This window comes from Scyliorhinus canicula, chromosome 10 (genome assembly GCF_902713615.1).
Source record: "Scyliorhinus canicula chromosome 10, sScyCan1.1, whole genome shotgun sequence".
Taxonomy (NCBI): Eukaryota; Metazoa; Chordata; class Chondrichthyes; order Carcharhiniformes; family Scyliorhinidae; genus Scyliorhinus; species Scyliorhinus canicula.
Window position 1 is genome coordinate 107,717,164 of NC_052155.1, and position 113,092 is coordinate 107,830,255.

The 113,092-nt window shown below is 47.1% G+C and overlaps 2 long non-coding RNA genes across 22 annotated transcripts; one reads left to right on the top strand and one right to left on the bottom strand.

The window, feature by feature from the left end:
- Positions 1 to 40,598: 40,598 nt before the first annotated feature.
- On the bottom strand, positions 40,599 to 98,494 carry LOC119972591. Of its 21 annotated transcripts, XR_005462088.1 has the most exons (25): positions 98,348 to 98,493; positions 88,659 to 88,780; positions 85,898 to 85,950; positions 84,950 to 85,031; positions 82,290 to 82,371; positions 81,193 to 81,274; positions 79,215 to 79,296; positions 76,527 to 76,608; positions 75,411 to 75,492; positions 74,418 to 74,499; positions 73,425 to 73,506; positions 72,325 to 72,406; positions 71,328 to 71,409; positions 67,714 to 67,795; positions 66,611 to 66,692; positions 65,806 to 65,887; positions 64,706 to 64,787; positions 63,592 to 63,673; positions 62,787 to 62,868; positions 61,687 to 61,768; positions 60,690 to 60,771; positions 57,074 to 57,155; positions 55,971 to 56,052; positions 55,166 to 55,247; positions 40,599 to 40,803 (listed from the first exon to the last, which is right to left on the bottom strand). It is a non-coding gene; the product is annotated as an uncharacterized LOC119972591 (long non-coding RNA). The 21 variants fall into 21 exon arrangements; XR_005462108.1 differs by lacking the exon at positions 79,215 to 79,296 and having other exon boundaries at positions 98,348 to 98,494; XR_005462107.1 differs by lacking the exon at positions 76,527 to 76,608 and having other exon boundaries at positions 98,348 to 98,494.
- A 63-nt stretch (positions 98,495 to 98,557) lies between these two features.
- Positions 98,558 to 110,859, top strand: LOC119972592. Its single transcript, XR_005462109.1, has 2 exons — positions 98,558 to 98,710; positions 110,380 to 110,859. It is a non-coding gene; the product is annotated as an uncharacterized LOC119972592 (long non-coding RNA).
- The last annotated feature ends 2,233 nt before the right edge of the window (positions 110,860 to 113,092 follow it).

A 113,092-nucleotide genomic window follows, 5' to 3' on the forward strand; every position in this document is an offset into this window, starting at 1 on the left:
AATATGACACAAAGTAAGGTAGCCACAAAAAAGAATGAGGATGCAGAAAGTACTCCCCAAGCCCAAAGAGAAAGCAGACGGAGCCAGAATGACACATGGAGACTCATGTATTCTCATTGCAATAAAATAATACACACGAGACCCGAATGCTGGAAGTTCAAGCGAAAGCCTGTGTATCTAATAGGACTCCACAAGATTAGTTCTGAGGAGGATTTGGATGAAGGGTAACAGAGGGCAACACGGTAGCATAATGTTGCTTCACAGCATCAGGGTCCCAGGTTCGATTCCCAGCTTGGGTTACTGTCTGTGCAAAATGTGCACGTTGGAAGTAGCATGGCAGATCAGGCTGTGACCATAGTTGCCGAAATTGGCCTCTCTATTAGAACCGCCCAATGCTTGGTGGAGCTTAACAAGATTTCCTAGAACTACCAGAGTTTTGCCCATCAAGGAACAGCATATCTGTACTTCTCTAAAGAACTGAGCAAGTCCATTGTACTGCTCAGAGATACTAGGGTCACTCAATCCTTGATGATGGCGAAAACCTGACCCTTCACCCAAAACTTTAATTGAATGCCAAGGTGTTAATAAATGGAGTTTGAGGAGGATTCTATTCCCCTCCATTGTGCCCACTTAGAGAAAGATATAGGCCGGGATTCTCCCCTATCCGGTGGGGCAGGGGGTCCCGGCGGGATGGAGTGGCGTGAACCACTCCAGAGTCGGGCTGCCTCAAAGGTGCGGATTTCTCCACACCTTTAGGGGCCAAGCCCTAACCTTGAGGAACTAGGCCTCAGTGGTTGGCACCCCGCCGGCCGGCGGGAAAGGCCTTTGGCGCCACGCCAGCCATGGCCAAAGGGACTTCACCATCCGGCAGAAGTCCGCGCATGTGCCGGAGCGTCAGCGGCTGCTAACGTCACCCCCCATGCATGCGCAGGGGAGGGGGTCACGTCCGCGTCCGCCATCGTGAAGGCAAAGGCCAACACGGAAGGAAAAGAGTGCCCCCCACGTCACAGGCCTGCCCGCCGATCGGTGGGCCCCAATCGCGGGCCAGGCCACCGTGGGGGCACCCCCCTGGGGCCAGGTTGCCCCGCGCCCCCCCCCCCCAGGACCCCAGACCCCGTCCGCGCCGGCAGTCCCGCCGGTAAGGGAGGTGTTTTGATTCCCACCAGTAAGGGAGGTGTTTTGATTCCCGCCGGCGGGACCGGCATGACAGCAGCGGGACTTTGGCCCATCGCGGGTCGGAGAATCACCGGGGGGGAGGGGGGTGGGGGCGCGCTGACAGGCGTGGCACGATTCCCGCCCCTGCTGAATCTCTGGTGCCGGAGACTTCGGGAGACGGTGGGGGCGGGATTCACGCCACCCCCCGGCGATTCTCAGACCCGGCGGGAGGTCGGAGAATCCAGCCCATAGTCTTGGACCTATTCACTCTAGGAGTTTCCCATGATCTGCCAGTAGCTGGGGTAGATTTCTTGCTTGGGAATGATTTGGCTGCCAGGTCTTAAACAAATCAACTGAGAAAAGGGAAACCGAGCAGCTATGGGAGGAAATACCAGGGACGTTTCCTGAGTGTGGTGTGACCTGGTCCCAAACCAGACAGGCAAATTTAAACAGAAAGTACCCAGCGCTCCACCTGGATGAGCTGGAGGTCTGGTTAGCTGAAACCCTCTTTGCAAACTTTCACAAACATCCTGGTTACAGACTACAAGGGACCACACAAATTCTGTCTGCAACGGTACTTAACACATCTGGCATTTATTTCTTCAAATGTATGAGTCACTGCCTTCTCGTAGATGTAAATTTTGACATTAATTGTCATGTACATTAATGCATCACTGTGTGACAATTCACAGTAAGCTGACACATTAAAACCTCTGACTATCTCTTTTTAAAAATAAATTTAGAGCACCCAATTTATTTTTTCCAAATAAGGGGCAATTTAGTGTGGCCAATCTACCTAGCCTGCACATCTTTGGGTTGTGGGGTCAAATGGGTGTTGTGAAGGGAGGGGATGTCAGTGTATGGTTACCCAGGAGTTAGACTTTTTTTTTCAGTAAACATTATGTGCAAAATCATCTCCACCCCAGCCTTAAACTTGTTCAGCTCTCATTTGGAGAGGTTCAACAAGTCATTGCCCATCCATTGAGCTAGCAACTTGTTCCAGAGGTCCTACGGTTTTTGACATCTAACCTAGTTCCGGTTTTGTATAACTTAAAATTGTGCCCGCTGATCCACATTAGCCTATTACTTTGTGACAATCACATTATGCCAGTGAATTTAATTGGTGTAGTCCTTAATGCTACCATTAACAACCCCTTTGTCTTATTTCCAATACATCTTTGTCAATCTCTCCTGAGTTCCGACCTATCCCTAACCTTCTATTGTGTCCCATCTCTTCCACACCTTCTCCAACTATATATATAATCCATCACATTTCTACCCCTCTTCAGTTCTGAAGAAGAGCCATACGGACTCGAAATGTTAACTCTGTTTCTCTCTCCACAGATACTGTCAGACCTGCTGAGCGTATCCAGCAGTGTCTGTTTTTATTTCAGATTTCCAGCATCCATATTAGTTTGCTTTTATTTATGGAATATTGAACACTGTACTCTCTCAAAATGATCCCAGGTAACTATTCTGGGAAGTGAGTCAGAATCCTTGGAAACAATTTCAGATTTGGAGTTTTTTTTGGAGGGATCCGGATGCGGGGGAATTGCCATTGGAAGTTGAAAATTCCTGGGAGATTTTGCATGGAGCCCTTGCATTGGGACTTCCAAGGAGGTACCCGGCACATCTTCTGGGGCATGAAAATCTGGAGACGGGAAGTTTTGGGTCACTTTCTCTGTTGGTTTATTTTTATTTTTAAAAGCACAGTGTCTGCACCATCTTTACGGGTATGACACAAAGTAAAGTTAGGGAGGACCAGCAGGCACATTTTAAAATTATACAAGACCAGGACAACTAGGTTATATGTCAGCAGGTGATTTTCCTCCTATAAATAATGGATCTCTGAAACAGGCTGCGAGATCAAGTGGTAAGCACTGACTTGTTGAACCCCTCTAAATGAGAGCTGGACAAGTTTCTGGCGAGAGTGATTTTGCACATCTGCATGTGATTATTTATGACCTATTGGTTTTAATTGTCCCAGATTTCAACCCCTGTCTGGCTTTTCACCTCTTCCAGATGATATAGCTTTTGGATAACATATATACAGATACAGAAACAATACAACTATCTAGGTCAGGCTGAACGGAGGGTCTTTTCCTGCTCGTCATTGTTCACATGACTCATATCTGTGATCTCCACCACCAACATACTGTGGCCACAGCACATACTAATTATAGAATACACAATTTAGCAATGTTATTTCCACAGCGCCTTCCTCCTTCTAAGAATTAAGAAAAATACAGCAACATTGTGGGAATAGCATAATATCCAATTTCCACTCCATGTCACATATTATCCTAACTTTGATATATATAATGATTTTTCTTTTCTCTTTGCTGGGCCAATTAGTATTCCCTACCAAACAGAATTAGTGTTTATCATAAGGAGAAGTGCAGCATAGAATCATAGAAATCCGACAGTGCAGAAGGAGGCCATTTGGCCCATCGATTCTGTACCTACTCTCTGAAAGAGCACCTTATCTAGGTCGATTCCACCACCCTAACCCCGTAAACCCACATAACCTGCACATCCCTGGACACTAACGGGAAATTTAGCATGGTCAATCCACCCAACCTGCACATCTTTAGACTGTGGGAGGAAACCCACACAGACACAGGGAGAAAGTGCAAACTCCACACCCAAGGGCCAGAATTGAACCCGGATCCTTGGTGCTGTGAGGCACAGCGCTAATTCCTGTGCCACAGTGCGCCCTTGTTCAAGACGATCCCCCACCATCTTCTCAGGGAAACTAGGATGGGTAATACATGTGGCCTGCATTGCCCATCTTCTAAGAACTAAACAAAACATCTCAATAAGCAGCTGCAGCTAGTCCTGAGTAATATAAACCTTCATATAACAGCTGAATATGTTCCATAAACATTGGTGAAGGATGTTCCTATAATTTATCTTTGTCCCCAAGTACAATTTACTTGGGGACAAAGATAAATAATACTGTCATTATGTGCTCCAAAAACCATTGGCCCCTCTTAAAACTTTTTGCCTCAATTTTTTTGCAATTGTTTTGCTCCAGTGATCTGTCTGGCTCTGACAGCTCAGAACCTATTTCATTGGGGCATCTCGACAAACTCCAAAAAAAGATTTTATTTCACTGTGAAATACTGACAAGTGTGCTAAAAGTCTGTCATCTTAAAAGGTTGATGGCTGTCATGCATAAATACCTGACCTATAACATTTTGAAACCATGGAAACTAGTGAAAGGTAACACTGATTTGGTTCAGATATTAAGTCACAACAACAATTACAATAATAACTAGCAAACTAACTTGGCAGGAGGATGCGAACCTGACGTGGATTCAGAGGGGAGACGAGCAAAGGTGGTACTGGAATACAGGAAACTGGTAAGTGGAAATAAACGGCAGCAGAAACAAAGGGCAGAATATAGACAACAAAGGAGTTGTGCAGTGATTAGTGATATATACTTCAATGCAAGACATCTATAGAATAAAGCAGATGAGCTGAAGACATAGATAGACACTTGGAAGTTTAATATTATACTGCCGGAAGTACATTATGTATCCCCAAACAGTAAGAGGGAGAAGAAGAGCAAATCTGTTGGCAAATTGTTGAGAAGTGCAGAAACAATAGGGCTGTAATAGTAAAGATAATTCTAACTACACTAATATTGACTGAGATAAATTTTGTATAAAAGGCATAGAGGGCACATAATTCTTAAACCACATTCGCAGATATTTTTTGCCAATAAAAGCAGGCCCAATAAGAGGCATTCTGGATTTAGTTTTAGGAAAGGGATATCAGTGGGAAAGCATTTTGATAGTAATAATCATAATTGAGTAAGATTTAGTGTATTTATGGAAAAGATCAAAAAAAAAGGCCGAGAGTAAAAGACTTAAATTGGGGAACGGCCAATATTTCACAGCTCTGATGTGATTTTGCAAATGTGGACTGAAAACAGCTGATTCAATGCAGGAATCAAAGGGTAATAAGCTGTTTATGTGGCTGGAAGGCTGTTTCCTGTAGGGTTCCATAGAACGATACAGCGCAGTACAGGCCCTTCGGCCCTCGATGTTGCACCGACATGGAAAAAATCTAAAGGCCATCTAACCTACACTATGCCCTTATCATCCATATGCTTATCCAATAAATTTTTAAATGCCCTCAATGTTGGCGTGTTCACTACTGTTGCAGGTAGGGCATTCCACGGCCTCACCACTCTTTGCGTAAAAAACCCACCTCTGACGTCTGTCCTATATCTATTACCCCTCAATTTAAGGCTATGTCCCCTCGTGCTAGCCACCTCCATCCGCGGGAGAAGGCTCTCGCTGTTCACCCTATCTAACCCTCTGATCATTTTGTATGCCTCTATTAAGTCACCTCTTAACCTTCTTCTCTCTAACGAAAACAACCTCAAGTCCATCAGCCTTTCCTCATAAGATTTTCCCTCCATACCAGGCAACATCCTGGTAAATCTCCTCTGCACCCGTTCCAAAGCTTCCACGTCCTTCCTATAATGAGGCGACCAGAACTGTACGCAATACTCCAAATGCGGCCGTACTAGAGTTTTGTACAACTGCAACATGACCTCATGGCTCCGGAACTCAATCCCTCTACCAATAAAGGCCAACACACCATAGGCCTTCTTCACAACCCTATCAACCTGGGTGGCAACTTTCAGGGATCTATGTACATGGACACCGAGATCCCTCTGCTCATCCACACTACCAAGAATTTTACCATTAGCCAAATATTCCGCATTTCTGTTATTCTTTCCAAAGTGAATCACCTCACACTTCTCCACATTAAACTCCATTTGCCACCTCTCAGCCCAGCTCTGCAGCTTATCTATGTCCCTCTGTAACCTGCAACATCCTTCCGCACTGTCTACAACTCCACTGACTTTAGTGTCGTCTGCAAATTTACTCACCCATCCTTCTGCGCCCTCCTCTAGGTCATTTATAAAAATGACAAACAGCAACGGCCCCAGAACAGATCCTTGTGGTACGCCACTCGTAACTGAACTCGATTCTGAACATTTCCCATCAACTACCACTCTCTGTCTTCTTTCAACTAGCCAATTTCTGATCCACATCTCTAAATCACCCTCAATCCCCAGCCTCCGTATTTTCTGCAATAGACGACCGTGGGGAACCTTATCAAACGCTTTACTGAAATCCATATACACCACATCAACTGCTCTACCCTCATCTACCTGTTCAGTCACCTTCTCAAAGAACTCGATAAGGTTTGTGAGGCATGACCTACCCTTCACAAAACCATGCTGACTATCCCTAATCATATTATTCCTATCTAGATGATTATAAATCGTATCTTTTATAATCCTCTCCAAGACCTTACCCACCACAGACGTTAGGCTCACCGGCCTATAGTTACCGGGGTTATCTCTACTCCCCTTCTTGAACAAAGGGACCACATTTGCTATCCTCCAGTCCTCTGGCACTATTCCTGTAGCCAATGATGACCTAAAAATCAAAGCCAAAGGCTCAGCAATCTCTTCCCTGGCTTCCCAGAGAATCCTAGGATAAATCCCATCCGGCCCCGGGGACTTATCTATTTTCACCTTGTCCAGAATTGCCAACACTTCTTCCCTATGCACCTCAATGCCATCTATTCTAATAGCCTGGGTCTCAGCATTCTCCTCCACAATATTATCTTTTTCTTGAGTGAATACTGACGAAAAGTATTCATTTAGTATCTCGCATATCTCCTCAGCCTCCACACACAGCTTCCCACCACTGTCCTTGACTAGCCCTACTCTTACCCTAGTCATTCTTTTATTCCTGACATACCTATAGAAAGCTTTTGGGTTTTCCTTGATCCTACCTGCCAAAGACTTCTCATGTCCCCTCCTTGCTCGTCTCAGCTCTCTCTTTAGATCCTTCCTCGCTTCCTTGTAACTATCAAGCGCCCCAACTGAAACTTCACGTCTCATCTTCACATAGGCCTCCTTCTTCCTCCTAACAAGAGATTCCACTTCTTTGGTAAACCACGGTTCCCTCGCTCGACCACTTCCTCCCTGCCTGACTGGTACGTACTTATCAAGAACATGCAATAGCTGTTCCTTGAACAAGCTCCACATATCCAGTGTGCCCAACCCTTGCAGCCTACTTCTCCAACCAACACATCCTAAGTCATGTCTAATGGCATCATAATTGCCCTTCCCCCAGCTATAACTCTTGCCCTGCGTGGTATACTTATCCCTTTCCATCACTAACGTAAAGGTCACCGAATTGTGGTCACTGTTTCCAAAGTGCTCACCTACCTCCAGATCTAACACCTGGCCTGGTTCATTACCCAAAACCAAATCCAATGTGGCCTCGCCTCTTGTTGGCCTGTCAACATATTGTGTCAGGAAACCCTCCTGCACACATTGTACAAAGAATGACCCATCTAATGTACTCGAACTATATCTTTTCCAGTCAATATTTGGAAAGTTAAAGTCTCCCATAACAACTACCCTGTTACTTTCGCTCTTTTCCAGAATCACCTTCGCCATCCTTTCCTCTACATCCCTAGAACTATTAGGTGGCCTATAGAAAACTCCCAACAGGGTGACCTCTCCTTTCCTGTTTCTAACCTCAGCCCATACTACCTCAGAAGAAGAGTCCCCTTCTAGCATCCTTTCCGCCACCGTAATACTGTCCTTGACTAGCAGCGCCACACCTCCCCCTCTTTTGCCCCCTTCTCTGAGCTTACTAAAACACAATTTATTACTAGGGCCCTTGCTTTTTGTGGCTTATATCAAGGATTTACATCAAGGATAGATGGCATGGTGGCACAGTGGTATGGGCTGAACAGTGATTACCACTGTTGCCTCATGTCAGAGACCCGGGTTCGATTCCGACCTTGGGTCACTATGTGGAGTTTGCACATTTCCCCCTAACCTATGTGGATTTCCTCCCGGTGCACCAATTCCTTCCATAGTCAAGATGTACAGGTTAGGTGGATTGGCCATGATCAATGAGCAGGGTTTCAGGGATAGGGTTGGGGTGTGAACATAGTTAGAGCAGGCATTGTCAAACTCTAGGGCGCGACCCGCGGGAGGGTCACGGGCGGACGTCGGGAGGGCAGCAGAGCCATCCGTCGTGGCGCTCCCAATCGCGCAAATCCATGAGCAACAGCTGGCTTTTAATAATGCCGACTGCAAGCGGCCTTCAAAATGGCCAGGAATAGATTTTTTTTAATTTGGCCGCATGCACAGTGCAGCATCATTTGTTTTTATATGGTTGCAGTCTTTTTTTTCAAGTTCCGGGGAGCCAAAGGGGCAAAGGGATCATTGGGGCCAAAGGGACCCAAAACCATTTCCTCCATTTTTGTCAGCAACAAACAAGGTAAGAGAAAATGGTGGGTCGCGCATGTCAGCCAGCGTGGGTTGCGAAGGTCAGCCGGTGTGGTTCGCAAAGGTCAGCTGGCATGGGTCGCGAAGGCCGGCCAGGTTGGGTCCCGAAGGTTGGCTGGTTGGTAAAAATAGGTCCCCGGAAAAAAAGTTTGAAAAACACTGAGTTAAGTGCTTTTTTGGAGGGTCGGATCAGATTCGATGGGCCGAATGACCTCCTTCTGTACCATAGGGATTCCATGATTAGAATTACATGCAGGGAGCATGATTCATAAGTTTGAAGATTATACAAAATTGGTTTTAGTGAAGAAGAAAGCTGTAGACTGCAGGAAGATATCAGACAAGTGTGAGCTAATGCATTTGGAAAGAGAAAACAAGGCAAGGGAATACATAATGAATGTAGGTTACTTAAAAATGTAGAGGGAATGATAAAACTTGGAGTCCATGTCCACAGATTCCTGATGGCAGTAGATAGGTGGATAAGTGGTTAAGATGGCATACGGGATACCTTTCTTCATTAGCCAAGGCATAGAAAATAAAGGCAGGGGGTTATGCTGGAACTGTATAAAAGACAAATTAACTCACAGCTGGAGTACTGAATACAATTCTTGTCATAATTTTACAGGAAAGATGTGATCTCTTTAGAAAAGATACAGAGAAAATTTAGAGGGATCTATTTTTTTTTAATTTAGAGTGCCCAATTCATTTTTTCCAATTAAGGGACAATTTAGTGAGGTCAATCCATCCACCTTGCACATCTTTTGGGTTGTGAGGCGAAACCCACGCAGACACGGGGAGAATGTGCAAACTCCACAAGGACAGTCACCCAGAGCCGGAATCAAACTGGGCAGTGGCGTGCAGAGGTCTGGTGATGCCCGGGGCAAATCTTGATTGTATGCCCCAAAGCCCCACGTAAATATTTCATTAAATATCACCAAAAAACCTATAAAAAACGTAGTTGCACCCATTCTAGAGCTATTCACTGACCTCTTTATCTTTGTCATCTCTAAGGTATAGGACGGCTGCCTGAGGTTAAATTGCGCTGTAAGAGTTAGTCAATTTCCCCTTAGCGCTGGGATTCTAGGGATATTGTTTTCTTCTTCAGTCATTTTGCTTTGCAGCAATGGGTGAGATGTTATGTCTCAAAAGTTGTGCTTCCCTCCTCTGCAACCCCCATGGAGAAGAATAAGAGCAGCAACGTCATGGAAATACTGTTATGACCCTTGTGGAAACAAACTATAAACAACCCAACTAAGACCAATATACAAGACTTCACTTTTATATTAGCAATCACACCAAAATCAACGTAAATTAAACATGAATTAACAGGAAAATTGCAATAATATGACTGATAAATTACACATAGCAGATACAAACATATCTCACACATTTCTCAGTCAGCCCATTCAGCACGTATCACATTCATTTCAGCCACAATATCCTTCAAAACGTTGAACTTCTTCAAATCAAATTCCATCTTCATTTCTCTAAAGCTTTAGCACCAAGTCTCATCAAACACCGGCATTACTTCACCCAATTTCCACAAATATAATTTTCACAGTCGACACATTTCAAGATCACTTCTTCTTCACAAAACCCTGGTCATGTGGGGCCTGTTTTTGCACTATGCCAGTGCATAAAGGGTCCCCAAATCCAGATATAAAAGCTCTGTTCAAGATCCGAGCTCCAGCAGCTTGCAGTCAAGTAGAACATAGAACATAGAACAGTACAGCACAGAACAGGCCCTTCAGCCCTCGATGTTGTGCCGAGCCATGATCACCCTACTCAAACCCACGTATCCACCCTATACCCGTAACCCAACAACCCCCCCCCCCTAACCTTACTTTTTTAGGACACTACGGGCAATTTAGCATGGCCAATCCACCTAACCCGCACATCTTTGGACTGTGGGAGGAAACCGGAGCACCCGGAGGAAACCCACGCACACACGGGGAGGACGTGCAGACTCCGCACAGACAGTGACCCAGCCGGGAACCGAACCTGGGATCCTGGAGCTGTGAAGCATTTATGCTAACCACCATGCTACCGTGCTGCCCCTGTCTCTGAGAATCTCCCATTTATAGGACCCAGGGCTTTAAGTATAAAGGGTAAGAGGGCAAAAGTTAAGAGGCCATGATGAATCTTTATAAAATACTGGTTCTGTCCCAAATGGGTGCCCCTGGCCCAAATGTCAAATTCTGGGCACGACAGTTTAATAAGTTGACAACTGTAGAGAGGGTGCAGAGAACAGTTTAAAAATGGATCAAAAGATAAAGATAAAGAATAAATAAAACTCACCCATGGTGGCATTGATTGCCGTCGATTCGGGAGAATTCGCGCTCTTTTTGTTCACGCTCCAGCCGCCGAGTGCAAAGCCGCTTCTTCACCAGCAGCGACTGCGGTGCGCAGGCGCACTCCGGCCAACCGCGGTGCGCAGGCGCGCTCCGGCCGACCGCGGTGCGCAGGCGCGCTCCGGCCGACCGCGGTGCGCGCTCCGTTCTCTTCACGCTGCTGCCCCCATCCAATGGATGCCCGGGGCCAGCGCACCGTCGGCCCCCCCCCTCTGCACGCCACTGAAACTGGGACCTTGGTGCCGTCAGGCAGCAGTGCTAACCACTGCGCCACCGTGTTGCCCTATTTACAGAGATCTTGCCAGGATTGGAGAATTTTAACTATGAGCAAAGATTGGGCGCACAGGATTACATAGGATATGTGGCACAGAGACTGGCTTTTCGGCATAACCAGTCCGTTTAGGTTATGCCCCCCCTTCCCATCTTTCCTCGACCCTCTCCCCGCGCATCGCTCATGGCCAATCCACCTAGCTTGCACATTTTTGGATTGAGAGGAAACCAGAGCACCCGAAGGAAACCTGTGCAGACATGGGGAGAGCATGCAAACTCCACATTCACCCAAGATCAGAATTGAACTCTGTCCCTGGCGCTGTGAGGCAATAGTGCTAACCACCGGGCCACCCATCTAAATCCTTGCTCCTATTTCTCTATTCTCTTTGCCCCCAAATGATTTTCTAGCTTCTTCCTAAATGCATTTTACTATCAGCTTCAAGCACTCCCTATGGTCACAGGTTCCACATTCTCACCATTTTCTGGATAAATAAATATATTTTTAATTCCCTATTGGATTTCTTAGTGACTATCTTATTCTGATGCCTTCCAGTTATGCTCTCGTATATGAGGAAACATTCTCTCTCTATCTATTCTATCAAATCCTTACACATTTTAAAGACCTCTTTTCGGTGCCCCTCAGCCTTCTTTTATCAAGAACGAAGAGATTCAGCCTGTCAATCCTTTCTGACTACGTATACCTATTCGTCCAGGTATCATCCTTGTGATTCTTATGTGCACCCTCAGTGTCTCTATATTAATTTTCTAATATGGTGACCAGAACTACATGCAGTACTGTTAGCATGATCTAACCAATGTTTGATACAGGTTTAGCATTACTTCCAAACTTTTCAATTCTATGCCTCTATAATTGAAGCCTAGTGATTGTTTTTTTTATGGGCTTTCTGACTAGTGGCACAACGTTTAGTGATTTGTATATTTATAACCCGAGATTCCTTTGGTCCTCTACCCAGCTAAACTTGCACCTTCCAGGTAATAACTACCTCCTTATTCTTCCAACCAAATTGTGCTACCTCACATTCATCAGTGTTGAACTACATTTGCCAATTATTTGCCCATTCTGTAAGTTTATTTGTTGCAGTTGCTCTCAGTATTGACCATCTTTTGACCACAATTTGGCGTCAGCTGAAAATTTCGGGTGGGTAATTTTCTTTGGACCAAAGGTTGCTGGGGAAAGTTTAATTGAGTTCGACAACATTTTGAGATGCCTTGATAGAGTATCCACTCTAAGTGCTGTAACCTTCAGGGCTCGGGACCAAGAGCTGGAAAATGGGATCAGGCCATATTTCTCTTTTTCAGCTGGCAGACACAATCAGCTAAATGACCTCCTTCTGTGCTGCAAACATTCCATGTTACTCCTGGTTTCAAAATATAAAACTTTGCACCACAATCGGTAGAAATTCAGCACATCTCCCAATCAAAGCTTTTATATTTGTCACATTTTTATGATACAACATGGTCCAAGGCATTTCACAGGAACATTATAAAAGTAAGTATGACACTGAGCCATATAAGGAGATACGGTCAATGTACAGAAGCTTGGTCAAAGGGGTAGGTTTTAGGAAGTGTCTTAAAGGAGGAAAGTGAGATAGAGGGGCAGAGAGGTGCAAAGAAAGAATTTGAGATCTTGGGCTAGGCAACTGAAGGCACAGCCAGCAATTATATTTGGAAATGCACAAGTGGTCAGAATTGAGGAGTTCAGATGTCTTGGAGAGTTCTGAATTTGGAGGAGATTGCAGAGATAGGGTAGGGCAAGGACATGGAAATATTTGAAAACAAGGATAAGAATTTTAAAATCAAGATGTTATTTCACCAGGTCAATGTAAATTCACATATAGAACACCTTTCATGACTCCCAAAGTGTTTTACAACTAATTAATTATATTGAAGTGTAGTCACCGTTGTAATGTGGGAAACATAGCAGACACCAGAGATAATTTCCCTGCTCCTCTTTGAAAGAGGGTCACGGGACCCTTTCCTATCTGAATGAAAGGGCAGATTGGACCTTGATTTTAGTGTCTTAATCGGAAGATGGCATGTGCAGTGCTCCCTCAGTGCTGCACTGGTGTCATGTTTGATTTTTGGTGCTCAAATGTTGGGGTAAACCTTAACACGTAACTTACTGTCTCAGAGGCGAGATTGCTATTAAATCATAAATCAATAGCCATCCTATGATGAATAGTGAAGAAAATAGCAACCTTCATCCTCGGGGGGAGGTTGGGGGGGGGGGGGGGGGTGGATTAAACATATAAATCAAATGTATGTATTCACATCTTAGATGATGAATAGGAAGCCAAATTTTAAGGTTTTCTGATGATGCAAAGACAGGTGACTTTGTAAACAGTGTAAACAGTGGATGGGAGCATGAAATCACAAATATGTTAATAAATTAAGGGAATGGGCAAAACAGTAGAAAGTAGATTTCAAAGTAGGAAAATATGAAGTTAAACACTTTAGACTTAAAAAGGATAGAAAGGAGTATTTCTAAATGATGAAAAGCTAGAAACAGTGGCAGTCCAAACAGATTGGGCGGGCTCAGGCACATTGATCATTTAAAAATATTATGGAGAGGTTGTGATGAATGTAAGAAATAGTCATATTTTACATTTTTTACAGAAATTTTATTGAAATATACGTTAAGATGCAGAAGGGCAGCACGGTGGCGCACTGGTCAGCACTGCTGCCTCACGGCGCCGAGGTCCCAGGTTCGATCCCGGCCCTGGGTCACTGTCCATGTGGAGTTTGCATATTCTCCCCGTGTTTGTGTGGGTTTCGTCCCCACAATCCAAAGATGTGCAGGGTAGGTGGATTGGCCATGCTAAATTGCCCCTTAATTAGAAAAATGAATTGGGAACTCTACAATTTAAAAAAAAGATGCAGAAGGACAAAGCTAGAACTGTAAGGTATTGTAAACGTGAGGTAATTATTGATTTGCAGGTGAAACATTTTGTTAATAGATCTGGAGAACAATTTACTTGTTTACAGGGAGCTAGCTAATGGGATGTTGTTTACTTTTGGAGGACCCCCTGGGGGTAAATAATTTATTAGGGGTATTGTATGTGGTCCTGGCTAAATAAGTCAGGGTACATTTTGTCAGAAAAGACCGAAGAATGCCTTATGCTTTGGATACAGATGATGTAGTTAATGGAAGGAGCCAGGTCTGTCTGAAAAGGTAGTTGGTCTGAGAACTCTCATCTGAACAGAGGAGTTGCAGTGAGGTCCTCTCTCCAAGGATTCTGCAAAGAGAAAAGCAAACAGAAACCTGGGTGGGATTTTGCATCCCAGCGGCTCAGTGCCAGCGCCAACGGAGAATCAGCAAGTGGTTAACGACAGGAAAATGAATGCGAACCCCTCACCGATTCTGGTACCGGTGAAGGACTAGCACTGGCGCCGCATGAACCACCCGCGCATTGCCCATGAAATGGCTTGGGTCCCGGATCATGCATGCACAGGGCTGATGGCCTGCTTCGGTCGTGCCAGAATTGATGGCGCCGGCCATGCACAAACCCTAACCCACCTACCCCGACCCCACAACCCAACCCCTGTCCACCCCCCCAGCACTCCCCCAAGCCCTAGCAGAAGGCCCTGGCCAGCGACACGGATCCCGGATGAGTGTGGCGGTGCTGGACACTGTCTGCAGCTGGCACGCAGGATTCCCGACCGCTGAGAACACACACGGCCCGCGTCGTCGGGAAGTTGGTCCACAGGGCGGTGCATCGCGGATGGGCCGGCCGAGGACGCGGTATCACATTGCAACCACATCCCAATGACGCCAGTTTGGAGGGGGCGGAGCATCACAAACCAGCATCAAACTGGCATCTGCCCCGAAGCCATTTCCGCCCGTTCGTCGATCCTGATTTCGGCGTCGTGCTACAGAGAATCCTGCCCCTGGTTATCAACTTTATCATGAGTGATGTTTGATATTGGTTTGCTTAATTGGAATATAGTGGCAGGTTTAGGAAGTAAGTTAGGGTTTTCTCTTTTACTTAAGAATTGTTGTAACTGTTTGTTGTTGCTAAATGGTTAATTCTGTGATTAAATTAAAGTTTGTTTTAACATAGAAGACACCTGTGGGTCAGTATAGAACATAGAACGATACAGCGCAGTACAGGCCCTTCGGCCCTCGATGTTGCACCGACATGGAAAAAATCTAAAGGCCATCTAACCTACACTATGCCCTTATCATCCATATGCTTATCCAATAAATTTTTAAATGCCCTCAATGTTGGCATGTTCACTACTGTTGCAGGTAGGGCATTCCACGGCCTCACCACTCTTTGCGTAAAAAACCCACCTCTGACCTCTGTCCTATATCTATTACCCCTCAATTTAAGGCTATGTCCCCTCGTGCTAGCCACCTCCATCCGCGGGAGAAGGCTCTCGCTGTCCACCCTATCTAACCCTCTGATCATTTTGTATGCCTCTATTAAGTCACCTCTTAACCTTCTTCTCTCTAACGAAAACAACCTCAAGTCCATCAGCCTTTCCTCATAAGATTTTCCCTCCATACCAGGCAACATCCTGGTAAATCTCCTCTGCACCCGTTCCAAAGCTTCCACGTCCTTCCTATAATGAGGCGACCAGAACTGTACGCAATACTCCAAATGCGGCCGTACTAGAGTTTTGTACAACTGCAACATGACCTCATGGCTCCGGAACTCAATCCCTCTACCAATAAAGGCCAACACACCATAGGCCTTCTTCACAACCCTATCAACCTGGGTGGCAACTTTCAGGGATCTATGTACATGGACACCGAGATCCCTCTGCTCATCCACACTACCAAGAATTTTACCATTAGCCAAATATTCCGCATTTCTGTTATTCTTTCCAAAGTGAATCACCTCACACTTCTCCACATTAAACTCCATTTGCCACCTCTCAGCCCAGCTCTGCAGCCTATCTATGTCCCTCTGTAACCTGCAACATCCTTCCGCACTGTCTACAACTCCACCGACTTTAGTGTCGTCTGCAAATTTACTCACCCATCCTTCTGCGCCCTCCTCTAGGTCATTTATAAAAATGACAAACAGCAACGGCCCCAGAACAGATCCTTGTGGTACGCCACTCGTAACTGAACTCCATTCTGAACATTTCCCATCAACTACCACTCTCTGTCTTCTTTCAACTAGCCAATTTCTGATCCACATCTCTAAATCACCCTCAATCCCCAGCCTCCGTATTTTCTGCAATAGACGACCGTGGGGAACCTTATCAAACGCTTTACTGAAATCCATATACACCACATCAACTGCTCTACCCTCGTCTACCTGTTCAGTCACCTTCTCAAAGAACTCGATAAGGTTTGTGAGGCATGACCTACCCTTCACAAAACCATGCTGACTGTCCCTAATCATATTATTCCTATCTAGATGATTATAAATCGTATCTTTTATAATCCTCTCCAAGACTTTACCCACCACAGACGTTAGGCTCACCGGCCTATAGTTACCGGGGTTATCTCTACTCCCCTTCTTGAACAAAGGGACCACATTTGCTATCCTCCAGTCCTCTGGCACTATTCCTGTAGCCAATGATGACCTAAAAATCAAAGCCAAAGGCTCAGCAATCTCTTCCCTGGCTTCCCAGAGAATCCTAGGATAAATCCCATCCGGCCCCGGGGACTTATCTATTTTCACCTTGTCCAGAATTGCCAACACTTCTTCCCTACGCACCTCAATGCCATCTATTCTATTAGCCTGGGTCTCAGCATTCTCCTCCACAATATTATCTTTTTCTTGAGTGAATACTGACGAAAAGTATTCATTTAGTATCTCGCTTATCTCCTCAGCCTCCACACACAACTTCCCACCACTGTCCTTGACTGGCCCTACTCTTACCCTAGTCATTCTTTTATTCCTGACATACCTATAGAAAGCTTTTGGGTTTTCCTTGATCCTACCTGCCAAAGACTTCTCATGTCCCCTCCTTGCTCGTCTCAGCTCTCTCTTTAGATCCTTCCTCGCTTCCTTGTAAATATCAAGCGCCCCAACTGAAACTTCACGCCTCATCTTTACATAGGCCTCCTTCTTCCTCTTAACAAGAGATTCCACTTCTTTGGTAAACCACGGTTCCCTCGCTCGACCCCTTCCTCCCTGCCTGACTGGTACGTACTTATCAAGAACATGCAATAGCTGTTCCTTGAACAAACTCCACATATCCAGTGTGCCCAACCCTTGCAGCCTACTTCTCCAACCAACACATCCTAAGTCATGTCTAATGGCATCATAATTGCCCTTCCCCCAGCTATAACTCTTGCCCTGCGGGGTATACTTATCCCTTTCCATCACTAACGTAAAGGTCACCGAATTGTGGTCACTGTTTCCAAAGTGCTCACCTACCTCCAGATCTAACACCTGGCCTGGTTCATTACCCAAAACCAAATCCAATGTGGCCTCGCCTCTTGTTGGCCTGTCAACATATTGTGTCAGGAAACCCTCCTGCACACATTGTACAAAGAATGACCCATCTAATGTACTCGAACTATATCTTTTCCAGTCAATATTTGGAAAGTTAAAGTCTCCCATAACAACTACCCTGTTACTTTCGCTCTTTTCCAGAATCATCTTCGCCATCCTTTCCTCTACATCCCTAGAACTATTAGGTGGCCTATAGAAAACTCCCAACAGGGTGACCTCTCCTTTCCTGTTTCTAACCTCAGCCCATACTACCTCAGAAGAAGAGTCCCCATCTAGCATCCTTTCCGCCACCGTAATACTGTCCTTGACTAGCAGCGCCACACCTCCCCCTCTTTTGCCCCCTTCTCTGAACTTACTAAAACACCTAAACCCCGGAACCTGCAACAACCATTCCTGTCCCTGCTCTATCCATGTCTCTGAAATGGCCACAACATCGAAGTCCCAGGTACCAACCCATGCTGCCAGTTCCCCTACCTTATTTCGTATACTCCTGGCATTGAAGTAGACACACTTCAAACCACCTACCTGAACACTGGCACCCTCCTGCGAAGTCAAATCTGTGCTCCTGACCTCTATACTCTCAATCTCCCGTACCCTAAAACTACAATCCAGGTTCCCATGCCCCTGCTGAATTAGTTTAAACCCCCCCAAAGAGCACTAACAAATCTCCCCCCCAGGATATTGGTGCCCCTCAGGTTCAGATGTAGACCATCCTGTCTATAGAGGTCCCACCTTCCCCAGAAAGAGCCCCAGTTATCCAGAAATCTGAATCCCTCCCACCTGCACCATCCCTGTAGCCACGTGTTTAATTGCTCTCTCTCCCTATTCCTCATCTCACTATCACGTGGCACGGGCAACAACCCAGAGATAACAACTCTGTTTGTTCTCGCTCTGAGCTTCCATCCTAGCTCCCTAAAGGCCTGCCTGACATCCTTGTCCCCTTTCCTACCTATGTCGTTAGTGCCAATGTGGACTACGACTTGGGGCTGCTCCCCCTCCCCCTTAAGGACCCGGAAAACACGATCCGAGACATCACGTACCCTTGCACCTGGGAGGCAACATACCAAACGTGAGTCTCTGTCGCTCCCACAAAATCTCCTATCTGTGCCCCTGACTATTGAGTCCCCAATTACTAATGTTCTACTCCTTTCCCCCCTTCCCTTCTGAGCAACAGGGACAGACTCCGTGCCAGAGGCCCGTACCCCATGGCTTACCCCTGGTAAGTCGTCCCCCCCACAAGTATCCAAAACGGTATACTTGTTACTCAGGGGAACGACCGCAGGGGGTCCCTGCACTGACTGCTTCTTCCCAGTCCCTCTTACAGTTACCCATCTATCTCCAGTCTCTGGTGTAACTATTTCCCTGAAGCTCCTATCTATGACCCCCTCTGCCTCCCGAATGATCCGAAGTTCATCCAGCTCAAGCTCCAGGTCCCTAACACGGTTTTTGAGGAGCTGGAGTTGGGTGCACTTCCCACAGATGAAATCAGCAGGGACACTGACGGCGTCCCTCACCTCAAACATTCTGCAGGAGGAGCATTGTACTGCCTTCCCTGACATCACCTCTAGATTTAAAAAATAACAAGAAAAAGAAAAAGAAAGGAAGAGCTTACCTGATATTACCTCAAACCCTGCTCCCGCTCAAAGGTAAGCAAATTTATGATCACCATTTTCAAGATATTAGAGGAGAATTGACAGGGTAGATAAATACAAACTATTTCTGTTGTTATCTGTCTAAGTCGAGGGCATGGTCCTAAAAGCTTTTCAGGAGACAGTTTTGGAAACATTTTTACATGCAAGGGGTGGGAGAAATGTGCAACTTTCTTCCATAAATAGCTGATGATGTTAGGATAAGTGTTAACGTTAAACATAGTAAGAAGTCTCACAACACCAGGTTAAAAGTCCAACAGGTTTGTTTCAAACACTAACTTTTGGAGCACTGCTCCTTCCCTCAGGATTGATTGTACCCAGCTTTGCCCATATATTTGCATATGTTGCTGGGACCATTCCCTCCACTTGCCAATTGTCTTCCTTTCGCAGAGTGTTCGAGGGGTGGTGGGTCGATCCGTTTTCCCGGTTTAGCCCATAGAACATAGAACAGTACAGCACAGAACAGGCCCTTCGGCCCTCGATGTTGTGCCGAGCAATGATCACCCTACTTAAACCCACGTAACCCGTATACCCGTAACCCAACAATCCCCCCATTAACCTTACACTACGGGCAATTTAGCATGGCCAATCCACCTAACCCGCACATCTTTGGACTGTGGGAGGAAACCGGAGCACCCGGAGGAAACCCACGCACACACGGGGAGGACGTGCAGACTCCACACAGACAGTGACCCAGCCGGGAATCGATCCTGGGACCCTGGCGCTGTGAAGCATTGATGCTAACCACCATGCTACCGTGAGGGGTTTGTGTGTTCCCTCCTGTGGGTGGCCCTCCTCCCCGTTCCTTGTCCACTATTTGCGACCTCCCTTCCATCCTGGCAGTGTTCCCCCCCCCCACCCATAGGTAGCTGCTGATTGTGAACAGATTTGGGAAGAGGCATGTGAACTTCTTCAGAAGGCGTGGAATCTCTCCTCGGACCCTTTTATTGCAAATTTTATTTAGTCTCAGGAACTCGGCAGATCAAAGATCTATTCCGAGGCTCTGCCGACTTCCAACCTAGGAGAAGTCTCGGGCTGGCGATCAGTGAGGTGAAGGCCAACGTCTACTCCCTTCCCTGTCCAGAGCTCTGGGTGCTCTGACGCCCCGAAGACTGCCACAGATGGGCATGGCTCCATCTTGACCCCACCGCCCTGGACATAGCCTTGAAAAAGGCTGTCCATAGGGCAGCACAGTGGCACAGCATTGTTGCCTACGGCGCTGAGGACCCGGGTTGGAATCCCGGCCCTGGGTCACTGTCCGTGTGGAGTTTGCACATTCTCCCCCTGTCTGCGTGGGTTTCACCCCCACAACCCAAAAGATGTGCAGGATAGATGGATTGGCCACAGAAACCAGAGCAGCCGGAGGAAACCCACGCACACACGGGGAGGATGTACAGACTCCGCACAGAAAGTGACCCAAGCCGGAATCGAACCTGGGACCCTGGAGCTGTGAAGCATTGTGCTATCCACAATGCTACCGTGCTTTGGTCTACTAGCTGGGCCAGATTTAATTTATGCAGCCGGTCTCATTCCCGCGCCACTTGAATGCCTAGGTCCCTAAAGCTTCCCCCTACTAATCTAAACGGCAGCTCTCCCAATTGCCTCTCCTGTCCCCTCGCCTGGACCGTAAACATCTCACTTTTCCCCATATTTAGCTTATACCCCGAAAAGCGGCCAAATTCCCCTAGAATCCTGATGATTTCTTCCATCTCCTCTAATAGGTCCGATACATACAGGAGCAGGTCGTCTGCATAGAGCAAGACTGTGCTCCACCCCCCCCCCCCCCCCCCCCCCCCCCCTTCCCGGACCAGCCCCTTGTGGCTCTCGGAGCAATTGCCAAAGGCTCTATAGCCAGCGCAAACAACTGTGGGGAGAGGGAGCATCCCTGTCTCATCCCCCGGTGCAGTCTAAAAATGGTCCAATGTTGTCCTATTCGTCCCTACACTTGCCACAGGAGCCTGATACAGCAATCTGACCCAGTCAATAAAGCCCCGCCTAAATCCGAACCGTCCCAGTATCTCCCATAGATAATCCCATTCTACCCGATCAAAAGCCTTTTCTGCATCCATTGCGATCAATACCTCCACCTCCCTACTTTATCATGATAGATGTGATCATGTCCCCAATAACATCCGGAACACAATCCTCAATCCTGGAGGACATAATTTTGGCCAGCAGTTTGGCGTCCACACTCAAGAGATATCGGCCTGTAGGACACACACAGCTCCGGGTTCTTGTCCCGCTTCAGAATCAGCAAAATCGTGGCCTGTGACATCGTCGGGGACAGCACCCCTCTTTCCCTTGCCTCATTGAACATCCTCATCAACACCAACCCCAATATCCCAGAGAACTTTTTATAAAACTCCACTGGGGGATTCGACTTCCGGGCGGCGAGCGAGGAGGTCGCAGGGAGAGGGGCTCCCGCAAGCGCCAGACAAGGAACCCCCCCGACAGGCCGGACGGCGGAGGAGGAGAAGCGGCAGCGGAGGAGAAGGAGCGAGCGGAGGAGAAGCGGCAGCGGAGGAGGAGCGAGCGGAGGAGGAGCGGCAGCGGAGGAGGAGCGAGCGGAGGAGGAGCGGCGGCGGAGGAGGAGCGGCGGCGGCGGAGGCGGAGAGGCGGCGCAGAGGAGCAGCGGCGACAGGGGGGCCCAGCAGCGGCATGTCCAACCCCTCTCCCTCCCCCCCCCACGCGGGCCGGGAGCGGTGCGGCAGCGGCGGACCCTCTTCTCTCTCTCCCCCCCCCCCCCCCCGACGCGGGCCGGGAGCAGTGCGGCAGCGGCGGGCCCTCTTCTCTCTCCCCCCCCCCCCCCCCCCCCCCCCAGACGCGGGCCGGGAGCAGTGCGGCAGCGGCGGACCCTCTTCTCTCCCCCCCCCCCCCCCCACCCCCCCAGACGCGGGCCGGGAGCGGTGCGGCAGCGGCGGGCCCTCTTCTCTCCCCCCCCCCCCCCCCCCCCCCCCAAGACGCGGGCCGGGAGCAGTGCGGCAGCGGCAGGCCCTCTTTTCTCCCCCCCCCCCCAACCAGCAGCGGGGACCCCCCCCCAAACCAGCAGCGGGGACCCCCCCCAACCAGCAGCGGGGACCCCCCCCCAACCAGCAGCGGGGACCCCCCCCCAACCAGCAGCGGGGACCCCCCCCAACCAGCAGCGGGGACCCCCCCCAACCAGCAGCGGGGACCCCTCCCCAACCAGCAGCAGGGACCCCCCCCCCCAACCAGCAGCGGGGACCCCCCCCCAACCAGCAGCGGGGATCCCCCCCCAACCAGCAGCGGGGACCCCCCCCCAACCAGCAGCGGGGACCCCCCCCCCAACCAGCAGCGGGGACCCCCCCCCAACCAGCAGCGGGGACCCACCCCCCCCAACCAGCAGCGGGGACCCCCCCCCCAACCAGCAGAGCGGGGACCGCCCCCCCCCCAGCAGCGGGGACCCCCCCCCCAACCAGCAGCGGGAACCCCCCCCCAACCAGCAGCGGGGACCCCCTCCCCAACCAGCAGCGGGGACACCCCCCCCCCCCCCCTTACCGGCAGCGACCACCGGCCCACTCGCCCCTCCCCCCCCCAACTGCAGTGACCACCACGTGGCAAGGACAAAGAGACTCTCTCTCTCCCTCTCCTGGGTGAGTGGGGAGAGAAAACAAAGAAAAAAAAGAGACTTATATTTCTGTTCTTTTTTTAAAAAAAACCCAAAAGAAAACTGGTAAAGAGAAAAGGGGTAAAATAAAGGGGTAAAGGAAAGAAGGGGGGAAATAAATTTTTATTTAAAAAAAAACAAAATATATATATATATATATATAATAATAAATAAAATAAAAATAGGGTGCGGAAAAGGGGGAAAAGAAGAACAAGGAGAGAAGAAAAGATGAAGGGGAAGGGGGAGAGAAAAATGCCAGAAGGGAGCCAAGAGAAAGGGGGCACCGGAAGTAGACGGGGCAAAGGGCAAACCAGCTTGGGCGAACGAGTCAACACGCGAAGCAGCGGGAAGGATGTATCGCCGCATCCAAAAGAGCTGGACGGGCGGGCAACCTCTCCCCTGGGGTTAGAGGGGGGCGTGAATTGGAAGGAAGCCTTTGCCGAGGTGGTGAGGGAGCAGCTGCAGGCAATCAAGGCAGAGTTAAAAGCAGACGCAGAGACCGCAGCACAGGCAGCAGTGACCAGGGCCATGTCATGGGTGCAGCAGGCTCTGACCAGATTGGAGGAGAAAGTGGATGCCCAAGGGAAGATACTGGAAGCCCAGGGGGCAACCATTAAAGAGCTGGAGAAGGCAGCGACTGACGTGAGCGACCGGGTCATGTCCCTGGAGAGGGAAATGGCGAAACTGAGTGCAACACAGGGGAGCCTGAAGGGCAGGGTAGACGATCAGGAGAACAGCTCGAGAAGGCAAAATATTAGGATAGTGGGCCTGCCAGAGGGGATCGAGGGTAGAAATCCCACAACATTCGTGGCTGCGATGCTGGGCTCCTTAGTGGGGCGGGAAACTTTTCCCACCCCACCGGAAATGGACAGAGCTCATCGGTCACTGCGCCCGAAGCCCAAGGAAGGGGAAAAACCGAGAGCAGTTATAACCAAACTGCACCGGTACCGGGATAGGGAGACAATCCTGCGCTGGGCCAAGGAGAATAGAGCCTGCAAATGGAACGGGCACGCCATCCGAATCTACGAGGATCTTGGAGCGGACATAGCTAAGAGACGGGCGGAGTTCAACAGAGCGAAAGCAGCTCTCTACAAGAACAAAGTACGTTTTGGTATGCTGTACCCAGCAAACCTCTGGGTCACATACCAAAACAAGGAATATTTCTTTACAGCCCCTGCCGAGGCGAATAGATTCGTCGAGGAGCACGGGCTGGAAAAACGCCATGGGAAGTAGGGACGAGGGGCCCATGGCAAGGAGAAACGTCATGCCGACGGGGGGGTGGGGAGGGGCGAGGCAAAGCCAGCCCCCTCCCCCCTGGCAGGAACACCCAGAACGAAAAACAACCCAATGCCCAAGGGCCCGCTCCAGGTGGGAGGCCAGGCCCCGGCACGAGGGAACGGGAGTACTGGAGAGGGGAGAGGAGAAGCGGGACAGCAACCTCCGAGAGGGGAGCCACCGTGCTAGCAGGAAAGCTAGCGACGGGGGCGCGCAACAGAGCAGGGCCGCAGCGCACCCCCAACAGGGGGGAAGGCGCCAGGCAGGGGAGGGGGGGGATCACCCATCAAAGGTGGGAGAGCAAATGGGGACAGGAATGGGGGAGAGAGGGGCAATGGAGGGGTATACAGGGGAGGGGGGAAAAGGGATAGAGCGTGGGGGGGGGGGGCACTCGGGGGGCGAGAGACCAGGGAGGGGAAATGCAGGGACGAAGGGACAAAAGAGGCCAGAAAGGGAATAGGGCCACAAAGTGCCACGGACAAGGGCTCGAAACAGGGAACCGCTGCAAGCACCCACCCAGTACGGTCTGTGGGTGAAGGGGCCCCCCGGAGTGCAGGGGACTACCCGCGTGGCGGACACACAGTGGACGGCCATGGCGGGTGTCCCCGGGACAAGGGGGAACCCCGGAGTGCAGGGAATCGACCGCATGGGGAGAGCAGTGATAGTGGACATCCTGGACGGCCCCCTAACAAAGGGAAACCCCAGAGGGCAGGGGCGCGTCCACCGGACAAATATGGTTAACCCCATAGGAGCAAGGGGGCAGAAGCCCCCCACCAGAATAGTCACCTGGAACGTAAGGGGACTTAACGGCCCAGTGAAGAGATCTAGAGTCCTCACCCACCTTAGAAACATGAGGGCCGACATAGTCTTCCTCCAAGAGACGCACCTGAGGGAGCAGGACCAACTGCGGGTAAGAAAGGGCTGGGTGGGACAAACCTATCATTCCTGTTATGGAGCAAGGGCCAGGGGGGTGGCGATCCTGATTGGCAAGAGGACAATGTTTAGGGCGACAAAGACGGTTACGGACCCAGGGGGACGGTATGTCATGGTCAGCGGGGCCCTGGATGGGGCGCCGGTAGTTCTAGTTAACGTGTACGCGCCCAACTGGGACGACACGAGCTTCATCCAAAAGACCATGGCAGAAATCCCGGACATAGCGACGCACCGACTAATCATGGGGGGGGACTTCAACTGTGTACAGGACCCAAAGACGGACAGATCAAACCCCAGAACGGGGAAAACCTCAAACATGGCAAGGGAACTCAGTCACTATATGGAGCAGATGGGAGCAGTGGACCCCTGGAGATTCGCCCACCCGGGGGAGAAAGAATTCTCTTTCTTCTCCCCAGTACACAATGTGTACACCAGAATTGACTTCTTTGTGGTGGGGAAAACGGTGCTTCCAGGGATAGACAAGGTGGAATATTCCGCAATTGTGATATCAGACCACGCCCCACACTACATGGACGTGCGGCTGGAGACGGGAAGGGCCCAGCGCCCCACATGGAGGCTGGACGGTGCCTTACTAGCTGACAAGGCCTTCAGCGAAAGGATAGCGCGGGCCATAGCGGAATACACGGAGAACAACCAAAACGGGGAGGTCTCATCTTCCACGTTCTGGGAAGCGCTTAAGGCCGTACTAAGAGGGGAAATCATTGCCTACAAAGCGCAAAGAGATAGGGAGGAAAGGGTGGCTGGGCAGAAGCTGGTCGACTCCATACTGGAGGTAGACCGTAAATACTCCGAGGCCCCGACCGTAGAGCTCCTGGCGGAGAGAAAAGAATTACAAAGGAACTTTGACCTGCTCTCCACCAGGAAAGCAGTGCACCAACTCCGCCAGGCACGCGGGGCCCTGTACGAACACGGAGACAAAGCCAGCCGCCTGTTGGCACACCAGCTGAGAAAGCAGGCAGCCAGCAGGGAAATTGCGCAAATCAGAGGTACCAGAGGCACGTGGGAAACAGAACCAGAGAGGATTAACGAAACCTTCAAGGCCTTCTACCAAGAGCTATACACCTCGGAGCCCCCAACGGGGAAGGCTGTGATGAACCGGTTTCTTGATGGACTGGACATACCAGTCGTGGGAGAGGGCAGAAAACGGGATCTGGAAGCACCACTAGCACTGGGAGAGATCATGGAGAGCATTAGCTCCATGCAGACGGGGAAGGCGCCGGGACCGGACGGATTCCCGGCGGACTTCTACAAAAAATTCGCGACAGCGCTGGCCCCGCACCTGCGGGAGATGTTCACAGACTCGCTAGCTAGGGGCACACTGCCACCCACGTTAGCACAGGCCTCAATCTCGCTGATACCTAAGAAAGACAAAGACCCAACGGAATGTGGGTCATACAGACCCATATCTCTGCTGAACGCAGACGCCAAAATACTGGCCAAAATCCTAGCCAAAAGGCTAGAAGACTGTGTACCTGAGGTGGTCACAGAGGACCAGACGGGCTTCGTCAAAGGTAGACAGCTTACCTCGAACATCAGGCGCCTGCTGAACGTGATAATGACCCCCTCCGGGGAGAGAACACAAGAGGTGATCGTCTCCCTGGACGCAGAAAAGGCCTTCGACAGAGTCGAATGGAAATACTTCATAGAGGTACTGGAGCGGTTCGGGCTTGGAACAGGGTTCACCGCTTGGGTAAAGCTCCTATACAACGCTCCCATGGCGAGTGTACGGACCAACAATACCAACTCCCAATACTTCCAGCTGCACAGGGGCACCAGACAAGGATGCCCACTGTCCCCGCTGCTGTTCGCACTAGCAATCGAACCGCTAGCAATCGCGCTCAGGGCAGCAAAAAATTGGAGGGGGATCCGAAGGGGAGGTAGAGAGCACAGAGTCTCACTCTATGCGGATGATCTGCTCCTCTATATCTCGGACCCACAAAGCAGCATGGACGGAATCATAGCGCTCCTGAAAGAGTTTGGAGCCTTCTCGGGCTACAAACTCAACATGAGCAAAGGTGAGATCTTCCCAGTACACCCGCGGGGGGGGGGGGGGGGGGGGGGGGGGGGGGAGCAGCACTAAAGGGCCTGCCGTTCAAACAAGCCCGAAATAAATTCCGCTACCTGGGGATCCAAATAGCCCATGACTGGAAAGGGATCCACAAATGGAACCTCACCAGCCTGACGGAGGAAGTTAAAAAGGACCTGCAAAGATGGAACACACTCCCGCTCTCCCTCGCGGGGAGAGTCCAGACGATCAAAATGAACGTACTGCCCAGGTTCCTTTTCCTGTTTAGATCCATTCCGATCTACATCCCCAAGGCCTTTTTCAAAGCGCTGGACAAACATATCATGGCGTTCGTATGGGGAGGTAAAAATGCTAGGATCCCAAAGAAGGTCATACAAAAAACAAAATCCAGGGGGGGGGGGCTAGCCCTCCCGAATCTACAATTCTACCACTGGGCGGCAACAGCCGAGCGAGTAAGGGGATGGATCCAGGAGCCAGAAGCCGAGTGGGTGCGTGCGGAGGAGGCCTCCTGCATGGGAACCTCCCTCCGGGCCCTCGCCACGGCAGCACTCCCATCCCCACCCAAAAAACACTCCACCAGCCCAGTGGTGACAGCCACCCTCCAATCCTGGAACCAACTGCGGCAGCAATTTGGCCTGTACAAAATGTCGGACAAGGCTCCCATCTGCAACAACCATAGGTTCAAACCAGCACTGACCGACGCCACCTTCAAAAGGTGGAGGCAGGACGGGGGGACACTGACAGTCAGGGACCTATACACGGACGACAGGATCGCAACACTGGACGAACTGACAGAGAAATTTCAGCTAGCTGGGGGGAACGAGCTACGGTACCTGCAGCTCAAAAACTTCCTACGAAAGGAGACAAGGACGTACCCACAACCGCCACGACAGACACTATTGGAAGACCTACTGGACGCAAGTATCCCAGAGAAAGGGAACTGTAGTGACATGTATGACCGACTGGTAGACAGGGACGACACCGTACTGGACGCAACAAGAAGGAAATGGGAGGACGACCTGGGGATGGAGATAGGGTGGGGACTCTGGAGCGAAGCACTGCATAGGGTCAACTCAACCTCCACGTGCGCAAGGCTCAGCCTGACGCAACTAAAAGTGGTACATAGAGCCCACTTAACGAGAAACCGTATGAGTAGGTTCTTCCCGGAGGTGGAGGACAAATGTGAGCGGTGCCAGAGAGGCCCGGCCAACCACGCCCACATGTTCTGGTCTTGCCCCAGACTTGTGGAGTACTGGACAGCCTTCTTCGAGGCTATGTCCAAAGTGGTGGGGGTGAGGGTGGAGCGATGCCCGATAGTGGCGGTCTTCGGGGTTTCAGACCAGCCAGATCTATTCCTGGGGAGGAGGGCGGACGCCCTTGCCTTTGCCTCCCTGATTGCCCGCCGTAGAATCCTGTTTGGCTGGCGGTCAGCAGCACCACCCAGAGCTGCAGACTGGCTGTCCGACCTCTCGGAATCTCTCCAAATGGAGAAAATCAAATTCGCCATCCGAGGGTCGGACGACGGCTTCCACAGAACGTGGGAACCATTCATGCAACTGTTCCGGGACCTGTTTGTGGCCAACGTACATGAGGAAGAATAGTCGGGTGGCCAAGAACCAGGGGAAAATGGGCGGGAATCGGGGGTAGGTAGCCGGGGGAGGGGGGGGGGGGGGGGGGGCTACGGGCCCGGTATGGGGGTTTGATGGCAAGCCAAGGCCCAAAACCAAACTATAAATAAATGCCTATAAACATGTGCCTCGGCCATATTGGGGAATGTAAAATATGTATGCTGGCTAAAGGGGGCGGCCACAATTATTGTTATGAAGATGCTTACCTGTAAATATTCATGTTAAATTTTTGTGTTTTCCTTTTTTTTTTCTCTCTCTCTAATAACTTGTAATTTGTCATATATAAAATATGAAAACTCAATAAAAAAACATTTAAAAAAAAAAAAAAACTCCACTGGGTACCTGACCGGCCCCAGGGCTTTTCCCGCCTGCATGGCCTTCAGACCCTCCACTATCTCTTCCAACCTGATCGGGGCCCCAGTCCGTCTACCAGCTCCCCGTGCACCTTTGGGAAATTCAGCCCCCCCCCCCCCCAGAAGTGCCTCATCCATTCCAGCCCCGTAGGGGGGGTTCCGACCTATACAGGCTACTGTAGAAATCCCTAACTCCTTATTCACCCCTGCTGAATCTCCAACCAGTTTCCCATCTCTGTTCTTTACTTTCCCTATCTACCTGGCTGCCTCCCTCTTTCTAAGCTGCTGTGCAAGCATTTGCTGGCTTTCTCTCCATACTCATAGATCGCCCCCCCTCGCCTTTCTCAGCTGCTCCACCACCCTCCCTGTGGTTAACAAGCCGAACTCTGCCTGCAGCCTCCGCCGTTCCCGTAAAAGCCCTGCCTCTGGGGTCTCCGCATACCTCCTATCGATCTGTGGTATCTCCTTCACCAGTCGGTCGGTCTCTGCCCTGTCCACCTTCTCCCTATGGGCCCATATCGAGATCAGCTCCCCTCTGACCACCGCCTTCAGTGCTTCCCAGACCATCACTGCTGAAATTTCCCCCGTGTCGTTGACCTGCAGGTAGTTCGGAATACATTCATTTCAAGGATATTGTTGAGAAGCTTCTTGTGCTCATACAAAAAAGTTTTGTACTCCTGATTGGTTTGATTATTAATGTTTTCCAATCTTGTATCTCCCAACCATATTTCAAACTGGGTTTTGTTCCACCTCTTTGAGCACTGTCTGTCAATTACTTTCTCCTTCTGGAGTTTCCGAGCTCGTTCTATCCCTTCAACTTTTTTGCATAATTTATGAACTACATCATTCCACTCCTTGGCAGGCTTCGAGTGGCCTTTTACCAACCGACCGTTGGTCTGGATTCCAGCTGCTGTACCTTATCTATCGATACTGCCAAGCATTTGTGAATCAGAGTGTCTCTTGGTCATTGACCTTTCTAGGTAATTTTGCGATTTCAGTCCTTTTACTGACAGTTCTTAATTTCCAATTTTGCAGGCACTTCTGTTACTTCTGTATTGCCCATACTCAGGTTGATACATCAGTTACTTGAGTCAGTTCTTTACTCAATTGGATCACAATCAGCAAGGAGTTTTATTCCCAGGAATAACTTGGTGACACTCCTTACCACACACCTTCATTTTCTCCAGATTTCAAGGTTTAAGTTCCTTTCACGACAAAGTTCTAACAGTTCACAATTTTGTTTATTGATTCTACATTCAACCAACTATTCTGATTTAGCAACAATTCCTTGTTTTGTTCAAGGCATTGCCACAGTCATTCATTCTCACTTTTTGATGCTGAAGTTCATCCAGTATTAACTGAAGATCAACCATTATCAGATTTGCTTCTACAAATTTATCATTTTGATATTTCAAGTCCTCAGTCACATTTTCCACTTTCTGGAACCGATTCGCAATTGTCCTCACCAATTCTCGATTTTAATCAGCAAGCTCCTCTTTTGTGTATGAAACTTGGTTTTCTATGTCAATCAGGTTTTACTTCAATTGTTTGTTATTGGCAATAAGTGTTTCATTTGCAGCAATGGTAATTTTTAGGAGTTGGTTAAGATCATGATCATGAGCCTGCTGCAATACAGTTGTTGCCACATTACTGTCTCACTACCCAAATCATTAAAATCTATCCCTTCAATAGGTAATCTAGGAATAATTCCCACCATAAGAATTCGGTTTAAGAAGTGACTTTGTAACTTGACTTTACACAAAGGAACAGGTTCATAAATTCCATTAATACCACTTATTAATACTTTGTCTTTCATGAAACTATCCAGAATATCATCAGCCACCATTAATGATTGATTTGCCCCAATATCGCTCAAAATTAAAATTTTACTTATTTTGCTGGAGGAGTAAGGGAATACTTCTCCCTTTGAGACAAAGCATCCAGAACCTCTTAACAGCCTCACTTTCTTCATCAGTGATCAAATAAGAATTCTCAGGGCTATCCTGAGCCATAACCCCATTCTTGTTTCACCTGCTGCAGTTTTAACAACCATTTCCTTTTCGGGTGTGACCTTTCCTAATGATTGCATAGGTGTTCCTGCCAATGCAATAGATCTCTCATTTAATTTCCAGAAATCTGCCTGAAAATGTCCCCCCTTGCTATAATAGAAACATTTAGGTTTTTGAGTCTTACTTCCAACTTCACCGCCTTGCTGTCTAGTCTGAGGAGGTATTTACTGCACATTTCCAGCTGTCTGCTACTTGCCTTACTTTCATCTTTACACCCTCTATTCTCAGGTTTCTGGTTGTGATGGAGAAAGAGTTTGGATTTATTGACCAGTTCATAATAGTCAGCCATCTCTACTGCCCGTCGACTTCCGGTGGCGGCAATGCGGAGCTAAGCCGCACATTCGGCAGCTCCTGCTGAAAATGGACTTTGGGGCTCTTTTCAGGGCCCCCAACGGAGCTGTGTCGGCAAATCCCGACGTGGGAAGAGGACAGGAGTCGACCCCTACGGTCCTATGGTCCCGACCAGGAATGGGGTAAGGAGAAAAACGGAGAAAGCACCCCTGAAAAAGCGGGGGAAGGAAGACAAAATGGCGGCCGGCAGAGACCCAGAGGACTGGAGGCAGTGGGCTCAGGAGCAGCAGGCGACTCTGCTGCGCTGCTTCCAGGAGCTTAAGTTGGAGCTGCTGGAGTCGTTGAAGGTAACCACCAGGGAGCTGATGGAGACCCAGGCAGCCCAGGGGTCTGCGATCCGGGAGCTGCAGAAGCAGGCCTCCGAAAGGCAGGATGAGGCCGTGGCCGTTGCGGGGAAGGTGGAGATGCACGAGGCGCTCCATAAAAGAAGGCAGGAGCGGTTCGAGGAGCTGGACAACCGGTCGAGGTGGAAGAATTTGCGGATCCTGGGCCTCACGGAGGGGCTGGAGGGGTCGGACCTGGCGGCCTATGTGGTGGTTATGTTAAACTCGCTGATGGGGGCTGGGTCCTTCCAGGGGCCCCTGGAGTTAGAGGGGCCCCACATAATTCTGGCTAGGAGGCCCAAGCCGAACGAGCCGCCGCGGGCGGTGTTTGTGCGGTTTCATCGGTACGAGGATCGTGAGTGTGTGCTCCGGTGGGCCAAGGAGCGGAGCAGCAAGTGGGAGAACACGGAGGTGCGGATCTTCCAGGACTGGAGTGCGGAGGTGGCGAGGCGGAGGGCCGGGTTTAACCGGATGAAGGCGGTGCTCCATAGACGGAGTGTGAAGTTCGGCATGTTGCAGCCGGCGCGTCTGTGGGTCACCTATAAGGATCGGCACCATTATTTTGAGTCCCCGGAGGAGGCGTGGGCCTTTGTGCAGGCCAAGAAATTGGACTCAAACTGAGGGTCTAAGATGGGGGATGCTGTATAATACTGTATTTGTATTTGCTTGGTTTAATGTAAGATGTGGGTTGGCCTTAGGGTGGGTGGGGTGATGTCGATTTGACTTTTCTGTATGGGTTTTTCTGTAGGGGTCTGGTGGACGGGTTTGGGCAGGGGGGTAAACGGGGAGTTCGGGGAGCTGGTGGGGGGGACTGACAATGGGAGTTGCCCTAGAGGAAGAGGGGCCGGGCAGGGCGAAAGCGCGGGCTTTCTGCGGGTTTCCCGCGCTGGGAGATGGCGGGGTCGGGGCTGAGAAGCGTGGGTCGTTGTTGGCTGTTTTCTTTCCCCGCGCAAGAGCGGGGGAGGAGGACCCATTGACGGGCACGATGGAGGAGGGGTAGTCCCACGTGGGGAGGATTTGGAGGTAGGGCGGGAGTCGCCGGGGTCAGCAGAAGTTAGCTGGCTCACGGGAGTGCTATGGAGGGGGGGAGCGGCTAGGAGGGGTCCTAGCCTGGGGGGGGGGGGGGGGGGGGGGGGGGTGGTACCGGGTTGCTGCTGAAACGGTCAGGAAGGAGCTGGAGGACGCAGGGGGTGCTGGAGGGGGGGGGGGGGGGAGTTGCCACCGTGGGAAACTGGCAGAGCGGGGGACGCTGGCCGGTGGTGGGCAAGGGATGGGGTATGGCTAATCGGCAGGGGAGGAGGCCAGGGAGCCCTCTGATCCGGCTGATAACCTGGAATGTGAGGGGGCTGAATAGGCCGGTCAAACGGGCCCGGGTATTTGCGCACCTGAAGGGGGTGAAGGCGGATGTGGCCATGCTCCAGGAGACACACCTGACAGTGGTGGACCAGGTTCGGCTGAGGAAGGGATGGGTGGGCCAAGTATTTCACTCAGGGCTGGATGAGAAGAGTAGGGGGTGGCGATCCAGGTGTCGTTTGAGGCGTTAAATGTGGTGGCTGACAGTGGCGGGAGATATGTGATGGTGAGTGGTAAGCTGCAGGGGGAGCGGGTGGTGTTAGTGAATGTCTACGCCCCAAATTGGGACGATGCGGGGTTTATGCGGCGTATGTTGGGCCGCATTCCAGACCTGGAGGTGGGGGGGCCTGATCATGGCGGGGGGGAGACTTCAACACGGTACTGGATCCCCCATTGGATCGATCCAAGTCCCGGACGGGTAGGAGGCCGGCGGCGGCTAAGGTGTTATGGGGATTTATGGACCAGATGGGGGGGGGGGTGGATCCCTGGAAGTTTGCGAGGCCAAGGGCCAGGGAATACTCGTTTTTCTCCCACGTACATAAGGCCTACTCGAGGATTGATTTTTTTTGTCCTGAGTAGGGGGTTGGTTTCGAGGGTGGAGGATGTGGAATACTCCGCCATTGCCATTTCAGATCATGCCCCGCACTGGGTGGACCTCGGGCTGGGGAAGAGAGGGACCAACGTCCGCTCTGGCGCTTGGAGGTGGGGCTGCTGGCAGCTGAGGAGGTGGCCGAGAGGGTTCGGGGGTGTATCGAGAGGTACCTTGAGGCCAATGACAACGGGGAGGTCCAAGTGGGGACGGTCTGGGAGGCATTGAAGGCGGTGATGAGGGGGGGAATTGATCTCCATCCGAATCCATAGGGAGAGGGGGGAGCAGAGGGAGAGACCGATAGGGGAGATGGTGCGGATGGATAGGAGATATGCGGAGGCTCCAGAGGAGGGATTGCTGGGGGAGAGGCGTAGCCTTCAGGCTAGATTCGACCTATTGACTACCAGAAAGGCGGAAGCTCAGTGGAGAAAAGCACAGGGGGCGGTGTATGAGTATGGGGAGAAGGCGAGCAGGATGCTGGCACACCAGCTCCGAAAGCGGGACGCGGCCAGGGAGATTGGGGGAGTGACGGATAAGGCTGGGAAGGTGGTGCGGAGGGGAGTAGATGTTAATGGGGTCTTCAGAGACTTCTATGGGGAACTGTACCAGTCGGAACCCCCGGTGGAGGGGGAGTGGAATGGGGCGCTTCTTGGACAAGCTGCGATTCCCGAGGGTTGAGGAGGAGCAGGTGGAGGGACTGGGGACGCCGATCGAGCTGGAGGAGGTGGTCAAAGGGATAGGGAGCATGCAGTCGGGGAAGGTGCCGGGGCCGGACGGGTTTCCGGCGGAATTTTATAAAAGGTATTTGGACCTGTTGGGCCCCCTGTTGGTCCGGACCTTTAACGAGGCGGGGGCGGGGGGGGGGGGGGGGGGGGGTTTGCCCCCAACTATGTCACGGACGCTGATTTCCTTGATCCTGAAGCGGGACAAGGACCCTCTGCAGTGCGGGTCATATAGGCCGATTTCGCTGCTAAACGCCGACCCTAAGCTGCTGGCAAAGATCCTGGCCACTAGAATAGAGGATTGCGTGCCCGGGGTCATTCATGAGGACCAGACGGGGTTTGTGAAGGGAAGGCGGTTGAATACGAACGTGCGAAGGCTCCTCAATGTCATTATGATGCTGGCCATGGAAGGGGAGGCGGAGATAGTGGTGGCATTGGATGCGGAGAAGGCCTTTGATAGGGTTGAGTGGGAGTATTTGTGGGAGGTGTTGGAGAGGTTTGGGTTTGAGGAGGGGGTTATCCGGTGGGTGAGGCTGCTCTACGAGGCCCCGATGGCGAGTGTAGCCACAAATAGGAGGAGGTCGGAGTACTTTCGGCTGTACCAGGGGACGAGACAGGGGTGCCCCCTGTCCCCCTTGCTCTTCGCGTTGGCGATTGAGCCCCTGGCCATGGCAATTGAGGGAGTCAGGGAACTGGAGGGGCCTGGTGCGTGGTGGGGAGGAGCATCGAGTGTCGCTGTACGCGGACGACGTGTTGCTGTATGTGGCGGACCCAGTGGGGGGGGATGCCGGAGGTGACGAGGATTCTTAGTGAATTTGGGGGTTTCTCTGGGTATAAGTTGAACCTGGGCAAGAGTGAGTGGTGCATCCGGGGGATCAAGAGGAGGGGATTGGTAGGCTCCCACTGAAGCAGGCAGGGAAGAGCTTCAGGTACCTAGGGGTCCAGGTGGCTGGGAGTTGGGGGGCCCTGCACAAGCTCAACCTCACAAGGTTGGTGGAGCATTTGGAGGAGGAGTTTAAGAGGTGGGATATGTTACCGCTGTCACTGGCGGGGAGGGTGCAGTCCATTACGATGACGGTGCTCCCGAGGTTTTTGTTGCTGTTCCAGTGCCTCCCCATCCTTATCCCGAAGGCCTTTTTTAGGAGGATCAACAGGAGTATCACGGGATTTGTGTGGGTGCATGGGACTCCGAGGGTTAGAAGAGTGTTCCTGGAACGTGGCAGGGATAGGGGGGGGGCTGGCGTTGCCCAACCTCTGTGGGTACTATTGGGCTGCCAACGCAGCGATGGTGCATAAGTGGGTAATGGATGAGGAAGGGGCAGCATGGAAGAGGATGGAGGTGGCGTCATGTGTGGGCACGAGCCTGGAGGCGCTGCCGCTCCCTCCAACGAGGTATACCATGAGCCCAGTGGTGGCAGCTACCCTCAAAATTTGGGGGCAATGGAGACGGCATAGGGGAGCTCGATGGAGGCCCCGATACGGGGGAACCATCGGTTTGTCCCAGGGAGCATTGATGGTGGATTTCTGGGCTGGCACAGGGTAGGGGTTAGGAGGTTGAGGGACCCGTTTGTGGAGGGGAGGTTCGCGAGCTTGGGGGAGTTAGAGGGGAAGTTTGGGCTCCCCCCGGGGAACATGTTTAGGTACATGCAGGTGAGGGCGTTTGCCAGGCGGCAGGTGGAGGGGTTCCCCTTGCTGCCCCCACGTGGGGTGCGGGACAGGGTGCTCTCGGGGGTGTGGGAGGATTTCGGACATATACCGGGTAATGAAGGAGGTAGACGAGGCCTCGGTGGAGGAACTGAAGGGTAAATGGGAAGAGGAGCTGGGTGAGGAGATTGAGGAGGGGACGTGGGCGGATGCCCTGGAGAGAGTGAATTCCTCCACTTCCTGTGCGAGGCTTAGCCTCATACAGTTCAAGGTGCTGCATAGGGCCCACATGACTGGGACGAAGGCGAGTAGGTTTTTCGGGGGCGAAGACAGGTGTGCTGGGTGCTCGGGGAGCCCAGCGAACCACGGCCATATGTTTTGGGCATGCCCAGCACTGGGGGGAGTTTGGAAGGGGGTAGCAAGGACGGTGTCGAGGGTGGTGGGATCCAGGGTCAAGCCAGGCTGGGGACTCGCAATTTTTGGGGTTGCAGTGGAGCCGGGAGTGCAGGAGGCGAAAGAAGCCGGTGTTCTGGCCTTTGCGTCCCTAGTAGCCCGGCGGAGGATCTTGCTCCAATGGAAGGATGCGAGGCCCCCAAGCGTGGAGACCTGGATCAATGATATGGCGGGGTTCATTAAATTGGAGAAGGTGAAATTTGCCCTGAGGGAATCAGTACAAGGGTTCTTTAGGCGGTGGCAGGCTTTCCTGGCGGAACGGTAGGGAAATAGGCCGGCAGCAGCAGCAACCCGGGGGGGTGGGCGGGGGACGGAGAGAGGGAGTTTGGATCGGTGGGAGGGAGAACTGTGTGCATGGGTTTGTGGGATGTGGCGGGTGTTAGCTCTTTCCCTTTTGTTGTTTGGGTGTTCTTTTGTTTTTTTCTTTTGTTTGTAGTTGCTTTTGAAGTTGGGTGGGTATTGTTCTTGGGGTGCTACCGCGGTTGTTTTGTTAATAGAGTTGAGTTGTTTATATTTTGTAAAAATTTCAATAAAAATTATTTAAAAAATAAAAAAAAATCTCTACTGCCTGTCTAAATACTGTAACCTCTGGCCTTAAACATGGGTTCCTGCTACAGGAGGAAGTGAATCTTTAATAACTTCCAGAATGATTTATCTCAGAGCTGCATACATTGCCTCTACTTCTAATGCCTGTATCCAGTAGTCAAATTACTTTGCTATACCCCCTCAAACTCATGTGGGTCGCCCCAGGCTGTTTCCTTACATTTCAAAATTTCTGACTGTACGTCTCCGAGACAATTCACATGCACCAAGAATAGCCTTCTTAGCTGCATTATAATCATAAAATTCCTACAGTGCAGGAGGCCATTTGGCCCATCGGGTCTACATCGACTCTCCAAAAGAGCACTCCACCCATGTCCACTCTGACCTATCCCAGGAACCTAATCTGTACATCCCTGGACACAAAATGGCAACTTAGCATGGGCAATCCACCTAACCTGCATTGCTTTGGCCTGTGGGAGGAAACTGGAGCTCCCGGTGGAAACACACACAGTCACAGGAAGAATGTGCAAACCAGTCACCCAATTGGATTGGACCCGGGTCCCATATACTGTGAGGCAGCAGTGCCAAAACACTGTGCTACTGTGCCATCCAAATCTATAGGCTCTTCTTCTGCATAAATCTCTTAACCTCTACCCATCAGCCTTCTTTGTAGAAACAATGTGCAGACTTCTTTTGGCCATTTCATTTGCTTAGCTACCTTCTCATACAAAATAAAGAATGTCTCTACATCCATTTCTTTAAGCTTTGAAAGAACTTGTACGAAGTTAAACATCTCCCCACTGGACTTGGAATGGGGTGCTTTTTTGCCATCAGAATTTTCGTGAGTATGAGCCCTCTTGCTTTAATACCATGGGCAGGATGCTTCGCCCCACAGGGCCACATTTCTGCCTCACCACGCCGGCGGGATGCTCCCTTACGCCGGCCAGTCAATGGGGTTTTCCCTAGTGGGGCAGCCCCATGCCGTCGGGAAACCCCTGGGCGTCAGCAAAATGGAGCATCCCGCCGGCGGAGAATCCCGCTCCAGTTGTTAAAGCCTGTTTCCCTTTCTTGCTCCTTCTCCCTTGCCCTTGCCTCTCGTTCCATCTCTTTCCTCCCTTGCTAATTTCTCCCTCTGAAGTTAGGTTCAAGCCTTTTCATTTCCATTTCTCTCTCCAATTCAAGTTTTTCAGTTCCTTTCCATGTTCTTTTTTAAAATATAAATTTAGAGTACCAAATTATTTTTTTCCAATTAAGGGGCATTTAGTGTGGCCAATCCACCTAACCGGCACATCTTTGGGTTGTGGGGGTGAAACCTATACAGACATGGGGGGAATGTGCAATCTCCACACAGTGAGGATCCAGGATAGAACCCGGGTCCTTGACGCCATCGACAGCAATGCTAACCACTGGACAGCCGTCCTTTTCATGTTCTAGCTCTTTCATTTGCTACTGAATCCTAGCTAACTCCATTTACTCACCCTTGGAGAATGTGGTCTTTTTTGTATTCCTTCCAATTTCAAATGCTGTGCTATTACTTCAACTATGCCTGTTTTCCTTGCCCCTATGCTCAATTCTAACTGCAATTTATCTGCTAATTCCGTTATCTAAGCCTTGGTTACTTTTATAAACCAGTAAGCATTATTACATTTGTAAACCAGTCAGGATTAAATCTTCCATCTTTAAAAAGGTTTAGCAACTTCCAACGTCATTTTGAATTTAAACCAATGCAATATACCTCACGGTATTTCCAATACCTATGTCCAGTTCCTTAGTACCTCCACGTACTGTTTTTTAAGGATTCACAGGTCCCACCAAAAGTCCAGGATTTCTAACCCAAAGGAGATTCCGCTTTATTACGATAATCTCAGACGAGCTCCCTTTATGATCCCAACTGATATTACTAATAGACAAGTTAATCCTAAAGTGGAACCTGACTTGATAGATTATTTTATTTTTTGCTTAGAAATATAGAAGGTGGCTACCAGTCATAGGAGTCTGCAGATGAACTTCTAAAAAAAATCAAAGAAAAGATTAACTATACATTACTCCTTCACCTACAACTATACCTTTACAGATATATACAGATGCATAAGGATGACACAAGTTACAAATGTGATCTATTTTAACGTTCACAGTAAGTCTACTTCCATGTAAACTAACAGGTGAACTGTGGTCGGACACCCCACACTCTGAAATCAAGTGACTCCACCAAAACTACTTTATTGGATCTCTCATCACCACCCCCCTCTCCCAGACGCTGGCCAACCAGTCTCACTGAGCCCTTTCTTTCACAATGGATTCCAATCCCCACTCTTGAAGAACTCATTGTGGAATCTTTTTCCAAATGGCACTCTCTCTCACATGTCTTCACCAAAGATCCACCTTTGGAATTTCAATCTCTCCTTCCGTCGTTCCTCTCCAGCGCATGTGCAGAGATTGCTTAGACCTATTTGGAACTGCAGTTCCCGACACAGAGGCCCAATCTCCATTTTTCTCTTCTTCTGGGATCTAAAATATTTATACCTGTTTAGTTCGTAGTTAGCTACTTGAATAGTATCAAAGGATTATAACAAGTGCACTGATTGGAGGAGATCTTACTTTTCTGTTGACAATATTACTCTCAGAACTTCCTGTTTTCAAAAACACAACATAGGAGTAGGCTGCATGGCCCATCAAGCTTGCTCCACCATTCAATATGATTTACAGTTGGTCTTGAATTTAACTCCATTTTCCCACCCACTCGCTTAATTCCTTCAGAGACTAAAAATCTATCTGCCCATTAAATGTATTCAACAATGATACATCCACAACCCTTTGGGTAGAGAATTCCAAAGATTCACAACCTTTTGGGTGAAGTAATGTCTCCTCATCCCAGTCCTAAATGATTGGTTCCTTATCCTGAGACTGTTACCCCATGTTTTAGACTCTTGTGTCCAGCAAAAACAAATCTCTCAGCATCTACTAGATCAAATCACTTCAGAATTTTAAAGTTTCAATTAGGTCACCTCATTCTTCTAAACTGCAGAGAATATGAGCCCAATTTATTCAACTTCTCAAAATAGGATAACCCCTCTTCCTGGGGTCTAATTTAGTGAATCTTCGTTGTACTGCCTCCAATGCATGTATATCCTTTTTCCTTAAATGAGGAGATCAAAACTTCACCCAGTGTTTCAGATGTGGTCTCACCAGAACTCTGTACACAATTGTAGCAAGATCTCTTTATTTCAATACATCAATCCCCTTACAATAAAGGCTAATTCAGTTTGGGATATCTCTATGTAGAAGCCCTTTAATTTCAGGTAATTTAAGAAACGGATGGATTTTAGCCCCTAAAGTGAGTAATTAGATTCTAATTACTTTCAGCATTTAAAGTCTCAATTGTTGTATAAAATAGAACAATTTGTATATACATGCACTTCTGAGTGCTGGTTTTCATAGTCTGAACAGGAAATAGTTCATTTCATTCAAAAAGAAAAAACATAAACATTAAGTTTAAAAAGCAATACCTTTATTGCATGTATTGAAAACAAATTTGTAACTGAGTTTCACTGTACTTTCTCATTTTCATCAATCTCACAATTCACTCAACAGATCGATATAAACAATGTGAATCCAGCATTAAATTATAATCCATCAGAGTGGTACATCACTGTTTTCAATTACCTCCTGCTGAAAGGCCGATCTTTTCATTCTGCAAAAGTAACAACAGTATGATTTCTTAAATATGGATTCGAAGTAAAGACAAAATAGCAGATTATCTCACAAAAGCAGATTGGAAAATGGTGTTGATCGGCACAAAAAATTGCAATCTCATTATCAGGAGTTCATTGAGATGATTAAACTAAGAATTGTGACCTTTCTTTTGTTTTGCAAAATAGCTATTATTGTTTAAAACTAAATGTCAATAATGTGTGTATTCCCAAAGATCTTTTCAATATTTTTTTTAACAGGATAAAAATGGCTAAAATTAAACAAAATTTCTGAACTTCCTCATTAATTAATTTCAATAGCAACTTGTTCAACAGTTAATTATCAATCATGAGTAAGTGCATCTTAAGACTCCTCAAAACAAGAGACTCGGCACTTGAAACAAAGCATGCCTTAACATTTACCAAGTAATAAGGTACAACTCAGTTTAATTTTGAAGGACAGTGTATCAACATTAGCCAGTGCACCCGATTAAATGTTTAACGGAGTGGAGGATCAATAGATTTGTTCAGTAATGCTTTAGAGAAAATGTCTTCTCAATTCCGCCTCATTTGCATTTTAAAAAAGTCATAGGTGATTTTAATCTTCATATAGATTAGATGAATCAGATTGGCAAAGATAGCCTGGAAGATGATTTCATAGTGCATTTAGGATAATTTCTTAGAGCAGTTATGTTGTAGTGCCAAGCAGAGGACAGTCTATTTTAGACCTGGCAATTTAGACCATGGGACCTATGGAGCAAAAGTAAGTCATTCAGCCCATCAAGTCTGCTGATCCATTCAATTTGCAATGAGACAGGGTTAATTAATTACTTCATAATAAAACAGCCTCTAGGCAAGTGATCACAACATGATAGAATATCACATTCAGTTTGAGAGTGAGAAATGCACATGTAAGACCAGTGTCTAAAACTTAAAGAAAGAAATATATGAGGGTTTTGAAAAAAAATTGGCCAAGTAAACTGAAAAATAGATTAAACGGTAGGAGAGTAAAGAAGCAGTGGCAGATATTTAAGAAGCTATTTCTTAACTCTCAACACAGATATATTCCATTGAGAAAGAAATACTCTGAGAAGGATGCACCATCTGTGGCTAACTAAGGAAGTTAAGAATCGTATCTAATTGAAAGAAAAGGCATACAGTACCGTGAAGATTGATGATGGTCAGATGTTTGGATAGATTTTAGAACCTCGCAAACAAAGACTGAAAAGAGGGAGAAATCTAGCTAGAAATATAAAAATAGATAGCAAGAATTTCTAAAGAAATGAAGTATCTGAAGTGACCGGTGGTCACTTAGAGGGTGTGGCTGGGGAATTAATAATGGGAAATAAGGAAATGGTGGAAGTGTTAAACAGATATTTTCTATCTGTCTTCACTGTTGAAGACAGGACGCAGAATACTTGAGAATCAAGAGGTAAAATGGAGGGTGCAATTTGTTGAGGTGTTGGGGGTCTTTCCTGCCAGGTAGAGATCAATGAGACATCCAGCTGCCTCTTTTAGGGAAGGCTTGCCAACTGCTGGTATTGAAGGGCTATCTTATTAGGAAAGGTTGATCAGACAGGGCCTATGCCCATGGGAGTTTAGAAGAAGTGATTTTATTGAAACACAATATTCTTAAGGGGCTTTGGCAGGATAGATATTGAGAGGATGTTACCCCCTCTGGGAGTCTAGAACTACCGGATAGTTTTAAATTAGGGGTCTCCTATTTAAGACAGCAGTGGAGGCAAAGTCATTGAATGTATTCAATGCTGAGTTAGATAGATTTATGATCAAGAAGGAAGGGAAGGGTTATGGAGAGGTAGACAGGAAAGTGGAGTTGAGGTCAGTCAGATCAAACATGATCTTTTCAAATGGAAAGCAGACTTGAGGGCTTAATTCTTGTGTTTTTGCCGAGAGGGGAAAATTTGTTGAAACCATGGCTTAAAAGACAAATTCTCTACTTAAATGTTTAAATTCTGGATAAACAAAAGGTTTGAAACTAAATGGAATTGTTCTCAATCATAAGTTATTTTGCATATACTAAAGTCCATTGAGAAAATATTTTTTTCCAGAACTACTCTCATGTTATTGGCAGCAGGGTACTGAGAAAGCAATGATTAAGCTGAATCAGCATGGTTTTAGTAAAAGGAAATAGTGTTTGATAAAACTATTGAAATTTTTTGATATGTAACTAGCAGCATCAATAAATCACTGGATTTAAAAAGCATTCGATAATATGCCAGTTGAAAGGTTATTGCACAAGATAAGCGTTCGTGGTCTTGGGTTATATAATAGTATCGATTGAGAATTGATTAAAGGATTGAAAAGAGAGGGCAGCACGGTGGCCTAGTGGTTAGCACAACCGCCTCACGGCGCTGAGGTCCCAGGTTCGATCCCGGCTCTGGGTCACTGTCCGTGTGGAGTTTGCACGTTCTCCCCGTGTCTGCGTGGGTTTCGCCCCCACAACCCAAAAATGTGCAGAGTAGGTGGATTGGCCACGCTAAATTGCCCCTTAATTGGAAAAAATAATTGGCTAATCTAAATTTATAAAAAAAAAGGATTGAAAAGAGAGTGAAGAAATAAATGGGTCATTCCCAGGTTGGCAGGCTGCCACGAGTAGGGTGCTGCAAGAATCGGTTTTTGGAGTCAGATATTTACAATCTCTATGAATGATTTAGACAAAGGTATGTGTAATTGATTTGAGTTTTACTGACGATCTAAAGCTATGTTGGAAAGCAAGCTGCGAGGAGGATGCCAAGGGGTGGTATCTTATTGAGGCGCCGAGGGAATCCCTGCTGGTGGGAGACCCCTGCTACCTCATCTTGAGAAGGACTGCCAAACCATCACAGGACCAGGGTCGATTCCCAGCTTGGGTCACTGTGTCTGTCCAGAGTCTGCACAGGTTTCCTCCCACAAGTCCTGAAAGATATGCTGTTAGGTAATTTGGACATTCTGAATTCTCCCCGTGTACCCGAACAGGCGCTGGAATGTAGCGACTAGGGGCTTTTCACAGTAACTTCATTGCAGTTAATGTAAGCCTACTTGTGACAATAAAGATTATCAGGCAGTGGCTAGGCCAGTGGTTGGCCTTCCTTTGAATCAACACCCCAGGGATGGAAGTCTCGTCTACCCGGAGCTGCCAGTCACAATTCCTGGTTTCCAGTAATGCACCCTTTAATGGAGAAAAATGATTTCTGCACTAGGGCAGGAAAATCTTTTTATAGGGCAAGTTTAATACTCCCCTCAAGGCGGGTCTGAAGCCCAGAGAACCCACCTGCCCAAACCCAGATTGAATTTCATGCTTGGGCTGGAAGGGCCTCAGGCAGGAAACCAGACCGGGACAGGAAGAGCATGTGCTGGGGTTCAGGGGATGAAGCAAATGCCATGGGCTCAGAGAAAGAGAGTGCCGTTGGCCTGGGGGAAGAATCAAGTGCCCATACCAGCCTTCCCAGACAGGCGCCGGAATGTGGTGACTAGGGGCTTTTCACAGTAACTTCATTGAAGCCTACTTGTGACAATAAGCGAATTTCATTTTTTCATTTCAAGTGCCATGGACTTTAAGGAGGAGAGACTGGTTGCAAGGCATGGGAGTGAGCTGCTGCATGTCTGAGGTCATAGAAAGGACGGGGGGAGGTTGGGAAAAGGCTGGCTGACGTGTGAGATTTTAGATTTAGATTTGTCACGTGTACAGAGGTACAGTGAAACGTATTCTTCTGCGTACAGCCCAGGCAGATCGTTCCATACATGAAAAACATAGGACATACGAAAAATACACAAATTAAATACATAGACATTGGGTGAAGCATACGGAGTATTGCGCTACTCAGTAGAGAAGATACATGGAGAGATCGGTTCAGTCCATAAGAGGGTCATTCAGGAGTCTGGTAACAGTGGGGAAGAAGCAGTTTTTGAATCTGTTAGTGCGTGTTCTCAGACTTTTGTATCTCCTGTCCGATGGAAGAGGTTGGAAGAGAGAATAACCCGGGTGGGAGGGTCTTTGAGTATGCTACCTGCTTTCCCGAAGCAGCAGAAGGTTTAGACAGAGTCAATGGATGGGAGGAGAGTTTGCATGATCGTGAAGTGTTCACGACTCTCTGTAGTTTCCTAGTCTTGGGCCGAGCAATTGCCATACCAGGCTATGATGCAGTCAGATAGGATACTTTCTATGGTGCATCTGTAAAAATTGGTAGGAGTCAATATCGACATGCCAAATTGCCTTAGTTTCTGAGAAAGTATAGGCGCTGTTGTGCTTTCTTGGTCGTAGAGTCAATGTGGGTGGGCCAGGATTGTCGGTGATGTGCACACCTAGGAATTTGAAGCTGTCGACCATCTCCACCTCGGCACCATTATGCAGACAGAGGTGTGTATGATACTTTGCTTCCTGAAGTCAATGACTAGCTTGAGTGTGTACATCACCACCATTTTTAAAAAAAGGAGACAATGCGGACTGTGAGAACTACCAAAGAAGTTCCCTGCTCTCCAGTGCTGGGAAGATCATCGCCTGAATTCTCGCTAACAGTCTTCTCCCAGTCTCTGAAGAAATTCTTCTGACCAAATCGTGGAACAGCGGACATGATTTTCACTGCTGGGAAACTCCAAGAGAAATGCCAGGAACAACATCAGCCACTCTACATGGCCTTCATCGATCTGACCAAGGCTTTTGATTTGGACAGCATGGTAGCACAGTTGCTTCACAGCTCCAGCGTACTAGGTTCGATTCTCGGCTTGGGTCACTGTCTGTGCAGAATTTGCACGTTTTCCCCATGTCAACGTGGGTTTCCTCCGGGTGTTCCAGCTTCCGCCCACTGTCCAGAGATGTGCAGATTAGGTCGATTGCCCATACTAAATTGCCCTCAGTGTCCAAAAAGGTACGGTGGGGTTACTCGATTACGGGGATAGAGTGGGCTTAAGGGCTGGTGCAGACTCGATGGGCTGAACGGCCTCCTTCTGCACTGTAAATTCTATGATTTTATGATTCAGTCATCAGGAAGTTCTATGGAAGACCCTGTTAAAAGTCAGCTGTCCAAAGAGGCTCATCAACATCCTTCGACTCTTCCATGACAAGATGTCGGTGATAGTCCTCACTGACAGAAATAAGACAAACATTCTGAGGTCAAGACTGGAATTAAGCAGGGATGTGTCAATCGCCTCTACCTTTTTCATCATCGCCACCATCCTTCACCTGTTCAAGCGTAAGCTTCCCAGTGGAGTGAGCATCGTCTACAGGATGGACAAAAAACCTTTCAACCTCAACCGGTTGAAATCCAAGAAGAAAACAACACTGACATCATTCGTGGAACTTCAGTGTGTGGATAACATTGCCATCTCCATTCTCTCAGAAGAAAATCTCCAAACCATGGTTGGCACCTTCGCGGAAGCATACTGAAGAATCGGTCTCAGCCTCAACCCGGAGAGGTCTCAATTCCTTTACCAACCCGCCCTAGGGCAGGATCCGGTCTCTCCCTCCATCAAGATCAATGAAGAATCCCTACCAAACATGGAACATTTCCTATACCTGGCGAGCCACAGTCCTTTCAGGCTGACATTGATGCAGAGATCCAATATCATGTCCAATCCGCAAGTGCCTCCTTTGGAAGCCTAAGGACGAGAGTCTTTGATGACCGCAGCATTCGTGCTGACACCAAGATCCTCGTGTACAAAGCGGCTGTCCTACCAACTTTTCTTTACAGCTCAGAAACCGTGACCATATACAGATGCTACCTCAAGATCCCAGAGAGGTACCATCAACGCTGTCTGAGATGGATTCTCCGCATCAGCTGGGAGGGCCAAGAGCACCAGAATTGAGGCCAGGTGGATTGGCCATGCTAAACTGCCCCTTAGTGTCCAAAGGATTGGATAGTGTTCCGGGATTGGGGGGAGTGGGCCTAGGTACAGAGAGGGTCAGTGCAGACTTAATAGGCCGAATGGCCTCCTTCTGCACAGCAGGGATTCTATGATCATCCAAAACCAACTCTACTGGGTCGGCCATGTGTTAAGGACGTAGAGTCCCAACTGTCGAAGCAAATCTTCTTTGCCCAGCTCAAGGAAGACTTCTGACCAAGTGGAGGTCAAAGGAAGTGCTTTGAATACAGCCTGAAGGATTACCTCAAGAAATGCAACATCGATGTCAACGTTTGGGTGCCCCTTGCTCAGAAGAGGCTTGCTTGGAAGAACCTCCTGATCGAAGAGGCACAATTCTTGGTGGACACCCGCGGCAAGGAGCAGGCCTAGAAAAGGAGCCCGAGAAAGGAATACCAGCAATCTAGAGTGCAAGGACCGATCCCACCACCCAGAAACACCTGCCAAGTGTGCGGTCGAAAATGTGGCTCTTTGAATGGGCTCATCGTTCAGGCAAGAACACACAGAACCCATGACCAGTAACATGGAATTTCTTAGGTGGACAATCATACTCGTTAGCGAGTGATCACTGAAGAAGACTTGTGAGATTGACAGTGAGAGTCAGTGATTGAGGAAAAGAGTGTGAGGGATGTGGCTGAACAGCCACCTAAGATGGTGTTCTGCATAGGATGCTGGGAGAATTGGCCAAGCAGGCTGCAGCTCAAATAAACATTGATGAGCTAGCTGCAGCCTAGACTCCAGCAATACACAGGAAAAAAGCCATCTCTAGGCCATCCCAGGAACATAACTATCTTGTCAATCACACTTGTTTACCAGACACAATGGCACCTAAACTCCTTTTTTGTAAGGGCTTACCTACCCCTAGCACTTGCAGGCATGGCCACTGAATGCCCACCCGGAAATCGATGTGGCAGCCCCTGATTGGACTTGATTGATCAGGGTGGTCGAGCCCTAATCGATTGATTAGTAATGACCTCGTGTTCGTCCAGGAGGGCACGGAATCCAAGCAGGTTAAAAAGTGCTGTACCATCTCAGAATCTCTCTCTGCAGCAGCAACGAAACAATGGCGATCTTCACCAGCCACCACGAGGAGGACCATCACGCTACCAACAGAAGGAAGACCAGACCAAGGACCGGACATTGAGGACTACAGGATTCAGCACACAGATAAAGACCAATATCTGTCTGGTACTTGCTAGTCACTCTAAAGTTAAGTTAAGGTCTAGTATGAACTTTTAGTACTCTGCAGAATAACTTCTGTTGATGGTGTGATTGATTAACTGCAACATTGTGTGAACATGAATAAATACTATTTGACAAAGTCGACTCGTAGTCATTTGTCCACCACATATGGGTTAAAGACACACTGTGGAGACTTCCGGTGGCGGCGATGTTCGAGTGAGCCGCACATTCAGTGGGCTCTCACTCCGGCGGGGCTGAACAGCTGATTCCCCGCGATAGCGGGACCACGGGGGCGGCAAAAAGGCTGCCGGAAAAGAAGAGGAGAGCGAGCTGCAGCAAATGGAAGTGTGGGAGGCCAGCAGGTGAGGAAGAAAGAGAGAGAGAGACGGAGGCAAGGAGGAAACTGACCTGAAGGGTAAGACGGCGGACCCACGGACCTTCCTTCCTCCAGGACAAAGAAAAAAAGATTGGAGTTGCTGAGGAGGGACAGATTGGACCCACTTCAGATGCCCAGGAGGTAAAATTTAAGGAGCTGGGCGAAGGAAAGCGGCAGTGAAGGTGCTGAGGAGCAGGCTGCGGCACATGGAACAGCGGGATTCCAGAAGGCAGAAGAAGAAGGAGAAAAAGGGACAGAGACAAGAACCTGAAGAAAATTACCTGGGACCTAAGATGGCGGACACACGGACCCCGGACTCAGCAATCCAGCTGGCGCTGAAGCGGGACAGCTTGGACCCAATCCAGAAAGCGGTGGATCAGCTGAACCAGAGGCTGGACGCCCAGGATGTTAAAGTTAAGGAGCTGGGAGAAGCGGTGGAGGAGCAGGCGGATGCGCAAACGGTTGCAGCGCTAGAAGTGGACGGCCTGAAAGAGCGGCAGAGAAGACTGCTGGACAGAGTGGAGGAGCTGGAGAATAGAGTCCGCAGGAACAATCTGAGGATGGTCGGCCTCCCGGAGGGGGCGGAGGGAGCTGATGCTGCAGCGTTTGTAGCAGACCTGCTGAAGCAGCTGATGGGGGCCGAAGCCTTTCCGCGACCGCTGGAGCTGGAGGGGGCACACAGAGTGCAGGCAAGGCAGGGGCTGCCGGGCGGACCCCCCCGCCCGATGGTGATTAGGTTCCACAGGTTCGTGGACAAGGAGCGGGTGCTGCAGTGGGCAAAGAGCGCCAGGAGCAGCACGTGGAACAACAGTGTTCTGCGCATTTATCAGGACCTAAGCCAGGAGGTGGCTCGGCGGCGAGCAGCCTTTAAGAATGTCAAGGAGGTGCTGTTCAAGAAGCACGTGAAGTTTGGTCTGCTGTTCCCAGCTCGGCTATGGGTCACGCACCAGGGTCAACACCACTACTTCTCCGAACCCGAAGAAGCGATGGATTTTGTGAGGGACCTGGGGCTGGTCCCGAAAGGAGGCCCCAAGGACGCGAGTTAGGGCCCGAGGATTTCTGTGGGAAGGAACGCCGAATGTGCCTGGACTGCTGCTCAATGGTTTGCTGGGCTAAGGGGGCCAAGCGGAACATTTGAGACTCTTTCCTTTGTTCATGGACATTTATGTGCTTTTTCTCTTTTTTCTGTGGTTTTTTTCTTTTTTTTTTTTTTTACCCTGTTTGGGCTGGTTTGTGCTTTTTGTGCAGCTCGCGGAAGACACTGGAGCCGGCTTGCCCCAGTGGGTGGGGAGGAGGACGGGGAATGGGACAGGAAGGCGCCGGAGTGTTGAGTCACCGGGCTAGCAGATTGGCTAGTCAAGGAAGTCAGATGGGGGGGAAGTTACAGCCAGTAGATGGCAGGGGTGGGGGTATCGGGGGATGGGGTTAGGGGAGAGGGGGGGGGTTGTTCTGCTGATGGGAGAGGGACTTGAAATAGGCACTGGAAAGGAGGTCGAGGGTGGAGGCAGCCAAAGGGCGGGCCAGGAATGGCGCGACGCACGGGTCAGGGGCCGGCCCGAGAAAGGCTATGGCTGACCGGCGGGGTGGGGGGGGGGGGGGGGGGGGGGGGGGGGGATGTGCCCCCCCGACCAGGCTGATCACCTGGAACGTCATGGGACTGAATGGGCCGGTTAAGAGGGCGCGGGTGTTCGCGCACTTGCGGGCCCTGAGGGCGGACGTAATTATGTTGCAGGAGACACATCTGAAAGTGTCAGACCAGACCAGGCTAAGGAAGGGCTGGATTAGCCAGGTCTTCCACTCGGACTTGGACTCGAAGTCCAGAGGGGTGGCAATCATGATCAACAAGCGCGTGCAATTTGAGGCAGAGGGCATATCCGCAGACAGGGGGGGAAGATACCTGATGGTACGGGGCAGACTGGAGGGGAGAAGAGTGGTGCTGGTGAATATATATGCCCCGAACTGGGATGACGTGGACTTCATTAAAAGAGTGCTGGGGAAGATCCCGGACTTGGATTCTCGCAGGCTAATAATGGGAGGGGACTTTAACATGGTCCTTGACCCGACTTTGGATCGGTCGTGTCCCAGAACGGGTAGACTCTCAGCAATGGCAAGGGAACTGAAAGGGTTTATGGAGCAAATGGGGGCAGTGGACCCCTGGAGAGAGGGACAGCCAACAGGAAGGGGCTACTCGTTTTACTCGCACGTCCATAAAGTATATTCCAGGATAGATTTCTTTGTACTAAGCAGGGACTGTATGGGGGAGGTAAAGAACACGGAATACTCAGCAATTACCATTTCAGACCATGCCCCGCATTGGGTGGACCTGCAGTTCGGGGGAGCAAGCTATCAACGCCCGCAATGGAGGCTAGATGTGGGACTGCTGTCGGAGGAGGGGATCTGCGAGAGGCTTCGGAAATGTATAAAAAATTACCTGCAGGTGAATGACACTGGGGAGGTCTCAGCGGCGACCGTGTGGGAGGCGCTAAAGGCAGTAGTGCGGGGGGAGCTGATTTCAATTGGGGCCCACAGAGCCAAGGCAGACCGGGCAGAGATGGATAGATTGGTCAGGGAAATGGGTCGGATAGATGAAGAGCACGCGGAGTCCCCGGGGGAGATTTTACTCAGGGAGAGATAGAGGCTACAGGCGGAACTGGGGGCACTATCCACGAGCAGGGCCGTGGAACAGCTTAGGAAGGCGAGGGGAGTGGTGTACGAGTATGGGGAAAAGGCTAGCAGACTGTTAGCGCAGCAACTCAGGAGGAGGGAGGCGGCCAGGGAAATAGGTAGAGTGAGGGACGAGGGGGGGCGCAAAGTGGAGGATCCGGCAGAATTGAATAGGGTATGCCGGGACTTCTATCGTAAGCTGTATACTTCGGAGCCCCCGGAAGAACCGGAGGGGATGAAAAGGTTTCTGGACGGGTTAACATTCCCAACAGTTTGGGGGGGGGGGGGGAGTGGAAGAGTTGGGGGCCCCGATTAGAGTAGAGGAGGTATTGGGGGGCCTAAAGACCATGCAGTCGGGGAAGTCCCCGGGGCCGGATGGATACCCAGTAGAGTTTTATAGGAAGTTCTCGGAGCTGGTGGGCCCGGTCTTGGCGAGGGTTTTCAATGAGGCAAGGGACAGAGGGACCCTGCCGCCAACAATGTCACAAGCCACCATATCTCTGATATTGAAGCGGGGTAAAGACCCGGAGGTGTGCGGGTCCTACAGGCCAATCTCCCTGATTAATGTAGACGCCAAGCTCCTGGCAAAAGTACTGGCGGGTAGAATGGAGGACTGTGTACCGGAGGTGATTGGGGAGGATCAAACGGGGTTCGTGAAAGGTAGGCAGCTGGCGGCCAATCTGAGGAGATTGCTCAATGTGATAATGATGCCCCCGGCGGGTAGAGAGGTGGAGGTAGTGGTGGCAATGGACGCCGAGAAGGCCTTTGACCGGGTGGAGTGGGACTATCTATGGGAGGTGCTCGGACGGTTTGGGTTCTGGGAGGGATTGGTGGATTGGATCAAATTATTATATCAGGCCCCGAGGGCCAGCGTCAGGACCAACAGAGAAGTGTCTGAGTACTTTAGGTTGTACCGAGGGACCAGGCAGGGCTGCCCGCTCTCCCCGCTGCTGTTTGCGCTGGCCATAGAGCCGCTGGCGATTGCGCTGAGAGCCGCAGAGGGTTGGAAGGGGATGGTGAGGGGCGGGGTTGAACACAGGGTTTCTCTTTATGCAGACGACCTGCTCCTGTACGTGTCGGACCCAGTGGCCGGGATGGGAACTATACTGGGAATGCTGAGGGAATTCGGCCAGTTCTCAGGATACAAATTAAATACGGTCAAGAGTGAAATGTTTGTGGTCCAGGCAAGGGGCCAGGAGAACAGATTGAGAGGGCTACCGTTTAGGCTAGTTGAGGAAAATTTCCGGTATTTGGGAATCCAGGTGGCACGAGACTGGGGCAGGCTGCATAAGTTAAATTTGGCCAGGGTGGTGGAGCAAATGAAGGGAGAGTTTCGGAGATGGGATGCACTCCCGCTGTCGCTGGCAGGGAGGGTGCAGACTGTAAAGATGACAATCCTCCCTCGATTTTTGTTTATTTTTCAGTGCCTCCCGATCTTTATCCCACAGTCCTTCTTCAAAAGAGTTAATGGGCTCATCATGAGCTTTGTCTGGGCGGGAAAGTCTCCGCGGGTGAAGAAGGCGATGTTGGAGAGGAACCGCAGTGAGGGAGGGCTGGCTTTGCCGAGTCTGGTCAATTATTACTGGGTGGCCAACATCGCTATGATAAGGAAGTGGATGGTGGGTACGGGGTCTATTTGGGAGCGGGTGGAGGCGGCTTCGTGCAGGGGCTCCAGTTTGGAAGCCCTGGTCACGGCTCCTCTACCGCTGCCGCCGGCCAAGTACACCACCAGCCCGGTAGTGGTGGCGACCCTGCGGATATGGGGCCAGTGGAGGAGGCATGTGGGGGAGATGGGGGCGTCTGTCTGGGCGCCAATCTGCGACAACCATCGGTTTGCCCCCGGCAGTATGGATGGGGGGTTCAGAGTATGGCGGCGAGCAGGGGCGGGAAGGGTGGGTGATATGTTCCTGGAAGGGAGCTTCGCGAGTTTGAGGAGCTTGGAGGAGAAATTTGGGTTGGTAAGGGGAAATGATTTTAGATACTTACAGTTGCGGGACTTTGTTCGTAGACAGGTCCCATCTTTCCCGCGCCTCCCGCCAATGGGGATCCTCGACAGAATAGTCTCTGGGAGGGAAGAAGGGGAGGGCAGAGTCTCGGGTATATATAAGGTGCTCATGAGGGAGGAAGGGTCCCAGACAGAGGAACTGAAACTTAAATGGGAGGAGGAGATAGGCGGGGAAATGGAGGATGGGCTGTGGGCAGAGGCCCTGAGTAGGGTAAACTCGACCATGACATGTGCTAGGCTCGGGCTGATCCAATTTAAGGTCGTTCACCGGGCCCATATGACGGTGGCTCGGATGAGCAAATTTTTCGGGATAGAGGACAAATGCGCTAGGTGCGCGGGAGGACCAGCGAACCATGTTCACATGTTTTGGGCATGCCCTGAGCTGAGGGGGTACTGGGAGGGATTTGCGGGGGTCATGTCCCAGGTGCTAAAAACAAGGGTGGTGATGAGTCCAGGGGTGGCAATTTTTGGGGTTTCGGAAGACCCGGGGGTCCAGGGGGAGAAAGAGGCCGATGTGCTGGCCTTTGCTTCCCTGATAGCCCGGCGACGAATATTATTGGCGTGGAGGGACTCAAAGCCCCCGAAGACGGAGTGGTGGCTTGCGGACATGTCGAGTTTCCTGGGGATGGAAAAAATTAAGTTCGCCTTGAGGGGATCGGTGCAGGGGTTCACCCGGAGGTGGCAACCATTTATTGACTTCTTTGCGGGAGAGTGAGCGTCAGCAGGGGGGTGGGGGGAGGGGGTGGGGGGTAGAGTAGAGTAGTAGGGAAAATATGGCGGGCAATATGTTACGATGGAAGTATTGAAAGTACGTGGATGTTTGCACATTTTTGCCTTTTTTGCTTCCTTTCTGATGATGTCTGTAACTGTTTATAAAGCCAAAAACTACCTCAATAAAATTGTTTATTAAAAAAAAAGACACACTGTGGTAGCAACAGGGACTGAGTGAGTGAAAGAGAGAGTGAGTGTGTCTTGTGGGAGTAAGAGAATGTGTGAGTGAGAACGCATGTGTGTAATTGAGTGAGTGTGTGCAGTATGTCTTGTGTCTTTTTAAACTTAACAATTTATTGCCATGACATTATTTTTACTCTTTGTGTAATACATCAACTTAAAAAAAAAAATTCTGTTTAATGTTGTGCGAAGCCTTATCTTTCCGCAATTTGCTCATCTGCCCCTTCGAGGGAGAAAATAATGGAAGTACTGCCCCCCAAAGCAAAAAGGTTGGACAAGCCGATTTAGTTGATAGCCCTCAGAAATTGCTAAGTATACATGGAGTTTCCCAAAATAAAGCCTCGAGTCCTTCAAAGAGCAGTCTTTGAAAAAAAATCCTAAAATGCAGCAAAGATAAATTTACAATAAAAACTAATTTTGGATATATTTAACCAATAGACTTTCACTTTGTGAGACTATTTCCTTTTCTGTCATCAGATGTTGTCAAAAGTGCAATTGGAGGTAGACACTCGTGATTGGGATTTAGAATGGGTCACTTAATTCCAGGCTAAACCAGTGTCAACTTGCATGGTTATACTTATTAATGGTAGGCACATTGTATTCTAGCTGCCACTTCAGGTGAGGATATTAATGCAGCACAAAAGGGCCTAGCCAAAATGTCAACCCCCAAAACGATATATCATACCATAATTCTAGCTACAAGAATTACAGGATCTCCATCTCGGAGTTATACAGAATAGGAAGGCCCCATGTTTGATTTCACTGCATGCTGTTAGTTGATTTCAACTATGAAAGTGATGGATTAACGATTGGGCATACTTTAAAGGAAAGGTGAAAATGCCCAAGGCTCCCACTCTTGATTACTCGATAGTCACACAACTAGAAGTGCATTTGTACCATGGATTGGCTGTGGTATCGTCCAGTGAACTGAAATGCCAGCATTCACTGGATAAAAGCAAACTACTACGGATGCTGGAATCTGAAACCAAAGAGAAAATTTGGCAAAGGGTCATCTGGACTCAAAACGTTAGTTCTTTTCTCTCCCTACAAATGCTGCCAAACCTGCTGAGATTTTCCAGCATTTTCTCTTTGGTGCCAGCATTCACTATTGAGCTTACCAATGAGCTCCTGTGCACTGGAGATTGACCAGTGTCTACAGAACCATGCTTGTTCAGGAGAGCACAGTAAGAAGTCTTACAACACCAGGTTAAAGTCCAACAGGTTTGTTTGAAACACGAGCTTTCGGAGCGCAGCTCATTGTTCTTCATAGTTCCAGTTCTAAATGTATAAAGTCGCAAAGATATTTGAACAAATCCTTAATCACATTTACCTTTGTCATAATCACTGAAGAATCATTCTAAGACCGAGCCTTCCTTCACACAGCTATCAGAATATGTAGGCACGGTCACCACCTGGAATCATTAAATTGTTTCAAAATAATAATGAATATGCAAACATCTTATAAACTATTAATGCATCCAACATATGTCAATTACAACAGGCAGCTGAAAATTTTAAAAATCTTTTTCCTAGGGTCGATACCGCCCTCAGTTAACTGTCTGTGTGGAGTTTGCACATTCTCCCAGCGCCTGTGTGGGTTACCCCCGGGTGCTCCGGTTTCCTTCCGCCATCCAAAGATGTGCATGTGAGGTGGATTGGTCACGCCAAAATTGCCCTGTAGTGACCAACGGTTAGGTGGGGTTGCTAAGTTACAGGGATCGGGTGGAGGTGTGGACAGACATAGAGTGCTCTTTCAGAGGCAGGTGTAGTCTCGATGGGCCGAATGGCCACCTTCTGCACTGTAAACTCTATATGATACAATAAATTCAATGATTGCCTTTACAGATGAGTGGGTACTTTCACATTGAATTCAATATTCATTTTAGACAGTAACCTAAATGCTCATAACATATTAATTTGAAAATAACATGCTCCAGATTATCAACTCATTTGACCAAAACATTTGAAATTTTAGTACGAATAAATACATTTTTATTCTGCTGGAAACTCAGAACAAGTAGGTATCCACATGATTTTTATATCAGATGGGTAAACGGCAAAGGTAATCTTCATTGTTCCAGTTCTAAATGAATAAAGCCGCAAAGATATTTGAACAAATCATGAATCACATTTACCTTTGTCGCAATCACGGCAGAATCATTCCAAAACCAAGGCTTCCTTCACACAGCTATCAGAATATGTAGGCACGGTCATCACCTGGAATCATTATATTATTCAAAAATAATAATCAATATGCAAGCATCTTATAAACTATTGATGCATCGGCGGGCAGTGTCGATGGGAGAGGAGCGGGCTTGTGCTGTAGGGTTCGATTGAAGTATGGATTTTACGTTGATGTTTGCACATTTTTGCCTTTTTTGGTTTTTCTGTTGTTATCTGTAACTGTTTACAATGTCGAAGGCAGCTGAAAATGTTAAAAATATTTTTCCTAGGGTTGATTTCGCCCTCAGTTAACTGTCTGTACAGAGTCTGCACGTTCTCCCAGTGTCTGCGCGAGTTCTCCCGGGTGCTCCGGTTTCCTACCACCGTCCAAAGATGTGCAGTGTAGGTGGATTGGCCATGGTATATTACCCCAAATTGGAATGTAAGGGCGGCACGGTAGCACAGTAGTTAGCACTATTGCTTCACAGTGCCAGGGACCCGGGTTCGATTCCCGACTTGGGTCACTGGATGTATGGAGTCTGCATGTTTTCCCAGTGTCTGCGTGGGTTTCCTCTGAGTGCTCCGGTTTCCTCCCAACGTACAAAGATGTGCGTGTTAGGTGGATCGGTCACGCTAAAATTGCCCTGTAGTGTCCAACGGTTAGGTGGGGTTGCTGGGTTACGGGGATAGGGAGGGAGATGTAGACTTAGGTAGGTTGCTCCTTCAGGAGGCCGGTATACGATGGGCCGAGTGCACTGCAAATTCTATATGATTCAATAAATTCAACGATCGCTTTCACAGATGAGTGGGTACTTTTACATTGAATTGAATTGAATAACAATTTTAGACAGTAACATAAATGCAAATAACACACTCCAGAATATCAACTCATTTGATCAAAACATTTGAAATTTTAGGACAAATAAATACATTTTTATCCTGCTGGAAACACAGAACAAGTAGATATCCACATGGTTTTTATATCAGATGGGTAAACGACAAAGGTAATCTTCATTTTTCCAGCTATAAATGTATAAGTCGCAAAGATATTTGTACAAATCATCGTCACATTTACCTTTGTTGGAATCACGGCAGAATCATTCTTAGACCAAGGCTTCCTCCACACAGCTATCAGAATATGTAGGCACGGTCATCACCTGGAATCATTATATTATTCAAAAATAATAATGAATATGCAAACATCTTATAAACTATTAATGCATCCAACATATGTCAATGAGATGTGCGGGTTAGGTGAATTGGCCATGCTAAATTGCCCTTAGTGTCCAAAAAGGTTAAGTGGGGTTACTGGGTTACAGTGATCGGGTGGATACATGGGCCTGGGTAGGGTCCTCTTTCCAAGGACCGGTGCAGATACGATGGGCCGAATGGCCTCCTTCTGCACTGTAGATTCTATGAATTACAAGAGGCAGCTGAAAAAAACATTAATCTTTTTCCTTGGGTTCACTACGTTTCAGCAATCATTTTTAAATCATCTTTGATTAGGTGCGAGGTCACTAGTAAGGCCAGAATCATAGATTATCATAGAATTTACAGTGCAGGAGGCCATTCGGCCCATCGTGTCTGCACCGGCTCTTGGAAAGAGCACTCTACCCAAGGTCAACACCTCCACCCTATCCCCATAATCCCACCCAACACTAAGGGCAATTTTGGACACTAAGGACAATTTATCATGGCCAATCCACCTAACCTGCGCACCCGGAGGAAACCCACTCACACACGGGATGTGCAGACGCCACACACACAGTGACCCAAGCCCAATTCGAACCTGGGACCCTGGAGCTGTGAAGCAATTGTGCTGTCCACAATGCTACCGTTCTGCCTATGTATTCCCTATCCCTCAAGAAAGTGAGGGTGAGCTGCCATCTTGAAGTGCTACAGTCCAATAGATACAAGTACACCTACCATGCTGTTCTGGAAGAATGTTCCAGGTTTTTGAACTGGTAACATAGTTTCACGTCAGGATGGCATTACACGCAAGGGAACTTGTAGATAGTAGTGTTCCTCTGCATCTGCTGCCTTTGTCCTAGGTCCAAGAGGTTACAGGTGCTATTGAAAGGGCTTTGGCAAGCTGTTGTATGCATTGTGCAGATGGCACACAATCGCTGATGTAGGGAGTGAATATTTAGGGTGGCAAATGGGGTGCCAGTCAAGCAGGCTACTTTGTCCTCAATTAACTTCTTGTGTGTTGTTGGGAGTGCACTCAACCAGGCGAGCGCAGAGTACTCCATTAAACTATTGACTTGTGGCTTACAGGTGGTAAACAGGCTTACAGGAGTCAGTGGATGGGCTACTTCTTATCTGCTCTTGTAGCCACAGTATTTATATAGCTAGTCCAATGGAGTTTCTGGTCCATAGTAACCTCCCAGGACATTGATAGTGGGGGGATTCAGCAATGGTAATGCCATTGATGGTCAAGAGGAAATGGCTAGATTCTCTCGTGCGGGAGATGATTATTGCCTGGCACGTGGGGCACAAATGTTACTTGCAACTTCTCAGCCCAAGCCTGAATGCTGTCCAGGTCTTGCTGCACATGGACAAGGACCGCTTCACTATTGGGATGTTATGAATGGTACTGAACACTGTGCAATCAGTAGCGGACATCCCCGCTTCTGATGTTATGTCGGAAGATCACTGATGAAGGAGCTGAAAATGTTTGGGTATAGGAAACTACTGATGAGGAACTGCAACACTAACATCCTGGGACTGAGATGATTGGCATCCAACAACCACAACCATCTTTCTTTGTGCCAAGGATGGCTCCAAACAGTGAAGACTTTTCCCCTATTCCCATTCGCTTCCGTTTTGCTCGGGGTCCTTGGTGTCACACTTAATTAAATGCTGCCTTGACAGTCACTCTCACCTCCCTGCCTAATTCAGCTTTTAGTGTCCATATTTGGACAATGGAAAGGAGCCAAGTTGCCCTGATACAGTAGTCCCCCTTTATAACGCGGGTGTTGGGGTCCAAGACAGCCACCCGCGTTGCATCCGAGCCGCGGATATCCACGATGGGGGTTTTAAATTTATTTAAAAATCTATGCATGCGCTTCCCATTGTGAGTCCAAGGGGGGCGGGGGGAGAGGTCAGACCCCCGTAGACTCACAATGGGAAGCCATGCATAGATTTTTAAATAAATTTAAAACCCCCATCGTGGATCTAATTAAAACAAGCACTGCTGCATTTTTAACAACTTAAAAGTTGGATTGGAGGGAGAGAGCAGCCGGCAGTGTCAATTTCAGCGGCCGGCTGATTGTTTCAGTGAGAGAGCAGCTTCCCTCTCCGGATCAAAGTGAGCCGGCCGCTGAAATTGACACTGCCGGCTGATTGGAGGGAGAGAGCAGCCGGCAGTGTCAATTTCAGCGGCCGGCTCACTTTGATCCGGAGAGGGAAGCTGCTCTCTCACTGAAACAATCAGCCGGCCGCTGAAGTTGACACTGCCAGCTGCTCTCTCCCTCCAATCAGCCGGCAGTGTCAATTTCAGCGGCAGGCTCACTTTGATCCGGAGAGGGAAGCTGCTCTCTCACTGAAACAATCAGCCGGCAGCTGAAGTTGACACTGCCGGCTGCTCCCTCCCTCCAATCAGAAACATTAAAACTTACAAGTTGGATTGGAGGGAGAGAGCAGCCGGCAGTGTCAATTTCAGCGGCCGGCTGATTGTTTCAGTGAGAGAGCAGCTTCCCTCTCCGGATCAAAGTGAGCCGGCCGCTGATATTGACACTGCCGGCTGTTCTCTCCCTCCAATCAGCCGGCAGTGTCAATTTCAGCCGCAGGCTCACTTTGAACCGGAGAGGGAAGCTGACAGTTGGGGTCCATAAGCCCCCCCGCGTATATCACGAACCGCGGTATTGCGGTATAACGGGGGGACTACTGTAGAACCCAAAGTGGGCATCAGGAAACAGGTTATTGCTGTCTAAGTAACACTTGAGAGTACTGTTGACAATGCCGTACATTAATTGGCTGACAGATCAAAGCTACACACTCAGCAATTAATGTCAAAAGCAGTTTGGGACATCTCAAACAGGGTGGCACAGTGGTTAGCACTGCTGCCTCACAGCGCCAGGGGCCCAGCTTTGATTCTGACCTTGAGTAACTGTCTGTGTGGAGTTTGCACATTCTCCCAGCGCCTGTGTGGGTTTCCCCCGGGTGCTCCTGTTTCCATCCGCCATCCAAAGATGTGCGGGTTAGGTGGATTGGTCACGCCAAAATTGCCCTGTAGTGACCAACGGTTAGGTGGGGTTGCTAGGTTACGGGGATCGGGTGGAGGTGTGGACAGACGTAGGGTGCTCCTTCAGAGGCAGGTGTAGTCTCGATGGGCCGAACGACCACCTTCTGCACTGTAAACTCTATATCATACAATAAATTCAATGATTGCTTTTACAGATGAGTGGGTACTTTCACATTGAATTCAATATTCATTTTAGACAGTAACCTAAATGCTCATAACATATTAATTTGAAAATAAAATGCTGCAGAATATCAACTCATTTGACCAAAACATTTGAAATTTTAGTACAAATAAATACATTTTTATTCTGCTGGAAACTCAGAACAAGTAGATATCCACATGATTTTTATATCAGATGGGTAAACGGCAACGGTAATCTTCATTGTTCCAGTTCTAAATGAATAAAGCCGCAAAGATATTTGAACAAATCATGAATCACATTTACCTTTGTCGTAATCACGGCAGAATCATTCTGAGACCAAGGCTTCCTTCACACAGCTATCACAATATGTAGGCACGGCCATCACCTGAAATCATATTATTCAAAAATAATAATCAATATGCAAACACCTTATAAACTATTAATTCATCCAACATATGTCAATTCCAACAGGCAGCTGGAACTTTTAAAAATCTTTTTCCTAGGGTTGATTCCGCCCTCAGTTAACTGTCTGTATGAAGTCTGCACGTTCTCCCACTGTCTGCATGAGTTTGCCCCGGGTGCTCCTGTTTCCTACCACCGTCCAGAGATGTGGAATGTAGGTGGATTGGCCACGCTATATTACCCCAAATTGGAATGGAAGGACGGCACGGTAGCACAGTGGTTGGCACTATTGCTTCACAGTGCCAGGGACCCGGGTTCGATTCCTGACTTAGGTCACTGTCTGTACGGAGTCTGCACATTCTCCCAGTGTCTGTGCGGGTTTCCTCCGAGTGCTCCGGTTTCCTCCCACCGTACAAAGATGTGCGGGTTAGGTGCATTGGTCACTCTAAAATTGCCCTGTCGTGTCCAAAGGTTAGGTGGGGTAGCTGGGTTACGGGGAAAGGGGGGAGAGGTGGACTTAGGTAGGTTGCTCCTTCAGGAGGCCGGTATATGATGGGCCGAGTGCATTGTAAATTCTATATGATTCAATAAATTCAACGATCGCTTTCACAGATGAGTGGGTACTTTTACATTGAAATGAATAACAATTTTAGACAGTAACATAAATGCTAATAACATATTAATTTCCAAATAACACGCTCCAGAATATCAACTCATTTGATGAAAACATTTGAAATTTTAGTACAAATACATTTTTATTCTGCTGGAAACTCAGAACAAGTAGATATCCACATGATATTTATATCAGATGGGTAAACGGCAAAGGTAATCTTCATTGTTCCAGTTCTAAATGAATAAAGTCGCAAAGATATTTGAACAAATCATGAATCACATTTACCTTTGTCGCAATCACGGCAGAATCATTCTGAGACCAAGGCTTCCTTCACACAGCTATCAGAATATGTAGGCACGGTCATCACCTGAAATCATTATATTATTCAAAAATAATAATCAATATGCAAACATCTTATAAACTATTAATGCATCCGCGGGCAGTGTCGATGGGAGAGGAGCGGGCTTGTGCTGTAGGGTTCGATTAAGTATTGATTTTACGTTGATGTTTGCACATTTTTGCATTTTTTGTTTTTTCTGTTGTTTTCTGTAACTGTTTACAATGCCGAAGGCAGCTGAAAATTTAAAAAATATTTTTCCTAGGGTTGATTCCGCCCTCAGTTAACTGTCTGTACAGAGTCTGCACGTTCTTCCAGTGTCTGCGCGAGTTTCTCCCGGGTGCTCCGGTTTCCTACCACCGTCCAAAGATGTGCCGTGTAGGTGGATTGGCCATGGTATATTACCCCAAATAGGAATGTAAGGGCGGCACGGTAGCACAGTGGTTAGCACTATTGCTTCACTGTGCCAGGGACCCGGGTTCAATTCCCGACTTGGGTCACTGGATGTACGGAGTCTGCATGTTTTCCCAGTGTCTGCGTGGGTTTCCTCTGAATGCTCCGGTTTCCTCCCACCGTACAAAGATGTGCGTGTTAGGTGGATCGGTCACGCTAAAATTGCCCTGTAGTGTCCAACGATTAGGTGGGGTTGCTGGGTTACGGGGATAGGGAGGGAGATGTGGACTTAGGTAGGTTGCTCCTTCAGGAGGCCGGTATACGATGGGCCGAGTGCACTGCAAATTCTATATGATTCAATAAATTCAACGATCGCTTTCACAGATGAGTGTGTACTTTTACATTGAATTGAATAACAATTTTAGACAGTAACATAAATGCAAATAACACACTCCAGAATATCAACTCATTTGACCAAAACATTTGAAATTTAAGTACAAATAAATACATTTTTATTCTGCTGGAAACTCAGAACAAGTAGATATCCACATGGTTTTTATATCAGATGGGTAAACGGCAAAGGTAATCTTCATTGTTCCAGTTCTAAATGAATAAAGTCGCAAAGATATCTGAACAAATCATGAATCACATTTACCTTTGTCATAATCACTGAAGAATCATTCTAAGACCGAGCCTTCCTTCACACAGCTATCAGAATATGTAGGCACGGTCACCACCTGGAATCATTAAATTGTTTCAAAATAATAATGAATATGCAAACATCTTATAAACTATTAATGCATCCAACATATGTCAATTACAACAGGCAGCTGAAAATTTTAAAAATCTTTTTCCTAGGGTCGATACCGCCCTCAGTTAACTGTCTGTGTGGAGTTTGCACATTCTCCCAGCGCCTGTGTGGGTTACCCCCGGGTGCTCCGGTTTCCTTCCGCCATCCAAAGATGTGCATGTGAGGTGGATTGGTCACGCCAAAATTGCCCTGTAGTGACCAACGGTTAGGTGGGGTTGCTAAGTTACAGGGATCGGGTGGAGGTGTGGACAGACATAGAGTGCTCTTTCAGAGGCAGGTGTAGTCTCGATGGGCCGAATGGCCACCTTCTGCACTGTAAACTCTATATGATACAATAAATTCAATGATTGCCTTTACAGATGAGTGGGTACTTTCACATTGAATTCAATATTCATTTTAGACAGTAACCTAAATGCTCATAACATATTAATTTGAAAATAACATGCTCCAGATTATCAACTCATTTGACCAAAACATTTGAAATTTTAGTACGAATAAATACATTTTTATTCTGCTGGAAACTCAGAACAAGTAGGTAGCCACATGATTTTTATATCAGATGGGTAAACGGCAAAGGTAATCTTCATTGTTCCAGTTCTAAATGAATAAAGCCGCAAAGATATTTGAACAAATCATGAATCACATTTACCTTTGTCGCAATCACGGCAGAATCATTCCAAAACCAAGGCTTCCTTCACACAGCTATCAGAATATGTAGGCACGGTCATCACCTGGAATCATTATATTATTCAAAAATAATAATCAATATGCAAGCATCTTATAAACTATTGATGCATCGGCGGGCAGTGTCGATGGGAGAGGAGCGGGCTTGTGCTGTAGGGTTCGATTGAAGTATGGATTTTACGTTGATGTTTGCACATTTTTGCCTTTTTTGGTTTTTCTGTTGTTATCTGTAACTGTTTACAATGTCGAAGGCAGCTGAAAATGTTAAAAATATTTTTCCTAGGGTTGATTTCGCCCTCAGTTAACTGTCTGTACAGAGTCTGCACGTTCTCCCAGTGTCTGCGCGAGTTCTCCCGGGTGCTCCGGTTTCCTACCACCGTCCAAAGATGTGCAGTGTAGGTGGATTGGCCATGGTATATTACCCCAAATTGGAATGTAAGGGCGGCACGGTAGCACAGTAGTTAGCACTATTGCTTCACAGTGCCAGGGACCCGGGTTCGATTCCTGACTTAGGTCACTGTCTGTACGGAGTCTGCACATTCTCCCAGTGTCTGTGCGGGTTTCCTCCGAGTGCTCCGGTTTCCTCCCACCGTACAAAGATGTGCGGGTTAGGTGCATTGGTCACTCTAAAATTGCCCTGTCGTGTCCAAAGGTTAGGTGGGGTAGCTGGGTTACGGGGAAAGGGGGGAGAGGTGGACTTAGGTAGGTTGCTCCTTCAGGAGGCCGGTATATGATGGGCCGAGTGCATTGTAAATTCTATATGATTCAATAAATTCAACGATCGCTTTCACAGATGAGTGGGTACTTTTACATTGAAATGAATAACAATTTTAGACAGTAACATAAATGCTAATAACATATTAATTTCCAAATAACACGCTCCAGAATATCAACTCATTTGATGAAAACATTTGAAATTTTAGTACAAATACATTTTTATTCTGCTGGAAACTCAGAACAAGTAGATATCCACATGATATTTATATCAGATGGGTAAACGGCAAAGGTAATCTTCATTGTTCCAGTTCTAAATGAATAAAGTCGCAAAGATATTTGAACAAATCATGAATCACATTTACCTTTGTCGCAATCACGGCAGAATCATTCTGAGACCAAGGCTTCCTTCACACAGCTATCAGAATATGTAGGCACGGTCATCACCTGAAATCATTATATTATTCAAAAATAATAATCAATATGCAAACATCTTATAAACTATTAATGCATCCGCGGGCAGTGTCGATGGGAGAGGAGCGGGCTTGTGCTGTAGGGTTCGATTAAGTATTGATTTTACGTTGATGTTTGCACATTTTTGCATTTTTTGTTTTTTCTGTTGTTTTCTGTAACTGTTTACAATGCCGAAGGCAGCTGAAAATTTAAAAAATATTTTTCCTAGGGTTGATTCCGCCCTCAGTTAACTGTCTGTACAGAGTCTGCACGTTCTTCCAGTGTCTGCGCGAGTTTCTCCCGGGTGCTCCGGTTTCCTACCACCGTCCAAAGATGTGCCGTGTAGGTGGATTGGCCATGGTATATTACCCCAAATAGGAATGTAAGGGCGGCACGGTAGCACAGTGGTTAGCACTATTGCTTCACTGTGCCAGGGACCCGGGTTCAATTCCCGACTTGGGTCACTGGATGTACGGAGTCTGCATGTTTTCCCAGTGTCTGCGTGGGTTTCCTCTGAATGCTCCGGTTTCCTCCCACCGTACAAAGATGTGCGTGTTAGGTGGATCGGTCACGCTAAAATTGCCCTGTAGTGTCCAACGATTAGGTGGGGTTGCTGGGTTACGGGGATAGGGAGGGAGATGTGGACTTAGGTAGGTTGCTCCTTCAGGAGGCCGGTATACGATGGGCCGAGTGCACTGCAAATTCTATATGATTCAATAAATTCAACGATCGCTTTCACAGATGAGTGTGTACTTTTACATTGAATTGAATAACAATTTTAGACAGTAACATAAATGCAAATAACACACTCCAGAATATCAACTCATTTGACCAAAACATTTGAAATTTAAGTACAAATAAATACATTTTTATTCTGCTGGAAACTCAGAACAAGTAGATATCCACATGGTTTTTATATCAGATGGGTAAACGGCAAAGGTAATCTTCATTGTTCCAGTTCTAAATGAATAAAGTCGCAAAGATATCTGAACAAATCATGAATCACATTTACCTTTGTCATAATCACTGAAGAATCATTCTAAGACCGAGCCTTCCTTCACACAGCTATCAGAATATGTAGGCACGGTCACCACCTGGAATCATTAAATTGTTTCAAAATAATAATGAATATGCAAACATCTTATAAACTATTAATGCATCCAACATATGTCAATTACAACAGGCAGCTGAAAATTTTAAAAATCTTTTTCCTAGGGTCGATACCGCCCTCAGTTAACTGTCTGTGTGGAGTTTGCACATTCTCCCAGCGCCTGTGTGGGTTACCCCCGGGTGCTCCGGTTTCCTTCCGCCATCCAAAGATGTGCATGTGAGGTGGATTGGTCACGCCAAAATTGCCCTGTAGTGACCAACGGTTAGGTGGGGTTGCTAAGTTACAGGGATCGGGTGGAGGTGTGGACAGACATAGAGTGCTCTTTCAGAGGCAGGTGTAGTCTCGATGGGCCGAATGGCCACCTTCTGCACTGTAAACTCTATATGATACAATAAATTCAATGATTGCCTTTACAGATGAGTGGGTACTTTCACATTGAATTCAATATTCATTTTAGACAGTAACCTAAATGCTCATAACATATTAATTTGAAAATAACATGCTCCAGATTATCAACTCATTTGACCAAAACATTTGAAATTTTAGTACGAATAAATACATTTTTATTCTGCTGGAAACTCAGAACAAGTAGGTATCCACATGATTTTTATATCAGATGGGTAAACGGCAAAGGTAATCTTCATTGTTCCAGTTCTAAATGAATAAAGCCGCAAAGATATTTGAACAAATCATGAATCACATTTACCTTTGTCGCAATCACGGCAGAATCATTCCAAAACCAAGGCTTCCTTCACACAGCTATCAGAATATGTAGGCACGGTCATCACCTGGAATCATTATATTATTCAAAAATAATAATCAATATGCAAGCATCTTATAAACTATTGATGCATCGGCGGGCAGTGTCGATGGGAGAGGAGCGGGCTTGTGCTGTAGGGTTCGATTGAAGTATGGATTTTACGTTGATGTTTGCACATTTTTGCCTTTTTTGGTTTTTCTGTTGTTATCTGTAACTGTTTACAATGTCGAAGGCAGCTGAAAATGTTAAAAATATTTTTCCTAGGGTTGATTTCGCCCTCAGTTAACTGTCTGTACAGAGTCTGCACGTTCTCCCAGTGTCTGCGCGAGTTCTCCCGGGTGCTCCGGTTTCCTACCACCGTCCAAAGATGTGCAGTGTAGGTGGATTGGCCATGGTATATTACCCCAAATTGGAATGTAAGGGCGGCACGGTAGCACAGTAGTTAGCACTATTGCTTCACAGTGCCAGGGACCCGGGTTCGATTCCCGACTTGGGTCACTGGATGTATGGAGTCTGCATGTTTTCCCAGTGTCTGCGTGGGTTTCCTCTGAGTGCTCCGGTTTCCTCCCAACGTACAAAGATGTGCGTGTTAGGTGGATCGGTCACGCTAAAATTGCCCTGTAGTGTCCAACGGTTAGGTGGGGTTGCTGGGTTACGGGGATAGGGAGGGAGATGTAGACTTAGGTAGGTTGCTCCTTCAGGAGGCCGGTATACGATGGGCCGAGTGCACTGCAAATTCTATATGATTCAATAAATTCAACGATCGCTTTCACAGATGAGTGGGTACTTTTACATTGAATTGAATTGAATAACAATTTTAGACAGTAACATAAATGCAAATAACACACTCCAGAATATCAACTCATTTGATCAAAACATTTGAAATTTTAGGACAAATAAATACATTTTTATCCTGCTGGAAACACAGAACAAGTAGATATCCACATGGTTTTTATATCAGATGGGTAAACGACAAAGGTAATCTTCATTTTTCCAGCTATAAATGTATAAGTCGCAAAGATATTTGTACAAATCATCGTCACATTTACCTTTGTTGGAATCACGGCAGAATCATTCTTAGACCAAGGCTTCCTCCACACAGCTATCAGAATATGTAGGCACGGTCATCACCTGGAATCATTATATTATTCAAAAATAATAATGAATATGCAAACATCTTATAAACTATTAATGCATCCAACATATGTCAATGAGATGTGCGGGTTAGGTGAATTGGCCATGCTAAATTGCCCTTAGTGTCCAAAAAGGTTAAGTGGGGTTACTGGGTTACAGTGATCGGGTGGATACATGGGCCTGGGTAGGGTCCTCTTTCCAAGGACCGGTGCAGATACGATGGGCCGAATGGCCTCCTTCTGCACTGTAGATTCTATGAATTACAAGAGGCAGCTGAAAAAAACATTAATCTTTTTCCTTGGGTTCACTACGTTTCAGCAATCATTTTTAAATCATCTTTGATTAGGTGCGAGGTCACTAGTAAGGCCAGAATCATAGATTATCATAGAATTTACAGTGCAGGAGGCCATTCGGCCCATCGTGTCTGCACCGGCTCTTGGAAAGAGCACTCTACCCAAGGTCAACACCTCCACCCTATCCCCATAATCCCACCCAACACTAAGGGCAATTTTGGACACTAAGGACAATTTATCATGGCCAATCCACCTAACCTGCGCACCCGGAGGAAACCCACTCACACACGGGATGTGCAGACGCCACACACACAGTGACCCAAGCCCAATTCGAACCTGGGACCCTGGAGCTGTGAAGCAATTGTGCTGTCCACAATGCTACCGTTCTGCCTATGTATTCCCTATCCCTCAAGAAAGTGAGGGTGAGCTGCCATCTTGAAGTGCTACAGTCCAATAGATACAAGTACACCTACCATGCTGTTCTGGAAGAATGTTCCAGGTTTTTGAACTGGTAACATAGTTTCACGTCAGGATGGCATTACACGCAAGGGAACTTGTAGATAGTAGTGTTCCTCTGCATCTGCTGCCTTTGTCCTAGGTCCAAGAGGTTACAGGTGCTATTGAAAGGGCTTTGGCAAGCTGTTGTATGCATTGTGCAGATGGCACACAATCGCTGATGTAGGGAGTGAATATTTAGGGTGGCAAATGGGGTGCCAGTCAAGCAGGCTACTTTGTCCTCAATTAACTTCTTGTGTGTTGTTGGGAGTGCACTCAACCAGGCGAGCGCAGAGTACTCCATTAAACTATTGACTTGTGGCTTACAGGTGGTAAACAGGCTTACAGGAGTCAGTGGATGGGCTACTTCTTATCTGCTCTTGTAGCCACAGTATTTATATAGCTAGTCCAATGGAGTTTCTGGTCCATAGTAACCTCCCAGGACATTGATAGTGGGGGATTCAGCAATGGTAATGCCATTGATGGTCAAGAGGAAATGGCTAGATTCTCTCGTGCGGGAGATGATTATTGCCTGGCACGTGGGGCACAAATGTTACTTGCAACTTCTCAGCCCAAGCCTGAATGCTGTCCAGGTCTTGCTGCACATGGACAAGGACCGCTTCACTATTGGGATGTTATGAATGGTACTGAACACTGTGCAATCAGTAGCGGACATCCCCGCTTCTGATGTTATGTCGGAAGATCACTGATGAAGGAGCTGAAAATGTTTGGGTATAGGAAACTACTGATGAGGAACTGCAACACTAACATCCTGGGACTGAGATGATTGGCATCCAACAACCACAACCATCTTTCTTTGTGCCAAGGATGGCTCCAAACAGTGAAGACTTTTCCCCTATTCCCATTCGCTTCCGTTTTGCTCGGGGTCCTTGGTGTCACACTTAATTAAATGCTGCCTTGACAGTCACTCTCACCTCCCTGCCTAATTCAGCTTTTAGTGTCCATATTTGGACAATGGAAAGGAGCCAAGTTGCCCTGATACAGTAGTCCCCCTTTATAACGCGGGTGTTGGGGTCCAAGACAGCCACCCGCGTTGCATCCGAGCCGCGGATATCCACGATGGGGGTTTTAAATTTATTTAAAAATCTATGCATGCGCTTCCCATTGTGAGTCCAAGGGGGGCGGGGGGAGAGGTCAGACCCCCGTAGACTCACAATGGGAAGCCATGCATAGATTTTTAAATAAATTTAAAACCCCCATCGTGGATCTAATTAAAACAAGCACTGCTGCATTTTTAACAACTTAAAAGTTGGATTGGAGGGAGAGAGCAGCCGGCAGTGTCAATTTCAGCGGCCGGCTGATTGTTTCAGTGAGAGAGCAGCTTCCCTCTCCGGATCAAAGTGAGCCGGCCGCTGAAATTGACACTGCCGGCTGATTGGAGGGAGAGAGCAGCCGGCAGTGTCAATTTCAGCGGCCGGCTCACTTTGATCCGGAGAGGGAAGCTGCTCTCTCACTGAAACAATCAGCCGGCCGCTGAAGTTGACACTGCCAGCTGCTCTCTCCCTCCAATCAGCCGGCAGTGTCAATTTCAGCGGCAGGCTCACTTTGATCCGGAGAGGGAAGCTGCTCTCTCACTGAAACAATCAGCCGGCAGCTGAAGTTGACACTGCCGGCTGCTCCCTCCCTCCAATCAGAAACATTAAAACTTACAAGTTGGATTGGAGGGAGAGAGCAGCCGGCAGTGTCAATTTCAGCGGCCGGCTGATTGTTTCAGTGAGAGAGCAGCTTCCCTCTCCGGATCAAAGTGAGCCGGCCGCTGATATTGACACTGCCGGCTGTTCTCTCCCTCCAATCAGCCGGCAGTGTCAATTTCAGCCGCAGGCTCACTTTGAACCGGAGAGGGAAGCTGACAGTTGGGGTCCATAAGCCCCCCCGCGTATATCACGAACCGCGGTATTGCGGTATAACGGGGGACTACTGTAGAACCCAAAGTGGGCATCAGGAAACAGGTTATTGCTGTCTAAGTAACACTTGAGAGTACTGTTGACAATGCCGTACATTAATTGGCTGACAGATCAAAGCTACACACTCAGCAATTAATGTCAAAAGCAGTTTGGGACATCTCAAACAGGGTGGCACAGTGGTTAGCACTGCTGCCTCACAGCGCCAGGGGCCCAGCTTTGATTCTGACCTTGAGTAACTGTCTGTGTGGAGTTTGCACATTCTCCCAGCGCCTGTGTGGGTTTCCCCCGGGTGCTCCTGTTTCCATCCGCCATCCAAAGATGTGCGGGTTAGGTGGATTGGTCACGCCAAAATTGCCCTGTAGTGACCAACGGTTAGGTGGGGTTGCTAGGTTACGGGGATCGGGTGGAGGTGTGGACAGACGTAGGGTGCTCCTTCAGAGGCAGGTGTAGTCTCGATGGGCCGAACGACCACCTTCTGCACTGTAAACTCTATATCATACAATAAATTCAATGATTGCTTTTACAGATGAGTGGGTACTTTCACATTGAATTCAATATTCATTTTAGACAGTAACCTAAATGCTCATAACATATTAATTTGAAAATAAAATGCTGCAGAATATCAACTCATTTGACCAAAACATTTGAAATTTTAGTACAAATAAATACATTTTTATTCTGCTGGAAACTCAGAACAAGTAGATATCCACATGATTTTTATATCAGATGGGTAAACGGCAACGGTAATCTTCATTGTTCCAGTTCTAAATGAATAAAGCCGCAAAGATATTTGAACAAATCATGAATCACATTTACCTTTGTCGTAATCACGGCAGAATCATTCTGAGACCAAGGCTTCCTTCACACAGCTATCACAATATGTAGGCACGGTCATCACCTGAAATCATATTATTCAAAAATAATAATCAATATGCAAACACCTTATAAACTATTAATTCATCCAACATATGTCAATTACAACAGGCAGCTGGAACTTTTAAAAATCTTTTTCCTAGGGTTGATTCCGCCCTCAGTTAACTGTCTGTATGAAGTCTGCACGTTCTCCCACTGTCTGCATGAGTTTGCCCCGGGTGCTCCTGTTTCCTACCACCGTCCAGAGATGTGGAATGTAGGTGGATTGGCCACGCTATATTACCCCAAATTGGAATGGAAGGACGGCACGGTAGCACAGTGGTTGGCACTATTGCTTCACAGTGCCAGGGACCCGGGTTCGATTCCTGACTTAGGTCACTGTCTGTACGGAGTCTGCACATTCTCCCAGTGTCTGTGCGGGTTTCCTCCGAGTGCTCCGGTTTCCTCCCACCGTACAAAGATGTGCGGGTTAGGTGCATTGGTCACTCTAAAATTGCCCTGTCGTGTCCAAAGGTTAGGTGGGGTAGCTGGGTTACGGGGAAAGGGGGGAGAGGTGGACTTAGGTAGGTTGCTCCTTCAGGAGGCCGGTATATGATGGGCCGAGTGCATTGTAAATTCTATATGATTCAATAAATTCAACGATCGCTTTCACAGATGAGTGGGTACTTTTACATTGAAATGAATAACAATTTTAGACAGTAACATAAATGCTAATAACATATTAATTTCCAAATAACACGCTCCAGAATATCAACTCATTTGATGAAAACATTTGAAATTTTAGTACAAATACATTTTTATTCTGCTGGAAACTCAGAACAAGTAGATATCCACATGATATTTATATCAGATGGGTAAACGGCAAAGGTAATCTTCATTGTTCCAGTTCTAAATGAATAAAGTCGCAAAGATATTTGAACAAATCATGAATCACATTTACCTTTGTCGCAATCACGGCAGAATCATTCTGAGACCAAGGCTTCCTTCACACAGCTATCAGAATATGTAGGCACGGTCATCACCTGAAATCATTATATTATTCAAAAATAATAATCAATATGCAAACATCTTATAAACTATTAATGCATCCGCGGGCAGTGTCGATGGGAGAGGAGCGGGCTTGTGCTGTAGGGTTCGATTAAGTATTGATTTTACGTTGATGTTTGCACATTTTTGCATTTTTTGTTTTTTCTGTTGTTTTCTGTAACTGTTTACAATGCCGAAGGCAGCTGAAAATTTAAAAAATATTTTTCCTAGGGTTGATTCCGCCCTCAGTTAACTGTCTGTACAGAGTCTGCACGTTCTTCCAGTGTCTGCGCGAGTTTCTCCCGGGTGCTCCGGTTTCCTACCACCGTCCAAAGATGTGCCGTGTAGGTGGATTGGCCATGGTATATTACCCCAAATAGGAATGTAAGGGCGGCACGGTAGCACAGTGGTTAGCACTATTGCTTCACTGTGCCAGGGACCCGGGTTCAATTCCCGACTTGGGTCACTGGATGTACGGAGTCTGCATGTTTTCCCAGTGTCTGCGTGGGTTTCCTCTGAATGCTCCGGTTTCCTCCCACCGTACAAAGATGTGCGTGTTAGGTGGATCGGTCACGCTAAAATTGCCCTGTAGTGTCCAACGATTAGGTGGGGTTGCTGGGTTACGGGGATAGGGAGGGAGATGTGGACTTAGGTAGGTTGCTCCTTCAGGAGGCCGGTATACGATGGGCCGAGTGCACTGCAAATTCTATATGATTCAATAAATTCAACGATCGCTTTCACAGATGAGTGTGTACTTTTACATTGAATTGAATAACAATTTTAGACAGTAACATAAATGCAAATAACACACTCCAGAATATCAACTCATTTGACCAAAACATTTGAAATTTAAGTACAAATAAATACATTTTTATTCTGCTGGAAACTCAGAACAAGTAGATATCCACATGGTTTTTATATCAGATGGGTAAACGGCAAAGGTAATCTTCATTGTTCCAGTTCTAAATGAATAAAGTCGCAAAGATATCTGAACAAATCATGAATCACATTTACCTTTGTCGCAATCACGGCAGAATCATTCTGAGACCAAGGCTTCCTTCACACAGCTATCAGAATATGTAGGCACGGTCATCACCTGGAATCATTATATTATTCAAAAATAATAATCAATATGCAAACTACTTATAAACTATTAATGCATCCAACATATGTAGATTACAACAGGCAGCTGGAAATTTTAAAAATCTTTTTCCTAGGGTTGATTCCGCCCTCAGGAAACTGTACGAAGCCTGCACGTTCTCCCACTGTCTGCGCGAGTTTCCCCCGGGTGCTCCGGTTTCCGACCCCCGTCCAGTGATGTGGAATGTAGGTGGATTGGCCACGCTATATTACCCCAGATTGGAATGGAAGGACGGCACGGTAGCACAGTGGTTAGCACTATTGCTTCAGTGCCAGGTACCCGGGTTCGATTCCCGACTTAGGTCACTGTCTGTACGGAGTCTGCACGTTCTCCCAGTGTCTGTGCGGGTTCCTCCGAGTGCTCCGGTTTCCTCCCACCGTACAAAGATGTGCGGGTTAGGTGCATTGGTCACGCTAAAAGTGCCCTGTAATGTCCAATGGTTAGGTGGGGTAGCTGGGTTACGGGGAAAGGGGGGAGAGGTGGACTTAGGTAGGTTGCTCCTTCAGGAGGCCGGTATATGATGGGCCGAGTGCATTGTAAATTCTATATGATTCAATAAATTCAACGATCGCTTTCACAGATGAGTGGGTACTTTTACATTGAAATGAATAACAATTTTAGACAGTAACATAAATGCTAATAACATATTAATTTCCAAATAACACGCTCCAGAATATCAACTCATTTGATGAAAACATTTGAAATTTTAGTACAAATACATTTTTATTCTGCTGGAAACTCAGAACAAGTAGATATCCACATGGTTTTTATATCAGATGGGTAAACGGCAAAGGTAATCTTCATTGTTCCAGTTCTAAATGAATAAAGTCGCAAAGATATCTGAACAAATCATGAATCACATTTACCTTTGTCGCAATCACGGCAGAATCATTCTGAGACCAAGGCTTCCTTCACACAGCTATCAGAATATGTAGGCACGGTCATCACCTGGAATCATTATATTATTCAAAAATAATAATCAATATGCAAACTACTTATAAACTATTAATGCATCCAACATATGTAGATTACAACAGGCAGCTGGAAATTTTAAAAATCTTTTTCCTAGGGTTGATTCCGCCCTCAGGAAACTGTACGAAGCCTGCACGTTCTCCCACTGTCTGCGCGAGTTTCCCCCGGGTGCTCCGGTTTCCGACCCCCGTCCAGTGATGTGGAATGTAGGTGGATTGGCCACGCTATATTACCCCAGATTGGAATGGAAGGACGGCACGGTAGCACAGTGGTTAGCACTATTGCTTCAGTGCCAGGTACCCGGGTTCGATTCCCGACTTAGGTCACTGTCTGTACGGAGTCTGCACGTTCTCCCAGTGTCTGTGCGGGTTCCTCCGAGTGCTCCGGTTTCCTCCCACCGTACAAAGATGTGCGGGTTAGGTGCATTGGTCACGCTAAAAGTGCCCTGTAATGTCCAATGGTTAGGTGGGGTAGCTGGGTTACGGGGAAAGGGGGGAGAGGTGGACTTAGGTAGGTTGCTCCTTCAGGAGGCCGGTATATGATGGGCCGAGTGCATTGTAAATTCTATATGATTCAATAAATTCAACGATCGCTTTCACAGATGAGTGGGTACTTTTACATTGAAATGAATAACAATTTTAGACAGTAACATAAATGCTAATAACATATTAATTTCCAAATAACACGCTCCAGAATATCAACTCATTTGATGAAAACATTTGAAATTTTAGTACAAATACATTTTTATTCTGCTGGAAACTCAGAACAAGTAGATATCCACATGATATTTATATCAGATGGGTAAACGGCAAAGGTAATCTTCATTGTTCCAGTTCTAAATGAATAAAGTCGCAAAGATATTTGAACAAATCATGAATCACATTTACCTTTGTCGCAATCACGGCAGAATCATTCTGAGACCAAGGCTTCCTTCACACAGCTATCAGAATATGTAGGCACGGTCATCACCTGAAATCATTATATTATTCAAAAATAATAATCAATATGCAAACATCTTATAAACTATTAATGCATCCGCGGGCAGTGTCGATGGGAGAGGAGCGGGCTTGTGCTGTAGGGTTCGATTGAAGTATTGATTTTACGTTGATGTTTGCACATTTTTGCATTTTTTGTTTTTTCTGTTGTTTTCTGTAACTGTTTACAATGCCGAAGGCAGCTGAAAATTTAAAAAATATTTTTCCTAGGGTTGATTCCGCCCTCAGTTAACTGTCTGTACAGAGTCTGCACGTTCTTCCAGTGTCTGCGCGAGTTTCTCCCGGGTGCTCCGGTTTCCTACCCCCGTCCAGTGATGTGGAATGTAGGTGGATTGGCCACGCTATATTACCCCAGATTAGAATGGAAGGACGGCACGGTAGCACAGTGGTTAGCACTATTGCTTCAGTGCCAGGTACCCGGGTTCGATTCCCGACTTAGGTCACTGTCTGTACGGAGTCTGCACGTTCTCCCAGTGTCTGTGCGGGTTCCTCTGAGTGCTCCGGTTTCCTCCCACCGTACAAAGATGTGCGGGTTAGGTGCATTGGTCACGCTAAAATTGCCCTGTAGTGTCTAATGGTTAGGTGGGGTTGCTGGCTTACAGGGATAGGGAGGGAGATGTGGACTTAGGTAGTTTGCTCCTTCAGGAGGCCGGTATATGATGGGCCGAGTGCACTGCAAATTCTATATGATTCAATAAATTCAATGATCGCTTTCACAGATGAGTGGGTACTTTTACATTGAATTGAATAACAATTTTAGACAGTAACATAAATGCTAATAACATATTAATTTCAAAATAACACGTTCCAGAATATCAACTCATTTGATCAAAACATTTGAAATTTTAGGACAAATAAATACATTTTTATCCTGCTGGAAACTCAGAACAAGTAGATATCCACATGATTTTTATATCAGATGGCAAAACGTCAAAGGTAATCTTCATTTTTCCAGCTATAAATGTATAAGTCGCAAAGATATTTGTACAAATCATCAATCACATTTACCTTTGTCGGAATCACGGCAGAATCATTCTAAGACCGAGCCTTCCTTCACACAGCTATCAGAATATGTAGGCACGGTCATCACCTGGAATCATTATATTATTCAAAAATAATAATGAATATGCAAACATCTTATAAACTATTAATGCATCCAACATATGTCAATGAGATGTGCGGGTTAGGTGGATTGGCCATACTAAATTGCCCTTAGTGTCCAAAAAGGGTAAGTGGGGTTACTGGGTTACAGTGATCGGGTGGAGACATGGGCCTGCTTTCCAAGGACGTGTGCAGATACGATGGGCCGAATGGTCTCCGTCTGCACTGTAGATTCTCTGAATTACAACAGGCAGCTGAAAAAAACATTAATCTTTTTCCTAGGGTTCACTACATTTCAGCAATCATTTTAAAATCATCTTTGATTAGATCAGAGGTCACTGGTATGGCCAGAATCAGAGATTATCATAGAATTTACAGTGCAGAAGGAGGCCATTCGGCCCATCGTGTCTGCACCAGCTCTTGGAAAGAGCACCCTACCCAGGGTCAACACCTCCACCCTATCCCCATAACCCAGTAGCCCCACCCAACAAGAAGGGCAATTTTGGACACTAAGGGCAGTTTATCATGGCCAATCCACCTAACCTGTCCATCTTTGGACTGTGGGAGGAAGCCGGAGCACCCGGAGGAAACCCACGCACATACGGGGAGGATGTGCAGACTCCGCACAGACAGTGACCCAAGCCCGACTCGAACCTGGGACCCTGGAGCTGTGAAGCAATTGTGCTGTCCACAATGCTACCGTTCTGCCCATGTATTGCCAATCCCTCGAGAAAGTGAGGGTGAGCTGCCATCGTGAAGTGCTACAGTTCAATGGATACAAGTACACCTACCATGCTGTTCTGGAAGGATGTTCCATGTTTTTGATCTGGTAACATAGTTTCAAGTCAGGATGGCATTACACGCAAGGGAACTTGTAGATAGTAGTGTTCCTCTGCATCTGCTGCCTTTGTCGTAGGTCCCAGAGGTTACAGGTGCTATTGAAAGGGCTTTGGCAAGCTGTTGTATGCATTGTGCAGATGGCACACAATCGCTAATGTAGGGAGTGAACATTAAGTGTGGGAAATGGGGTGCCAATCAAGCAGCTGCTTTTTCCTCAATTAACTTCTTGTGTTGTTGGGAGAGCACTCAACCAGGCGCGTGGAGAGTACTCCATTAAACTATTGACTTGTGGCTTACAGGTGGTAAACAGGCTTACAGGAGTCAGTGGATGGGCTACTTCTTATCTGCTCTTGTAGCCACAGTATTTATGTAGCTAGTCCAATGGAGTTTCTGGTCCATAGTAACCTCCCAGGACATTGATGGTGGGGGATTCAGCGATGGTAATGCCATTGATGGTCAAGAGGAAATGGCTAGATTCTCGTGCGGGAGATGATTATTGCCTGGCACGTGGGGCACAAATGTTATTTGCAACTTCTCAGCCCAAGCCTGAATGCTGTCCATGGACAAGGACCGCTTCACTATTGGAATGTTATGAATGGTACTGAACACTGTGCAATCAGTAGCAGACATCCCCACTTCTGATGTTATGAAGGAACGAACATCACTGATGAAGGAGCTGAAAATGTTTGAGTATAGGACACTACTCATGAGGAACTGCAACACTAATATCCTGGGACTGAGATGATTGGCATCCAACAACCACAACCATCTTTCTTTGTGCCAAGGATGGCTCCAAAGAGTGAAGACTTTTCCCCTATTCCCATTCGCTCACATTTTGCTCGGGGTCCTTGGTGTCACACTTAATTAAATGCTGCCTTGACAGTCCCTCTCACCTCCGTGCTTAATTCAGCTTTTTTGTCCATGTTTGGACCATGGAAAGGAGCCAGGTTGCCCGGATAGAACCCAAACTGGGCATCAGAAAGCAGGTTATTGCTGTCTAAGTAACACTTGAGAGTACTGTTGATGGTGCCGTAAATTAATTGGCTGACAGATCAAAGCTACACACTCAGTAATTAATGTCAAAAGCAGTTTGGGACATCTCAAACAGGGTGGCACAGTGGTTAGCACTGCTGCCGCACAACGCCAGGGGCCCAGGTTTGTTTCGAACCTCGAGTAACTGCCTGTATAAAGTTTGCACATTTTCCCAGCGCCTGTGTGGGTTTCCTCCGGGTGCTCCGGTTTCCTTCCGCCATCCAAAGATGTGCGTGAGGTGGATTGGTCACGCCAAAATTGCCCTGTAGTGACCAACGGTTAGGTGGGGTTGCTAGGTAACGGGGATCGGGTGGATGTGTGGACAGACGTAGAGTGCTCTTTCAGAGACAGGTGCAGTCTCGATGGGCCGAACGGCCACCTTCTGCACTGTAAACTCTATATCATACAATAAATTCAATGATTGCTTTTACAGATGAGTGGGTACTTTCACATTGAATTCAATATTCATTTTAGACAGTAACCTAAATGCTCATAACATATTAATTTGAAAATAAAATGCTGCAGAATATCAACTCATTTGACCAAAACATTTGAAATTTTAGTACAAATAAATACATTTTTATTCTGCTAGAAACTCAGAACAAGTAGATATCCACATGATTTTTATCTCAGATGGGTAAACGGCAAAGGTAATCTTCATTGTTCCAGTTCTAAATGAATAAAGTCGCAAAGATATTTGAACAAATCATGAATCACATTTACCTTTGTCGTAATCACGGCAGAATCATTCTGAGACCAAGGCTTCCTTCACACAGCTATCAGAATATGTAGGCACGGTCATCACCTGGAATCATTATATTATTCAAAAATAATAATCAATATGCAAACATCTTATAAACTATTAATGCATCCAACATATGTCAATTACAACAGGCAGCTGGAAATTTTAAAAACCTTTTTCCTAGGGTTGATTCCACCCTCAGGAAACTGTACGAAGCCTGCACTTTCTCCCACTGTCTGCGCGAGTTTCCCCCGGGTGCTCCGGTTTCCTACCACCGTCCAGAGATGTGGAATGTAGGTGGATTGGCCACGCTATATTACCCCAGATTGGAATGGAAGGACGGCACGGTAGCACAGTGGTTAGCACTATTGCTTCACAGTGCCAGGGACCCGGGTTCGATTCCCAACTTAGGTCACTGTCTGTCCGGAGTCTGCACGTTCTCCCAGTGTCTGTGCGGGTTTCCTTTGAGTGCAGAGTACTCCATTAAACTATTGACTTGTGGCTTACAGGTGGTAAACAGGCTTTCAGGAGTCAGTGGGTGGGCTACTTCTTATCTGCTCTTGTAGCCACAGTAGCTGGTCCAATTAAGTTTCTGGTCCGTAGTAACCTCCCAGGACATTGATAGTGGGGGATTCAGCAATGATAATGCCATTGATGGTCAAGAGGAAATGGCTAGATTCTCTCGTGCGGGAGATGATTATTGCCTGGCACGTGGGGCACAAATGTTACTTGCAACTTCTCAGCCCAAGCCTGAATGCTGTCCAGGTCTTGCTGCACATGGACAAGGACTGCTTCACTATTGGAATGTTATGAATGGTACTGAACACTGTGCAATCAGTAGCAGACATCCCCACTTCTGATGTTATGAAAGAACGAACATCACTGATGAAGGAGCTGAAAATGTTTGGGTATAGGACACTACTGATGAGGAACTGCAACACTAACATCCTGGGACTGAGATGATTGGCATCCAACAACCACAACCATCTTTCTTTGTGCCAAGGATGGCTCCAAACAGCGAAGAAGTTTCCCCTATTCCCATTCGCTTCCGTTTTGCTCGGGGTCCTTTGTGTCACACTTAATTAAATGCTGCCTTGACAGTCACTCTCACCTCCCTGCCTAATTCAGCTTTTAGTGTCCATATCTGGACAATGGAAAGGAGCCAAGTTGTCCTGATAGAACCCAAACTGGGCATCAGGAATCAGGTTATTGCTGTCTAAGTAACACTTGAGAGTACTGTTGACAATGCCGTACATTAATTGGCTGACAGATCAAAGCTACACACTCAGTAATTAATGTCAAAAGCAGTTTGGGGCATCTCAAACAGGGTGGCACAGTGGTTAGCACTGCTGCCTCACAGCGCCAGGGGCCCAGCTTTGATTCTGACCTTGAGTAACTGTCTGTATAAAGTTTGCACATTCTCCCAGCCCCTTTGTGGGCTTCCTCCGGGTGCTCCGGTTTTCTTCCGCCATCCAATGATGTGCGGGTTAGGTGCATTGGTCACGCTAAAATTGCCCTGTAGTGTCCAAAGGTTAGGTGGGGTAGCTGGGTTACGGGGAAAGGGGGGAAGAGGTGGACTTGGGTCGGTTGCTCCTTCAGGAGGCCGGTATATGATGGGCCGAGTGCCCTGTAAATTCTATATGATTCAATAAATTCAACGATCGCTTTCACAGATGAGTGGGTACTTTTACATTTAATTGAGTAACAATTTTAGACAGTAACATAAATGCTAATGACATATTAATTTGCAAATAACACGCTCCAGGATATCAACTCATTTGATCAAAACATTTGAACTTTTAGTACAAATACATTTTTATTCTGCTGGAAACTCAGAACAAGTAGATATCCACATGATATTTATATCAGATGGGTAAACGGCAAAGGTAATCTTCATTGTTCCAGTTCTAAATGAATAAAGTCGCAAAGATATTTGAACAAATCATGAATCACATTTACCTTTGTCGCAATCACGGCAGAATCATTCTGAGACCAAGGCTTCCTTCACACAGCTATCAGAATATGTAGGCACGGTCATCACCTGGAATCATTATATTATTCAAAAATAATAATCAATATGCAAACATCTTATAAACTATTAATGCAGAGGAGCGGGCATGTGCTGTAGGGTTCGATTGAAGTATTGATTTTACGTTGATGTTTGCACATTTTTGCATTTTTTGTTTTTTCTGTTGTTATCTGTAACTGTTTACAATGCCAAAGGCAGCTGAAAATTTAAAAAATATTTTTCCTAGGGTTGATTCCGCCCTCAGTTAAGTGTCTGTACAGAGTCTGCACGTTCTCCCAGTGTCTGCGCGAGTTTCCCCCGGGTGCTCCGGTTTCCTACCACTGTCCAAAGATGTGCAGTGTAGGTGGATTGGCCATGGTATATTACCCCAAATTGGAATGTAAGGGCGGAACGGTAGCACAGTGGTTAGCACTATTGCTTCACAGTGCCAGGGACCCGGGTTCGATTCCCGACTTGGGTCACTGGATGTACGGAGTCTGCACGTTTTCCCAGTGTCTGCGTGGGTTTCCTCTAGGTGCTCCGGTTTCCTCCCAACGTACAAAGATGTGTGTGTTAGGTGGATCGGTCACGCTAAAATTGCCCTGTAGTGTCCAACGATTAGGTGGATTTGCTGGGTTACGGGGATAGGGAGGGAGATGTGGACTTAGGTAGGTTGCTCCTTCAGGAGGCCGGTATACGATGGGCCGAGTGCACTGCAAATTCTATATGATTCAATAAATTCAACGATCGCTTTCACAAATGAGTGGGTACTTTTACATTGAATTGAATAACAATTTTAGACAGTAACATAAATGCTAATAACATATGAATTTGAAAATAACACACTCCAGAATATCAACTCATTTGATCAAAACATTTGAAATTTTAGGACAAATAAATACATTTTTATCCTGCTGGAAACTCAGAACAAGTAGATATCCACATGAGTTTTATATCAGATGGGTAAACGACAAAGGTAATCTTCATTTTTCCAGCTATAAATGTATAAGTTGCAAAGATATTTGTACAAATCATGAATCACATTTACCTTTGTCGGAATTACGGCAGAAGCAATCTAAGACCACGGCTTCCTTCACACAGCTATCAGAATATGTAGGCACATTCATCACCTGGAATCATTATATTATTCAAAAATAATAATGAATATGCAAACATCTTATAAACTATTAATGCATCCAACATATGTCAATGAGATGTGCGGCTTAGGTGAATTGGCCATGCTAAATTGCCCTTAGTGTCCAAAAAGGTTAAGTGGGGTTACTGGGTTACAGTGATCGGGTGGAGAAAAGGGGATTTGGTAGGGTCCTCTTTCCAAGGACGGGTGCAGATACGATGGGCCGAACGGCCTCCTTCTGCACTGCAGATTCTATGAATTACAAGAGGCAGCTGAAAAAAACATTAATCTTTTTCCTTGGGTTCACTACGTTTCAGCAATCATTTTAAAATCTTCTTTGATTAGGTGCGAGGTCACTAGTAAGGCCAGAATCATAGATTATCATAGAATTTACAGTGCAGGTTGCCATTCAGCCCATCGTGTCTGCACTGGCTCTTGGAAAGAGCACTCTACCCAAGGTCAACACCTCTACACTATCCCCACAACCCCACCCAACACTAACGGCAATTTTGGACACTAAGGACAATTTATCATGGCCAATCCACCTAACCTGCGCACCCGGAGGAAACCCACGCACACACGGGATGTGCAGACTCCACACACACAGTGACCCAAGCCCAATTCAAACCTGGGATCCTGGAGCTGTGAAGCAATTGTGCTGTCCACAATGCTACCGTTCTGCCTATGTATTCCCTATCCCTCAAGAAAGTACAGGTGAGCTGCCATTTTGAAGTGCTACAGTCCAAAAGATACAAGTACACCTACCATGCTGTTCTGGAAGAATGTTCCAGGTTTTTGAACTGGTAACATAGTTTCAAGTCAGGATGGCATTACACGCAAGGGAACTTGTAGATAGTAGTGTTCCTCTGCATCTGCTGCCTTTGTCCTAGGTCCAAGAGGTTACAGGTGCTATTGAAAGGGCTTTGGCAAGCTGTTGTATGCATTGTGCAGATGGCACACAATCGCTGATGTAGGGAGTGAATATTTAGGGTGGCAAATGGGGTGCCAATCAAGCAGGCTACTTTGTCCTCAATTAACTTCTTGTGTGTTGTTGGGAGTGCACTCAACCAGGCGAGCGCAGAGTACTCCATTAAACTATTGACTTGTGGCTTACAGGTGGTAAACAGGCTTACAGGAGTCAGTGGGTGGGCTACTTCTTATCTGCTCTTGTAGCCACAGTATTTATATAGCTAGTCCAATGGAGTTTCTGGTCCATAGTAACCTCCCAGGACATTGATAGTGGGGGGATTCAGCAATGGTAATGCCATTGATGGTCAAGAGGAAATGGCTAGATTCTCTCGTGCGGGAGATGATTATTGCCTGGCACGTGGGGCACAAATGTTACTTGCAACTTCTCAGCCCAAGCCTGAATGCTGTCCAGGTCTTGCTGCACATGGACAAGGACTGCTTCACTATTGGGATGTTATGAATGGTACTGAACACTGTGCAATCAGTAGCGGACATCCCCACTTCTGATGTTATGTAGGAAGATCACTGATGAAGGAGCTGAAAATGTTTGGGTATAGGACACTACTGATGAGGAACTGCAACACTAATATCCTGGGACTGAGATGATTGGCATCCAACAACCACAACCATCTTTCTTTGTGCCAAGGATGGCTCCAAACAGTGAAGAAGTTTCCCCTATTCCCATTCGCTTCCGTTTTGCTCGGGGTCCTTGGTGTCACACTTAATTAAATGCTGCCTTGACAGTCACTCTCACCTCCCTGCCTAATTCAGCTTTTTTGTCCATATTTGGACCATGGAAAGGAGCCAAGTTGCCCTGATAGAACCCAAACTGGGCATCAGGAAGCAGGTTATTGCTGTCTAAGTAACACTTGAGAGTACATTAATTGGCTGACAGACCAAAGCTACACACTCAGTAATTAATGTCAAAAGCACTTTGAGACATCTCCAACAGGGTGGCACAGTGGTTAGCACTGCTGCATCACAGCGCCAGGGGCCCAGGTTTGATTCTGACCTTGAGTAACTGTCTGTATAAAGTTTGCACATTCTCCTAGTGTCTGCGTGGGCTTCCCCCGGGTGCTCTGGTTTCCTTCCGCCATCCAAGGATGTGCGCGTTAGGTGGATTGGTGACGCAAAAATTGCCCTCTAGTGACCAACAGTTAGGTGGGGTTGCTAGGTTACGGTGATCGGATGGAGGTGTGGACAGAGGTAGGGTGCTCTTTCAGAGGCCGGTGTGGACGCGATGGGCCAAATGGCCGCCTTCTGCACTGTAAACTCTATATGATACAATAATAAATTCAATGACTGCTTTTACAGAGGAGTGGGTACTTTCACATTGAATTCAATATTCATTTTAGACAGTAACCTAAATGCTCATAATATATTAATTTGAAAATAACATGCTCCAGAATATCAACTCATTTGACCAAAACATTTGAAATTTTAGTACAAATGAATACATTTTTATTCTGCTGGAAACTCAGAACAAGTAGATATCCACATGATATTTATATCAGATGGGTAAACGGCAAAGGTAATCTTCATTGTTCCAGTTCTAAATGAATAAAGTCGCAAAGATATTTGAAGAAATCATGAATCACATTTACCTTTGTCGTAATCACGGCAGAATAATTCTGAAACCAAGGCTTCCTTCACACAGCTATCAGAATATGTAGGCACGGTCATCACCTGGAATCATTATATTATTCAAAAATAATAATCAATATGCAAACAGCTTATAAACTACTAATGCATCCAACATATGTCAATTACAACAGGCAGCTGAAAATTTTTAAAATCTTTTTCCTAGGGTTGATTGTCTGTGCAGTTAACTGTCTGTGTGGAGTTTGCACATTCTCCCAGTGCCTGTGTGGGTTTCCCCCGGGTGCTCCTGTTTCCTACCACCTTTCAAAGATGTGCAGTGTAGGTGGATTGGCCAAGCTATATTACTCCAATTTGGAATTCAAGGGCAGCACGGTAGCACAGTGGTTATTCAAAACTAACAATGAATACGCAAACATCTTATGAACTATTAATGTCAGAAGCACTTTGAGACATCTCAAACAGGGTGGCACAGTGGTTAGCACTGCTGCCTCACAGCGCCAGGGGTCCAGGTTTGATTCGGACCTCGAGTAACTGCCTGTATAAAGTTTGCACATTCTCCCAGTGTCTGTGTGGGATTCCCCCGGGTGCTCTGGTTTTCTTCCACTGTCCAAAGATGTGCGCATTAGGTGGATTGGTGATGCCAAAATTGCCTTGTAGTGATCGATGGTTAAGTGGGGTTTCTGGGTTACGGGGATCGGGTGGAGGTGTGGACAGAGGTAGGGTGCTCTTTCAGAGGCCGGTGTAGACTCGATGGGCCGAATGGCCGCCTTCTGCGCTATAACTCTATATGATTCAATAAATACATTTTTATTTTGCTGGAAACTCAGAACAAGTAGATATCCACATGACTTTTATATCAGATGGGTAAACGGCAAAGATAATCTTCATTGTTCCAGTTCTAAATGTATAAAGTCGCAAAGATATTTGAACAAATCGTTAATCACATTTACCTTTGTCATAATCACTGAAGAATCATTCTAAGACCGAGCTTGCCTTCACACACCTATCAGAATATGAAAGCATGGTCATCACCTTGAATCATTATATTATTCAAAAATAATAATCAATATGCAAACATCTTAGAAACTATTAAGGCATCCAACATATGTTAATTACAACAGGCAGCTGAAATTTAATTTTTTTTTTTACTAAGGTTGATTCCGCCCTCAGTTAACTGTGTGGAGTTTGAACATTCTCCCAGTGTCTGCATGGGTTTCCTCCGGGTGCTCCGGTTTCTTCCCACCGTCCAAAGATGTGCAATGTAGGTGGATTCGCCATTCTATATTACCCAAAATTGGAATTTAAGAGCGGCACGGTAGCACAGTGGTTAACACTATTGCTTCACAGCGCATGGGACCTGGGTTCGATTCCCGACTTGGGTCACTGTCTGTCCGAAGTCTGCACGAGTTTCCCCCGGGTGCTCCGGATTCCTGCCACCGTCCAATGATGTGCAGTGCCGGTGGATTGGCCATGCTAACTTGCCTGTTAGGGTGTGATTGCAAGAATATGATGGGTGATAGTCTAGGTAGTGTGCTTGCCAAAGGGTCGGTGCAGACACGTTGGGCCGAATGACCTCCTTCTGCACTGTCAGGATTCTGAGAGTTTAGGGACTCTGTAAACTAGGTAGTGCATTGCAACGTGGCTGACGTTGAAGTATTCTCCCCGAGTTGAATTGTAAAAATATGTTACATTTTTTTTTTCCATCAAACTTCGTGTCATACTTTTGATTAATACTGCCATTTCCTAAAGTCTGCACCTATTGGTGTCAAACACTGAGGGAGCACTTCTTGCAGATGTGAAGATGTAGTCTGTGGTATCACAGTCAGCCATGTCCTGCCTAGTTGGAGTAGGGAATTTGTTCCCGAATTCTATAAAAATAAAATGGCAACGTTTGGGAAAAATAAGAGTTCAGTGGAATTATGTTTAAAAATAAAAAGTGAGAAATTAATAACAAACCTTGGAACAAATCCAGACCAATCTTGGAGGTCGTACTCGCAAAGAGGGATCTCAACTTCGCCTCAGACCTTCAATTTATAATCTTTTGAAGAGTTGGTAAAAATCTGTTTTGAATAATATATTGTAGAAAACATCTGTTTCAATCCATGACCCGGGAATTAAGAGTCCCATTATGGACTCTGTAGGAACTATCTGCCTGTATACAGCTTTGCACACTCTGCGGTTAGGGAAATTAACTATTTTTCATTCAGATATTTTTATTTACTGCTGCGGTGATTGGAAAGTGATGAAAATGAAAGATGGTATTCTTTCACTCTCATTATCAAATCTCGAACTCTGGGCTAAAACAATAAGCTCTTAAATGCCCAGCAAATTTTAGAGATAACGTGGTCGTTTAGTTATGCTTTTATTTCCTGGTGCCTGGCTGTCAGTGTCAAGTGTGTCCAAAGACAACACTTGAACAGATCCAATGAACACATGCCACGATCTCAGCTCCAGGACATCACTGCAGGAATTCCTCAGGGTAGTGGCCTCGGCCAAACCATATTCAGCTGTTTCATCAATGACCTCCCTTCTATCATGAGGGCAGATGTGGGGATGTCCACAGATGACTGCACAATGTTCAGCACCATTCGCAGCTCCTCAGATAATGAAGCAGTCCATGTCCAAATGCAGCAAAACCTGGACAATATCCATGCCCGGGCTGACAAGCGGCAAGTTACTCCTACAAGAGAGGATCTAACCTTCGCCCCATGACGTTCAATGGTATTACCATTGCTGAATGCCCCACAATCAACATGCTGGGGACTACCATTGATCAGAAACTGAACTGGACTAGCCATATTAAAAATGTGGCTACCAGAGCAGATCAAAGGCTAGGAACCTATGCGAGTAACTCACCTCCTGCCCCCTCAAAGCCTGTCCACCATCTACAAGTTACAAGTCAGGAGTGTAATGGAATACTCTCCACTTGCCTGAATGAGTGCAGCTCCAACAACACACAAGTAGCTCGACACCATCCAGGAGAAAGCAGCCCGCTTGATTGCTCCTCCTTCCACAAACATTCAAACCCTCCACCATATGTGAACAGTGGCAGCCATGTCAACCAGCTACAAGATGCATTGCAGGAACTCACCAAGGTTCCTTAGACAGCACCTTTCAAACCCATGACCGCTACCGTCTAGAAGGACAAGAACAGCAGATACCTGGAAACCCCACTATCTGGAGGTTCCCCTCCAAGTCACTCACCACCCTGACTTGGAAACAAATCGGCATTCTCTCACTGTCGCTGGATCAAAATCCTGGAACTACCCCTTCCCCCCTGAATTACATACCACATGGACTGCAGTGGTTCAAGAAGGCAGCTCAACACCACCTTCTGAAGGGCAACTAGGGATGGGCAATAAATGCTGCCCTAACCAGTGACGCACGCATACTTTAAATTAATTTTTAAAACATTACTTCAATGGTCACAGTTCTTCATTTTAAAATATGTATTTTGAGGTTCTGGATGTTTTGCTGCTCAGAATTTATAAATGATATCCTCTTTATAATATCAGATGGGTAAACGGCATTGATATTCATCATTGTTCCAGTAAAATTCGAATCCAACTCAAACACAGAAATATTTTAATGTAAGTTACATACACTTTAAAAACCTTTGAACAAGTTTTTTTCAAAGCTACTCAATGGAATCCTTTGTAGACTTTCTCTTGCAGGTTTCAGGAATCATAAGAAACAAATATATAATTTTACCTTCTTAAGATTCACCAAAATAGCATTATGGTAGATAAAGGGTCAATCCGAACATCTTGTACTTCCAACAGGAGTAATTTTTAAATTGCGTGAATCAGAGGTCTGGTGAAAATATTTGCCATCTGTAATAGTTAATAATAACATACAAGTTAATTAAGTCATGATTTTAAACTGCCAAGTTCAAACAAAGGTGTGCATTCAAACCATCAAATTGGTCTCCTTTCAGAAGCTGAGAAACCTATTCTACATTTTTTGCTTTATTTTCATGGTTTATTTGCTGTTCCTATTTAACACTGATAATTGTTCACCTTCATTACTAGTTGTGAAAGGGGATACATTGTACAATGCTAATAAAATGTTAACAAATAGCCACAAAGGGCTGGTTTAGCTCACTGGGCTAAATCGCTGGCTTTTAAATCAGACCAAGCAGGCCAGCAGCATGGTCCGATTCCCGTACCAGCCTCCCTGGACAGGCGCCGGAATGTGGCGACTAGGGGCTTTTCACAGTAACTTCATTGAAGCCTACTCGTGACAATAAGCGATTTTCATTTCATTTTTCATTTCATTGCATTTTCATTTCATTCATTTCAATAGACAATGTGTATTGATGGTCAATTTATAGTCCCAAGCTTGTATAAGACAGTAGTTAAGAAAAAAAAAATTTTCAATGAAAATACATCTGTACATGCAAAATAGGAGTAGTAGGCCATTCAACCCTTGAGCCTCCACCATGGCTGATCTGACTAGGGCCTCAATTCTACTTTCCTGTTATGTTCCTATACCTTTTGACTCCCATGTCAATCAAGTATCTAACTCAGCCTTAAATTAATTCAATGACCTTCCTCCACTGCTCTCTGGGAAAGAAAATCTCAAAGATTAACAACCCTCAGAGAAGAAAGTTCTCATCACCATCTTAAACAGAGATCCCTTATTTTTATACTGTCCCCCCAATTCCAATCTTTCTCATAAGGGGAATCATCCTCTCGCATCCACCATGTCAACTCCTCTCAGGATCTCATCTGTTTCAATAAGGTCACCTCTTATTCTTCTAACCTCCCAATAGATATGGATCCAACCTATCCTTACAAGATAACCGTCATCTCAAATATATGTTGAATGAATCTTCGCTGAACAATACAGCAACATTCAGTGTCAAAAAAGAGCAAGGACTTTCTTTTGTGAAGTTGCAACTACTCATGTTTTTAAGCACTCAAAGGAGTTAGCTCAGAAATTACAAGATCGGTTTGACAAAATTGTGTTTGTGGGCACAAAAATGCAAAATTAAGTCTAATACAGAAACATATCAAGTATTCAACATACTAAAGGAAAAACTGGGTGACAAAAATATTCCACAAGTGCTGTTTAAAGAACTCTGTGAATTGACAAAATACTTAATATATTCAATCAATAGAGATGAAGAAATAAAACTAATAGAATGTTAATAGCTAAAACAGCAGAATGCATATATACATTGCTCTGGTCAGAATGTACTTTGGATGTACACATCTCATCATGAAATAAGAGCCACATTCTAGCACTGGGAAGCAGCAGTGCTTAAAAAATCATGACGCTGATCCCTGTGTAAAACATCTAAATTATAAGGAAGACTGGAGAGACATGGGGATTTTCAGCCTTGAAATAAAGAATATGACCCATGTCAGTAGTATAAGATAGCGAAGGATAGGGACAAGATAAATCTGGTATATTACCTCATCAGAAACACAAGTTCAAACAAGTAAACGGTATGGTTTGGAGAAAATCCTGCTTCTACAAACTAATTCATTATAATATAGATTCAGTTTAAATGTAAGGATGCTTATCAATTTACCAATGATCAAACACAATAAAGTCATTATGAACTAAAGGCGGGTTATTTAAACTAATGCCCTACATATCCATATAATAAAAAACCTAACCAGTACGATGACATATGCAAATCTGTTGAAAGATTAATGTCCAAAGTACAACGGTCATGGCTCCACATCGTAGTAACGCTCGTCCCAATACAACCAGAGTGGCATTTTTACTGCAAGTTCATTTCAAAACTGACCCACACTAAAATTACGATACCACAGAGACAACTGAAACAGAATTAAATCTCTGACCATTCTTCTGCTTCTTTAGAGAACAAGGGCATGGTCAGGTCCACTGGACAGCTCTAACCACGATGCCCCTGTGGCAAGGGCCAATTTATCATCTAAATTAGAACATACAGCTGCTAACATGATTTATGATGACAACTTCACTAGCTAGACTAAGAAATGCCCTGTCTTTTTGTAGCCTAATTTATCATTTATGGACATGTTAAAAATTATAACTCAATTTTGCTATGTGATGCACAAGACATTCCAGAGACAATTTTAATATTTTTGCAAAAAGTGAAACTAGGCAACGGAACACGTTATTTTTAAAAGAGTATTATCGGTGTGATGAATGGAAAGCTTCATCACATTTCACATCAAGAGGAAAGCCTTTGTACTTTGAATTTCTACAGGGGGGAGCTAATCTCTATCAGGGCCCACAGAGAGAATAGGGATAGGATGGAGAGGGAGAGGTTGGTGGGGGAGATATTCAGGGTGGACAGGAGGTATGCGGAGTCCCCCGAGGAGGGGCTGCTAAAGGAGCGCCGGAGCCTGCAGGCGGAATTTGACTTGCTTACCACAGGGAAAGCAGAGGCTCAGTTGAGGAAGTTACAAGGAACGGCGTACGAGTATGAGGAGAAGGCAAGTAGGATGCTGGCACACCAACTACGGAAGAGAGGCGGCCAGGGAAATTGGGGGAATGAGGGACAGGTGGGGTAACACGGCCCTGAGCTCGGAAAGGACCAATGAGGTCTTCAAGGATTTCTATGGAAAATTGTATGAGTCAGAACCCCCGGAGGGGAGGGAAGGGATGAAGCAATTCTTGGACCAACTGAGGTTTCCGAAGGTGGAGCAGGAGCTAGTAGAAGGATTAGGGGCCCCGATTTAGTTGGAGGAGCTGGTTAAAGGTTTGGAGGGTATGCAGTCAGGCAAGGCCCCGGGACTGGACTGATATCCTGTAGAATTCTATAGGAAATTCTCAGAGCTGTTGAGCCCGCTACTGTTGAGAACCTTCAACGAGGCTAAGGAAAGGGGAACCCTTCCCCCAATGATGTCATGGGCCTTGATTTCGCTCATTGTTAAACGAGATAAGGACCCATTGCAATGTGGCTCTTACAGGCCGATTTCACTCCTTAATGTAGACGCCAAACTGTTGGCCAAGATCCTGGCCACTAGAATTGAGGACTGTGTCCCGGGGGTCATTAATGAGGACCAGACGGGGTTTGTCAAGGGCAGGCAGCTGAACACGAATGTGCGGAGGTTCCTGAACGTGATCATGATGCCCTCGGAAGGAGGGGATGCAGAAGTGGTGGCTGCAATGGATGTGGAAAAAGCCTTTGATCGGGTGGAGTGGGAGTACCTGTGGAAAGTATTAGGCAGATTTGGATTTGGCGAGGAATTCATAGGGTGGGTCAAATTACTCTATCAGGCCCCCGTAGCGAGTGTGCCCACGAACCGACTGCGGTCGGAGTACTTTAGGCTGCATCGGGGGACGAGGGAGGGGTGCCCCCTGTCCCCCCCTGCTGTTTGCCCTGGCAATCGAGCCATTGGCCATGGCATTGAGGATGTCTAGAAACTGGAGGGGGCTGGTTCGGGGAGGGGAGGAGAGGAGCATCGTTTTCCACTGTACACGGATGACCTACTCCTGTATATTTCAGATCCGGTGGACGGGATGGGGAGGTCATGCAGATCCTAAAAGATTTTGGGGATTTCTCGGGGTATAAGTTGAATGTCGGGATGTGATCCATGCGAGGGGCCAGGAAAAGAGACTGGGAGAGCTCCAGCTCAAGATGGTGGAGAGGAGCTTTCGCTATTTGGGCATACGGGTGGCTAAGAGTTGGGATGCCCTGCACAAGCTCAACCTGACTCGGCTTGTGGATCAGATGGCGGGGGACTTTAAGAGGTTGGACATGCTCCCGCTTTCCTTGGAGGGCAGGGTGCAATCCGTGAAGATGACGGTTCTCCTCAAGTTCTTGCTCGTCTTCCAGTGCCTTCCCACCCTCATCCCCAAGTCCTTCTTCAAGCTGGTGAACAGGATTATCACGGGATTTGTGTGGGCAAACAAGACCCCGCGAGTTAAAAGACTGTTCTTAGAGCGCAGTCCGGGTTTGAGGGGCGGGGGGCTGTCGAACTTCTGCAGCTATTATTGGGCAGCGAACATATCCATGATTCAGAAATGGGTAGTAGAGTGGGGGGGCGGTGTGGAAGCGGATGGAGGCGGCATCTTGCAGGGATACTAGCTTGGGGCACTGATAACGGCACCGCTGCCGCTCTCACCGGCACGGTACACCACGAGCCTGGTGGTGATGGCGGCACTGAGGATCTGGGGTCAGTGGAGAAGGCACAGGGGGGAGGTAGGGGCCGCAGTCTGGACCCCGATATGAAACAACCGCAGGTTCGTCCCGGGTAGATTTGACGGAGGGTTTCTAAGCTGGCACAGAGAATGTATCAAAAGGATTGGCAACTTGTTTATAGATGGGACTTTCTCGAGCCTGAAGGCGCTGGAGGAGAAATTTGGTTTGCCCCCGGGGAATACCTTTAGGTACATGCAAGTCCGCGCTTTCTTGAAGAAGCAGGTGGTGGAATTTCCGCTGCTGCCTTCCCGCAGGATACAGGACAGAGTGGTCTCGGGCATGTGGGTAGAAGACAGAAATGTAGCAGAAATATACCAGGAGCTGCAGGGGGTGGAGGCCTCGGGCATGTGGGTAGAAGACAGAAATGTAGCAGAAATATACCAGGAGCTGCAGGGGGTGGAGGCCTCGGCGAAGGAGCTGAAGGGCAAGTGGGAGGAGCTGGATGAGGACCTGTAGGCGGACACCCTGGGCAGGGTCAATTCCTCCTCATCTTGTGCCAGGCTTAGGTTGATTCAGTTTAAGGTGGTCCACCGGGCGCACCTGACAGCGGCAAGAATGAGCAAGTTCTTTGGGGTGGAGGACAGGTGTGTGAGGTGTTCAGGGAGCCCAGCAAACCATGTCCATATGTTTTGGGCATGCCCGGCGCTTAAAGAATTCTGGAGAGGCTTTGCAAAGGCTATGTCCAAGGTCTTGGACTCTCGGGTAAAGCCGCATTGGGGGATAGCGATATTTGGGGTGTCAGAAGATCCGGGAGTGCAGGAGCCGAAAGAGACTCCTGGCCTTTGCCTCCTTGGTAGCCCGAAGACGGATCTTGTTAATGTGGAGGGATGCAAAACCCCCAAGTGTGGAGACTTGGGTTAGTGACATGGCTGGGTTTCGAAGTTTGGAGAGGATAAAGTTTGCCTTGAGAGGGTCCTTGCTGGGGTTATCCAGGTGGTGGCAACCGTTCCTTGACTTTCTCGCGGAACGTTAAGTGAGGAGGTCAGCAGCAGCAGCAAACGGGTGTGGGGGGGGGGGGGGGGGGGGGGGGAACTGTATGGGTTGTGGATAGATTTCTCTTGTAAATTGTAGTTATCCCACCTTGTTTTGTTAAGTTGTTAATTTTATTGTCCTTCTTTTGGTAGTGGTTTTTTTAAAAATTCTGTAAAATCTTGAATAAAAACAAGTTAAAAAATATATAACTGAATCTGTCTCCGCCATAGGCTCTGGCAGTGCATTCCTGATCCAAACCACTTGTTGCATAAAGAGGTTTCTTTTTCATGGCAGATCTGGTTCTTTCGTTAATCACCTTGGGTTCTCTACCTTCTGCACGGTAGCATCGTGGATAGCACAATGGCTTCACAGCTCCAGGGTCCCAGGTTTGATTCCGGCTTGGGTCACTGTCTGTGCGGAGTCTGCACATCCTCCCAGTGTGTGCGTGGGTTTCCTCCGGGTGCTCCGGTTTCCTCCCACAGTCCAAAGATGTGCAGGTTAGGTGGATTGGCCATGATAAATTGCCCTTAGTGTCCAAAATTGCCCTTAGTGTTGGGTGGGGTTACTGGGTTATTGGGATAGGGTGGAGGTGTTGACCTTGGGTAGGGTGCTCTTTCCAAGAGCCAGTGCAGACTCGATGGGCCGAATGGCCTCCTTCTGCACTGTAAATTCTATGTTAATGGGAACAGTTTTTCCCCATCTACACTCTCCAGACCCCTCTTGATTCTGAACATGCCTCGGAAATTCCATCTCAACCTGCACTTCTCCAAGGAGAACAGCCAATCGATCCACATAACTGAAGTCTCTCATCTTCAGAACCAATCTTGTACCGCTTTACTGCAGCCTTTCCAAACCATCACAGCCTTCCTGCTGAGGCTGAATCAGTTTTTTTACAATGGTTCATAACTAGCTTTTGTACTCTGTGCCACTATCTATAAAACACAGGTTTCAGCACAATTTATTAACTCCTTTCTCAACCTGTCCTGCCATTTTCAATGGTGTCTGCACATTTCATAGAATTTACAGTGCAGAAGGAGGCCATTCGGCCCATCAAGTCTGCACTGGCTTTTGGAAAGAGTACCCCACCCAAGGTCCACACCTCCACTCTATCCCCATAACCCAGTAACCCCACCTAACACTAAGGGCAATTTAGCATGGCCAATCCACCTAACCTGCACATCTTTGGACTGTGGGAGGAAACCGGAGCACCCGGAGGAAACCCACCCACACATGGGGAGAATGTGCAGACTCCGCACAGTGACCCAAGCCAGGAATAGAACCTGGGACCCTGGAGCTGTGAAGCAATTGTGCTAACCACAATGCTACCGTGCTGCCCATTATTAATTTCCACCTTAATCTCTCTGTTACTGCATTTCATTTAGGATTTACCCTTTATTTTTTTGTCACCTCTCCACGTTCCTCTGATCAATTTATCACTTCACACATCTCTACATTAAATTTGTCTACCCATTGTAGCCATCAGAGATGGCCATCTGCAAAGGACCATGGGAATTGTGGCCAACCCAGGACTCAGACAGATAGAGCTTGTGTGAATTTGCAACCCAGATAGCTAGACCTGATCGAAATCCCCGCTCATTTGCATTCTAATGGCCCATTTCCCCAGAACAATAGGACTGCACTCAAGAAACTGATACAGACAGACTGATCGGCGCCACCCCCCTTTACTAAGAGAGCCCAACAGCCAAAGTCAATGACCGCTAAGGACACACCCAGCCACCAAGGCACCCGTCCCTTTATTGGCCAAAATCGAAGGCAATGATCAGTGCCCTGTCAAACTATTGGGTCCAAGACTAAGGACCACCCCAAAGAGCACGAAATCCTAGAGGGAAAAAAGAGACACAGCCATGTGTTCGGTCTCTTTTGGACCCGGCCTGTGCCAGCCCAACTGCAGCATAACGACCAGACAGTCAAGTTCAAGACCAACGATTGCTGCATGACAGATGAACCCAGCAGAGCCAGAGTCACTTCTTCAAACCAGCCACGTGAGATCCAGATAAAGGCCTTATCCATTTGCACAGTGCCAGTCGCCCTGAAGTTAAGTATAGGTTATTGTAGCTGATAGGCATAGTTTAACACGTGGTAGATATTGTGTCTGCACGTCGAAGTAACCCTTGTGTATGTAAATAAACCATCTTTTGAACTAACTAACTGGTTGTGTGGTCATTTGATCGATATACCAGAAAAGCCTTGTGGTTCAGTAAGAGAAATAGAAACTACCCACAGTATTGGTGACGCTGTTGGGACATAACATATCATAAAAAGAGCCTCGTTCATTAAATTAGCAACAGCATTACACTAGCCTATCTGCATGATCTTGAATTCTATCACTATTCTCACAGTTCACAATACTTCCAAGTCTTGCATAATCTTCAAATTTTGAAACTATGCCCTGTACGCCCAGGTTTAGGTTATAAATATTAATCAAGAAAAGCAGTGATCCTGCCGCATGCCATCTACCTGTAGTCTTCTGTCATTCATATTTTTAATAGGATTGAATCAAGTAATTAAACTGTTACAAAATGAAATTCTAGCTATGCAAAGACTAACATTTCAAAATACCACATAGGTCAAAATAAAATTCCTGTTGGAACTAATATTTTTCACTTAAAAAGTACAGTTTTATTGATGTTTGGGGACTGAAATGATTAATATATAGGAAAACAACGTAATAGTAGATTTAGAAATGATATGGCAACAGATTTTCTTAGAGCTGCTGCAAATCAAAATTTCCAACTGCACCATTGCTAAACAGGAGATTGTATGGCATCCCGTATGGTCTCTTGTGAAACATAACACAGTTAAGAGGTACAAAAGTAAAATGCTGAAGCTGGAAATCTGAAATAAAACCACAAAATGTTGGAAATACACAATAGGTTACACGGCATCTGTGGAGAGAAAGAGTTAACTTCTCAGGTTGATGACCTGACCGGTTTTGTTTTCCTGGCAGTTGAATTGATAACTGAGTTGCATCATGTTTTAATGATGATCTAGTTTAACATAAAGCTTTGACAATTCAACCTCTAGTTTCTTTCAAGTATTAGGGAAAAGAAAATAAGCTCTCAAATTCTAACAAAATGAGAGGACAATATTTAATAAAGACTAAAACACAGAATGCAGACAGGGATTTCCCATTTTAAATGTTGATACAATAACTTTGCTGAAAAAGTGACAATAAGATGCACATGTTACAAGCAGAATTTTTAATAAAACAAAATCCACAGGAGCAGTAATAATACACAAAAATAGAAAATTTCAGAAAACTAACAAATGGGCAGAAGCTTGATATTTCTGGAATCCTTTCAGACTACTAAATCTAGCAAATCCTGATTTTGATATCAATGATTAGATAGGAATAAAACAGAAGGATAATATTCAGATTGAAGTCTTTCATCTTCAAGTTACTTGATTAACGTACAGTATTCAATGTTGTAAATTTCAGTTCAGGAAGCCATTCGTTAATAAATGAGTGTTTACTTAATCGTTTCCATGTGCTTTGCATTATTCACAGGATACAGCATATTAATATTAATCAATCAGAAACACACCGTGTGTGGGAAATCGCTTTTCACATTTCACTAAAAAGAAAGGTCCATTAATCTGGTAATATCTCTTGCCAGATCAGTTTACAGAGTCATTAGACACTGACTGGACTATATTTTCACTGCATTTACGATTTAAACCGGGCCACACACATAAGTTGAAGTGACATTAAATATCGTGGAATAAACGTTTCTCTTTGACAAAGGTGTTGGAGCTGCAGAAAGCGAGTCCTCCCTCCTTCACATACCGAATAAGTGGAACTTAAGCGATTCACCACGTTCCACGGTGCCTGTTCCCCTCTTGTCCCACGATCCAGGCTTTACCCCGGCCCTCCTCTCCCACGATCTAGGCTTTATCCCGGCCCTCCTCTCCCACGTTCCAGGCTTTACCCCGGCCCTCCTGGCCCACGATCCAGGCTTTACCCCGGCCCTCCTCTCCCACGATCCAGGCTTTATCCCGGCCCTCCTCTACCACGATCCAGACTTTACCCCGGCCCTCCTCTCCCACGATCCAGGCTTTATCCCGGCCCTCCTCTACCACGATCCAGGCTTTACCCCGGCCCGCCTCTCCCACGATCCAGGCTTTACCCCGGCCCTCCTGGCCCACGATTCAGGCTTATCCCCGGCTCTCCTCTCCCACGATCCAGGCTTTACCCCGGCCCTCCTGGCCCACGATTCAGGCTTATCCCCGGCTCTCCTCTCCCACGTTCCAGCGCTCTTACCGCGGTTCCTTGACCCGTGGACGGGATACACTTTGTGTCTTTCACCCACGAGGCAGAGTTGATCGCGGAGTCGGAGCCGACTAGGCCGCTGGGCCCGGGGAGAAACGATTGCAGCAGTCGTCATCTCCGCGCCAGGGGTCACAACCTCCAACCGTTGAATGGCAGCCGTGCGCGCGCATGTGCCGCCAACGGGAATGCGCGGCGCGCTCACGTGGTTAGTTGAGCCACAATAATCAGGAGTGGCGGTTTGTTACCGTCAAAACCGGCGATAATCCCAGAGCGGTGGTTTGTTGCCGTCAAAACAACAGTAATTCCTGAACAACGGTTTGTTACCGTCAAAACAGACGGTAATCCAAGGTGGAGGTTTGTTACAATCAAAACCGACTGTAATCCCAGAGCGGCGGTTTGTTACCACTAATATAGACAGTAATCCCAGAGTGACTAGTAATCCAGAGAACCAGGGTAATAGAGACCTAGTTTCAAATTCCACCACAGCGGTGGTGCAATTTGAATTCAATAAAAATCTGGAATTAACAGTTTTATGATGACCATGAAATCATTGTGAACTATCGTTAAAACCCATCTGGTTCACTAGTCTCCTTTAGGGATGGAAATCTGCTATCCTTACCTGGTCTGGCCTACATGTAACTGCAGAGCCACAACAATGTGGGTGACTCTTAACTGCCCTCTGAAAACGGCCTAGTGGAGATACTCAGTTAAAGGGGCAATTTGCGATGGGCAACAAATAGAACATAGAACAGCACAGAACAGGCCCTTCGGCCCTCAATGTTGTGCCGAGCCATGATCGCCCTACTCAAACCCACGTATCCACCCTATACCCGTAACCCCCCCCCTTAACCTTACTTTTATTAGGACTCTACGGGCAATTTAGCATGGCCAATCCACCTAACCCGCACATCTTTGGACTGTGGGAGGAAACCGGAGCACCCGGAGGAAACCCACGCACACAGGGGGAGGACGTGCAGACTCCACACAGACAGTGACCCAGCCGGGAATCGAACCTGGGACCCTGGAGCTGTGAAGCATTTATGCTAACCACCATGCTACCCTGCTGCCCCTAAATGCTGGCCCAACCAGCGATGCCCACAACCCATAAACAAATTTTAAAAATTGATGGTAACCCCAGAGTGCCGGTTTGATACCACTAATACTAACCCCAGAGTGGCGTTTTATTACCATTAATACTGACAGTAATCACGGAGCAGCGGTTTGATACCTTTAATACCGATGGTAACTGCATTCCAGGGATTATACTGCTAATACTGATGGTAATCCAAGAGCAGTGGTTTGTTACCATTAGTATTGATGGTAATCCTGGGCCGGCGGTATTTTATGGCTAATAATGATGGTAATCCCGGACCAGTGGTATGATACCACTAATACTGACGGTAATCGTAGACCGGCAGTATGTTATCGTGTTGCTCGTTTTGGGTGAGTGAGTTTAACACTCACTTGGCTCTGTTTCTCGTTCTAAGCTCTGGAGTCGCCAGGTGCCGTAAAGACACCGTCACAAGTTTCAAGGTCAAGTTCAATTCAATAAAGCTGTACACCAATTAGTAAGTCCAAAACAATTAGAGTTTATTATAACACAACTATAATAACACTCATGCACACGCTAAAGATTAAACTTACTTCTGCCACTAAACAACTAATACTTAGCTAAGAAGGAACTGCGAGGTCAGGGAACAAGGCCTTTGTTCTGGTCTGGTCTGCAGGCTTCAGATCACTATCAGTCGGCAAGGGTGTAAGTAATGCCGGTTTCAGGTAGCGGTCGTCGTTAGGCACTTACTTATTGGCGGCTGCTGCTCAACGGCTGATGTAGAAGACAGGGGTCTGGAGTCGGAGGCCGGAGACAGGAGACTGAACCATGTGTGGGACCTCTCTTTTATAGGTCCCAGGGGGTCCGCGCCCCTTTGGGCGGACTCCCTTACCTGCTGGGGATCGATTGGGCCTCTTCCCAATCGATATGTTTTGAACCCCCCAATCATAGGGCCGTTCCTTGCTTGCTGGGGCGGTTCTTAGGACTTATTGTCCTGGGCTTCTCTGGCGCCACTGGGTCTGGACTCCTATAGAATGTATCGATTGATACTTAATTTGTGTCCATTGTATCTGGGACTTGCCCGGTATCACCTCATTAATATGTTAACGACTTCTCTTTCACAGCGCTGCCTGGTCTCTGCAGCAGTCAGAAACCGGTTTCTGCAATTGTCCCAGTACATAATTGCTCTGCAAGCTGTTTGCTCTTTAACATGTCCGTTTTCCCTGCACTCTTTGCAGTCTTCCATTTTGTGTTCGTTAGTGGCCATCTTAGATGGCTACAATCGCTAATCAGACTAATCTCAGAGCGGCGGTATGTTACCATAATACTGGCAGCAATCTTTGAGCGACGGTATGTTATGGTGAATGCTGGCAGTAATCACAGAGCAGCAGTATGTTACGGCTAAAACTGACGGTAATCCGGAAGTGGTAGTTTGTTATTGTTAATTTTTAAAAAAATTTAGAGTACCCAATTAATGTTTTCCAATTAAGGGGCAATTTAGCATGGTCAATTCACCTACCCTGCACATTTTTGGGTTGTGGGGGAAAAACCCACGCAAACACGGTGAGAATGTGCAAACTCCACATGGACAGTGACCCAGAGTGCTATGTTATTGTTAATATTGACGGTAATCCGGGAATGTCAGTTTGCTACCCTTAGTACTGACAGTAATCCGGGAATGGCATTTTGTTATTGTGAATATTGACAGTAATCTGGGAGAAGACGTCCGCTACTGTCAACACCAGGGGTGGGCAAACTTTTCCGTGCAAGGGCCACATTCAAAAATTCACAATTCACAAAGGGCCGCATAGTATATTAAGTAAAATAATTACTTCACCCGGTTATGATTCTGGGCGCCTCATATAGAACATAGAACAGTACAGCACAGAACAGGCCCTTCGGCCCTCGACGTTGTGCCGAGCAATGATCACCCTACTCAAGTCAATGTATCCACCCTATACCAGTAAGTAACCCAACAGCCCGCCTCCATTAACCTTAAAAAAAATTAAAAAAAAAAAAAAATTTAAAAAAAAAATTTTTTTTTTTTTTTTTTTTTAATGACTTGGCGGGCCGCAGAAATACCTTTGGCGGGCCGCATGCGGCCCGCGGGCCGTAGTTTGCCCACCCCTGGTCAACACGGATGGTAATCCAAGAGAGGCAGCATGTTGTTTCCGCTAATACTGACAGTAATCCAGGAGAGACAGTTGGTTTTGTTAATACAGTAATCAGGGAGAGGTGGTTTGTTACTGTTAAACTGACGGTAATTAATTATCATTAATACCTACAGTAATCTGAGGATGCAGTTTGTTACCACTGATACTGAGAACCATAATTTGTTATTCTTAATACTGACAAGGAGTGACAGTTGATAATGTTAATACCAACGGTAATCCTAGAAGGATGGTTTGTTACTCTTAATAGTGATACTGATCAAGAGTGATGGTTTGTTACTGTTAATTGCCATGGTAGTGTCCCTTTAAGATATGTTTTTGTCTCATCACATGGCTTCAGTGATGTCATTGTGTGGGTGAAGCTGGGCTGTGGCTCAGGTTTTACTTTCGCTTTGAGTTAGGACTGGTTTGAACTGCACAGGTTGAAAGAAGTGTCTGTCTATCTTCATTTTAAAAGCTGTTTCCAGACTACAGGGGGTAGGCACTGGAGCAATAGGTCAGAAGGTGAAAGCATTGAGGGAGAACTAGGGAATAGGGCCAGTATGGCACCTAGGCAGATCAGACAGGGAGATGTTGCTGAACACAGCGGGTCTGGTGGCCTGACGTGCTTATGTTTTAATGCAAGAAATATTATGGGTAAGGCAGATGAACTTAGAGCTTGCATTAGTACTTGGAATTATGATGTTGTTGCCATTACAGAGACCTGGTTGAGGGAAGGACAGGATTGGCAGCTAAACGTTCCAGGATTTAGATGTTTCAGGCGGGATAGAGGGGGATGTTAAAGGGGTGGCGGAGTTGCGCTACTGGTTAGGGAGAATATCACAGCTGTACTATGGGAGGACACCTCAGAGGGCAGTGAGGCTATATGGATAGAGATCAGGAATAAGAAGGGTGCAGTCACAATGTTGGGCCTCCCAACAGCCAGCGGGAGATAGAGGAGCAGATAGGTAGACAGATTTTGGAAAAGAGTAAAAACAACAGGGTTGTTGTGATGGGAGACTTCAACTTCCTCAATATTGACTGGGACTCACTTAGTGCTAGGGGCTTAGACGGGGTAGAGTTTGTAAGGAGCATCCAGGAGGACTTCTTAAAACAATATGTAGACAGTCCAACTAGGGAAGGGGCTGTACTGGACCTGGTATTGGGGAATGAGCCCGGCCAGGTGGTAGAAGTTTCAGTAGGGGAGCATTTCGGGAACATTGACCACAATTTTTTTAAAATATAAATTTAGATTAGCCAATTATTTTTTCTAATTAAGGGGCAATTTAGCGTGGCCAATCCACCTACTCTGCACATTTTTGGGTTGTGGGGGCGAAACTCACGCAGACACGGGGAGAATGTGCAAACTCCACATGGACAGTGACCCAGAGCTGGGATCGAACCTGGGACCTCAGCGCCGTGAGGAGGTTGTGCTAACCACTAGGCCAACATTGACCACAATTCAGTAAGTTTTAAAGTGCTGGTGGACAAGGATAAGAGTGGTCCTAGGGTGAATGTGCTAAATTGGGGGAAGACTAATGATAACAATATAACTGAAGAACCTAGATTGGGGGCGGATGTTTGAGGGTAAATCAACATCTGACATGTGGGAGGCTTTCAAGTGCCAGTTGAAAGGAATTCAGGACCAACATGTTCCTGTGAGGAAGAAGGATCAATACGGCAAATTTCGGGAACCTTGGATAACGAGAGATATTGTAGGCTGCGTCAAAAAGAAAAAGGAGGCATTTGTCGCGGCTAGAAGGCTGGGAACAGACGAAGCCTGTGTGGAATATAAGGAAAGTAGGAAGGAACTTAAGCAAGGGGTCAGGAGGGCTAGAAGGGGTCACGAAAAGTAATTGGCAAATAGGGTTAAGGAAAATCCCAAGGCTTTTTACACGTACATAAAAAGCAAGAGGGTAGCCAGGGAAAGGGTTGGCCCACTGAAGGATAGGCAAGGGGATCTATGTGTGGAACCAGAGGAAATGGGTGAGGTACTAAATTAATACTTTGCATCAGTATTCACCAAAGAGAAGGAATTGGTGGATGTTGAGTCTGGAGAAGGGTGTGTAAATAGCCTGGGTCACATTGAGAGCCATAAAGATGAGGTGTTGGGCGTATTGAAAAATATTAAGGTAGATAAGTCCACAGGGCCCAATGGGATCTACCCCAGAATACTGAAGGAGGCTAGGGAGGAAATTGCTGAGGCTTTGACAGAAATCTTTGGATCCTCACTGTCTTCAGGTGATGTCCCAGAGGACTGGAGAATAGCCAATGTTGTTGCTTTGTTTCAGAAGGGTAGCAAGGATAATCCAGGGAACTACAGGCCAGTGAGCCTTACGTCAGTGGCAGGGAAATTACTGGAGAGAATTCTTCGAGACAGGATCTACTTCCATTTGGAAGCAAATGGACGTATTAATGAGAGGCAGCATGGTTTTGTGAAGGGGAGGGCATGTCTCACTAACTTGATAGAGTTTTTCGAAGAGGTCACAAAGATGATTGATGCAGGTAGGGCAGTGGATTTTGTCTATATGGACTTCAGTAAGGCCTTTGACAAGGTCCCTCATGTAGACTGGTACAAAAGGTGAAGTCACACGGGATCAGGGGTGAGCTGGCAAGGTGGATACAGAACTGGCTAGGTCATAGAAGGCAGAGAGTAGCAATGGAAGGGTGATTTTCTAATTGGAGGGCTGTGACTAGTGGTGTTCCGCAGGGATCAGTGCTGGGACCTTTGCTGTTCGTAGTATATATAAATGATTTGGAGGAAAATGTAACTGGTCTGATTAGTAAGTTTGCAGACGACACAAAGGTTGGTGGAATTGCGGATAGCAATGAGGACTGTCAGAGGCTACAGCAGGATTTAGATCGTTTGGAGACTTGGGCGGAGAGATGGCAGATGGAGTTTAATCTGGACAAATGTGAGGTAATGCATTTTGAAAGGTCTAATGTAGGTAGGGACTATACAGTGAATGGTAGAACCCTCAAGAGTATTGAAAGTCAGAGAGATCTAGGTGTACAGGTCCACAGGTCACTGAAAGGGGCAACACAAGTGGAGAAAGTAGTCAAGAAGGCATACAGCATGCTTGCCTTCATTGGCCGGGGCATTGAGTATAAGAATTGGCAAGTCATGTTGCAGCTGTATAGAACCTTAGTTAGGCCACATTTGGAGTATAGTGTTCAAATCTGGTCGCCACACTACCAGAAGGATGTGGAGGCTTTAGAGAGGGTGCAGAAGCGATTTACCAGGATGTTGCCTGGTATGGAGGGCATTACCTATGAAGAGCGGTTGAATAAACTTGGTTTGTTCTCACTGGAATGGCGGAGATTGAGTGGCGACCTGATAGAGGTCTCCAAAATTATGAGGGGCATAGACAGAGTGGATAGTCAGAGGCTTTTTCCCAGGGTAGAGGGGTCAATTACTAGGGGGCATAGGTTTAAGGTGCGAGGGGCAAGGTATAGAGTAGATGTACGAGGCAAGTTTTTTACACAGAGGGTAGTGGGTGCCTGGAAATTGCTGTCGGAGGAGGTGGTGGAAGCAGGGATGATAGTGACATTTAAGGGGCATCTTGACAAATACATGAATAGGATGGGAATAGAGGGATATGGACCCAGGAAGTGTAGAAGATTGTAGTTTAGTCGGGCAGCATGGTCGGCACAGGCTTGGAGGGCCGAAGGGCCTGTTCCTGTGCTGTACTTTTCTTTGTTCTTTGTACTTGGTAACTTAAAAGAGATAATTGCTCTGTGGAAGAAATTCAAACCTGCTGTTTGGAAGGGGGAACAACAGTATCAATAGCAAGTCTTTTACCAGTAAGAATGCCATGTGCGGAGCCACACCTTTGAATAGGGGTTTCTGGTTTTACTTGGATTTTGTTATTGAATTGGAACAGTTAAGGGGGAATTCATTAAGTGTTATACATAGATTACTGTAGCTGTGTGGGGTCTTTATGTTTGTAGTTGATAAACGTTCTTGCTGTGTGTTAATACAAATGTTAACTAAATTGGTAGAAAAAAAGCTTGTTTTTGTTTATTAAAAGTGCCTAAGAACTCTTTTTTTTCTTTTTTGAGAGCTCAAAGTGTGCATGATAAGGGGAGCGCTCATGCGATGGGGTGTGCGTGCGAGAACGCAGCGTGAGAGTGTGCTAGAGAGAACGTGTATGCATGATGGAGTACGCACGTGAGGGTGTGTGCATAGGAGTGATCTTGCACGTAAATGGGTGTATGTGAGAGCTTGTGCGAGGAAGTGTGTATGCGATAGAACATGTGCGTGCAAGGGGCCATGTCTGAGAGAACGCACGTGCGACAGGGAGTGCATGAGAGAGGAAGCATTGAGAGGGGGTGAGTGCTGTGCATGAAAGAGAGCGTGCATATGAGGGGTGCTGTGCACAAGAGAGACCACGTGTGTGCCTGGGTGGTGTGTGAGAGTGAGTGAGTGCACATGGGAGATGTGTGTGAGCAACAGTGTGCGTATGAGATGGAGAGCATGCATGGGAGGGTATGTGTGTGAGCAAGCGAGGGAGAGAGTGTACGCAAGGTGGATGTCGGCAGCGAGCATGTGTGATGGGGAGGGAGGAGAAAGAAGTGTGTGATGGGGAAGGAAAATAAGCTTGCGCGAGGGTGTGTGTGTGAGCGGGGAGCGAAATGTAGCCACCTGGGGTGACTACTGCCCAACACAAAATGGAAGATTGCAAGGAATGCAGGGAAATTGGTCATGTTGTAAAAGCAAGCAGCTTGCAAAGCGCTTGTATATTCAGACTACTGCAGAAACCAGTTCTGACTGCTGCAGAAACCAGACAGCACTGTGAAAAGAAACTAGTTAACATACTAATGAGGCGATACCGGGCGATCCCCAGGTACAATGGAAACAAGTTAAACACAAATCGATACATTGAATGGAAGGCCAGACTTCTCGGCGCCAAAGAAGTCCAAAACAATAAGTCCCAAGAACCGCCCCAGTGATCGAGGTAGTGCCCCGTTATTGGGGAATTCAAATCAATCGATTGGGAAGAGACCCAATCGATTGCGAGAGTATAGAGGGTCCGCCCAGGTGGGCGCAAGACCCTGAGAGGAGTATAAGACAGAGACCGCGACCCCAGCTCTCTCTCTCTGTCAGACTCTCCTTGACCAGCCAGCCCTCCCAGCAGAACACCGTTGCAGCAGAAGAACCTTGAGGAGGAGAGGTCTGGACAGCAGCCGCCAGCAAGTAAGTGTCACAACGCACGCTACGAGAGTAGACACTCCTGACCCCCTTTAGTCCATAACTACTGGAAGCCTGCGGACCCAGGACAAAGCTAAAGGCTGTTGTTCCCTGATCCGGCAGTCCCCGTATCCAGATAAGTATTTGGCCTATTAGTGGTAGGATTAGCCTAGTCTTATAGTTTTATATGCATGATTAGTAGATTACTGTAATATAATAAACGTGTCTTGTTTGAACTTACTAACTGGTGTATGGATTTATTGCTTTGAACTTGAACTTGAAACTTGTGGCGGTATCTTAACGATACCTGGCGACTCCAAAGCTAAGGAACGAAACAGAGCCAAATTGAGTGTTAAGCACACTCACCCAGAACGAGCAACATTTAGTGTCGACTCTGGTGGGACTCGATTAGAAGTGGCCCCCCCACTCCAAGAGAACCCAGAAATTTGAATCTGAAATCCAATTGGGAAAAAGATAAACCACAAGTGTCCAATTAGTTCAAATCAATCCTCATAATTCGGAAGTGTGTTTTTGCATGCGTAACTAACAGGGTTGTAAGGTAAAACCAAGAGATTTTTGTAGCGACAAACTGTCGGGAGTTTATAATTCGGAACATAGAGAAAGCCGTACCGGTATTTTATAGCATTGCCTTATTATCCCTCGTTCCAAATTTAAGAGAACATAGGAGAAAAAGAAATGGCCATGCAGGCAATGGAACGCCTCATGAACCCAGAGCAGTTCATTGTCGCAGCGACCAACAGCAGCAGAGTAGGTCGGTGTCCCGTTTGGGAGCTGGAACTCAGGAAGTACCTCAAAGGGAAAGGATGGCCCCTTTGGAGTGAGTTTTGTTTGAATGAGGAGACAGGTCCCGGGAGTATAGGACATACTTGGTGAGAGAACCTGTCTGAAATTCACAAGAAGAGTTTAAGTAAAGCACGTAAGCTGATGGCAATTGTGTCCTGCTTGGCACAATTGCGAGGCACAGAGGAGGTCATCAGGACGCTCCGAGCAGATTTAGAGGAGAAAAACAGAATGAGCAAAGTGGATGTCAGGGACATCGAAAAGGAGAATATAGGATTAAGGCAACGACTGGCAGATAAGGATAGAGAGGTGGATGATGCCAAGAGGGCACATCAGTCTTGTCTAGCCCATCTGAGCAGCTCTCAAGTTCAGTACGAAAAAGCCTATCAAGATGTGCAACGTGCAGTCTTGATAAGAGAAGGATCAGAAAAGCAGGTAGAGACACTGAAAAAGCAGTGTAGCAACCTAAAAGCAGCTTTAAGGGCACTCCATGCTGCTTTAAGGGCACTCCATGCTGCTGAACAAAGGCAAAGCACCGTAGACCACACTAAATGTAGGAAGCAGATTGCGCAGCTGCAATCTCTGCTTTCTGTGCAGAATGGCTTCCAAGAGACCTTTGGAACACACTTAGAAGAAGAGAATGCCCCAGATTGGCAGGAGTTGAGTGAGACAGCGCAGCGATATGTTCAGAGAACATGTGCGCTAGCAGCGCAGCAGAAAAGGAAAGCGCCCCAACCCCCCACAGATCAGATAGCACCCGCACCAATGAACCCAGTCACCACCCAACGAAAAGCAACCGCAGAAGGCGCACCCGAGATCACGTACACCACCCCCTTAACCATAACACAACTAAGGGACACGTGTGAGAAAATCACCCCGTTCCCCCCACTGCAGACCCCCACCAATTTTTCACAAGAGTGAAGCAACAGGCGACCATGTACGGCCTGGATGAGCGAGAGCAGGTTAAGCTCACAGTTTTGAGTTTAGGCTCATCAGTTGTAGCAGCCTTCCCCCACCCACAGAAAGTTGGAGGAGGCACCCTCGAAGAGATGCATACAGCTATTTTAGACGCGATAGGGTACAACAGAGGAGACCCAGTTGAAGGCCTAAATAAGTGTAGGCAGAAAAGGACCGAGCACCCCACAGCATTCGCAGGAAGGCTGTGGATTCACTTCACTGCAGTTTTCAGTGAATTAGACCACGCACATTTGACCCAAGGTAACATGGTTAAATGGACCCGCACCCTTATCTCCCATGCCACAGAGGCAGGACAGAGCGCCTGTGCTAACTACGACCCCTCAGAGGAAACTCATAATGAGAAATGGGTTCTGAAAAGATTGTCCCGCGCTTGGGAGCAATCAGTACAAGGCAAAACCGAATTTATAAAACTCGAGGAAGGACAGGCAGATGCAGACATGCATCCAGTTAAAACACATCAATGCATGTGTAAATGAGGGCAGGAACAGCCCACAGCAGACCAAGTCACAGGAATGTTTTAACTGAGGACAGTTAGGACATTACGCTCGAGAATGTCAAGCCCCCCCAAAACAGCAACAGAATCAGCTCACCAATGCCCCCCGAAGCAGCAATGAAACCAACAGCCACGACCCCCCCACTCAGGGAACAATACCCAAGGGAACAATGCACCAGAGTGCCTGCTCCGCCTTATGTGCCTCAGGGGTCATGTTACAACTGTAGGCAGCCAGGACACTTCGCCCGAGATTGCAAGAGACCCCCACCACCAGCTAGGCCCGCCCCCAGATATGAAAGAGAACACCACCCACAGCAGCTACAAGGTCCCAGCTGCCCCATGCAAACTATGAGCGCTTACCCACCACTTCTCATGGCAGGGATACCTCAGCAATGCCAATTCATTTTTGTTTCTCTCCTTCCTCTCCTTCGGTCACACTGCACTGACTCCATATGCTAGTTACACCCCCAGCCAAATGTGATTTACGGTATCCTTCGTTCTGATGGAACCTGTACGATATTCGTTGCATGTTTGTTTGTATGTGTTTGTTAAATGTTCAGTGTTTAAATTTAAACAGCTTTTCACAGCCCCACGCCACCACTGATGGAACCTGCACGCATGTTGGTGATGTTTGTTTGTTTGTTAAATGTTTGTTTTTGGAGATTGGCCACTCGGTTTTCAGCTGAAAAGCTTGTGACCACCTCACATGCATGTTAAGTTTGTCCGCAGAAATCTCTGAGAACTTGTCTCAGCTGCAATGTCTGGAGCCCAACTTAAGGCTTCACCCTCACCCCACTAGGAGCATCTTGGCTCCACCCTTTTTTTTTAGGTGCCCCTCTATTCTGGGAATAGAGGCTGCAAATCCACGATAAACACATTCATGCCCGTTCGTTCCAGGTCGCTCAGACAGTGGAGAAACGGCATTGAGGACCCGCCCTGTCTCAGAACCCCCCCCCCCCCCTCTGGTCAGCTAAGCTCGGGTACAGCACAGCACGCCCTACCCGGGGATTCCAGTCAAATCTTACCTGTCGTGGCCCATACGCAACTCATTCGGATATCTAATTTCTAAAGTTTGGTTTCATTTGTTTTGTTTGAGGTAGCCCTTCGGCTGCCACTCCTTATGCTATTTACATCCAGGAACATTGGGATGGTAAATCGCAAAACCTGCGAGACGGCTCGCAGTGGCACAGTTGTTAAGTGTACGTCTGGTCCTAAATTCACTTTTGAAAAAAAAAATGAGGGAAGTCACAGGGTGTGACTTGGCCATTCATTTAAGGGACAATTGGAATAAGAGGACAGATACACTAACATTAAAGGTATTAAACAAATTATTGACAGATACTATGCTTGATCCCATAGCTTTCGGACGTTCGAAGGAGGGATCAGAGCAAGATCAGCAATACAAAAGGACTGAAGGAAGGGGAAAAAGAAGAGCGAGATGAAGAACTATATGTTTTCAGTTATTGGTTTTGTATTTTTGCGCGCGAACGCAAACCCTTTTCCCCTATGACCCCCGCCGTTAATGTTTCCCAGACACCGACTTCTCAAAGCCCAGTAATGAACAGCGATGACCAGAACTGGTGCACAAAATTTATGAACTGGTACTCCCTTTCGTACGTTATTGAATCACTTTTGGTGATAGCAGCTCTCTGCATCGTAGTGCAGACACTCCGGTTAAGAAAATGGAGAAGGAGAGCCTCCCGCTCTTGCACCTCGACCATATACAGAGTACAATCCCCTATTTTCGGCTTCCACCAATCCCCCCAACCCCTTGATGTGTAATGAAGGATTTAATTTGATTTGATGTTGTAAATAAAGATCTTTTCTGATGTTTTGCAATATTCTGAGTTTGACTGCCGAGCCAGAAATGGAATGTAATGATAATGTTTTAAGGATAGGAAGATAGAATGTTTAAATGTGTAAGGGAGTGTAGTTTACAAAGGATAGTTAGAGGTTCTCTAGTAATGCATGTCCCCTTTGACATAGCGCCAACCAGAGACTGTTAGATAAAGATTTTGTGCCATATTTAAGGAAAGTGTAGAGGCCATGGGACTCGCTGAGATCAGGGAACACGAAGACACCGACCTTGGGTGATCCTTCATGATTTCTCATGAGGATCACAAGGAGGGAGTGTAGCCACCTGGGGTGACCACTGCCCAACACAAAATGGAAGATTGCAAGGAATGCAGGGAAATTGGACATGTTGTAAAAGCAAGCAGCTTGCAAAGCGCTTGTATATTCAGACTACTGCAGAAACCAGTTCTGACTGCTGCAGAAACCAGACAGCACTGTGAAAAGAAACCAGTTAACATACTAATGAGGCGATACCGGGCAATCCCCAGGTACAATGGAAACAAGTTAAACACAAATCGATACATTGAATGGAAGGCCAGACTTCTCGGCGCCAAAGAAGTCCAAAACAATAAGTCCCAAGAACCGCCCCAGTGATCGAGGTAGTGCCCCGTTATTGGGGAATTCAAATCAATCGATTGGGAAGAGACCCAATCGATTGCGAGAGTATAGAGGGTCCGCCCAGTTGGGCGCAAGACCCTGAGAGGAGTATAAGACAGAGACCGCGACCCCAGCTCTCTCTCTCTGCCAGCCTCTCCTTGACCAGCCAGCCCTCCCAGCAGAACACCGTTGCAGCAGAAGAACCTTGAGGAGGAGAGGGCTGGACAGCAGCCGCCAGCAAGTAAGTGTCACAACGCACGCTACGAGAGTAGACACTCCTGACCCCCTTTAGTCCATAACTACTGGAAGCCTGCGGACCCAGGACAAAGCTAGAGGCTGTTGTTCCCTGATCTGGCAGTCCCCTTATCCAGATAAGTATTTGGCCTATTAGTGGTAGGATTAGCCTAGTCTTATAGTTTTATATGCATGATTAGTAGATTACTGTAATATAATAAATGTGTCTTGTTTGAACTTACTAACTGGTGTATGGATTTATTGCCTTGAACTTGAAACTTGTGGCGGTATCTTAACGATACCTGGCGACTCCAAAGCTAAGGAACGAAACAGAGCCACTTTGAGTGTTAAGCACACTCACCCAGAACGAGCAACAGAAAGAAGCTTGTGTGAGGGTGTGCGTGAGAGGGGGGGAAGAAAAGAAGCTCGTGCGAGGGTGTGCACGTGAGGGGAATGGAAGCTCACGTGAGGGTGCGCACAAGAGGGGGAAAGAAGCTCGCATGAGAGTTTGTGCGAGAGGGGGAAAAGAATCTTGTGCGAGTGTGCGCAAAGAAGCTTGCGCGAGGGCGCGCTAGAGGGGGAAGAAGTGTGAGGGGGGGAGAAAGAAGCTTGCGCAAGAGGGGAAAAAAGGAAGCTCGCCCGAGAATGCTTGCGAGAAGGGGAAAGAAGCTCGGGAGAGGGGGAGAAAGAAGCTCACGCGCGTGAGAGGTGGGGGGGGAAGGAAAGAAGCTCGTGCGAGGGTGCGCGTGAGGAAAGAAGCTTGCGCAAGGGTGTGCGTTAGAGGAGGAAAGAAGCTCGCGTGAAGCAGAAGGAAAGGGAGAGGGGAGAAGGAAGCTTGCGCGAGGGTGTGCGTGACAGGGGAAGAAGCATGTGAGAGGGGGAAGAAGCACCCGTGAGGGTTGCCTAAGAACTCTGTTGAATAACACCTGAAAGGCAGTCTCTTGTGCTCATCATAACCAAAATCAATGAACAGTTATAGGTCAGGTGAACTCCATAATATACTTTGGTGTTTTCTAAACCCTGGCCCATAACATCATCCCACGCAGCATTGGCTGCCCTAAGGCTCACTATCTGGGATCTTCGGGGTAACAGGACATCCCTCCTGGCCTCCACGGTGTTCAGCAGCCTCCGTAGATCTGCCTCCCTGAATCTTGGGGCTGGTCTCCTCAGCGCCATTATTGCAAGCTGGCTGGTGTTGGCTGAGCAAGTGCTGCTCGATCCTGTTGGCGGGGGGCTGATGAGTGGTGTTCCCGCAATTCAGCTGGCGAGCCTTCTTTTGCAGTGAGAAGCTTGTGAGGCCTCGTTAAGTGGACCAATTAAAATGTGTTGCCGGCCTCGCTGGGTCGAGCGCCAGGAAGCTCGCGGCAGTTCCCGCTCGTTACCACAC